The sequence below is a fragment of the Vipera berus genome (assembly GCF_964194415.1).
Source record: "Vipera berus genome assembly, chromosome: 1".
Taxonomy (NCBI): domain Eukaryota; kingdom Metazoa; phylum Chordata; class Lepidosauria; order Squamata; family Viperidae; genus Vipera; species Vipera berus.
In genome coordinates this window covers 119965913-120096198 of record NC_138202.1, presented here as the reverse complement: position 1 = coordinate 120096198, position 130286 = coordinate 119965913, and the positions used below count along the sequence as shown (strand labels likewise).

The 130286-nt window shown below is 43.6% G+C and overlaps 5 protein-coding genes across 12 annotated transcripts; 3 read left to right on the top strand and 2 right to left on the bottom strand.

Annotated features, from left to right (window-relative positions):
* The first annotated feature begins 12771 nt into the window (after positions 1-12771).
* On the top strand, positions 12772-34371 carry TCIRG1 (T cell immune regulator 1, ATPase H+ transporting V0 subunit a3). Of its 5 annotated transcripts, XM_081336504.1 has the most exons (21): positions 12772-12900; positions 17264-17541; positions 17892-18021; positions 18578-18656; positions 20053-20282; positions 20510-20607; positions 20892-21018; positions 21574-21656; positions 22812-22905; positions 23932-24144; positions 25428-25578; positions 25936-26075; positions 26415-26572; positions 26662-26752; positions 28065-28183; positions 28486-28699; positions 30423-30536; positions 31152-31271; positions 31872-31989; positions 32617-32788; positions 33211-34371. In XM_081336504.1, exons 3-21 carry the CDS (start codon positions 17914-17916, stop codon positions 33290-33292), a joined length of 2511 nt encoding a protein of 836 aa, XP_081192630.1. In that variant the 5' UTR covers positions 12772-12900; positions 17264-17541; positions 17892-17913; the 3' UTR covers positions 33293-34371. The 5 variants fall into 5 exon arrangements, 4 of the variants coding, with proteins under 4 accessions (XP_081192630.1, XP_081192629.1, XP_081192628.1 ...); XM_081336503.1 differs by lacking the exon at positions 17264-17541 and having other exon boundaries at positions 12823-12900; positions 20513-20607; XM_081336502.1 differs by lacking the exon at positions 17264-17541 and having other exon boundaries at positions 12823-12900.
* Positions 34372-34753: 382 nt separating this feature from the next.
* On the bottom strand, positions 34754-54199 carry TBX10 (T-box transcription factor 10; the record flags this gene model as incomplete). Its single annotated transcript, XM_081336917.1, has 8 exons — positions 34754-35028; positions 36368-36456; positions 37675-37742; positions 38390-38545; positions 40145-40316; positions 42308-42409; positions 43327-43588; positions 54193-54199. 8 exons carry the CDS (start codon positions 54197-54199, stop codon positions 34754-34756), a joined length of 1131 nt encoding a protein of 376 aa, XP_081193043.1.
* ACY3 (aminoacylase 3) lies at positions 50900-112173 on the top strand. The gene is made up of 9 exons (XM_081324488.1): positions 50900-50995; positions 51547-51610; positions 60955-61203; positions 61706-61901; positions 62011-62104; positions 63062-63169; positions 63624-63733; positions 64900-65107; positions 111789-112173. Exons 3-8 carry the CDS (start codon positions 60971-60973, stop codon positions 65092-65094), a joined length of 936 nt encoding a protein of 311 aa, XP_081180614.1. The 5' UTR covers positions 50900-50995; positions 51547-51610; positions 60955-60970; the 3' UTR covers positions 65095-65107; positions 111789-112173.
* Positions 77767-106104, bottom strand: LOC308666040 (calcium-binding protein 2-like). The gene is made up of 6 exons (XM_081324501.1): positions 105780-106104; positions 95347-95377; positions 89726-89869; positions 88057-88166; positions 79332-79479; positions 77767-78314 (listed from the first exon to the last, which is right to left on the bottom strand). The coding sequence occupies exons 1-6, from the start codon at positions 106011-106013 to the stop codon at positions 78286-78288; spliced, it is 696 nt and encodes a 231-aa protein (XP_081180627.1). The 5' UTR covers positions 106014-106104; the 3' UTR covers positions 77767-78285.
* Positions 112174-114360: 2187 nt separating the features above from the next.
* Positions 114361-129745, top strand: CORO1B (coronin 1B). Of its 4 annotated transcripts, none has more exons than XM_081313407.1 (11): positions 114361-114571; positions 117977-118179; positions 118460-118582; positions 119235-119364; positions 119497-119678; positions 122729-122848; positions 123387-123491; positions 124583-124728; positions 124871-124928; positions 127742-128026; positions 128867-129745. In XM_081313407.1, exons 2-11 carry the CDS (start codon positions 117979-117981, stop codon positions 128993-128995), a joined length of 1479 nt encoding a protein of 492 aa, XP_081169533.1. In that variant the 5' UTR covers positions 114361-114571; positions 117977-117978; the 3' UTR covers positions 128996-129745. The 4 variants fall into 4 exon arrangements, with proteins under 4 accessions (XP_081169533.1, XP_081169532.1, XP_081169531.1 ...); XM_081313406.1 differs by lacking the exon at positions 114361-114571 and adding an exon at positions 115058-115259; XM_081313405.1 differs by lacking the exon at positions 114361-114571 and adding an exon at positions 115137-115269.
* The last annotated feature ends 541 nt before the right edge of the window (positions 129746-130286 follow it).

Genomic DNA, 130286 nt, shown 5'->3' with positions numbered 1-130286 from the left:
CCACTCTAGGGAATACACACTGGAGTAAAATAGTGACAGGTAAATCACAGGCAGCCAGTCTTACGTTTCTTGAATGGGTACAAAGAACTTTTTGAGAGTAATAGAATGTTCTGTCACATAGATTAGCAAAACATTGATTAACAGTGACTGACAATGATGCATCCTCTCTTTTGCGAAATAGTAGCACAGTGTTTCCAACCTTTGCAAGTTTAAGCTGGGTAGATTTCAGCTCCAAAAATTCCGCTAGTCAGCATACTGGCTGCAGGAATTCTGGGAGTTGAAGACCGCTCAGTTTAAACTTGTGGAGGTTGAGAAGCACTGCATTAATAGAATGAACATATGGCTTCTACAGGTAGAGTATCTGCATCCAGATTTCATTTGCTTTGTGGGGAAACAGGAACTGGAATATTGGGGAAGATATTACAGTACAACTAAAACAAGGCTTAAGACAAAAGAGCTTCTCAGAAATGTAAATTTATAGAAGGAATAAAGAGCATAAAAATTATTTGAAAAGATAAAAGTGTTAAATTAGATGGATGCTATGTCTGGGATATGAGCAAAGTATCCAAAACCAATGCCAGGTAATACATAATATAAATACTACTCATATCAGTTTAGATAACCTCATTTCATAGTTAGATAATATTTTAGCTCTCTAAATCAGTATAGCACAATTGTTAGTTTATATAAAGCAACTCATCTGAAGCTATTTACACATTGTGATATGAGTTTCAATTACATTCCTTCAAGGAGTTTTTCACATTCTGGCATCCTGAGAAAATCCTGCATTATGAGTCGCCCAGAATCATTTGCTGAGATAGCTGGCTACAGGAAGGAATGAATGAATGAATGAATGAATGAATGAATGAATGAATGAATGAATGAATGAATGATGTTCTTGCCTCTCCCACTAGAGATGCCATAACATGGAATGGATTCCAAAATATGGGTCTCTTTTCACGGGCACATTACCTATGATGATGACATTGACACTTAAGTCAAATCAAGCTGCTGGATCAGGAATTCTAGGAGTTGAAGTCCACAGATCATAAAGTTGCCATTGTTGCCCACCCCTGATCTATATACTACTAACATTCTTGTCATTGCCATTTACTAATGAAATGGTGCATCATAGGGCAACAATTTTTAAACCAAGATACCTTGCATTGGCTAACTTACAGAACGTGCCCAAATACGGGACCCATGACCATGAATTTGGGAACATTGGGGCTGCTTCAAGCTGCAGCTGTGGTCAGTCTCCAATTGCAGTCATGTGATGGTCATTTTGAACATTCTGTGACAGTTCCCTGCCAGTCCCACCAGCCCTCCGTCACCCAGCTGTAAGGAATTGACTCATCACATGGCTCTTAAAGAAGCAACAAATTTAAGGTGCATGAAGAAAAGCCTCAATATTTTTATTGCTTTGCTTGTCCCTTCCCAACTACACGCACATGTATGTATAACTCATCTTTGTTCAGGAACTCAAGGCACATTCATAGTGCTCCATCCTCCTATATTTCTTCACAACAACCCTGTGAAGTAAGCTGTGCTGAAAGTCACTAAGTGAGCCACTGTGGCTGCTGATGGAGTAGAAATTGGATCTCTCTGGTGTTAGAGGCATTAGCCACAAGTTGTTGATCCTTGCCCACTCTGTTTCATTTTTCCGCTACTTCCTACATTGAAACTGAATGTAGACCAGCCTTCCTTTGGCTGCTGGGAGCAGGTAGATGGGTCTGGCTTCAGCCCACAGGAGGTCAGAGGTCCCTCACAGCTTCCTACAAGTCAATAAAGAAGCTGGCAGAGATTCCAAACTGTTCTGAAGTGAGAATGGCAATGTACTATGTTGTAAAAATAAAATAAAACTTGTCATCTGGAGTTGCAATGGGCCTCGGAGAATGCCAGATTATTTTCCTATTCCAGTTCAATCCTTAGTTCATCATTTGAATGCTGACGTTTGCTTAAAGTAGTGATTGAAATAGTTGTATGGTCAAGACACGACTCCAAACATTATCAGGTCATGCCCAGCCATTGGCATTCTGGAAGTGAGTTGTAAGTACCTTTTAGGAGATCCATCGTAACTTTGGTCACTAAGCAACCAGTTGTAAGTCGAGGAGTACCTATATGAGATATTTTCAGTCATGTTGAAGCATTAATCATGGTCAAATAAAATCATTGTTTCCAGCCAGTATAAAGTTTTGAGTTATTTTTGTTTTCTGCAGAAATTATATTACTCCCTTAGTAGGGAATATATTCAAATTTCCACTCAGTACTTCAAATTTCATTTTCTGAACATTTACTGTTCTCCATTTGTGTGTTTGTGTGTGTGTGTGTGTGTGTGAGAGAGAGAGAGAGAGAGAGAGAGAGAGAGAGAGAGAGAGAGAGAGAGAGAGAGAGAGAGAGAGAGAGAGAGAGAGAGGTCTTTTCATTAGCTGTTATCATTAACTATATAACATCCTTTAGTGGAAATGAATCAGTATTATTAAATCTCCTAAAATAGGTCATTAGACATGGAAAAAAGGAAGTCAAAAGATGTTTAGTGGCTGGAAAATATATATATATATATATATACACAGTACTGTGTAATTCTTGATGAGTCATCTTTCCAATATAATGGGTATTTCCAACATTCAGCTCAGTTACCATATGGATCTACACACATATTCCCTAATAAAAAGCATTGAAATAAATATGCAGGGGAAAAAAATGAATGATACTATATTGTCTGACTCTAAAGCAGACATGTCAAACTCGCGATGTCACATGACATCGCGCGACGTATCGGAACTTTTTCCCATTGCCGGCAATGGGATGGGCACAGTTTCTCCGTGACGCTCTGGCCCGCGGGCCGGCAGTTTGACACCCCTGCTCTAAAGCATCTTGGATATCATTGCTAATATGAGGCATGAAGGGGGAGCTAATTAGGATCTCTTGCAATAGATTCTTATTGTTTTTGTAGGCCTTGTTATTTTCCAGAGTTTGTAATCTTTGTTTGTTGTTTTGCCCTTCACATATGAGCATTTTCTTCAAGAAATCCTCTTGCATTGAATGGCATTCTCTTGACTTGGGTAGCTTTCTCAAACCTGCAATATAATATATAGATGCTGAATTGCAATTTTATATTTGAACAATATTCTAGATTAGAAAAATGTTACTTTATTGAATTTCACTTTATTAACATTTGCCTTATTTTATAGAAATTCCATCTTTTTATATCAGTAGTGATATTACTTTTTAGAATGAGACCATTCATCTCTATCTTGAATTTGAAACACGATAGTTGCTGTTTGAAACTGGTTTAACAATTTAAATCTTGTAGCAGGTTCTGGGGCATACTTAAGAACATAATCCATAGATTGATGGTGGGCTGTACATTCATGAAGTCCAGGTAGTGGTAATTATAGTCATATTTCTACAGTACTCTCCAGGTGCATCTTGGACTTAATTTTTGATGAAAATAATATTGGACTTTTTTGTAAAGAGCAAGATGATATGCTCCCAATAGAAAATCAGCTTATGATGAACATAGCCACTCAAGATAATTTATTGGAAGAATATTTCTCTTCTGATTTTTCATTATTCATTATTCTCTCTTTAACCTACAGAACACTGATTATAATAAACTTTTTTGTTTTGCTTTCACTTTGCATCTAGATGATTATACAGTATCTGAAAGTTCTGCAGCTAGAGGCATTGTGTTCTAATGAAGGTTTACTTCTCTAGAAATATCTAAATCTAGAATTTTGAAGGCCAGAGGAAATCCCAGACTGCTAAGAAAATTAGGCTTTGCTCTCATTTTGCAATTGTAAGCATTATATTGGCAAATCAACTAAATGACTTTCTCTTTTCCAGTTCAGCACCCTACATTTCCTGTAAAAAATGTTTTAAGCATTTAAAACATATTATGATTGCATTTCTTTCAATGTAGCATTAACTGGCTTGGATTTGTATTTTATTGTTGTTGTTGTTAGCTGCGAAGTCGTGTCCGACCCATCGCGACCCTATGGACAACATTCCTCCAGGCCTTCCTGTCCTCTACCATCTTCTGGAGTCCATTTAAGCTCACGCCTACTGCTTCAGTGACTCCATCCAGCCACCTCATTCTCTGTCGTCCCATTCTTCTATTGCCCTCGATCTTTCCCAGCATTAGGCTTTTCTCCAGTGAGTCCTTCCTTCTCATTAGGTGGCCAAAGTATTTGAGTTTTAGCTTCAGGATCTGGCCTTCTAAAGAGCAGTCAGGATTGATCTCCTCTAGGACTGACCGGTTTGATCGCCTTGCAGTCCAAGGGACTCGCAGGAGTCTTCTCCAGCACCATAGTTCAAAGGCCTCAATTCTTTGGCGCTCAGCCTTTCTTATGGTCCAACTTTCACTGCCATACATTGCAACTGGGAAGACCATAGCCTTGACTATACGCACTTTTGTTGACAGGGTGATGTCTCTGCTTTTTAGTGTGCTGTCTAGATTTTTCATGGCTTTCCTCCCCAGGAGCAAGTGTCTTTTAATTTCTTGGCTACAGTCCCCATCTGCAGTGATCTTGGAGCCCAGGAAAATAAAATCTGTCACTACCTCCATTTCTTCCACATCTATTTGCCAGGAATTGAGAGGGCCAGATGCCATGATCTTGGTTTTCTTAATGTTAAGTTTCAACCCAAGTTTTGCACTCTCCTTCTTCACCCGTAACAAGAGGCTCTTTAGTTCTTCTTCACTTTCTGCCATTAGAGTGGTATCATCTGCGTATCTTAGGTTGTTGATATTTCTTCCGGCAATCTTAATTCCAACTTTTGATTCATCTAGCCCTGCCTTTCTCATGATGTGCTCTGCATATAAGTTAAATAGGCAGGGCGACAGTATACAGCCTTGCCGGACTCCTTTCCCAATTTTGAACCAATCAGTGGTTCCATGTCCAGTTCTCACTGTTGCTTCTTGACCCGCATATAGGTTTCTCAAGAGACAAATAAGATGGTCTGGTACTCCCATCTCTTTAAGAACTTGCCACAGTTTGTTATGATCCACACAATCAAAGGCTTTACCATAGTCAATGAAGCAGAAGTAGATGTTTTTCTGGAACTCCCTAGCTTTCTCCATGATCCAGCGTATGTTGGCAATTTGATCTCTAGTTCCTCTGCCTCTTCGAAATCCTGCCTGTACTTCTGGTAGTTCTCGATCCACATACTGCTGAAGTCTAGCTTGTAGGATTTTAAGCATGACTTTACTAGCATGAGAAATGAGTGCAATGGTGCGATAGTTTGAACATTCTTTGGCACTGCCTTTCTTTGGAATTGGAATGTAAACTGATCTTTTCCAATCCTGTGGCCACTGTTGAATTTTCCAAATTTGCTGGCAAATTGAGTGTAGCACTTTTACTGCACTGTCTTTTAAGATTTTGAATAGCTCAGCTGGAATACTGTCACCTCCACTAGCTTTGTTGTTGCTCAGCTTTTCTAAGGCCCACTTCACTTCACATTCTAGGATGTCTGGCTCGAGGTCAGTGACCACCTCATTGTGATTATCAGGGACATTAAGCTCATTCTTGTATAGTTCTTCTGTGTAATTTTGCCACCTCTTCTTAATCTCTTCTGCCTCTGTTAGGTCCCTGCCATTTTGGTCCTTTATCATGCCCATTTTTGCATTAAACGTTCCCTTCATCTCTCCAATTTTCTTGAAAAGATCTCTGGTCCTCCCTATTCTATTGTTTTCTTCTATTTCTTTGCACTGTTCATTTAAGAAGGCATTCTTATCTCTTCTAGCTATTCTCTGGAATTCTGCATTCAATTGGGCATATCTATGTTTTTCTCCCTTGCCTTTCGCTTCCCTCCTTTCCTTAGCTATTTGCAAAGCTTCCTCAGACAGCCATTTTGCTTTCTTGCATTTCTTTTTCTTTGGGATGGTTTTGGTTGCTACCTGTTGTACAATGTCGCGAACCTCTGTCCATAGTTCTTCAGGCACTCTGTCTATCAGATCTAATTCCTTAAATCTATTTGTCACCTCTACTGTATATTCAACAGGGATATGATTTAATTCATACCTGAGTGGCCTAGTGCTTTTCCCTACTTTCTTCAGTTTAAGCTTAAACTTTGCAAGGAGAAGCTCATGGTCTGAGCCACAGTCAGCTCCTGGTCTTGTTTTTACTGACTGTATAGAGCTTCTCCATCTTTGGCTGCAGAGCATATAGTCAATCTGATTTCTGTGATGACCGTCTGGTGATGTCCATGTGTAGAGCCGTCTCTTGGGTTGTTGGAAAAGAGTGTTTGCTATGACCATCGTATTCTCTTGACAAAATTCTATCAGCCTGTGCCCTGCTTCATTTTGTACTCCAAGGCCAAACTTGCCTGTTATTCCGGTTATCTTTTGGCTTCCTACTTTAGCATTCCAATCCCCCATGATGATAAGGACATCATTTTTTGGTGTTAGTTCTATAAGTTGCTGTAGGGCTTCATAGAACCGGTCAATTTCATCCTCTTCAGCACTGGTGGTTGGGGCATAGACTTGGACTACTGTGATATTGAATGGTTTGCCTTGGATTCGAACTGAGATCATTCTGTCATTTTGAGGATTGTATCCCAGTATTGCTTTTCCTACTCTTTTATTGACTATGAAGGCTACTCCATTTCTTCTGAGGGATTCTTGCCCGCAGTCATCTGAATTAAATTCACCCATTCCTGTCCATTTTAGTTCGCTGATACCTAAGATGTCGATGTTCAGTCTTGTCATCTCTTGTTTGACCACGTCCAGCTTTCCTTTATTCATGGATCTTACATTCCAGGTTCCTATGGAGAAAAAATCTTTACAGCATCGGACTTTCCTTTCACCACCAGACACATCCACAGCTGAGCGTCCTTTCGGCTTTGGCCCAGTCGCTTCATTCTTTCTGGCGCTACTAGTACTAGCCCTCTGCTCTTCCCCAGTAGCATATTGGACGCCTTCCGACCTGAGGGGCTCATCTTCCAGCGTCATATCGTTTTGCCTTTTGGTACTGTCCATAGGGTTTTCATGGCAAAGATACTGGAGTGGGTTGCCATTTCCTTCTCCAGTGGATCACGTTTTGTCAGAACTCTCGGCTATGACCTGTCCGTCTTGGGTGGCCCTGCATGGCATAGCTCATAGCTTCATTGAATTACGCAAGCCCCTTCGCCACGACAAGGCAGTAATCCATGAAGGGGTGTATTTTATTACATTGCTTTTAATCTAGAAAGCTACTGGAAAATTGTATCCACATGTTGAAAGAAAAATCTTCATCAGAGGCCAGTCCAAGCTGGGAATAAACAAAATGGAGACTGCTTAGGATAGGGCTTTTCAACTTTTTCACCTATTGTACCACTTTTAGGATATGGCAATATCCGAGTACCACCAGTCGCCTAGGAAGGTGTCAAAAACCTGATGACTTAATTTCCAAAAAAAGAAAAAAAAAGAAAAAAAGAGATGAAGTACAGGTAGTCCTCGACTTACAACAGTTCGCTTGGTGACAGTACAATGGCACTGAAAAAAGTGCCCCCCAAGCCATAGCCAAGCAAGACACCTGCCTGCCCACCTGGCAGTGCTCTTTCTCCTGTCCGAGGTTTTCATTGTTGTCAAGCATTTCCATTGAGGATTGGCAGTGGGGGTGGGGTGGAGGGTGTTTGGTTTTTATTTCCCCCCCTCTACTGGGTGGTTGCAGAAGGTTTTGGTCACTTCACATGACCCTGGGACACTGTGATGGTCATAAATATGAATCAGTTGCCAAGCATCTGAATGTAAATCATAAGACCCTGGAGATGCTGCAACATTCCAGCTGATCGGTGCTTCTTCTGGGCTCAGCAGAAGCGCTAGGATCAGTGCTGAGCTCCAGCTGGAGCCTGATGCTGATCCTGGCGCTTCCACTAAGCCCTGACAGCCCCAAAGAAGCACTGATCCTGGCGCTTCCGCTGAGCCCTGACAACTCTGCAGCTCCAGTCATCTCTTGCTCAGGCTTGTGTGGTGCTGCCATTCCCCTCCCCCACTAGCACTTTTCTAGGTCACGTACCACCTGTCAGGTGCCAATGTACCTGAAGTGTAGTGGGTTAACACACACAAGACGACACCAGGCAGTGAATTCAGCTCTTTATTTGTAGAGAAGAACCAGCAACAGAATGGGCTGCCTGTGCCCTTTATATACTCTGGCTGCTGAGCTGACAGCCAATCAATTTAACTAGACTTTCCCACCGAAAACTGAGCCACGCCTAGCGGCAGTTATGTACAGCCCCTTCTAGCTGTCATCTGTTAAGCTATTGCTTAATACAATACACACTCCAATACACAGCACCCCTTCCCTCTTAAGAATGAACAATACAACAATATAATACAACTATATATACATTTTCCCAGATAATATGTTGGTACTTATGGTTGCACATAGTCTTTGAGGTAAGCCGGTGGCCTGTGATTCCTAGCAGATCTTCTCAGAGGCTCGCCCCTGTCCTGAGCCGATGAGTCAGTGGGTGCCTCTGCTCTGTCCTCACCCATTGTACCACCCCCAGTTCCCAGCTCATTGTGAGCTCCCTGTGCCTGTTGTTGCCCGGGTTGAACAGTACTTTCTGGCCATAGATACAGTTCCTCCCTTGTGTTCGGCTGGTGATCATACGGAATCGTGGGTGGTGCTGACAAGTGTCCCTCATGTCAGTTGCTGGCTGGCAGTCTTTCAGAAACTCGTGACCTGATCTGATCAATGTGTCTTCTTATTTGTCGATCCCCCTCCGCCCCTATAATGTAAGACAAAGGCCCCGTACTGTCAACCCCCCCCCCCCGGGATCCATACATGTCCAGGCCCATAGTTCCTTGCCCATACCAAGTCGCCTGTGTGTAGTTCCCTAGGGGGGTTGGATCGATCCGACTCTGCAGCCACTCTGTCGGGGTGCAGTCTGTTTAGCTTGGTGATAAGCCTTCTGCTTCAACGAAGTTCCGCTGGGCTCTTTCCGGTAGCTGTGCATGGTGTGGTGTGATGGTTAAGTAGGAATTGGGCTAACCTGTGGTGCCAGTCGCCACTGATAATTTGTTTTAATGCGTCTTTGGTTGTGCGCACCATGCGTTCTGCCAATCTGTTGGTGGCCGGGTGGAAGGGTGCTGATGTGACGTGTCTAATTGCGTAGCTCCTCGTGAAAGCCTGGAATTCAGAGGTGGTGAATTGAGAGCCATTATCCGATACTAACACATCTGGGAGGCCATGTGTGGCAAAAAGTCCCCTGAGCGCTTGGATTGTCCTTGCTGTGGTCATGCTAGTTACTGGAACTACCTCCAACCACTTGGAATGACTATCTATGACCACTAAAAACAACTGTCCCTGGAATGGCCCTGCATAGTCAATGTGGACGCGGGACCATGGGGTGTGTGTGGCCTCCCACTTGTGAACGGGCGCATGTGGCATCTCAGGTCTGGACCTTTGACACACATAGCACCCTTTTACTTGCTCCTCTATGGCCTTATCTAGGGCTAGCCACCACAGGTAGCTTCTGGCTAGTGCCTTCATCCTTACTATTCCTGGATGCCCCTCATATAGAGATTGGATGACTCTGTTCCTTAGTGTTGTGGCCCCGATCCCTACGCCTGTCCTAACCGAGGACGAGGACTCTAAGGATGATGGGGAGGAACTGGCAAGGCCTCCCTCTCTGGGGCCTTCGTCTCTGGCAAGGCCTCCGTCTCCATCGGGAGGCCGAGAGGAGCAGGCGGTGCTCGAACAGCTGCAGCAGTCTAGCGAAGATGAGTCATGGCTAGACCCTCGAGAAAGACACAGGGCCAAGTGTCTGCAGCAACGTAGGTTGGGTAGGAGGGTCAGGGAGTAGCTTAGTCATTGAGCCACACCCCATAAGGTATAAAGGGGGTGTGGCTGCTCTCAGAACTTTGTGACGAACAATAGTTTAAACAACTTCAGGTCACGTCTTTGGAACTCTGCTTCTTGTTTGAAACCTTGGTCTGAATTCTTGGCAATGCTTCTGTACATCTGCTAATGGACTCTTTGCTTGGACGTTATCTCATTTCAGCTGCAGTTTGAGGTAACGAGCTTATGTTGCTGCCAAGACCTTATCAGTAGGCAATTAATTAAAGCCTGTAGCATTAACTCTTGCGAGTTGTGACTGCTTGTCTGTCTGTGCTCCGGGAGGGGGGAACAGAACACTTAGCTTTTCTGGAATTACCACCCGGCTGCCCCACAATAAGCAACCCTTGTGCATGGACATTTCATGCCTGTGAATATAATACGCCTGGAATTCTGGCCCCGGGCTTTTCTCCTGCCACCCAGTTGCTACCCATGTTAAAACTCTGCTCAGGATCTTGTCTGCCACTGTCTCAGCAGCGACATCCTTTGCCTTGAGTGGGCATTCTGGCAGGTCCTGAATGGTCAGTAGTTGAGCTGCCGGTGCCGGATCTGGATCCGCTTGCGTTAGTGGCAACCTACTTAGTCCATCAGCGTGACCCATCTCCTTCCCTGGCCTGTACACCAGTTTACAGTTATAGGCCGATAGGAAAATGGACCACCTGAGCATTCTTGGGGATAAGATCTGGGGAGTTTGCCTATCTGATGTGAACAACCCCAGTAGTGGCTTGTGATCTGTGAATATTGTGAATTCTCGGCCGTAGAGGTAATCATGAAACTTTTTAACCCCAGCCACTATTGCCAAGGCCTCTTTATCAATTTGAACATAATTCCTTTCAGCCCCTGACAGTGTCCTGGAATAGTAGGCAATGGGTCTTTGGACCCCATCCCCTTCCAAATGACTCAGAACTGCCCCCACTCCATATGGGGAAGCATAACATGCTATGCAAATGGGCTGAGATTCTATAAAGTGAGTCACAGTTGAATCGCTGGACAACAGTTTCTTTAAACTCCTGAAACTATTTTCATGTATAGGGGTCCAGTTCCACACTGCCTGCTTATCCAGCAACCTGTGAAGGGGCTCAGCAATAGCTGCTTTATTTGGGAGGAATGAATGATAGAAATTTAGTAGCCCCAGGAATGCTTGCAGTTCTGTCTTATTCTTGGGGGTGGGGGCCATCTTGATGGCCCTTACCTTGGACTCTGCAGGATGGATTCCCCTAGCATCAATTCTGAAACCCAGGAATTCAGTGGCCTTTACGCCAATGCTGCATTTGTCTTTCTTTAACTTAAACCCTGCAGCACAAAATCTTCCTAACACTGTCTCCAATCAGTCAGCCAATACTTCTTCCGTGTTCTTCACGATGAGTACATTGTCAAAGTATGGACATACTCCTGGAATCCCTTTCAGAGTCCTCTCCATCACCTCCTGAAAAATTCCTGGAGCCACAGTCACTCTGAACTGTAAACAGTTAACTTTATACGCTCCACGGTGAGTTACAATAGTTTGTGCGTCAGCCATCTCCCTGGTAACCGGGAGCTGCTGGTACGCCTGTGCAAGATCTAATTTAGCGAAAATGGTGCCGCCTTGTAGGGAAGCGAGGACATGGCTGACCGTTGGGACCAGGTAAGCATGCAGATTGAGATTGATCGTGCACTTGTAATCCGCACAAATCCTAACCTCCCCATTTGATTTGAGGGGGGTGACTATCGGGGTTTCCCACTCGGTAGTTGTTTATTTAGTTGCTATAATCTTCAGTGATACAGCATATTTCTGGGGTGGCTGACAAAATGGAGCTTGGAGTGGTGGGTTTTTATACCTTCTTGGGTTTTTGTGTTTGGAGTTGTTCCTGTTCCTGTGGCTTCGTATTTGAGGCTCTTCCTATTCCTGTGCAATGAACTTTGACCTGAACTTTTGGTATTCTAATGGTGGTAGGTTAATCCTATTATGTCCTAAAGGTCATATTCTGTCCTTGAGTCTTTGTTTTCCTAATCCCATCAGCTCAAAGCTTCTCTGAAGGCATTTTGCTTATGAATAGGTGGCCCAGTCTTTCTGAATAGCATTATCAAATCTGCATTTCTACAGAGCTGGCCTTCTCAGTTTCTGCCTGGGGAAATTTGGGCAGAAAAGCCTTTTAAGATTTCCCCCTCCATTATTCCTTTGGGGGGGAAATATAATATTTGGCCTTTTTTAATATCCCCCCCCAAAATATTTCCTTCTGTAGGAGGGTGGGTGGGTGCTGACTTCCAGCACACATAAAAGCTTGGAGATGGCACAAAGTTAATGAATCAATGGCACAACTAATTGTAAGGCTCATCTTTATCCCAATGCAAAGATGTATAGACTTTTATTATTGTTATTGTACTCTTCCTGTAATCTAGGAAATAACTCAAAAACAAACATGTATACAGTTGTTATAGATATGGGACTGCTTTACCTATTAAGAAGATAGGGGCAGAAAAATTTGGTGCTTTCAACTAAAAGGCTGTAACCCTTACACAGCACTTAGCACGATGGTGACAAGCATTGCCAACAGATCCGCATGTAGTTTTCCTGCAGATTTTACAATGGCATTGTTTCTCCTCGGTTAAGCTGTTGCTCTGGCCTCCCCACATCATCAAAAAAAAAGCTGGCTTCCATAAAAGTCGATCTACTCCTGATGATCAGGGCCTGTGAAATAAATAAATCTCAGTATCCTTAATAACACCTTCGCACTTTTTGACGACGCAACTAACCCTCAGCGGTATACAGTATGTCAACAAAAGGAAAAGTCGGGAGCGTCTACACAATATTGTGCACGTCGCCGGCTGCTCAAGGGAGGAAGCTGCAGAAGAAAACAGATTTCGCTTTCCTTTGATTCTTCTCTCACGGCGTTTGAGAAGCAGAGCTCGCTTTGCTCTCCGAGATCGTTCTCTGTTCCCATAACCAGCAGGAAGTGCCTTCGAGCTGCGCACTGGGAGATTTCGCAGGGCGGGACGGACCAGCCTTCCTTTCAGCTGGGGCCTTCATGGCAAAGAGGAAGCAATCGGCAGCCCGGGAGGCGAAGACAGCCGGCTGCTGTTCCGGTGGAGGCGTCGCAAGGTGAGTGCTTGTTTGGCCTCTCGCCAGCGACTCCCTCCATCAACCTGAGCCCGGTCTCGGGGCTGTGTCTTCTCTCTTCTGAACATCTGCCGTTTGGTTTTAGAGAGTTCAACCTTCCTTTTCCTTCAGTTGTTGCAAGACCTACCCAACTTCCACCCCGCCTTCCCTTTGTGGCAATGTGTCTAAAAACTCGCCGCACCTCACTTGTTTACATTTACATCGCTTGTGGGCTGGGGAGGGAAAATCGCTTTCGGGGCCCTCTATGCAGACCAATCACGGTGCTCAACTCCAGGGCTGCGGCGGTCACCTGCTTGCCGGGATGGGGCGAGTGTGGCTGTTGTGGGGCGAACGGAGATCCACTAAATCAGGGTTCTTCAAACTTGGCCCTTTTATGACTCGTGGACTTCAACTCCCAAAATTCCTCAGCCAGGCATGCTGGCTGAGGGATTCTGGGAGTTGAAGTCCACGAGTCATAAAAGGGCCAAGTTTGAAGACCCCTGCACTAAATGGTAGCGGCTTCTGCCAGAAGCGATCTCTCGGCCCCTGCGTGTCTTTTGGGGAATTGGATTAGAGGAGATCCGCCACTGTCTCTTCCATTTCCAGTCTCTCCGAGAGGTGCGAAAGTTAGGGCTGCCTTTGAGAACTGGACTTTCTCCCTCGCCCCTTTTCTGGACTGTAGAAAAATGCTTCCGGTTTGGACTACGGAAAGGCCACTCATTTTGGCACCTGAGGGGTGTGTGTGTGTGTGTGTGTGTGCGCGCTTGCGTGTGCCATGTTTGGAAAATTTGAAAAGCTCACGTGAGAGCTGGAAACCCCCCCCCTCCTTCCTTATAATTAAAGCGATCTTTGCCGCGGTCTCCAAGCTGTGATGTTCTTCAGATATACCGGATTTCAGCTACCAGATCCTTGCCCGATATAGTCCTATAGGCTGGGGCTTGTGGGAATGGAAATGCAAGACATCTGTAGAGTAATACAGACTCACCCTCTATTTCAAGAGTTTACTGGATGACTCAGGAAAGTAATTAATAACAGCATGCTTCTAGATCAGCTTGGTTCAGATGCAGCTGTTCAGGCCAAATACAAAAATTCATTCCTCCATTGTTAACTGCTTCACAATTCATAAGAGAAGCAATATTATTTATTAAGTTAATTCATACTGACATAAAGCTATATCAGCATTCCATTTTGAGATGTGGTGATGATGACTTTTTCAAAAAGCCTCCTTGATGAAAAAGCTACCGTTTCTTTCTTTGGCTCCTAGCCATGCTTTCACTTCCACATTTGTCTAATAAAAACTTGTGGTTTTTTAAAAGCATCTCATATTTTGAGGAGGGATCAACAAAATAATTCTGTAGGGTGTTTGGTTGTTATATTATCTTCTAATTCAGCAATCCCTAAGCTTTTTGGCACCACGGACCAGTTTCACGGAAGACAATTTTTGCATAGACGGGATGGTGCACCTACCCGCTGCTCACCTACAGCTGTGCAGCCCAGTTCCTAGCAAGCCACAGACCAGTACTGGTCCGTGGCCATGGGTTTGTGAACACCTGTTCTAATTGTCTTCTTTGCACAGGATATTGCTGGCTGGAATAGCCAACAGTCCAGAAGATAGGCTCAAGATCTAGAAGGAACTCAACAGACTTGAACACTGGGCCCTATGTAACAAAATGAAATTCAATAGTGAGAAAAGTAAAGTTTTACATTAGGCAAGAAAAACCAAGTGCACAGGTATAGAATAGGTGGTACCTGGCTCAATAGCAGTAACTGTGAGAGGAATCTAGGAGTCTATTGGACAATCACTTAAGTATGAGCCAGTAGTGTGTTTCAACCACCAGAAAAGCCAATGCAGTTCTAGGCTAGATTAGCAGAGGGATAGAATTAGGATCATGTGAGGTGTTAATATTGCTTTGTAATATCTTTGCTCTCCACTGGCTGGATTTGGCCAACAACAGAAGCCCAAGGTAGCCAAACAAGCTGAGATGCCATCTGACTCGCTTTTTCATTTCTGTCTTTGGTTCAGTGTGTGGTGCAAAGTCATAAAATAGGTCATTAAGTGACATCCTCTCCATGTAAGTAGAGGAATTCTTTAAAAACCCGTTGTTTTTAAAAACACATAAAGCATGGTTGTGCACAATATTTGAAGGGGGTTTTTTTTGCACAATAGTGAGGCAGCCATGACTTGCATAAACTATTGCTCTAAAGAAAACTTTCGCAGGTTAACTGGGCATGTGTACAGTATGTGACAGCTGGCAAAACATTGCATGTCCATGTTCCTCAGAAGATCAGGTTTACTGCACACATCAAGGAAGGGTGTTTTGTTCACACTGATGTTGTTCATAAAATACCCTCCAAATGTTTTGCGTAATTCTGATAACAAGAAATCTCTCAATAGATACTTCTCTCAGACAGAGTTCAATTTAATTATATTCTGAGGTCCAAATTAGAATGACAGATATAATAAAAAAAATTGTACCAGGCTGACTGACATTTTTTTAAAAAAAGAATAAAATTGCCATATGTATTATTTATCTTTATCTTTCTTTATCTTTATTAAACTTATATAACGCCCTTCTCCCGTAGGACTCAGGGCGGTTCACAAGGTTTTTAAAATAACAATACAACAATTACAAAAATTAAGAACAGTTAAAATGATTATATTTAGACCTTGAATAAATATAAAAATATAAAACCCCAATTAAAATCCAATTAAAACCCCAAATAATACTCTCAGTCCAGGCCAGAAAGCTCAAAGAGCCAAGTCTTCAGGTCCTGGCGGAATGAGCGAAGGTCAGGGGCAGTCCTAAGCTCTATGGGCAGCTGGTTCCAAAGGGCAGGCACACCCATAGAGAAGGCCCTCCCCCTAGGTGTTATCCGCTGGCAATCATTTAACTATGCCATTATATCTATATTAGCTAAATCTAAAGCTAGCCTGATGACTTAGTCATTTAACTTTGAATGAGTTTAACGAGAAACAGTTTGGTGTAGCGGTGAAGATGCTGGCTTAGAAACTAGGAGACTGGGAGATCTAGTCCTGCTTTAGGCATAAAAAACAGGTAGATGACTTTGGGCCAGTCACTCTTTCTTAGCCCAACTCACCGCGCATGGTTGTTGTGTGGAAAAGAGAAGGAGGAAAGATTATTAGGTATCTTCACCACCTTGAGTTATTTATAAAAGTAATAAAGATGGGGTAAAAAAAATCTAAGAAATAAACCTATTGCAAAACTCCTTGCAATAATGTGTTAACACTACAAATTTTTAGCGCAAGATGGAAACCCCCAAATTGCACAGAATATGCAATCCTTGCTTGTTCTTGGGACTCAGTACAAAACTTGACATAAGGCTGGGAGGGCTCCACTGCTCTGCCAATTATTAGATCCCCTCTGGAGCATGATTTTTGTGATTCTGATATAGAATGATGTGATTTGGAGCATTGGGGAAACAGCCGATGCATGCTCCATTGTAGCTGCAGATTATTGAGAAAAGAAGCTGCAACTCTGAAACATCAACTTTCTTAAAGCAGTTACTTCTTACATGGTCAAATTTGCAGTCTTTTTGGGGGTGTGTATGTGTGCAGATTTGTTTTTTCTCCATCCCTGGAGGCTCACAGTATTCTGCCATGCAAATGGATGGAACAGTGATTTTCAGCTACCTCTCTATGTAGATGCAGTAATGCAGCTTTTGGTGGTGGAGTTTCAGCTTGGTGGTTGGCACTGTTGAATGCATGAAAGTAGATGCCTATTCCTGACTTAAAAGAGCAAAAACCTTTTCCCCAATGCAGCTCTTAATAGAAGCCTTATTCACTTCAGTTGTAGCCCAAGAATCATTCTAAAGTCACAGTAATTCTCGTAATAAGTTTATACTTGTAGTGGGACCTGCAGGCTCGGATATGATACTTTGAAAGAAGGGCAGTATCTGGTCTTTTTACGTGCATTTTTGCTGGAGAAAATGGGTGGAAATGGCCTACAGTAATCTAGAATATTCTATGTTCTTCAGAAGAATAATGTTGAAGTCATTCATTGTTCTAATTATAACCTTCTAGCTTCCAGTCAGACCAGCCTGTAGGGTTCTGGATGTGGTTTCTGCAGTTGTTGCCAAGATGCTGTGGTTTTCCCAGACTTGTGGGCTCCTCTTCGTTATCTCTGTCACCAGAGCAAGCCAAGAGCAAGCCATCTTTTACCCAGGTCACTTTCTCACTGCAGAGGACAAACAACGATAGCTGAGGATGAAATTTAGAGAAATATATTTTTGTTCTTAATTGATTATTGTGCCTTGTCTTTTTCTCCTCCTCTCCCCCACACTCCTCCCCCAAATGGGCAACATGCTCGCTCTGTCTGCTCCAACAGCTGAAATTATCTCTTTGCAGCTTTCTCCAACCTGGGTCCTAGAACTGCCATCTCAGGATATTTTAATCCCATTATGAGCAATAGAGAAGCCTGAGTCAGAGGCGCGTTGTGAAATGAGTGGTCGTGGCCTGTCCTGGAAACTGTTTTGCAATCCTAGAGCTGAAAAAAAGGCTCACGTGAGTCAGCCAGGGAGCAAGTTGCAGCAAGCCATCAGGATGGCAGAGATTTAACTTAGGGCTGTGTCTGGCTGGACCCCTGAAGGAGAAACTCTGCTTTCTTGCATTTGGAGTATCCAGAGGTAAGCAGTTTCCCCTTCCCTTAGGCCACTGCAGCTACCCAATCCTGACTGATGCAGTCCTAATGCCAGGCAGTATCCACAACCCTTTGGTTGGGATGCTTAGCTCTCCCTAGTTGATGGGATCAACATTTTGATTTTGCCTATTTCTCCTGTTGGTGGGTTCTCTGCTCCTCGACCTCTCCTGGTCTTTGTCTCTATTTCCTAGTCTTATTCTTTTGTCACTGGTGCTTTTTTAGGACAACAGCTATCAAAAAGACCCCTGACCCTCCACCCATGTCCAGCCTCCATTAGAAATAGGTGGGGGTTTGGGTGAATTAATGCCTACTAATGCAACCATTTTGGTCTTACAGTTTCTTCTGGAAAAGGGGGACGATGTTTCGCAGCGAGGAGATGTGCTTGGCCCAGCTCTTCTTGCAGTCGGCTTCATCCTATGCTTGTGTTAGCGAATTAGGAGAGCGCGGCCTTGTGGAGTTCCGTGATGTATGTGCTGGAAGATCTGGGGACTGTTTGGTGGGAAGACTAAACTAAGGAAGTTATAGCTGTTGGGGCTTTTAATTGCTCGGTGATTGCAAGACAGGCAGCAATTAGTCCGTGGGTTTCTTACGAAGTTGGTTTCTTACAAAGAAGTTGCTGTTCTTACAAAAGAAGAGCCTCCCTTTTCAACTTTTTTTTTTACACAAAGCTTGTGGGGCCACCAAATAAAAGAGATAGACATAGTGTGTGCCTAGGTATCAAACAAGGACATGTTCATATGCAGACAACAGAAAGAATAATGGATAGTTTCATTTACTTGAGAAGTGGTTGTGTAGACATGATCTCCTACATCCTACTCCTCTCCTTATTTATGGAAAAAGTTTTGGGATTGCATGTTTGTCAAGTGTTTTGCAGATGCATAGAAGAGATTGAAGGTAAGAATAAATGGGGGTTAAAAAAGAGATATTCCAGTTTGGGTGCCTAGTTCTGGGGTGGCTAAAGCATCTTCTCTATCTTTAGCCAGACCCTCATAAGCTTCTGAATAAGCCTTTTTTATTTTCAGCTAAATCCTCATGTCAGTGCCTTCCAGCGGCGCTTTGTGGGAGAACTGCGGCGCTGTGAAGAAATGGAGAAAACGTTCAGTGAGTGACACCTGCTTTGCGAGACTTGGTGGGGCTTTCCCTCTGCTGATGGAATTTTCACAGGGTTGACAATGAAACATGGAAAGTAGAAGTAAAGCCAGTAACATGTCAGCTGTATTAGTGAAAAGTGTTTTTTTGTTAGTTTATAGGCTGGCAGAAATTGGGTTAGGCTTCTAGAGTTTAACTGTATGATATTAGGTATGTTATCAGGCTGCCCATGATGAATAAAGCAAATCATAAGACTCTTTTTATAATTAGAGGCACATTAGATTAGTACATCATGAGACACTTTCAGCAGAAACTTTTCTAAATTGAATTATAACCTCTGGTCCTTGGCAAATGGTAGTTGGAATTTCTCATGCAGGCTGTTTTTTACAATTCAGCAGCATGCAGTTTTCTTTAAAAGCTCACTTAGATGTGTTGAAAAAATGTTGAAATATACCAAATCTTGATAACAGATGGTGGCATAAAAACATTTGGAATTGCCAGCCTATCCATTTCTTATTTGGAATTGGCATCTTTATCCATTTATTATGTTGCTGATTAATTTGGGGAAAATAACCCACTTTTAAACTTGAAAAAATAAAGCACAGAGAAATATAATAAGAAAACAATTTTCTTTTAGGAAAACATTCTGCATCCAGTCTCCATTTTGTAGTCACTAGTACCAGAGGTAGACAGAAGAAAAAACTGGGGTTGTATCACACTCTTTGTCCTCAAGATTATAAAAACTCATACCTTTCTTCTGTAGGAGAGTGCTCAGAATTTAATAATAATATAAACTGCAGAGAGCTTTAGGAAGCGAAACAGGCAGGAAACTCCCAAGTTTCATAAATATTATTGCTGAAAATGAAAGAATGATTGTGGTTGTAACTTTGGTAGGCCAGTGCAACTCATCAGCTAGCAGGCTGAATGTAGTCCACCGAACTGTTTAGCATAATGTTTTGGGTGCTAAGCCTGGGCACTATTCCTGCAGTCGGCAGGTCTTGCAATATATTGAGTCTACTCATGGTTTGTTCAACCTAGTGTTTTTCAAAGTTGGCAAGAGTAAGATGTGCGGACTTGCCCCGCCAGTATGAATTCTGGGAGTTGAAGACCTTGCAACTAAAAGTTGCCAAGTTTGAAAAACACAGGTTCAGCTTAACATTGCCAGCCAGTGTCTTTGCCTCAGCTCTCCAGATTTTGGCTGAGTTTTTTCCCCTGCTGGCAGGGATTCACCTTGGGCCCTTCTGCCTGTAAAGCACAAATCCTGCTGCTGGATTCCCGTGCTGGGTGAGCTGCACTGAGCCTGCTGAAGCCCTTTTCTGAGCTGGGCTGAGGAAAATCTGGATTAAAACACCAAAGCTAGGTTTGGGGCCTCTTCTTCTTCTTCTTCTTCTTCCTCTTTTCTCTCCAGCTTTTTTGGCCCAGGAAGTGCAGAAAGCCGGACGGTCTTTGAAGCCTCCAGAGGAGAATCTGGCCGCACCCTTGGCTCGCGAGGCCCTGGGTATCCAGGAGAAGTCTGAGACCCTGTCACAGGAGCTGAGGGAAGTGAGCCACAACCGGGAGGCCCTGCTCAATCAGCTGCAGGAACTGCGGGAGCATATTCAGGTGCTGCAGGAGGGCCAGCGCTTCACCGGTCAATTGGTAAGTTGATCCCTTCTTCTTCCTGTTCCAAACCTACCTCTCTGGTAGTCAGGCAAATTCGGGGACTCGGGGCAAAAGAGGGAGCTGTCGGGGAGGGTTGTTCGAAGCCTCTGGTCTAAGGGATGAACAGAAGGCTGAGGGTGAAAACACCTTTTGCAGCCAAATAACCCAGGGAGAGTGGGAGGAGAGCTTCCGTGGCCTGAATCCTGGGTTGTCACGTCTACCAGCAGGTGCCCCTTGATTCGCCTGTGCGTTCTCGTGCTTTCTCTGAAAGAGATCCTCTGCTTGGCCCCACCGTGCTACACCGCCCTGACCTCAGAATCAAGTGAGTGGAGTTGGGTGAGGCTTGCTTGCTCAGATAAGGAACATTGGTGGAGGAGCTGTGGAGCTTGCCGACTCTTCTCTCACCTGTTTCAAGGGATCATGGTTATTGGATTGAGGGTGTTTTGGGGGATTCCTTTCATGGAAGATATGGGGTACTCCTGTACTCTGAAGGGCACTTAAGGTACATAACGTAATACGAGATGTGCATAATGTTGCCTGGGGAGACTGAACAATCGGCCTTCAAAATTTAATTTAGGTTTTCTCCCTTTCACCCTGTCCCTAAAGCTTTGTGGCAGGCGTGATACATCCATGGCGGGTGAATTCCTTCGAACGGCTGTTGTGGCGTGCATGCCGTGGCTACCTTGTCCCTCATTTCATAGAGATGACAGAACCTGTTGAAAATCCATCCATGGTAAGATGGAATCCAGTAAGAGGAAAAATTGGGTACATTGGCTGGGGATGGTAACCCATTGAGGCTGCAGCATTTTCTCTTAACCTTGCACCTTCCAAATGTGTAACTCCCCTCTGCAATTGAAAACAATAAGGATACCTCTGGCTGGGTTACAGGGCAAATGGCTGCAGGCAACCCAGAGAGTCTAGCTTCATACAGGGGCGATCACAGAAACTAGCGGTTTTGTTGTAGTGAAGCAGGGTACATTTGTTAAGTCTTTCATACTTCCTTCTCTGCCCTCACGAATGCCCACAGTTGTGAGATTCCACATGGGTATAATTAGATTACAGCAGCAATTGGTGAATCATTGGAAGACCTGAAGAGCTAGGTCAGGGACAGACCATGTAGATCTAATACAGACATTAAGAATTGATGATACATAACAATCAATCGATGGGCAGGCAGAAATGCAATTCAGATTGTCAATACCTTTTGTGGCCTGCCTTGGAAGAAGGCCCCATTCTCCTATCCTTCCTACTGTGAAGGCTTCTGAGCAATTCGTTTTTTCCTGTGTAGGGGGAAAGCATTACCTGGGTCATCTTCCTCATCTCCTACTGGGGTGAACAGATTGGGCAGAAAATCCGTAAAATCGCCAACTGGTGAGTGCTCTGGACGTTGTGTAGTCCCTCTGTTGCCTATGATGAAAACAATTTTGGAATGGAAAAACAGGTCTCACTATTAAGTAAGCAAGCAATAGTGGCTGTATTCACTTTACCCACCAGAGGAATTCAGACCCTTCACCGTAGGTATCCTTGTTTAGTAACCACAATTGTGAGCAGCAACTGGATTGTTAAGTGAAGTGGTCACTAACTGAAAATGCAACAGTGCTTATGATCTTACTTCAGTTTTTCTTTGCTTTAGGGACAGTCCTTATTTCACAACTGCAGTTAATAAATGGTTGCATTTACGACCTTCATGGGTCTATAAAGCAAAGGAAAGTTGAAGTAAGATTATTAGCACAGTCATAGTTTCACTTAGTGTTCACTTTGTTTAACGACTGGGTTGCTGGTCCCAGTTGTGATCGCTAAATGAGGACTACCTAGAGCAGGGCTGTTAAACTGCTGGCCCGCGGGCCAGATGCGTCACGCAGAAGGCGCACCCACCCCATTGCCAGCAATGGCAAAGCAGTCCCAATATGTTGCACGACATCACGTGACATCACGAGTATGACATGTCTGGCCTAGACAAACCTGCAAATGTTGTAAATGCAAGGAATGGTTGCAAAACTACTTTTTCACCACTGTTGTAATTGCAAACAGTTGTTAAATGAGGCAGTCACTAAATGGGGACTACCAGTATAGTGTATGGTTTGATTAAATTGGGAAACTTTGTCATTCCTGCTACATCTATTATCAACACTGTTCTCTGGCCCCTCTGCTACCACAAATGTAAGGTATGTGTAAGTACACGTATACTTTACATGTGTCTCTTTATCTATGAATGATATGATTAGGGGGTTGGACTGCACCAAAGCAGAAGCACTGATAAACCCAGGGACAGGATGAGACAACAGTCAGAAGTGAGAACAACCACCACACATCATGTGTTCCTCCACGGAAGTGGTCTGGCATCAATCAGATATTGCCTCTTTCCCCAAAGCTCTGTGGCTCTTCCGAGGCTCTTCCCACTAGCTGTGATTGTCAGTTTCTCAAGAGCTTTTGCTTACCCAGCTCACCCTTCCCATATGCACATCTGGCTTCCCCATAAGCAGTCTGCCACTGACCTCACTCATAGTGTGTTGGGTTTCTCTCCAGCTTTCACTGCCACCTGTACCCGTATCCTGAGAATGAGGCTGAGCGCATGGAGACCTTGTGTGGGCTGCGAACTCAAGCAGAAGATCTGACCATAGTAAGGATTTTCTGCACCACTGGGGCAGAGGAAGTGTGCAGGAGGCGGTGGTGGATCCAGTCCTTTTTTTCCCAAGGAAAGAAATTAAAACTAGAAATCTAATAATGGCAAATTCTACATAAGTATTGCCACTTCATTTTTTCCCCCTTAAGATTTGTCAGCAACATTTTTCAACTTTTTTGACTGCAGGGCACAAGCTATATATATATATATATATAGCTGGAATCCTACCAGGATTTGCAAGATTCCTTTGTTCTACAGCAGCATGGTGCAAAGTGGTGGCATTCCTCCATGAGTTCACCAAATCTCACAAGTTTTTGACATTTTAAAAAATGTTATTTTTGGAAAGTCATCAGTGCTTTTTAGACATCATATTTGTCCACCACTTCTCTAAAATGCTGAATTTCTCCTTCGTATCAAATAAAAGTTTTCTTAGTTTTTGAAATGCAGAAGTATTTTCTTCTTCTGTACTGTTTTTACTCAGTCTGATTGTGCTTCCCCTTCCCCTTCCTGCCCCACCCCAGGTGTCCTGTTTATACTCCTCACTTCTTATAGTAAATTCTTTCCATTTCTTTCACTAATTTATAAATGTAATGAGAGCATTTGGGGCAAGATAATCAGTTTTAAAAAGTGTGGATATGATGAGGTCAGAATGGGAGAATGTTGTGGGAAGTTTGGTTGTGGTGCCAATATATTTTTTTTCCTGATTTTAGTTTTATTCTCTGTTTTCACTGCTGGTATATGTTGTTTTATTCTTTGGCTGTGGACCAGCCAGAGTTTTGTTTTAAGATGGGTAGGCGTACAAATGTTTTGAATAAATGAATGAACAAATGAACAAATGAATGAATAAACAAATGAGTACATGAACAAATAGGCCTGTGCTGGGATGAGGCTTGTGCATTTTCTAGACTTAAAGACTGCTTTGAACAATCACTGCTCTGAGCATCTTCTTCCATTAAATAACGTTAACTTCAAATCACTCCGCTAATGAAAGCTGTGAATTTGCCCCCAAACTCTTGCAAACAGGTATTAGGCCAGACGGAGCAATACTTGGACCAGGTGCTACAAAAAGTGCTTTCCGTTCTACCTGCTTGGCAAGTACAGATCCAGAAGATGAAGGCTATCTACTTCATCCTCAACCAGTGCAGCTTCAGCATCACTGACAAATGCCTCATTGGTGAGGTCTGGTGTCCTGTCCGTGACCTTCCTGCTGTGCAGCTGGCCCTGCGCGAAGGATCGGTAAGTGCTGCTGGATGCCTGTCTGGCCTCTCTTCTCCTCTCGCCATCCTACTTCTGCCTTGCCTGAGATGCTGTGGACCAGGAGGAGAAAGGTATTGCCTTTTCTCTATCAGACGAATGCATTCCTCTTTGCACCCTTTACTAAAAGAAAATTGCTTTGGCTTATAGGTTGAGCACTAAGGGCTGCCCCCCCCTCCCCAAAAAATGTTGCAGGGTTGGTGCCCTTATTCTCAGATAGCCAGAACCTGCCTTCCTCTGGCACTTATCATTGCGACCATCCTTACTCAAGCTGAGTTTTAGTAGGGAGGTATCTCCTCTGAAAGATTTTTTTTCCCCAAAAGTATAATTTTTTAAGCCTTGTGCTCTTAAAGCAGGGGTGTCAAACTGCCGGCCCACGGGCCAGATGCGTCATGCCGAAACCGTGCCCACCCCATTGCCGGCAATGGAAAATAAGTCACGATATGTAGCGACACATCACGTGACGTTGCGAGTTTGACACCCCTGTCTTAACGCATGCAGGTACTTCTTATATGTTTTGGCTACATAACAACCAGTACTTAGTGAACTGAGATTGTTACTAATATGTAATTAATTTGCTTTGTCCTTTCCCTTATAGAGCAATAAATTTAAAAAGTGTTTTTTAAAAATAGGTTTCTAGTCCTCATGGGTATAAAAGAATGCGTGGAAATATGTAAATAATGTGTGCTCAGAATCTCAGAAGCTAAACAAAAGGCTGAAAATTTCCAGTGGCTGAGAAAGGTGAATGGCTCCTCCTTGTAGGTTGCAGGTAGCATCCTTGTAGCATGCAGGTTTCAGAGCTGTGACTTTTTGACATACACTTAGATTATTTTGAGATAGGACTTCAAGCTTTCCAATTAGTCCACATAGCTCTGAATTATGAGAGGTAGCAAAAGGTAATAACGGAAAATAATTAGAGTTTGTAACCCTGGGAAGCCTTTGACTTCTGAATTTTTGGTATCCATTGCCTTTAATAGTCATGATGACTAGAAACTTATTTTTTATTTTGGAAAGCAATAGCTGAGTAGTGGCCTCTGCAAAGAGACAGTCACACTTGTCATGGTGCACTTGATTTAGTGCTCCAGATTCTTTTAAGATAGGTCACAATTTGCCCTTGGGTGTGTACTTGGGTGACTCATTGCTCTGCACTGTAGAAGTTGAGCTGCTGCAAACCTGTTCAGAAAGAGACAGAAGAGAAAAACTGTCCAACCTCAAGTACATCTGTTGCCTAAACTGCCCTGAGTGATCCTCTTTTGTTCCTACAGCAGCGCAGCGGTTCTGGAGTGGAGTCCTTTGTCCATCGGATTATCTGCACGGAGAACCCCCCAACTCTCATTCGCACCAATAAATTCACTGCTGGCTTCCAGAACATTATTGATGTCTATGGAGTGACCAGCTATCAAGAGATGAACCCAGGTGAGGAAATGTGCTACATCCCTCATCTCTTTGTCCTTGAAGGTTTGGTCCATTGCTTGATACTGCAAGTTGTAGTAAGAGCTATGACATGTCCTCACCTCCCAACAAGGGACAGCCACGTGGGAAGTAAAAGAGAGAAACAAGCCAACAGGAATAAGTGTTGGTTTTAGAGAAAGTATAAGCTTAACAGGATGGCATGTGAGCTGATGTGATATGTTGATTATTCTTGATTCTTTTATGGTTCCAAAAAAATAACCAAGGCAGGGATGGTGACAGTTTGGGCTGATTTAAGCAAGAGGGCGAGTAGCTGTGGGACTTCCCTTGGGCTTCTCAGCTAATGTCAGCTCTGCTTTTCAGCTCCTTACACCATCATCACTTTCCCTTTCCTCTTTGCCGTCATGTTTGGGGATGTTGGCCATGGACTTCTGATGTTCCTCTTTGCCCTTTGGATGGTGCTTTTTGAGAATCGGCCTGGCATGAAGAAGGTGGAAAATGAGGTGAGCCCTGGTTGAAGAGGATCTTTTTTCCACGGAATGTGCACTTTAGGTAGGCGGAGAAAGAAGATAATCTATTTCTGCCAGAGATCTGGAAATAATTTTAGAACAAGTTCATCCCCCTTTTTCCCTTAAGGACCACAAGATGATGCTACCCCTTTTTCAAATCCTAAAAAAAAAGGGGGAGTTAGTTCTGGTTGGCAGATACCCTGACCCTAAGTTACGCCTCCGACCATTTGAAAAGCTGAACACTTTCAGAAACTAAACATAATACTGTACATGGGCTCCTGGGTATGTTCCCTCCACGCAGCGTGTACACTTAATGTTACCTTCCCTTATCAGATCTGGCAGATGTTCTTTGAGGGCCGTTACCTCATCCTCCTAATGGGTGCCTTCTCTGTCTACACTGGTTTCATCTACAACGAATGCTTTGGCAAGGCAATGGCCATCTTCCCCTCTGCTTGGAGTGTTGCTGCTATGGCCAACAACTCGGACTGGAGGTACCAAAGGGCCTGTCCTTAAAGTCAAAACTCTCCCTCTCCTTGGGGGAGGCCATAGTCACCACCTGAAACTCTTCTTTTCCTTTCAGCTCAGACTACATCATAGAAAGCCTTTCTCTAAACCTGGATCCCAATGTCACCGGCGTTTTTAATGGTCCCTACCCTTTTGGGATAGATCCGGTAAGCTGAGTGGCAATTTGAAACAAGTGTGGGTTATTGCTGCTTGATGTGTGCTACGTGGAAAGGACCTAGGCATATTTAACCATGGTGAACGAATCTAAAGTTGATAGGTTTCCATTACCTTTCAGCTGACCTAAAATAGCTGACTGTGAGGATTTCAATGCAAATACTCAATACAGCGTGCCTGCCTTCCTTAGATATATCCTGCCTTTCCTTCAGGAGCCCAAGGTGGGAGATCCTCCCTCCTAATTTCTTTCAAGAAAGGCTGAAGACTTTGCCTTTGTGGCAAGAGCTGGCCTCAGGGAACTCCACTGACTATTGAGTACCTCGCCGCAGTGTTGTTGCTGCATCAACAATAGGTGGATATATAATTAACTAACGTGCAAAATGCCTTGATTCAGCTAACAGAAGTCATTCCCCACTTAGTCATTGAGTTCTCTTCGTTTCTTTGGCCCAATCAGGCCCAGTCTGTAGGGCAGAGATAAAATGAGGGAAAGACCAGCATATACAATCTTTTAAGCTTTCATAAGAAAAAAAGGAATGTGATTGCATTAAATTAATAAACAAAACTATAATTTGAACAGAGGAATACGATAGGGGTGTAATAGAAGGTTCCTAATATAGTTAGAATGTTAATTTTGCAACATATTTGAATTTCTGTTGTATTTATTTTAAATACATGCTGAATATTTAACCATGACAATTTCCTAATATCAAACATCCCTGTGGAGGTGTCCTTATGTATTGGACTATAACGCCAAGCAATTAATTCCAGCATTCTGACAAAGAATTCTGGGAGATATAGTTCCAACTCAAGTAAAGGTCAACAGCTGGGAGAAAACTGATTTAAGACAAAACAAAATTAATATCAGTTTAATATCTCACTGTAGTCCTGAGATTAATTTAGAATTGCAGTTAATTTTAGGCAAATATGTAATCTCAGATTTAGTTTGGGTTATCATATGCATTTGTATATATATTTATTTCCATTGCCCTCCTTTGTTTAAATGTATAAAGATGTATTTAAGAATGCTGCCATCTTGGCATCCATGTATTGCAACCAATCAGTGGTATGAAAGAACAGATTTTCAAACTGCTTTGATGGAAAAATGTTTTTTTCAGTCCACGTTGCTCCTTTACATAGAGATGATACTTTTATATCCAAAACCCAGCTATAAATAAAATGGAACCAGAATTAAAATTAATTAGGTTTCTCTCTGCTTTCCTTTTCTTCCCCTCCCCCTTCCCAAATCTGAACCGGCTCTCGTCACTGCCACATGTGGGATTTCTGTCTTCCTCTCTTATGAGCTAGATCTGGAGTCTGGCTGTTAATCACCTCACCTTTCTAAACTCCTTCAAAATGAAGATGTCTGTGATCTTGGGCATTTTTCACATGAGCTTTGGAGTGTTTCTTGGCATCTTCAATCACATGTGAGTATCCAGTCGATGTACCCTTGCTTGGTCAACAAAAGGGGTCTTGGAAATCCTACTTTGATTACAATCAACAGAGTGGGTTTTGAAAGGGAGTTGGATACAATTATGGAGGGTAAAACTGCTAGTAGCTAGAGAGAATGATAGCTATATGGTACCTTCTTTTCCTTAGAGACTAAGGAACATAATGGGGATTGAGCTGCTGCTTCCCAAGAGACATCTGCCTAATCAGTGATATTGGGCTGGATGTGTCTCTGATGATTTTGTTGATGACGTCTCTCTCCCGTCTGTTTGGTTTGCAGCCACTTCAAGCAAAGATACAAGATCCTATTGGTTTTCCTTCCAGAGATCGCTTTCCTTCTGCTGCTCTTTGGCTACCTTGTAATCCTGATATTTTACAAATGGTTTATGTATGATGTTTCTAATTCCAAGTTCGCCCCTAGCATTCTCATCCACTTCATTAACATGTTCCTGTTTTCAGATAGTGGTGGAAATACTGCGCTATTTAAGCACCAGGTAACTGCTTCTAGCATTGTATCCTACTTATTGATTCCCTACTTAAAAAGTATTCCTTCCTTTAATTCTCCATTGTTCTTCTTCTTTCCAAAATCTGTTGAATTGAATGGGATAGGACAGATACATAATTCAGAAAATTATGTATCCAAATAACACTTATTTGTCCCAAATGTGCACATTGTCAAATAATACAGGAATTGAGGAAGCTGCTTGGGGATAAAATGTTCCCTTGAAATTTATTTTTCTTTGATTGGGTTATAGTTCACATTCCTAAGTCTGCCAAACGTGTCAGTGACTTTGGTGCCAAATAAAATTAAACATGGGAGTATAAAACAGCAAGCAAAAACAGAAAAAAGAGATGTTTTTCCCAGTAAAAAATTACTCACAACCTTCAGATAGGGAGCCTAGGTCCCACCCTAATCCAGAGCCTAGGAAAATCTTTGAGGGATGCTATTTGATAGAACAAGGCTGACAACAGGGAAAAAAAATGTGTTCAGGGTCCAATTGGATGGCGTTGCTTAATAGATGGGATTTTATGGAGGGGGCCAAAAACAATAGGAAAAAGGATTACTCGTAAATTCTCTATCTTCAGATAATGCCCTCTTGGGTCCACCCAGGTCTGATAATTATGTGTAGCAACTTGGCCGCCTCATCCACAATCAAATTATGAATGAAAGTAGCCTTGTTACATACTAAGGTGGCTTTGTTCTATTCAATCATTGCTATTCATCTGCCTTTTCTTTTTAATGCTGGATTTGTGACCAGCTTTTTTGAGAAATGTTATTTGAGGGTTATTTTCTGTTCAATTGGTGATGGTGGTTTCACAAACCAATTCATCATTTGATGTGCACACGTCAACCAGAGGTACAAAGCCACAAGACCTGTGGAAAAATATTTTTGAAAATAGTTATAGATTGAGAACCTGAACACAAATGTAATTCTAACTATTGAGAACTACCCAAAAATGCCTTCGGTACTTGTCAAAAAACTCGAGTTTGTGTATATTCATATCCAAACTGCCAAATCTTACAAGATACTCTCATCCTAAAACCTTATACAATCTAGTGATATTTCAGCTGGGAACGCTGAAATCTTATGAGATTTGGCATTGTCATGAAATTTCTGCCAGTTTATTTTTTTTAAATTAGTCTTGGGCTTCCACAGGTGCCATATGAGGATCCTGCTTACTATTTTAAATGCTGCTTTCTTATTTTTGTTGCATTTTAAATCTGTCAAGGAAAACACTCAAAAATGGAACTAAGTAATCAAAATATTATTAATGCCTTGTTTAATATTAGGAACATATTCCCTTTACTGGGTAATACGCTTTCAAGCTTATTGTGCTGGTAACCATTTTTTAAGACAATCAGGTGGACTGTAATATTTTGAGGGAAGCATTGAATGTCTTCCTCATTTTCAGCTAATAAAATAATTTTCAGAGTCCTATTTTGTTCTGTTTTGTTAATAAGACAATATAATAATAACGTGATTAGAGTGTAAAAAGATCCTCATCAATAAGGTTTGATAGGATAAGAATTGAAATAAACTGTGAGAAAAAAGGGAGAAGAGGGTGCCTGTACTTGTCTTTGCTCTGGTGCCTTGTTCTAATTGTGAGATGCAACTCAGAAAAGTATTTTTTCCCCCATTCTTGTAAAGTTACTTTAATTTTGAATGCTTAGAGATGGGGCTGCAATAACTACAATTGTCCTCTTGCTCACTACAGAAACTAGTGCAGACGGTGTTGATGTTGGTGGCTCTGATCTCTGTGCCCATCCTGTTGCTGGGGACACCCTTGTATCTCTGGCACAAACATCGCCAGAACGTTCCTCAAGCTCGGGTAAGAACCACTCCCTGGGATTCATTTAGGACTGTTGTACAAACCCGGTTCCCTAGTTCAGTTGCCAGCTATGTGGATTCTAAGACTTTCATCTCTTGGGCCCACCAATTCAAGGACTGAGCCGAGAAAAAAGAGCCTTGGTGGAGCAGTGGGCTGATGCCTCCTTAAGTAACACCAGCTGCCTGCAATTAGTGCAGGTTCGCATCCCACCAGGCTCAAGGTTGACTCAGCCTTCCGTCCTTCCGAGGTAGGTAAAATGAGGACCCAGATTGTTGGGGGCAATAAGCTGACTTTGTAATAATGCCGCTTGGGTGTGTGTGTGAAAGCCCTAATAATAAGCAGGCATATACATAGAATGAAGGCTACTGCTAAGCTTGTAAGCCGCCCTGAGTCTTCGGAGAAGGGCGGGATATAAATGTAATAAAAATAAAATAAATAAAATAAATAAAAGCCTTTAATGGACACTGAAGCATCCTCCAAGATGGTGTATGCCATTGAGGAAGATAGCAGGTTCAGAGAGAGGGGATCTTTTGCTTATATATCCTGGGTGCTAAATCTGTGGACTATTTGAGAAGCCTCTTCTCTGATGGTTGATGTGTTCTGGGATGCTTGCAGCACAATCCTTCCACAGCAGGAGAGCGGCAACCACTGCTGAACTCACAGGAACGAAAGGTATCTGTGAACATTGCTGAAGGTGACGTGGATCACATGGAGACCAACCAGGAGGGGGAGAAGGTAACACTTTTACTTTAATTTGGTGGTGATGGCCAGAATTTTGTTCCGTGTCCTCCCTCCCAGCCATTTGACTAGTACTTTGTGCAGATTTGCCACAACCTGAAGACTTTATTTTCACTTAAGTGACTTTAGACACGGTAGGAGAATAGAAGAAAGGCTGAAATTGATGAAATAACTGAACCAACCAGCATAGAGAGATACATCAGTGCTTATGTTTTGAACAGAGGGATGCAGGCCAGCAATGTCTATAAAAGTTGCAATTATGACAAAATGAAAAAAATGTTTGTCAGGATGACATTGCATAAAAGAAGCAACTTAATGTCTGTGCCCCAAGTTCTTAACTTTATAAGTACATATGCCATGACACTCATGCCATTTGCCTCCCAACGTTATTATGTTTTTTTTAAGCTACCTTCTGATCTGAGACTGGCTTTGTTCACCAGTCTCTATTTGCTGTTTTCCTCCCCTCCCCCCCTTCTTCTCCCTCTCATTTCCTTTCTTTGGATTTTGGAAAAAGCTCCAGGGGGAGGGCGTTGAGCATAGTTCAGAGCACCTGGCTAGTCCTCACTGCCACCCAATTCTTTTCCATCTCTCCGATAGTTTGACTTTGGCGACGCGTTAATGCATCAAACAATCCACACTATTGAGTATTGCCTGGGCTGCATCTCAAACACGGCCTCTTATCTGCGTCTCTGGGCTCTCAGTTTGGCCCACGCACGTGAGTTCCTGGGGGTGGGAATTGAGGGAAATAGAGGAGGCTTTGGCTGCAGACATCTGTGCCAGGCTGATTATTTGGTTGGCGAGAGTTTTTCCTGAAATTCCTGGGAAAGGGGATGGCGGTTGGGTTGGTGTATTGCAGCAAATCATCGTGTGCTTTATTTGGTTTTGGTTTTGGTATTATATGGCCTGTGGCGTAGCTTGTTGTATGAAGCCAGACAAACATGATTTATTCAGCAAAACAAGGTTAAACAAACTGAAGGTCTAGGCATCATGTAAAATCATCGTGTGTGAGAGAGACTGGGTTTTCATATTGTGCTAACCCATTATTTGCTAAACCATGGTCAACAAAGTAGTCAACGTGGTTGGCCAGATTTACACACACTATGCCATAAACCAGGGGTCCTCAACCTTGGCAACTTTAAGACTTGTGGACTTCAACTCCCAGAATTCCTCAGCCCTGCCATAAACAATATCACAGTGTATATGCAGCCAGTGATTTGGCCTCAAAATTAAGTCTGATTAAGATGGTGCATGACCTTTCTGCAAAGATTCCTAGCATGCAATAGGGAGAGAATTTGCCCCTTTGTAATCTTTGGTAACTTCTTGCACTTATTCCTGTTCACAGAGCTCTCAGAGGTCCTCTGGACCATGGTGATGAAGATTGGCTTTCAGCTGAGAGGCTATGAAGGTGTGGCTCTCCTTGCACCTGTCTTTGCTGTTTTTGCAGTATTGACTGTGGCAATTTTGCTGGTGATGGAGGGACTCTCAGCTTTCCTGCATGCCCTTCGTCTTCATTGGTGAGACATGTATGCTCACACTTGCATGGGAGAGGGATTTGTCAAACACAAGGATATTTTGTGTAAATGCTATTCACTTATTCCATGGGTGTCAAACTGCCAGCCCGCGGGCCAGACGCGTCATGACGAAACCGCGCCCACCCCATTGCTGGCAATGGCAAAAAAGCTCCGATATGTCGCGCAACGTCACATGACGTTGCAAGTTTGACATCTCTGACTTATTCAGCTTGGATTGCTAAGTGCCTCTGTGCTAACATTTAGGAGTCGTAGAGGTGATAAATGATTCCCAAAGAGATCTAGTCTTTGATCCTAGATGGGCTGTTGACTCCAGGATGACACAGCTCATCTCTATTGGAACTGGATAAAATTGGGGATAGAGTTGATCTTGCCAATCCTAGACTAACCTGTTCTGTATTTTTCAGGGTGGAATTCCAGAACAAATTCTATTCAGGTACTGGGTACCAGTTCAGCCCCTTCACCTTCACCAGAGATATTTGGATCTAAGAAAAAAAGTGACTGCTTCTCTTCAGCAAGGGAATATTTGAACTAATAGGCAAAGCTTATGCTGCTTTTTTTAAAAAAAACTGACTCTTGCTACCCCATCTACTTCTATCTACCCCATCTACTTCTATCCTGGCAGAAAATGCACTAGCCTTTAACAGCCTTAAATTAAACCGAGATCCTGTGCTCACACATGAATATCAGTATTTAGGCTGACATTTTGGAACTGAAGGAACAATCTTCCAGAGCTGTGTTTTGAATCTTGCCACATTGCTTGCAGATCTTTTGATCTAGGTGATTTGTTACTTCAATAACAGTCTTATGTATATTTCTGTATCCTGAAAGCTCTGGTGGGAAAAAATGGTAAAAGACCTTAAGGAAAATTAGAATAGAGGAAACACTGAAATTTGGTCTATTGGGACTACAAGGACACTGTCCATTTGTATCACTCATCTGTGTAAAAAGGGACCGGTTTACTTACTTAGATTAGTTGACAAGACCTGGCCAAGGGACTTTTTAAATTACTTTCTGCAGAACTGCACTAGAATTTTATTGGGGGTTAATGTCCAGGTCAGCCTCAGAAAAAAAAAATATTGTGACAAAGAACTCAGGTTGATGCAGCATCTACCAAAATATGAGGTGGAGGCAGATCCTAGCCATCAAGACAGACTTGATCTACAGCACAGTTGACATGTTGGGGGTTAATACAGGGAAGTGGATTGAGATGGCTGTTCTTTCTATCTTCTGAGCTCAGTTTACGGGCCGCTAGCAAAGCACATTAATGGAATATGGACCAGAGAGGAGGCAAATGGAAACAGCACCTCTCCTGTGTAGGCCAACTAAGCTTAACTTTGCCAAAGGCAAAACAGGGATTCTTGGCATGAAGTGCACTACAAGCTTCCTTCACATTGAAGGCAGGGAGGCCTCAAGAATGCATCAGAAGCTTGTCTCACCCTGTCACATCCTCCCATTAGGAGGACAGTGCATTCAGTAGGCCAGGTAGAATTCTGTGCTAAAGACATTGAAATCCTTATCCCTGTGGCACTAACTCAGCAACAAAAATAAAACTCGCTGCATTTTTATCTCTGCCTGGAGACCATTTTGTAGTCGCAAGATTTACTCGGGATTTCTGCTTTGCAGATTTGGACACGGGATGGGTGTGTTTCAGTCAGGGTTGTTGTGTTTGGAGGTGGGGTTGAATTCTTTAACCGCTGTGGGCTGTTTCAGAGGGGTCAAGAGCAGAGTCAGTTAGGAGCAGGTGGCCAGAATCTCAGTGAAATCCACTTTCCGTTCTTGTTTTGAGTTCCACTACACCTTTGAGAAGAGGTTGGTTTTGTATTGGACTACATCGTATCTATATATAATATAATTATTTAAGATGTAATTGGGGGAGATGAAAGGGGTTATTTAGGAAAGTTCGATCTGAACTGGGCCAGGGGACGGGGAATGGCTGCTCCTGCTGTCTCATTGCTCGTAACCACCAGCTGTGTAAATGTTGAGAGTATGGAAGCTGGTTGCCCGGTTGCTAGGGAGGGCATAAGGGGCTGCCCCGGTTCGAGCTCCCACGTAGAAGCTGTGATAGGAAAGATGCTTGTAGGGCAGGGCCCCTGGGGCTTCGTTCAAGGGTCGTCGTGCAATGCATACATCTGGGAGGCTGGCTGGTGTCACCAGAGGTTGATGCTGGAATTGGGAAGCTTCTCTCAGGATGGCAGGAGGAAGGTGGTGATTGCTGGAAAACCCTAGAAAGAGAGAGAGAGAGAGAGAGAGAGAGAGAGAGAGAGAGAGAGAGAGCTGTAGAGAGTAAAAGCTATTCCCAGAAGCCCTGTTCTGTTTCTACACCGTGTGACACTCTTCAAATATACCTTCTTTGCTGTTGCTGACCTGAGTGGGGAAGGCAAAACCTCCACTGAGGAAACCACATCCAGGGAATACTGGTAGCTATATGATTTTGCTAAGTCCTAGGACCGTGGTGGCGAACCTATGACACGCGTGCCACAGGTGGCACGCAGAGCCCTCTCTGTGGGCACACGCGCCGTTGCCCCAGTCCAAGGCCTTCAGCTGGGTTTTAAAAAACCCTTTCGCTTTAGGCCTCCGCTGCCGTATGCAAAAAAAAAGGTTCAATCAATCAATTTCAACTTCTCACGGGGAAAAAAAAGATCTCGCAAAGTTGGAATTGATTGATTGAACTTTTTAGTCCCACCCAGTTTACCATTACCACACCCACCCAATGGGCCATGCCCACCCAATTGGCCACGCCCACCTGGCACCCGACGATACATAAGTGGGTTTTAGGTTGCAGTTTGGGCACCCGTTCTCTAAAAGGTTCGCCATCACTGTCCTAGGATCTCAGGAGATAATAGTGTGATTTACACTTTACTATTTTTAAGTTGTTGGAAATTAGCAATTTAAATATCAGTTCGTTGTTTGGTCCAATGCATTCTCTTGCTAACAGTTAAACTTATTAAACGCGGAGAGCCAGTTTGATGTAGTGATTAAAGATAGGAATATAATCAAATTGCCTCGAGGAAAAAATGAAATGTATGCAAGTCTTTGTTGATGCTGATTCTTCTCTTTCTTGCTAAATGAGAAGATGCCAAGATAACTATTTACTAATTGTGGAAGCCATAGTCTTCAACTTTCAGTAGTTTTCCAGGTATTGCCTAGGCATTTAAACATTTTTGGTACCTTTATGGTACAGATCTTTAAAGAACGAAGTTCAAGTTTTCCTCTAGTTCTTTACCTAATGATAACTGTGCTTCAGCAAAAATTTGGATTAGATAAAACTTCATTATAGATAGCCAAACCTGGAAGCAAGCTTAAGGGAATGAACAATAAACAGCTAATTTCAGCCTACAATGAGGGCAGGATGGGAGAAGACAGCACTTATTCACAAAAACCTTATAAAACAGTTACGTAGGAAGTCATCTAGCTTCATTACCTTAAGCCCCTAAACAGATTAGTAAATCATAAAATCTCAGTGTTATGGGATTGTTGGTTTTCCTAGTAGGCACTTGAATTTAAGACTGCTTTCTTGGAGGTTTCTCCATTCTAAACTGATAAATTATTCTTTCATCTTACCTTTCTCTGGAATCTCTTGAAGTTGGGCTAAGGAGGAGGCATTCCCATTCCGTGATAAACAACTCAGTAGTTGCCCTGAAGATCCCGGCCTATGCACATACAACATAACCAGTTAAGGTATAAATGTGAAATTTCCCTTAAGTAGTACTCTACAGGAGATTTTGGGGAGAACAACTTGATCCATTTCCAGCTATGTCCTTAGCTACGACTGGTGTCTTAATTCCTCCCTTTTGTTGAGTTATCAGAATGACACAGACTTAGCTGATACAATAAACCATCCCCCAAATATTGGTGGAATGGATTCTATAGCACTTTAGACATTACAGATGGGGTGGAGGGAAAGCCTCATGAGGTAAAGTGAATTGTGACAGAAGTAGCATGTCTCGGGCACCGCCTACCCTTTTCGGAGAATGTATTTCATGATTCAGCCTTTGATCCCTTTGCAACTGTGGAAGCAGGCTAAATTTGTCCTTAGCTGTTCTAGGCCCCTGATATCACATCATCACCAAGACCATGAATTAGGCACTTTAGATCTATTTTGAAGGTATTGATAAGGTATTGATATAGTCGGGGGCTAGCATTTGACAGGTTGCCTGGTTGAGAAAGCTGTGGGCATAATCCCTCCCTATCAATTACTTCGTTGTCAATTTTGCTCGGTTATTAAAGAAATAAATTGATTTAAACTGGAAAAGAGATGTCCCGAATTAGAACATTACAGATTTTCTCCTTTAGTCAAAAAGAGGTTCTGCCTGAGTATTTTGGGGAGTGGGGGCAACATTATTGTCCCCTATTTCGGCATCATTTTGGATCTATGGAATACCTCTGGGTGCCCTCTGACTGCACTTATTGCCTGAACTGCCCATTCCCTTGCATCAGTTCTCAGTTTGACGTACTTCAACTGGGGTGGAAGTAGACAAAGAGTTCTGCCAGCTTTCTCTTCTAGCCCGAATGACAGCAAAGCCATAAAACTATCTTACGGCCACCGGTTTTCTGGAAGACTAGTAAATCACCATCTACAGGTAGTTCAGCTGATGAGTGGAAGTCAGATAAGAGTTAATGAAGAAAGGGCTCTCTCAGTGAGTTGTGTAGGGCTCCTTGCTTAATTCCACATCCCTCTTCCACTCCCCTGATCTGTACTTATCAATGAGTCCCATATTTCATTATACCTGCCTAAACAAAATCTGCCTCTATAGGCAACCCACTCATAAGTGGAAAGTGCAACAAGGTCTTCAATCCATTGAACAGATCGCTCCATTTATTCAGTTATCAATCTCTGGCTTAGTAGAATAATCTAGGAAGAGACTTACCAGTCATCCGGCTCACACTCCCGGAAACCTTTAGCAAAGGGGTTACTAGCAATTTTCAGCTGGGTGATCTGTCAAAGAGAGGGATAGCTTTATCGGTGATTTACTACCTTCCCTGCCAGCCTCGACTTTGTTCAGGTAGCTTTCACTAGTCCCAGAGAAAGGAATTTCATGCCAAGTAGCATACTTATCTAAGTCCCTTCACATGCCTCACATAACTGTCTAGTTAGAAGGCCAAGGGACACAATAAACATTTAATTGATTTATATCCTGCCTACCCATTTTTCTGAGGACGTTAGGATAGCACTTAGAAAAGGCAAAGTCTCCTTCAAGTTGAGTTTGACTCCTAGTGGCTTCATTGATAAACCAATTTATAAAAGGTTATCTTTCTCATTGTACCCTAGCAAAAAGAGGTTGAGAGATAAAAGTTTAAAGTTATCCAATGAACAATGTGATATACCGGGGCTGGGAGCTAGTCCCTTTCATCCATATTGATTGTATCCCCTCAGATGCCTTCTTAGATTGCTGGTTTAAGATTTGTAATTAGGTTGTCAGTTTAGGGTCATGAGATACTGGTATGTGTTATGCATATTTACCCAGCGGGGGGCGGGGGCATCCTGATTTATCTGCAAGAATTCAGAGGTGTTCTGTCCCACATCAACCCTCTCCCATAAATCAGTTCTCTTGGAGGAGAAACCATGATATACTGTGTTCTTACCCGATGGTTCTGATAGGCGGTCACTGCCATAAATTGAGTCTCTGTAAAGATGAAAGATTTGAAATTCTCCTGGGCATAACGCTCACTGTCTGGACGTGGGTCCACCACCACCACATGGAAACGGGGCTGGTATCTGTGCATGGAGTTCAGAATGATCTGTTTGATTAAGAAAATAAAGCTTTTAGGTTAGGGTACAAAATTTAAATTCAGGTGAAGGCACCCATTTTAACATCTTTCCATGATGCATATGGCAGCATGCAACTTTCTTTCACTTTCCCAGATATCAGTAGATATATTCTAATTTGAAATGTGATGGGGGAGAAATATTTTTTTTGCTGTCAGCCAAGGGGCTACATTTCATGAAAGATGCTTTTTATTTATTAAATACTGAAGAAGTAATTCACTCAGGTTCTCTTCACTTTCATGACTAAAGTCTCCATGAAAAAAGCCTACATTGGTTTCCCAATCTGGCAACGGCCAGATGTATTGGATTACAAACATTAATGGGCCATATATGATGAAAACATGACAAAAGAGAAGTAAACATATACACACATCCACATAATTATATACAAAACCACTATGGGGGAAGGGCAGTGGTCTCATAACTGGACATCCAGTTCAGTTACCATAGTAGACGTTGCTTGGGAACCAGAGAACACACATTGTAGGCAATCTTGCAAAATAAGTTTCATAATTTGCATATCAGCACCACAATCACAGCAAGGGGAATCTTTCTATCCCCACTGATATGGAGCAGAGGCACTTCTTCCATCATCACACCTAATTCTGTTCAGTTTTGTCCAATATACAATAGCTGGGGGGTGGGAGGGAGAGAGGATAATATAGTATACATGCTGTCCTATCCCAGTGACTGGGTGGTTGAAATGGCAATGGTGGAAACAGGAATATCACACATCTGGAGGGTGGAAGGTGGATAAAATTGGTCATAGCTATTAGGTTGGGTCTTGGGTGAGGTTTGTGTTGCAGTCTAGCTGTAATTGCTTGTTCAGATTTTTTGAGCCAGCCCAATTGTGAGATACTGTTATAAATGAAAAGAAGTTTCTTCTTTTACTCCAACAGTATGAAAAATGTGTTGCACAGAAGCAAAAAGATTTATTTCTAGAAGTTTTTTTTAAAAAAATCCTAATAGAAAATGACTGCATTTTAAAAGACTAATCTCACCTTATTTCCCCATTGCATAATGAGGTAGTTGTCATGGAAGATTAAATAATATATTGATGAGGAAGCTCAAAATCAATTCTTTTTTGCAACTGGGCAACATCTTTACTGAACAAAGAATGCTCATATCTTCAGGTTTTTGTAAAACCTTAACAAAAAAAAATGGAAGAGGAAAACAGAAAGTAAATGTTCAATATCTGGTATCTCTCTCTGTGTGTGTGTGTTTGTGTGTGTGTGTGTGTGTGTGTGTGTGTGTGTGTGTGTGTTCTCCACTACCACAACCCTCCTTTTTTCTTTTTCTGTTTTGAAAAATCTTGTTTGAGAAGAATTTTGGAGAAATGTATTTTTGTTTTTTGCTAATAGATATATAAATAGATAGATATAGCGATATGTTTAGGGTTTTTAAAATCTGAGTATTATGGTGATTGCATTTAAAGAATAATATTGCCTTTCTTAAAATAAAAACAGGAGAAAAACATGCAACAATTGCCTTAAGCAGTTGCTATTAAGTCTAGTGCAATCAGGTGAGGAAGCTAAATAGTTATTAATCAGCAACAGTCCAGAGCAACTCACATGGCCGTTGTCATCCATCAAGTTGTTGGTGAGCTTGAGCTTGTCAAAAGAGACAATTTGCCTCATCCACTGGCCTCCCTTGGCAGGAGAGTCAGGATGGAAGTGAACCCGGCCAGGTGTAGCAGGATCCGCCTTGCCAGCTACCAGCCAAGCAGAACTGTGGAATGCATACCTGTAGGAAAGAAGTATCCTGCTGGGACAGGTTGTTACAGTTCTGGCTTATACTGGATCCATCCATTATGTTTGGCTTGCTAGGAAGTCACATTGTTTTCTACTTATCAGCTCAAAAGATTTCCTTTGCTTTCCAGGCCAAGGAAAAAAAATAGGCCAGATCAGTCCAGTTCCAACTATGGAATAGTGAAATACTACCTATAGGCAGGGCTTTTTTTCTCATAGAACGCTCAGAACGGAGTTCCGGCACCTTTTTTGGATGGAACCTTGTAGGGTAGGCAAGGCGAGTTGTATGCAATGTGTGAGTTCCGCCACCTTTTTCTTTTACCAAAAAAAGCACTGCCTATAGGAAGTATGCTGCCCTGCTGTGGAACAGAAAAAGTTATCCATCCTAACAACTGGACGTCTCAGAGATGAGAATTGTGGCTCTATCCATCAGCCTGGAAGAAGGCCAAATGATGTTACATACATTGTTTAATACAGGGGTCTTCAAACTTGGCCCTTTTATGACTTTGTGGACTTTAACTCCCAGAATTCCTCAGCCAGCGTGCCTGTTCAGGCATGTTTGACAATACCAATGACTAAGATAGATTGATTCATGCAGAATCCAAAATCTAAATCAAGACCTTTTATAAGTGTAAATGAAATTCTGAACTGAAATATGTTTCAGCAACAAGGCTGTCGCAAGAGAAGAGTGATCATGTGGGTGGATTAAGTCTTTTGGTTCCTGTCAGGCTCTATGTCTCATCTTATTTTTGCTTACTTTCTAAAAATAAATAAATGGTTACTGGGATGCTGCAAAACAAAATAGCAGTCTCTAGCATCACTTTTTTATATAAGAATGCCCCTTAATCACATGTAGACATCCCATGCTGCCTTATAACACGCTGATGGCCACAAAAAGGGACTTTGTTTGAAAATATGCCATCTACTTTAGGATGACAAACAGCATCCTGAGGAAATAGGACGGACAGCAGGGACGGGATTCTAGATTGTCTTTTGATAAACAGTTTTTCCTCACCGTGGCAGCCATCTTAAAAATCTGTGCATCTCTAATGAATAGCTTCATTCAAGAACCAGATATTGACCTGACTATTGCTAATTCACTTCCATTGTTGACCAAAAGCCAGAATGATAAGAAAACGAGAGGGAGTCAAGGTCATGTGTTTTTCATCCCTGAAGACATGCTAGACAAATAAATAATAATAATGAATCCAACTCTTTGACTCCCGGTTCTTTATTGGCATTGGCAACTGATGCCTCACAGGATTTGTATCACGGACTGGTAGCTCCTGATTCTCTGCTGCATGCTAATATAGAAACCTAATACAACTTAAATGCACACTACTTATGTGGCTTTTATCTTGAGATAAAAGTGTGGTGTTATTATGCCTTACAACTCTCTTCTCTTCTGAAGAGACCTGATACAGGATATGTTTCCCCCACCCTTCACGGATAATGTTAAATTGGAAAAGAAGGTACACCCTAGCTGCCTGGAAGTGATTCTCTATAGCACGGGTGCCAAACTCGATTTCATCATGTGACGTATTGTCAGTGGTGGGATTCAGCTGGTTCGCACCAGTTCGGGAGAACCGGTAGCTAATTTTTTGTTGCCCAGGCCCAGAATGGGCTTCCGGAAGTGGTATCCATACAGAGAACCAGTTGTTCACATATTGAATCTCACCACTGTATATTGTGATGGTTTTTGTTTTTGCAGAGCCGGGGTGGGCATGGTTTCCTGATAGAAGTGACAGAAGTGCTATTAGAAGATGGCTGATATTTGAAGGGTTTGGATGGAGGAATGGAAGAGAATAGAAAATCTCAAACCTTCTCAGGCTCAGATTTTTTTAAAAAAAAATAATAATCCCAGAACCCCTGAACTCTGGTGGTAGAAAAGCTTTGATTGTAGAGAATTGGCTGAGATCCCATTGGCTGCAATCATTCATTGAAGTTCCCATTGACATTAATAGGTACAAACTTACGGTCCCGTACCGGTATCTCTTGTCATCCAAAGGGACAAAATCCATTAGAAGGACATAGTCAGCCAATGGGTCCATGCCTGATATCTTCACCTGGAAGGTGGGAAACATCCTCCTGCCACAGAGAAAAAGGACTTTGCAAGATCATTTGTTTAGCCTCCCTGTTGTTTTGGGAAAGGACTTATCATGGCCTGGAAATGCCAGTCAACTGCAAGGGTCTTAGATGGGTAGTGTCTGCTGGCACAAAAAGATGGGTTAATGTGGATAATTGATACAAATGAGTATGCTGCACTGAGCCAGTAGCTTTGGGGTGGGAGCATGGAAAATTTCCTAAGGTGAGCTTTTTTCCTTTCCTTTCCTTTCCTTTCCTTTCCTTTCCTTTCCTTTCCTTTCCTTTCCTTTCCTTTCCTTTCCTTTCCTTTCCTTTCCTTTCCTTTCCTTTCCTCTCCTCTCCTCTCCTCTCCTCTCCTCTCCTCTCCTCTCCTCTCCTCTCCTCCTTCAGTGCTTTGAAGGCATTACAGAATGTGAGGAAAATATTCCCGAGCTGAGTAAATGCCATACTCAGGGTCAGGGAAGGGCAGATATCATGTGCCCAAGATGCAGGGAAACCCACTACAAGTCTTGCCTTAAAGGCCTAAGCCACTTACAAGTAGCTTCTCACAAATTGCCAAGCTGGGCAATTTCTCCCACAGCAGGTAGAAAGCTCTGGAAAAACATTTGAAAGAGAATTAGCTTAACCCTTACACAGTAAATCATATTTTACACACATTTTTTAACCATTAAAACAGCTGCATCCATTTGGGAATCCATTTGGTGCAAAATTAAATTTCTTAATTGTCTTTTACTTTGTTCTTATAAATGTAGTAGAGATGCAATTTTTGTAGCCTCCCTCCTGAATCTTTGCTGAGTGGTGTGCTTTTCCTACTTCTGGTTTGTGGGGAGTTGAAGTCTACTCATATTAAAGATTCCGAGACTGAGAAATGCTGCATTAGATGGTGTTTGTGTCTGTGATCCCAAGTGCATGACACTTACCGTCCTGCCTTGGTGACAATCATTTCGGTGCCAAGGCTGTTGAACTCCTCCCAAAGATTCCTCATTTCCAGTTGCACAGTGACACCAGACACACATTGGTTTTTCCTGGCTAACTGGGAGCTGCCACTTTCCTTCCCTGCTCCATTGGTTCCATATTGCTCAAAGTCTGCTGTTGTGCCCAGCAGACATGATGCAGCCACTGGGCTAGGAGAGAAGGGGCAGCCCTCAGAGGTCAGTACACTCAAACTTGCTGCAATGAATGCTGAGAAAGAAGAGAAAGACAACCACAGTATCAGCTCCAGATGCCATGGAGAGCAGATTTCTGTAAGCCTAAGGGGGAGAACCAAGATGCAGGGGGAAAAAATCCCTGCCCATGGAGAAGATCAATGTTAGATTTTGAACATGCCATTGTCTCTTAATATACACGAGTTGAATGTTGGCTTTCATTGAAACATCTGCATCTTTGGAAGAACTCCATCTGTCTATGGAGATTCTCAGTCATCTAGGTCATGGATGTCCCAACAGTGCTTTTTTTCAAAAGGCAACTGGACTTTGTTTTTCCTTGAAGACTTTTTACTTCTCTTCCAGGAACTGAAGAAGCTTTTTGGATGAGAAGCAAAACGTTTTCAAGGAAAACAAAGTCCAGTTGCCTTTTGAAAAAGCACCTTTGGGAATTCCTAATGCTTTTGCATATAGACCCAGATAAATGGAGACAATTGAAAGAATAATTTCATCCTTCTGTGGATAGCCTGCTTCCTTACAGTTGTGGATTAACTTTGAAGGATGGTATGAGAATGTATCCCTATGGATAACATAGACTTCACTAATACTATGCCCCAATTGTATGTGCACAACTATTTTTTTCCAAATGTATTAACTCATCCCCCACTTCATGGATTACTGCCTTGTCGTGGCAAAGAGCCTTGCGTAATTCAATGAAGCTATGAGCTATGCTGTGCAGGGCCACCCAAGACGGACAGGTCATAGCAGAGAGTTCTGACAAAACATGATCCACTGGAGAAGGAAATGGCAACCCACTCCAGTATCTCTGCCATGAAAACCCTATGGACAGTACCAAAAGGCAAAATGATATGACACTGGAATATGAGCCCCTCAGGTCGGAAGGTGTCCAATATGCTACTGGGGAAGAGCAGAGGGCTAATACTAGTAGCGTCAGAAAGAATGAAGTGACTGGGCCAAAGCTGAAAGGATGCTCAGCTGTGGATGTGTCTGGTGGTGAAAGGAAAGTCCGATGCTGTAAAGATTTTTTCTCCATAGGAACCTGGAATGTAAGATCCATGAATCAAGGCAAGCTGGACGTGGTCAAACAAGAGATGACAAGACTGAACATCGACATCTTAGGAATCAGTGAACTAAAATGGACAGGAATGGGTGAATTTAATTCAGATGACCATCAGGTATACTACTGCAGACAAGAATCCCTCAGAAGAAATGGAGTAGCCTTCATAGTCAATAAAAGAGTAGGCAAAGCAATACTGGGATACAATCCCCAAAATGACAGAATGATCTCAGTTTGAATCCAAGGCAAACCATTCAATATCACAGTAGTCCAAGTCTATGCCCCAACCACCAGTGCTGAAGAGGATGAAATTGACCAGTTCTATGGTGGAGCAGTGAGCTAATGCCTCCTTAAGTAACACCAGCTGCCTGCAATTAGTGCAGGTTCGCATCCCACCAGGCTCAAGGTTGACTCAGCCTTCCATCCTTCCGAGGTAGGTAAAATGAGGACCCAGATTGTTGGGGGCAATAAGCTGACTTTGTAATAATGCCGCTTGGGGTGTGTGTGAAAGCCCTAATAAGCAGGCATATACATAGAATGAAGGCTACTGCCAAGCTTGTAAGCCGCCCTGAGTCTTCGGAGAAGGGCGGGATATAAATGGAATTAAAATAAAATAAAAATAAATATGAAGCCCTACAGCACCTTATAGAACTAACACCAAAAAATGACGTCCTTATCATCATGTGGGATTGGAATGCTAAAGTAGGAAGCCAAAAGATAACCAGAATAACAGGCAAGTTTGGCCTTGGAGTACAAAATGAAGCAGGGCACAGGCTGATAGAATTTTGTCAAGAGAATACACTCTTTTCCAACAACCCAAGAGACGGCTTTACACATGGACATCACCAGAAGATCAACACAGAAATCAGATTGACTATGTGTTCTGCAGCCAAAGATGGAGAAGCTGTATACAGTCAGTAAAAACAAGACCAGGAGCTGACTGTGGCTCAGACCATGAGGTTCTCATTACAAAATTTAGGCTTAAACTGAAGAAAATAGGGAAAAGCACTAGACCACTCAGGTATGAACTAAATCATATCCCTGATGAATATACAATAGAGGTGACAAATAGATTTAAGGAATTAGATCTGATAGACAGAGTGCCTGAAGAACTATGGATGGAGGTTCGCAACATTGTACAAAAGGTAGCAACTAAAACTATCCCAAAGAAAAAGAAATGCAAGAAAGCAAAATGGCTGTCTGAGGAAGCTTTGCAAATAGCTGAGGAAAGGAGGGAAGCGAAACGCGAGGGAGAAAAAGAAAGATACACCCAATTGAATGCAGAATTCCAGAGAATAGCTAGAAGAGATAAGAATGCCTTCTTAAATGAACAGTGCAAAGAAATAGAAGAAAACAATAAAATAGGGAGGACCAGAGATCTCTTCAAGAAAATTGGAGAGATGAAGGGAACGTTTCATGCAAAAATGGGCATGATAAAGGACCAAAATGGCAAGGACCTAACAGAGGCAGAAGAGATTAAGAAGAGATGGCAAAATTACACAGAAGAACTATACAAGAACGAGCTTAACATCCCTGATAATCACAATGAGGTGGTCACTGACCTCGAGCCAGACATCCTAGAATGTGAAGTGAAGTGAGCCTTAGGAAAGCTGAGGAACAACAAAGCTAGTGAAGGTGACAGTCCAGCTGAGCTATTCAAAATCTTAAAAGACGACGCAGTAAAAGTGCTACACTCAATTTGCCAGCAAATTTGGAAAACTCAACAGTGGCCACAGGATTGGAAAAGATCAGTTTACATTCCAATTCCAAAGAAAGGCAGTGCCAAAGAATGTTCAAACTATCGCACCATTGCACTCATTTCACATGCTAGTAAAGTTATGCTTAAAATCCTACAAGCTAGACTCCAGCAGTATGTAGATCGAGAACTACAAGAAGTACTGGCAGGAACTAGAGATCAAATTGCCAACATATGCTGGATCATGGAGAAAGCTAGGGAGTTCCAGAAAAACATCTACTTCTGCTTCATTGATTATGCTAAAACATTTGATTGTGTGGATCACAACAAACTGTGGCAAGTTCTTAAAGAGATGGGAGTACCAGACCATCTTATGTCTCTTGAGAAACCTATATGCGGGTCAAGAAGCAACAGTGAGAACTGGACACAGAACCACTGATTGGTTCAAAATTGGGAAAGGAGTCTGGCAAGGCTGTATACTGTTGCCCTGCCTGTTTAACTTATATGCAGAGCACATCATGAGAAAGGCAGGGCTAGATGAATCAAAAGTTGGAATTAAGATTGCCAGGAGAAATATCAACAGCCTAAGATATGCAGATGATACCACTCTAATGGCAGAAAGTGAAGAGGAACTAAAGAGCCTCTTGTTACTGGTAAAGAAGGAGAGTGCAAAATTTGGCTTGAAACTTAACATTAGGAAAACCAAGATCATGGCACTCGGCCCTCTCAATTCCTGGCAAATAGATGGGGAAGAAATGGAGGTAGTGACAGATTTTATTTTCCTGGGCTCCAAGATCACCGCAGATGGGGACTGTAGCCAAGAAATTAAAAGACACTTGCTCCTGGGAAGGAAAGCCATGGCAAATCTAGACAACACACTAAAAAGCAGAGACATCACCCTGCCAACAAAAGTGCATATAGTCAAGGCTATGGTCTTCCCAGTTGCAATGTATGGCTGTGAAAGTTGGACCATCAGAAAGGCTGAGCGCCAAAGAATTGAGGCCTTTGAACTATGGTGCTGGAGAAGACTCCTGCGAGTCCCTTGGACTGCAAGGCGATCAAACCGGTCAGTCCTAGAGGAGATCAACCCTGATGTTCTGAACCAGCCTGCTACCGGCCTTGCAATAAGGCAAACCCCTGTTCAAACAGTAGAGACTGGAGAGCGTCTGAGGCTGAAAAGCGTCTGCCAAGATTTATTACTCAAACAACAGAACAAGAAACAAAAACACTGGAACTTGAATCCTCAAAGGGAAGGGTTGCTTTCAGCAACCAGCCCTTCCCCAAACACTCCTTTTATTTAGAGATCAGGGCGTGGCCTCCCTGTGCCTCCTCCCGAGGAGTCCCACAGCCTTTCTCTGTTTGTTCCTGCTCGACTGCCTCCTGCGTCGGGCGTCCTTGAACAGGGCCAGCTGTGGGTCATCATCCTCCGCACTATCGGGCTCACGCAGCTGAGAAGAGGGCCCCGGCTGGGGGCTCTGCGAAGCCTCCAAACCATCATCAGCCGGTTCGTCTTCCACACACTCCTCCTCCCCCTCATCTGAGTCATCCGAGACATCTGAGCCGGCTGCCGTACCCACAGGCTGGCCCTGAGTCACAACACCTGACTGCTCTTTAGAAGGCCAGATCCTGAAGTTGAAACTCAAATACTTTGGCCAACTAATGAGTAGGAAGGACTCACTGGAGAAGAGCCTAATGCTGGGAAAGGTTGAGGGCAAGAGAAGAAGGGGACAACAGAGAATGAGGTGGCTGGATGGAGTCACTGAAGCAGGAGGCGTGAGCTTAAATGGATTTCAGAAGATGGTAGAGGACAGGAAGGCCTGGAGGAATGTTGTCCATAGGGTCGCGATGGGTCGGACATGAGTTCGCAACTAACAACAACAACAACATTAACTCATCCCACACCCATGTTTGTAAAGATGCATTGGAAAATTAAAGGACATTAAATGAATGAACCTTTATTGTCAAAGTATAACGTATACATTGAGATTATCAGGTCACCTTTTTAGTTAAAGAATAACTCAACCAAACCTTATATATAATTACATGGGTAGGATATAATCTATTTGACTTCATCTTAGACTGTGGTTTCTGTGTTTGGAAGATTTGCAACTGGCTCTCAGTGACACTCAATCTTGGGCCATGCTGACACACAACCTTGAACATACAATAAGCCACCACCCCTCCCATTCCCCAAGCTCTCTTGAGTGCTGAATGTGTGCTTCAAAAAAATGTTTGTCATCAAAAAGCTTGGAGCTTTTTCTTATAAAAGTAAACTGTTCCAATGCACTTGTGGGTTTTTAATTGAAAAAAGGAGGAAATGTGTAAATATACATGCATTTGTTGCAGATGGCATTTGTTTTTTTCTGAATTCCACCTCAATTAGAGTTCTAATTGGTACACTCATATGCTGTGGTTAATTTCTGAAGGCGGACATGAATATCTGCCTAAATGGAAGTCTTAGTCCCTTATTGCAAATGATTGGAAATGAGGCTTATTCACTGATTATAAGTACTTATGTCTGCTCAGAGATAAAATTTCCTTAAAATATGATCAATATGTGTTCTAAGACATAAGTTATGAATTTAAAAATAGGTTTGAAGGCTGAGCTATGTCCTGTACACTTCTCATAACCTTTTCTGCGCAAAACAGAAGACAGTACCAGCGTCTTCTGAAAATCTAGCTCACATTTGATCCTGATTTAGTTGTGCAGATATGTACCCTGTCACTGCTAAAAGCACTTAACCAAGGAATCACACAACACACTGATCACTAAACTTGAGTTGGCAAAACACAATTGTTATGTGATCACATAACATACTCTGTCCAAACAAGTAAACAATATTACAGATCAACATGATGGCTTAATTCATGTAACAAACTAAGACAATGGCTGAGTTCCTACAACAGGCCAAACCACACTAGAAAAGCATATTATGTAAAACCAAAAAAACCAAAAATAATAAATAATCCATCCAAACCAATTCTTCATTATCCATACCTCTTGAACATTAAAGGAGATGATGGCGGATGATGCTTTTTCTGTTTCAGGTTACTTTTATAAGGGAACCGGTAGATTGCAACAGAGCTGTAGGATGGAACCGGAGCAAAATCTGATTTTCAAAACATGCCTGATGTTTTGAGGATAATGTTCTTTCTTTGCCTGGATTGAGAGGTTCTTTCCCTATTTGTATGTTGCTATGGCACCAAAAAGGGACGCGGTGGCTCAGTGGGTTAGGACGCTGAGCTTGTCGATCAGAAGGTCGGCAGTTTGGCAGGTCAAATCCCGAGTGCCGTGTAGCAGAGTGAGTGCCTGTTACTCATCCCAGCTTCTGCCAACCTAGCAGTTTGAAAGCACGTAAAAATGCAAGTAGAAAAACAGGGACCACTACGGTGGGAAGGTAACAGCGTTCCGTGTGCCTTTGGCGTCTAGTCATGCTGGCCACATGACCACGGAGACATCCTCGGACAAGCGCTGGCTCTTCGGCTTTGAAACGGAGATGAGCACCGGCCCCTAGAGTTGGAAACGACTAGCACGCATGTGCGGGGGAACCTTTACCTTTACCTTTTTTTATGGCACCAAAATGCTCCAGCCACTTTTTTTTGGCTGTGTTTCCATAACAGTGCCTTCATTTGGGTTCTAGTCCATAAGTGAGAGAAGCTTAATTCATTGCAGTATGCTTTCCCCCATGTCTTGACATTGCCTAAGGCCAGCCTCACAATGTGTAAAATCAGTTTTATCCCGTGTTTCCTTGCAAGGAAATCAGATGGTTTTAGTGACTTGAAAACAAAATGCAGGAGAGAGATTACCAGTGGGAAAAGGAAATTTTATGCTGGTAATTTTCTGTTGTGTCAAGGATGGACGGAGAGACCTTTAACTTGGCAATGTGGAAAAGGCCTCTTGAGTCAGGAAAAATGCTGGCAAAACATCTTGCAAATTACGTAGTATGAGAAAAGTTTAATAATTTGTTACACTGTTAATAGTAGATGATGGGAATACATTATCCCCATCCCATTCTTTCACAAGGGGAAGCTGATTTTTTTTATTATTTGTTTCTGGCCTGAACCACCCAAATCAACTCTAAATTTTAACTGAAAAAGAAGAAGAAATGAAAGGTTGCATTGGCAACAAAAACTAAAGTGTTGGAAGATTAAAAAAGATTGCAGCTCTGTACTGGGGCTCTTCCTTTCTCTTTATTTATTATTACTTTGAATAGTTGAATAGTTTTGCTTTTTCAAAGTTCCTTAGGGAAATTTTGCTTTAGGCTTTCTCTTTGTAGAAGAATGATTTTCCTGCTGTGAAAATGTCTTCCCTTTTGTGTTAAGGCTATTCTTGATTGTTTTCCTAAACTAGCTTTTTGAGGTTGGATATTTGGGTCATGAAGAATTTGGCAGTAATTCACTTTTCTTCCTAGTTGTGAAAGTTTTTCCCCGTGTTATGAATATATTTATATATAGAGAGAAAGAGAATGAGAGAGAGATTATTGCACTCTTGTTCACTTCTTGATGAGATTCAGGTTGCATGATTTAACTTTTATTTTTTTTCCTTCAACTGCATTTGGATTACTTTTCTACCAGGACATTCCTGAAGTCTGTACTTTGGACTTTCAATTAGAGTTTCAACTTTTCACTAGAGCCTACAGGAGTTTGTTGCTTGAATCTCAGCTGTGGACCAGGTAATTAAAATTCTCTCTCTCTCTCTCTCTCTCTCTCTCTCTCTCTCTCTCTCTCTCTCTCTCTCTCTCTCTCTCTCTCTCTCTCTCTCTCTCTCTCTCTCTCTCCCATTCTCTGTGCCAAATGTCTGGAAAATCTAGAATTGTATTTATTTAGCCAAAGTGAAGGAAGCTTAGGTGAATTCAATTAAGATTCAATAAAGTGGGACCAGGGAGCAACAAACAAGAAAAACTATTGCTTAAAACCAACCCTTGATGCTTCATGGTTGCTAGAGCAGGAGCTAGGACAGTTTTACAGGACTTTTCAGCCTGATAGACATTTTTAGCTGAAGCCCGCATAGTACTTCCTACACTGGAAGTATGGTATTAGCGGGATTAGCTTTATGAGCCAAGCTGGCATGCCTGAGAGGAACAATGCAAAATCTGTCATTGAAAAGGATCAGTTTTGGACCTAGAAGATCCAAACATGGTTTTATCATTTATTTAGATGTGTATTGCTGATGGGAACCACCCAATTGTTGATAGCCTAGTGACACTGAGTTTTCTGTGAGCAGATCTGGAGGATCAGAGCACACTCCCTACGGCTGGTGTGAAAGACTGTTGCCCTAGACAATCCCAGTAAGTAAACTAGAATTAAAATTGTTCTGTCCAACAGCAAATCAATTATTATCACTAGTTTTTCTAATCAGTTAATGGTTACTGTACCTTATTTACATTAACGCCTTAATTCAGCTTCTTTTCACCTTGCTTTTTCCAGTAGAGCCTAGGAAACTTTAAATTAAACTTTGCATGTTGTAAGTACTCCATCTTGTGGTTTCATCACCCCATTTTCCTTTGTCCTTTTTATGTAATAATACTTTACATTTTCCCTAAAACATTTGTTTACGCATCATATTTATTCTGTCCTTTGATATGCCTTAAAAAATTCTACTTTTTGGCTCCTAACGTCAAATGAAATATTCAAAATGATTGCTTTCTGTCCATATCTAGTTAGAACTGCAGTTTCATTGGGATAAAGAAACTAACATCCACTTCCTAAATCTGTTTGATACGACCATCTAGATTCTAGGTGGCAGTGCCTAATCAATTTGGCTTGATCCTGAAAAGCTAAACAAGGTTGAAATGCATTTATTGTTTAGATGGGAGACAACCAAGAAATTTGTGGGCTGAAGAGTGGTTTGGAATGAAAGCAGAGTCAAGCCTGAATCAAGGTGGAAACGTTTTACTAGCAATGTATGTTCAGCCTTGTATAGTTTCCCACAGGGATATAGCTAATATCCCAGTTCTGGGTATGTCATATGCTGCTCCATCTGGAAGCTGAGGAGATTAATGTCCTGCTCCTTTTGTACAATTCTCTTCTTTTCATACACCTTGCCTTGTTCTTTTCATCCCTCTCTAGAGCCCTCAGAAAAATCACATGGGTATTATATATATTTTAAATATATATTTTATTATTTTATTTATTTATTTATTTATTTATTTAAATATATATTTTATTTCTCAAAAAGGCAAGGAATGTTTTGTAATGGTATGCGGGAGTGACCTTTGAAAGCAGGGAGAAGAGCCACGGCTGGGGAGACAGCAGGATAAGAGGCAGTTTAGCCCACAGAAGGAATGTGGGGATGGTAAACCTCTCCAAAGGGAACCTCCCTAGTTTTTTGGGCTGTATAGGCAATAGGAGAGAAATGTACTTTCAGACTCACAAAATTCTGATAATGTAACCTTATAATAAAGAGTTCGGTTGTGTTGATCTTACACAGCCATCCAAAGGTTTCTGGAGAGATGCACTTAATCTCTCCAGCTGTCAATTCACACAGTTGTGCAGATCCCTGAAAAACTGTGACTATGTTATCCAACCAAAGCATAAGCCTATCTGCTATTCTTCTACTATTCACCTTGGCTTACCTGTCTAACCTCTTTTCATTTCCCTTGTCTGAGAACATCAGGGCCATCCAGGGCCAGCAAATTTCCTTAAAAGAAGAAGCATGATCAACTCACGACTCATTGCCTATGTATGGTCCCTAAACTCAGCTTTGCAACCTCCCGGAGTACATTGCCAAAATTCAATAACAAAACAAGGGGTGGGGGTGGTTTGCAACACAATTAGGTTTTCTTTAAACTGAACCTCCTCAATTATATAAGGAGTTTAATTATCAACCTTGTTTAGCATCTATCCAATCAAAATGGCTGTTAAAATTGAATCCATCCATCATGTGAACTGCTCTTAAACTGTAAATAATAAAAACTAGGGGGTAAAAAAGCTCCAAGCACCATTCAGCAGCTACACCCAATGCCTTGTAGCCCTACAAGTTCTGTCACAGGAAGAGTCACTGGGTAGAAGGGCCAATGAGATATGGCTGTTGGAAGCTGCACTGTGAGCTTCCTAGCAGGGAGACCCAACTACCTCACCTGCCTTGCTGGCTAGAAGCCAATGTGTACCTACCTTCCCCTCTAAGGACACGCATGCAATCATTCCCATTATTTCAGGATTCTGACTGAAGTGGTTATAGCAACCCCCACCACTTCCTTCTTAAGCATGTGCCTCATTTCATTCCATGGGTGGCATTTAAAAATCATACAAGCATGTAATTAGATGAATTCATTATTGTGACTTAATCATATGTGCCCCTCATATACTGATACAAACAAGGAGCTCCACCCATTTCTACCACAACAAACCCTTTAGCTTAATGTTTTCTAGGTGTAGCAGCGCCACCAGACACTCCTGGGGACTGAGTCAGATTCTTGTGCCCTCGGAACGTTTCCTATGAAGTTTTAGAACGGGTTTCCTTTGAGATGACCCAGGCTGCTACTCTTTAGGATCCCAAATTGACCTAGATAAAAGAAATGGTACCTTACTATCTACAGCATCCAAGGATTTTATTGAACAGGCACACGTGGAAATCACCGGAAAGGCCCGGCTCAAGTGTCAAGCATGCTGCTTCTCTACATAGCAATGCAATGTAAGAGTAAGCTATCTTTAAGACAGCCTTTCCCAACCTTTACATTTGGGATGATGGGAGTTGTAATCCAACACTTCTCAATAGCACTAGTTTGGAGAAGCAGCATTAGTCCAATAACTGTCCCTGTATCTTTCCTAGCACTAGAGGAACCTACTGGCTTGGAAGAAATCAAAATGCTCAAAGAGAAAACCACCAAGATCCAAAACATGGATGAGTACATTGCTGGGGTCCAATTACCTGACATTGTACGTAGCTGGAAGGCTGTGGGAAGACTCTGGCTTGTTCAGTTCATTCCCTTCTCAGTCTTGCCATATCCTCCTCTGCAATGTTCTGAGCTGGATCTCCAGAATGGCGTGAGCGATTTTATTTTCCATCCCTGCAGGGCCGGGGGGCTAGTGGTAGACGCATATCAAGAGAGGTTTCCATTCCCTCCAATGAGCAGCAAGGCAGGGAGGAGAGTGAATGAGATAAAGGCTTGGTTGGATGAAAGCAGCACATGCTGGAATCATCTGCTGCTCATGTCCATGCAGCCAACACCCATCGATTAATGAGCCCAATGAGCAGGTGACCAGGGGCAGCAGTCCTGGGACCACCTCCTGGGCTGAAATAATATTGCTAAAGCCAGAGGGCAAAAAGCTTCCTCTGAGTACAGTGAGCATGACAGCTCTAATTGTTGTTAGCATTTCTCATAGAAAGAGAAACAGAAGCCATGATGGAAGAGTCCAAGTCTGTTGCTAGTGTCAAGTGAGCAGGGAGCTGCTGGTCAGCTCCTGAGTACCTTTCCATGTTGTATCAAAGAGGAGGGTTTTGCAAATGCAGTTTTTTTCCTGATCCCTGGCAGTTTAATAACAGGATGGAATACTTTTGCACATTTTCTTTTCTACACAGGACATTATTACAGGTCTCTCCCCAACCAAACTTTCTTTGCATCCTATTGTCCCAGCTGCCAGGTGGTTAAGGCCACTCTTTTTTCCAGGGATGTTTTATCTAGAAAATCTGTGGAGTAGGGAATTCAGAGTAATGGTAATTTTGGCTGCCTGGGGTATTTACTGACCACGGTGGGCACCTAATACTCCAAAGATTCATCAGAAAACATCATCAACTCTATGCAATTAAATCCTTTATTTTTAGATGACTAGAATCAGAGAGAGAAATAAGCCAGGGCAAGATGCATAAGACTGCCATACAAATGTTATGCTCTCTGGTTCAAATTCACAGACTTGCAAGCTTCATTAATTCAAGGGAAAATTTAAGAAGGCACTACAACTAGATAGATGATAGATAGATAGATAGATAGATAGATAGATAGATAGATAGATAGATAGATAGATAGATAGATAGAGAGATAGAGAGATAGAGAGATAGAGAGATAGAGAGATAGATAGAGAGATAGAGAGATAGATATATATATTGATCACTGATTTAGGGATTTATTGATTAAAAAGTTTTTTTATGGGAAGAAAGGAATTGTGATATGCAGTATGGGAGGGTAGAGATGGTAACTGCTACATTTATAACTGCTGCAAAGAAGATTGGAAGTCACTTCTTTAGATCTTTCTTTTTCTTCCCTTTTTGTTATTTACTTTTTTTAACCTATTAATTTTTTTTAATTTCTTCCTCTATGTTTCTGTAGTTTTTAAAAAATCTTTTATTAAAAATTATTTATTAAAAACTTAATTCAGAAGAGGACAAGGCCTTTGGCTACATCTTTCAATGTACAATTGACCTAGGAAGCTGGCTTTGCAATGATTGAGTTTCTACATTTTGTTAAATTGGTTTATTCAATCCTAGTTTGATGAGTAACCACAGCCAAAACCATTCACATCATGGTTTAGTACAATTTTAAAATCCAGCCATGATGTTGGCAGATATCTCATAAGAGAATGCTAAATAGTTCAAAGATAATGCATACATTGCCATTTCTCTGGAATCATGCTTTTCCTGGGTCCATAAACATTTTTTATTCTTGTCCTCTATTATCTCCTCAAATACACAGGTTTTAATTCAAAGCTCAGTTCCCTGGAGTAGGACTTTCCTAGTCTGCACATATTTTTACTTAGATTTATGAAATGTACTTGGCTTTCATATTCCACATCTGGAAAAGGATGCAAAAGTAGTCTAACCTGATGCAAAATGGCAATTATGAGAGAAACAATTACCAGCCAAACTCTGAGGATGATTGACAGATCCAGCTGCCAACAGGGGACCTTGTTCCTCCCACACTATTGGTACCTGGGCAAGGGCAAGGGTATGGATTGGATCGCAAGGGAGATGGCAAGTGAATGGTCAATATGGACCATAGTAACAGGCTCACGCACTGAGGCCATCCTGGCCAAGGCACCTGCAAAATCTGGGTTAGATTTGGGGTGAGCCCCAGGCATGTATAATATCAGGATGGATTAATAATAATCAAGCCCACTGAAAAGGAAAAGTGGGCTAAATACAGGGGCAGCTGTCTGGTCTTCCTTCCCCTCCTCCTGTTTAGCCTTCAGGCTCCTGGACGTGGCCCTCCTTTTCTCACCATCCATCTTCTCCTGCCAAGCTAGTGACAGTTGCGCCTGGTCCTTTCTCACACCTGCTCATCTCACTGCTCAATACCTGCCTAGCAGTTATATTAGAGCTGCCATGGGTGGTGACAGAGGGAGATAAATGGGCAGCCAAGAAGAGGAGAGAGAGAGAGAGAGAAATCAGGGACTAGGGTGAAGAGCTGGTGCTTTTAGAAGGGGGGGGGAATCTCTTGCCAGAAAGGAGAAGAGTTTGGGGAAGTCACTGGTTTGAAAACAGGCCTCTGCTGAGGCATTTTGGAAGCAGCCAAGAACAGCAAAGACATTTTCCATTCCCCAAAAGGCATAAATGGGCTTTATGCACCACTGTTCCAAAGCGTCAGCAGAAAGAAGGAAATTTCCTCCAGGTTCATGTCACACCATGTTTCTCAACCTTAGCAGCCTGAAGATATATGGAGCAATTTTTCAGTCAGGAATGGAGGGCAGGATTGCTCATTCTATCCCTTTGTACCATGGGATAGCAGTAATATTGCAGAGGTCCCAACTTTTTTTTGAGCCCATGGTATACAGGAAATTTAGAAGACATGTTAACAGCACTCTCACAAAATGGTGGCTACATTTCACTGCTTAAGTGTAACAACCCCAGTTTCCAGAAGCTTCCCCCATCCCACTTTGCCATCCCAGGATGTTCTTCACATAGCAGTCTCTTTTCTGGACAGTTGGGCAAATTTTGAAACAATGAAGCCCACCATTGTTTTGATTTTCTACGACTGCCTCTGGAATACACGGAGTCCAAAGGTACTGTGTAGTGGAGTAAACACTGTTTATTGTAGTATTTTAACTTCCCATCTGCTCTACTAAGTGACAACACCTGACTGATCTAGGCAAATCTAGAAAAGGCTAAGCAAGGTTCTTATAGTTGGTGCTTGGAAGGAAGGAAATATCAGGTCTAAGCACCTGACCCCAAAAATGGATAAACATCCTGCATGAAGGCCATTGCAAATTCCTTATGTAGTATTTGCCAAGAAAATTGTGTGATGTTGTTCATAAAGTCATTAGGGTTTAGGCTTGACTCAAAATTAAAAAGAAGCAGGAACACTATTTCTATGCCTCTCATTACACAGCTCTTAACTGAGGTTTCAAATATCTTACATTTAAACAGTTGCCATTGGGAATTCTTTAACCTGAAAGCTGTAATCTACATAAAATATAAAGTAAGGAATTTTCTTATTAAGTGTGTCATTCAGCCAATAGCTCCTCTTTGTTCTAAAGTTTATAGTTGCCCTTGAATTTGGAAACACTTTTCTGTTTCTTGTTATTTTTTATTGTGCTTGTATAACCAGTACTTTCATGATTTTTTTGTTCTCAGATTTAGCCCAGCAAGCTTGGAAGTGTAATGGCTGGTATTAAGGACAATATCCTTCTCAATGATAATGATTACACTTCACCTGAGTAGTAAAGCATAATTTTAAGTAAGGCATAAAAGTCAATAAAGATCCAGTTTGGTATAATAGTTAAAATCATTTGGGAGAACTTGGGAGAGACCCTCCCTTTCTTAGTCCTGGGAGCCATTTCTGAATGTTGCCAGGAAAAATGCAGGGATTAAAGTAGATCTAAAAATGAGGGGAAGAGGAAGATGCTACACTGGATATACAAATGAAACCAGCTGATGTTTTACCAAATCAAAAGAGTGACTGGGATAACTTTGTTACACTGGATTTTCAAAAGAGATCCGCTAAAGTTGTGAAAAAAATTTTAAGAGGGGATGAAGAAAAAAAAGGAGAAGAAATCATGTTCCAGGACTTTGAGGGGATTAAGGTTTAACATATTTTTATGTTAAAAATGAGAGAGAATGAATATAAAAAGAACAGGATTGTTAAAATTAAAAGGAAGAAATATAAAGTTGGTTTATTTGATCAATTGTTATATCTGGTAATTCTTAATGGACTTTTGCTGACCAGGACAGAACAACAAGGCTTTAAAGATTTGCTTATAGATTTGAGACATGGGAAGAAGAGGTCATTTGTTGTATTTTAAGAGAAAGTGATGTTACTAACTGTTAAGTCGTGGGCTCTGGTGAGCAGGAATGATGACACAAGACTGAGTACAGGGAAACTCATTCTTTTATTCTTGCTGGAACTGTACTGAAGCTTGGGCCGCAACCAGCCACAATATATAGCCTAGCCCCATAACAGATATTTATATCTGTTATGAAGGGGGAAGTCTTGTCTTTTCTGCACTATTTTTCTTTGTATTCTTTTTTTTACTTTGTATTAGTTCTTATATTTGTAATTGCAATGCTCAATAAGATTTCTCCCTGCCTCCCCCCTCCCTCTCTCTCCCTCTGCATACATATACATACACACACACAAAAACCTGCAAAGTCTAGTTCAACAGTCTCCAGAAGTCAAGGCTGACTTGGAGACACACATATACATACTTATCAACCAAGCTGCTTTAGTAGAATTCCTAGACATGATAAGAGTCTTGCAGATCTCATCTCTGTTTTTCTGCCAGGATTAGGCAAGCAGACCAGAATTTCAAGTTGGGTAAATTCTCACACTGTAACATTCATAAGCATCACTACTGTTTTTAGCAGAAAAAGGATCAGGAAGAATCTTTAGAGGTAGAGTAGTAGCATGGGTTGCTAGCTACTTTTATAGGACAGGGTAAATGCTGGCTATTCTGTCTGCTAACTCTTTATCAGATTTCCACAGACAACAACCCCTTCACTCTATCAGACATTGCACAGTGCTAAATACTATCCCTGAGTCCCTTTAATCTTCTCTGACATTCTGGAAAATGTTGTAGTTGAACCTTTTTTTCTGGTTGGTTATTAACCTCCACTCATTAAGGACTGCAAAGTTCATTTTGTTAATGTCAACTCAGTGCATATTTGAAATGCCAAATTCTTGAGGATTAAATTGCAAGGGATATCCTGCTTTTAGAACACACGTACTTTTCCCCTAATATATCTCACATTAAGCAGTGCATGGCTTTTTCCTCAAGAAATTGTCATCCCCAAAGCACCATCTTCTGCCTCTCTCCTACTTTCTTTCAAGCAAATGGGAAATTGGCAATTTCAGTATATGTACTAATAACCCAGGATGATTGGAATTTTTTAAAATCTATTCTGAATATGGAATCAGGTGATCTTGAAGAGGGCAATCTCCCGCATTCTCTTTAAATAGCTTCTCTGTTTATAACTCATGCAGCAGACAAGTCGAATATTGGGGATGTGCCCCATAATACAGTCTGGGAAATGAACCTAGAAGAAAATTATCTCACCACAGATTTTGCAGAAGAACTAATAACATCCGCATCATGGGTAGATGTGATTTTTTTTTAAGATGTGGTTACAAACTGCTGATGTTTTACTTCACAGACTCTAAATTTCATTAGTGATATTCTTCACATCTGTGGACTTTATACAGGCAATCCTTAACTTACCACTGTTGCTTAACAACCATTTGAAGTTATAATAAACTCATTAAAAGTTATTTGCAACCTACTCTCACAGTTATGATTGCTGCACCACTCCTGGGATCACATGATTGCATTTCAGATGCTTGTGGCAACCACCTTGTATTTATAACTGGTTGCAATCTCCTGCAGCCTGTGGCACACAGAGGCCGAAAGGTGCTTTCACACATGCTCAGAATCCTCATATGGATTCCCATATGATAGTGGGTGAAGTTGTAGACCGACTGTATTTGGAGCAGGGGTGTCTATGTATGTGTGTGGGTGAGACATGTGCCTCATAATATAATTGTACAAATGATTTGTTTACACAATGGTATCAACATATGAGACATATCTCTTAAGACTTGCCTTATTGATGAGACTGGCAGCATATACATTTAATATAAATAAATGAATAATAAATAAAAAATAAATAAGTAAATATTTATAAGTAAATAAGTAAATTGTACAGATAGTCCTCAACTTACAAGAGTTCATTTAGTGACTGTCCGAAGTTACAATGGCACTGAAAATAGTGACTTACGAACCTTTTTTTACACTAAACGGCAACTGCTGCATTCCCCCTGGTCACATGATCAAAATCTGGATGCTTGGCAACTGACTCAAATTTATGACAGTCGCAGGGTCATGTGATCTCCTTTTGCAACTTTGTGACAAGCAAAGTCAATGGGGAAACCAGATTCACTTAACAACTGCGTTGTTAACAACTGCAGTAATTCACTTAACAACTGTGGCAAGAAAGGTGTAAAGAGTCACTTAGCAACTGTCTTGCTTAACAACAGAAATTTTGCGCTTAATTGTGGTTGTAAGTCAAGGACTAACTGTATTGAATGCTGAAGTTCTAGTGATCCATGGAGTCTCCACTCTTATATTAAAACATTGCAGAACTGTGTGGTACATAGTAAAATTAAAGGCAAGATTAGGGGCTTGGCTCGATGGGTTGCAGAAGGGAACACTCCAGTATTGCTGAAGGGCTGTTGATAATCCCATGTGGTCTTCTTTCTCACAACAGAGTCTGAAACTCCATCATGTCACTCCCACAATACCTTCCTCCCTTGAGACGCGTAGCAATATGCGGAGGAACTCATGGGAATGAAATGTCAGGTGTTTACCTAGTCAAGCACTGGGTACAGGATCCATCCGAGTTGCAGCGCAGCACCTTTCAGGTCACACCTTTTGTGGGCAACCCGCGTGCAGTCGAGCAGTGCGTGCGCTACATTGGCAGGGATCTCAATCGTACGTTCGCTGCAGCTTTTCTAGAGTAAGTATTACGCTTTGCTCCAATTTCTAGAACAGGGGTCTTCAAACTCAGCCCTTTTATGACTTGTGGACTTCAACTCCCAGAATTCCTCAGCCAGCACTCTGGGAGTTGAAGTCCACAAGTCATAAAACAGCCAAGTTTGAAGACCTCTGCTCTAGAAGTCTGTAGGGAACACAAAGACCATCCTTCTCAGGACTATTGGGAAGGGCAACACAATGAAGCTCACATTTTTTGTGTCAGGTTTGAAGATGCTTAGGTGTCTAAGCCCTCACTTAAGGTTTGTTGCCATAAGACTTTAAACTTACTTTCCTCAGTCTGGGGCCCTTCAAAACTGCTAGCATATCTCCATCTTCAATCAATTCCAGCCCAAGTGGCTTTAACCATGCTGGCTAGAACAGTAGAAGTTGAAGCCCAATGTATCCTCATAATACCAGATTAGAAGAGGCATCTTCTCCCGATCAGATTTAACAGACTACCATTATTTTGAGCATCTCTTTGTCAGTACCAAGGCTTCAGATTCAGACCTTTATGAGATTCAACGTGCTCAGGAAATCAACCAGATGTTCGGACCCAAAGGCTCATTTCAAGCCTATGACTTTATGTTAGATCTACACAACACTACAGCCAACATGGGTTCCTGCCTCTTACTGAAGTCTGAATTTAGCCTGTTATCCATACACATGTGTAACTACATCCAGGTGAGGTCATGTTTCTGAAATTTCCTAAGAATCTATTTTTTTCCTGTTTTCAAGAAAAGAAAACTCGGATTTCTTTTAAAAAAGCTATCTTTTTTTCCTGCCTTCACAGAAACACTGCAGAGTGAGACACTGTCCCATCTTACTCTGTCAACCATCTGGAGAGGAGGCTACTTTCATGATGTCAGTGGCTAAACATGGACTAGGTAAGGAATAGTTCTCAGCCTGGTGATCCTTCCTAGAATACAGAATGACTGGAAAAGATGCATACGGCTCATGAATTTCAGTTGTAACATCCCCAAAGATCCTACTATCTCTTTAGATAGTGCAATGTAATCTTTTGACACAACAAATGTCTCAAATCAACTCTGGCTTAACCACATGGGTCTTTTCTGACATGGTCTTCTTGACCCCATTTCTATTTTGACATCTTTGTAGCAATAATAAAGTAACAGTATCAAAGGGCTGCTTTCTATAGTGAGAGATTTAAAAAATATTCTATTAAAATTATCCAATTGGTGCTTTTTTTGTTGAAAGAGCCTGAGATAGCTCAAATAAATTAAGCAAGATAGGTTTGGAATGATGTTTTATAAATACATAACTAAAAACTAATGAAGATGAAAAATCACATCTCTCTCACCTTTTTTCCAAAGTCTACTTTATTCAAATCTTGTTTTTCTCTGGCAACTTTTCTTCTAGCATAATTTAATTGGGTTTCTCTTGAATGCATATTAAGTCAGCTGTTAATAAGATAGGTGGCTTTCCCCCATTCTTTACCCATACATTATAACTACATTATGAAACAGGCTGAGAGACAATGGCCATTCCTACATTAGTAAATGTCTATGGAGATTCTCAATCATCCAGGTCACAATTGTCCCAAAGATGTTTTTTTCCAAAAGGCAACTGGACTTTCTTGAAAAAGTCCAGTTGCCTTTTGGAAAAATCACATTTAGGCCCTACATTAGTAGTTTGTAGTGTTTTCAAAAGCCTCATAGGTATTCTCCAAGCAAAAAGTGGGAGATATTCCAGTCCTTGCTTTGCCACTTGTGATCAATGTAGTAGTAGGAGGAAAGGCGTATGTAAGGTAAACAAAGACATTCCAACATAATTTCTAATGATATATTCTACCACCACCCTCTTTCTTCCTATAATCCCTGCAGGATTAGAGTTGGGCCCACAACCCCAGGGAGTGGCACGAGCTGACCAGCTTGCTAAGATGAGATCGATTGTGGTCTGTGCTTTGGACTTCATTGAGCTTTTTAACAAAGGTGACCTATTTTGATTCTTGAACTGAGAAGCTCCATAAACATGAGTGAGACCCATTTTGGAGATGTGAGTGTCACAGTTTTACTGTTAAAATGATGAAAGCTATGCAACAAGCTCTCCCTTTGTCAAAATAAGAGTGAAAGAAAAACTAATGCAGAGCTACCAACCAACCGTTCATGCATTTTTCCGTAATACGACTGGAAATATAATCCTTTTTCCCTCGTGTGTCACACTCTAGTGACCTGTCATGAGATTTACGCTGATCAGGCTCTGTACCTAGCATGAATTTTAAAATAAAGCCTAGACCTAACAGTATATTCAGATGCAGAAGCTGACAAACATCTGAATTTTTGATCATCAATTGCCCAGAGTGGTGGGGAAGGAGTTTGTCCATCCTCCTGCCTCACAGACTCCTGAGAATAAACTTTCTGCAATTTGTCTGCTTCTTTTTGTTAGGCACCTTGTTCCCAGCCTTTGAAATTGAGGCATACAGACCTATTGAACGGGAGGACTTCCCCCGTTATCCCAATGGGGAGATTTCTGCTGTAATACATCCAAATCTACAGGTGGGGAAAAGAAGGAAAGAAGAGAGGGCGTATGTTTGTGTATGTGTATGTGCGAGAGTGAGTGCATGTGAGTGCTTGTGTGCACGTGCAGTTTGCAGCTTTCTGGCTGCTCTTTGCAACATAATAGAACATTGACTGCCTAAAACTTTGGACATCTGTCCATGAGTATCTTGCACCAGTATGATCCCCCTTTGGACGTGTGCAATCACACCCTGTCAGGTAGCTTTGACATCTGTCTTTATTTTCCCCGGGCACCTCTGCATTTTATTTGAAATTAGAGCAATCTGACCTTTTTTCCCAGTTTGCAACACTGCATTATCGTGGCTGGTCTATTTGAGAAGGGATTTTTTTTATCTATCCCTCCCTCTAGATTCTTTCTCTTTTCTTCATACATTCCTTACATCTTCAGAAGCTTTTTAATGCAATAAAAATGAATGTGATTTTTTTCTTTCAATAGCAATAAAATCCACTACAGAACAGAAATCGAAATCAAAACCTCCACAGCTGTGTGTAAAATTGAGAGCCGTAGGAGCAGGGATCCACCAGCAAATGCCTGTGTTTTCTTTGTATGTGGAATGGGGTTGTGGGGATGTTTATAAAATCAGAATGTCGAGGAGTAGGCAGGGCAGGTATGGGGAAACCCTCTTCTCGGCAGTTCTCCTTGGGTAGTGCGAGAGCATTCTTTTGCTTCTGCGTGATCTCAGGGTTTCAGGGCCAGGAGAAATGAGAAGGATTGCTGTTCAGCTTCAATAATTACCTTCCCCTGTGAGGGATTGGGGAGTGGAAACATTGTGCTGGGGAACTGGAGTTTAATAAGCATGCGAAACCGTGAGCTTTGCTAAGTGTGCCGTAGCATTGCAAGACTGAGGGAAATTTCTCTTTGTCAGAATGTCCTTTTCCCAACCTTGGGTTTTCTGATCACCAAGTTGTCTACTTAAATAGGATAGAAAGTGTAGGATAATAATACATCAGACTCCAAGGAAGTCTGCAATTAATCATCCAACAGTGACAATGCTCATTACAACAGTTTCATCTCTTGCAAGGGCTGTTTCCAGCTCATCAGAGGCTACTACACAAGGGGAATAGAAAGGCTTGCTTGTGAAAACCTTCCAGCTATTTTGTTCTTGGTATCAAATCAAATAATCAAATCAAATAATCTCCCTTAGGATAAAGATTTCCAGCCCCTGAAGCCTGGGGACCCAGTTTTCCAGAATTTTGATGGAGAGGATATTCTGCATAATGGTGACGACACCTTCTTCCCAGTCTTCATCAATGAAGCAGCCTACTATGAGAAGAAAATAGCCTTTTGGAAGACAAAAAAGGAAACATATACACAACCGGCACTACAGAAGACATTTTAAATACGATGAGTTGGTTAATAATCGAAGGCAGTTGAAATCTCTGTGTTGTACACATTATAATAATCAGTGATACTGGAGAAAATTTACATGGTCACTAAGAATTGGCACCAAATTGATGATACATAATGAAAGAAGTTATGCATGGCTTAGTCCATGTAACAAACAAATGATGATAATCACTCCTTAGTTTATTGCTTGATGCAGTTATCTCCCAATGATGTGCCCTTGTGATGGAATGTAGTGAGGAGTCCCAAGAGGGAGGAGTGCATTTTGGAGGAATAAGAGACAATTCTGTATTATATATGTAAACAATAATATACATCAATTAGCAAGTTATTCCGGCTAGGAAAACAGTCTGACAGGAGAACACGCGGGAACTTTGACAGCTGTCAAAGTTCCCCTCACGGCGCAAGCGCAACCACTGACAGCTCGCGGCTGTCAAAACACCGGACCATGCGGAAGCCTGAGCTGTCAAAGTGCAAACGACGCGGATTGGTCCGGATAGACGCGGCGCCAAAATGAACACTCCTGATTGGCCCTCGCTGACAGCTGCCGGCTATAAAAGCCGGACAAGTTATTCTACTGTTCGCTTTGCTCTAAATAAACCTTTTAGTAACTAGCCTGTCGTCCCGAGTGGTCCTTCGGCTACTTCACTGGCGACGAGGATGGGATCGCTCCGGAGCTAAGTCACAGCCAAGGAAGAGAGTTCCTGAGCTGAAGTCACGGCCGAGGAAGAGAGTTCCCGGCAAGAGCTGTCACTGGAAGTTTTAACTTCCTTAGGAGCGACCCAGGACCGGACGACATGGCAAACTTCGGGCGTGTGAGGGAATTCGATACCCGCCATCCCGAGAGATGGCAATCACACCTAGGCCAGGTCGAGGGATTCCTCCTCGTCAGTAAAATCACTGACGACAGAGCAAAAGCCGCCGCCCTACTATACATCAGCGGACCTCCAGTGTATGATGCCGCCGTGGGCCTGTTCAGCCCGGTGCCCATCACAGAGGTCTCCTACGCGGACCTGGTGGACCAGCTGAACAAGTACTATATGCCGGCTCGCTCAGAACTGTACTGGCGGGTCCAATTCGCCCAGAAGAAACAGCGTCCAGACGAGGCCGCCAACGAGTTCATCGCTGGGGTCAGACACGCCGCGTGGAACTGCTGTTTCCCCGACCTGGAGGACCGCATCAGAGACCAGGTGGTGATCGGGTTGAGGGACGAGAGGCTGCAGAAGAAGCTGACATCCAAGCCCGACATGAGCCTGGCAGAGCTGACCAGAGAAATCATGGCCTACGAGCACAACCACAAGAAGAAGCCGACTACCACGACCCCAGAGAGCCCCGCGACCGTCTTCCAAGAAAGCGCCACCCTCAGCGACAGCGAAGAGTCGGTGGATTTCACCGACGGAGAAGCCCTGCAGCGCAGAATGGAACGCAGGCAACCAAGGAGAGGCGACACTTCGGACCGCCGAAGGTCCAGGAACCCCCCTCCGCCACCGCCGCGCTACGAGCAACGGGCCGCCTGCGCCAGCTGCGGGGGCAACCATGCCCGAGGGAGCTGCCGATTTAGAAACGCTAAGTGCCACAATTGCGGGAAGACCGGCCACATCAAACCGGTGTGCCGCAGCAAGGGCCGCGACAACATCAATGATTTGGAGGCAAACTCCCCAGGTAGGCCAGCTACCCAGGCTAGCAGAGAAAAACCGCTAGGGCCCCTGGTAGAAACAATTGACAGGGTAAACAGCCTAAGCTCAAAGGTTAAGATCTGGGTAAGAATTCAGGGGGTGCCCTGCCTCATGGAAGTGGATTCAGGGTCAGCAGTCTCCTTAATTTCGTTAAAAACGTATCAGGAGATCTGTCAACAAGGCAAGGAAAAAATTCCTCTGAGGCAAACCCAGGTCCACCTAGCAGACTTCCAGAAAACCCCCATTCCTCTGGAAGGGAGGGCTAAGGTTGTCGTGCAGTACAAAGGGTTCAAGGGTCCCTTAGAAGTTCTAGTTACGCCAGGAAACCGCACCAACTTGATAGGGTTAAACTGGTTCGGCCCGCTAGGAATCGCCATAACGGGGGTAAATACAATTCAATCACCCAGCCTAGAAGCCGTTTGCAACAAGTATGCAGACGTCTTCGATGGCACGTTAGGGAAATACACCGGTCCCCCCATCTCCTTACAGTTAAACCCAGCAATCCAACCCATAAAGATAAGAGCAAGGAGAGTACCCTTTGCCCTTAAGGAAAAAATAGAAAACGAACATGATCGCCTCATAGGTCTCGGGGTGCTCGAACCAACGGAAGGGGGAAGCTGGGAGACCCCTATAGTTACCCCTATTAAACCTAACGGGGAAGTGAGATTATGTGCGGACTATAAAGCGACCCTGAACCTAGCTCTCAGCCCCCACGCTTACCCGGTGCCAGCGGTAAGGGACGTATTCGCTTCCATCCGCTCTGGCGCCATTTTCGCCAAACTTGATCTCACGCAGGCGTATTTGCAACTGCCTGTCACTAATGACACCGCGGAAGCCCAGACAATTGTCACCCACCGCGGTGCCTTTAAAGTGAAAAGGCTCCAATTCGGCATATCGGCTGCCCCGGGTATTTTTCAGGGTATCATGGAGAAAACCCTGAAAGGAATACCCGGGGTCTGCCCCTATTTCGACGATGTTCTCATCGCCGGAGAAAACGAAGCAAACTTAGCTGACAGGTTGTCAGCTGTGCTAAGCCGGCTCAGAGAAGCCGGCCTCAAACTTAAACGGGAAAAGTGCTCTATTGGAGTCACATCCACAGAATTCCTAGGGTACAAAATAGACGGCCAAGGCATCCACCCCACCACAGAAAAACTAAGGGCTATTCAAACAGCACCAAGCCCAAGGAATAAACAAGAGCTCCAAGCTTTTTTAGGATTATTAAACTTTTACCATGCATTCCTTCCCCATAAAGCCACTATCGCTGAGCCTCTGCATAGGCTCCTGGACAAGGGAACTGTTTGGTCCTGGACCAAAATACATGAGAATAGTTTCCAATCATTAAAAAAGATTATTTGTCACAGCTCAACAATCACCCTTTTCAGAGAAGACACCCCAATATGCATCGCTTGCGATGCCTCTCCCTATGGAATTGGGGCAGTGTTAAGTCATTTATTCAAGGATGGTACACAAAGATCCATAGCCTTTTATTCTCGCACTCTGTCTAAAGCAGAAAGGAATTATGCACAAATAGATAGAGAAGCCCTAGCAATAGTCGCAGGGGTTAAAAAATTTCATGACTACCTTTATGGGAGGCCCTTTACTATATTTACAGATCACAAACCCCTTCTAGGCATATTCACGTGGAATAAAACTACACCACAGATTCTCTCACCGAGAATACTACGGTGGTCCACATTCTTATCGGCCTATTCCTATCAGTTAATACATAAACCGGGGAAGGAATTAGGACACGCAGACTGCCTCAGCAGACTGCCCATTCAAAGCAAGGACTCAGACCCAGCCCCAGCTAGACTGATTCTAGCAATCTCTCAACTTCCAGATTGCCCCCTATCTGCAAACATTATAGCCAACAATTCAGCTAAAGACAAAATACTTAGCAGAATCCTCAAATGGGCCACAACAGGGTGGCCAGCACAAAACCCACACCCCCAATTCCAGCCATATTTTACCAGGAAAAATGAAATATCTACTCATAGGGGATGCCTGCTGTGGGGAAATCGGGTCATAATACCAGAGAAGAACATAAACCAAACATTACACATTTTACATGAAGGACATCCAGGCATTGTCAAGATGAAAGCTATGGCCAGAAGTTATGTCTGGTGGCCTGGCATAGATAAAGAGATAGAAAGATATGTGGGAGGGTGCTACACCTGTCAAGAGACCCGGAACGAGCCACCCCAAGCGCCAATTCACAAATGGGAAACTACGAGGAACCCATGGTCACGTATACATTTAGATTTCGCAGGACCTATCCAGGGGCAAAGTTTCCTAATTGTAGTGGACAGCTATTCGAAATGGCTAGAAGTCACTCCCCTTAGAAAAACAACGTCAGGAGCCACTATACAAGCCTTAAGGAAAATATTCGCCACACATGGCCTTCCAGACACCATAGTTTCAGACAATGGACCTCAATTCACCTCTCGTGAATTTCAGATGTTCGCTATGAAGAATTGTATTAGGCTGGTCACGTCTGCGCCGTTCCACCCATCATCGAACGGGATGGCTGAAATTATGGTGCGGTCCACTAAAGAAGCTTTGAAAAAATTCGCAAAGGGGAACTGGCAGCGGCGTCTCAGCCAGTTCCTTATGTCACAACACGCAACTCCATGCACAACAACGGGCAAATCACCGGCGGAACTGAGATGGGGGAGGAGGCTGATAACGCAGCTCGACAGACTGCATCCTGACACATACCCGGAAGAAAAAGAGCACCCCTACCCAAACCGCACACTCAAACCAGGGCAATTGATATGGGCACGGTCATATACGGATAAAAACAAATGGGTCCAGGGGACAGTACTAAAACAAACGGGACCCATTTCCTACCTAATAGCCACACAAACTCACGGCAACATACGCCGCCATATCGACCAACTCAGACCCAGACACCCACCACACAACTCAGAACACCAACCAAAGGAACTCGATCCACAATCCCCCCCAGAAATACTACCTATACCAAACCAAGAAGAAGAACAGCAAGGAAACGAACTACCAGAACCAGACAATCCCCCACTTCCTCGCCGTTCCAACAGGAACCAAAGAGCCCCCGCCTACCTAAAGGACTACCAGTGGGCAGGTTCCGCCAACCAAGGGGGAGGGAACGCTCCAGGGGAGGGGTAAGGGGTGTATTATATATGTAAACAATAATATACATCAATTAGCAAGTTATTCCGGCTAGGAAAACAGTCTGACAGGAGAACACGCGGGAACTTTGACAGCTGTCAAAGTTCCCCTCACGGCGCAAGCGCAACCACTGACAGCTCGCGGCTGTCAAAACACCGGACCATGCGGAAGCCTGAGCTGTCAAAGTGCAAACGACGCGGATTGGTCCGGATAGACGCGGCGCCAAAATGAACACTCCTGATTGGCCCTCGCTGACAGCTGCCGGCTATAAAAGCCGGACAAGTTATTCTACTGTTCGCTTTGCTCTAAATAAACCTTTTAGTAACTAGCCTGTCGTCCCGAGTGGTCCTTCGGCTACTTCAAATTCAGTCCAGATATTTTGTGTGAGACAAAGAGGGTGAAGACAGCCCCTCCCTAATAGTTCTCAAGAGTACATGGCAGATGCAAATAGTAGTGTGCTTAGTCTGGCAATATTCTGCCAATAGGTGCAGAAACAATAAAAAACTCAGCTTGGAGGAATCACTATGTGTCATTCTTGGTTTTGGGGCCTGACAGTCCTTGAGGTTTTATTTGAGTTTTTTGTGCAAGATTGGTGCTTACTCCACCTCATTTCTAGGATAATCTTTTCATGCACGTGCAGCAAACTTGATAAATTGGATAAGCCAGTGTTCTCTGGCAAAAATATTGTCTCTCAGATCTAAATCACCTAGGCCAGGGATTCCAAACTCTTCAGCTGCATAACCTTTTCATGCCATTTCAGTTTATTCATTGACCCCCAAATATTTATTATACAAAACTAATACATATTATTTTAGTAATAGTATTGTATAGTGGGTTCTCGACCGCATGGCAATACGCTGGACAAAGGGTTCAGCATGGCAGCTCTTTATTAGTGGAAGTACTGAACAGAACAATAGGGGCTACCTGTACCCCCTTATATACCTGGCTAGGTACACAGGTAGCCAATCCCTTTATGAGATTTTCCCGCCGGGCGCTTATCAGCCAATCCTGTCATGGTACAGCGCCACCTGATGGTAACAGCGAGCCGTTGCTTGTATTTTATTTATCCCCATACATAACACCCCTTCCCCCATAAAAAAAATAAACAATTTCTAATTTTATAATACATGCTTCCTGGTGCTGAATAGACACATTGTGACCTTCTTTATGACCTTACATAGTCCTCCAAATAGGCAGGTGGCCTATGAGCCCTGGATGACCTTCTCAGGGTTTGCTCACTCGTCATAAGTTGCGTCCTGGCTCTGTGCCCCTTCGACCGCATTGTCCTGATGAGCCAGGGCTTGATGTTCTGGTTGTTGTTCAGTCCTGCCAAAACTTCCTGGTATTAGTTCAGTGTCCATGAGGTCCTCCTCCATCCCAGGCCCCATTGTGAGGGTAGGCCCGCCAACCTGTGGCTTTTCAGGGACCCGTTTCCTGATTTGGTCAATATGTTGCCTGACCTGACGGCCCCCTTCCACCTCTACAATGTATGACAATGGCCCCGTTCTGTCAATCACCACCCCCTGAACCCACACATGACCCGGCCCATAGTTTCTGACCCAAACCAGGTGGCCAGTGTGTAGCTCTCTGGTGAGGATGGGTTGTTCCGTCTCTGCAGCCACTCTGTCAGGGTGGAGTCTGTCCAACTTAGTGATGAGTCGTCTGCCCCACCGCAGCTCTGCAGGGCCCTTGCCGGTGGTCGTACACAGTGTAGTGTGTTGTGCAAGAAGAAATTGGGCCAACCTTTGGTGCCAGTCTCCACTGATGATGTGTCTCAATGCATCCTTGGTCATCCTCACCATACATTCTGTTTGCCCATTGGACGATGGGTGGAAGGGCGCGGAGGTGACGTGTCTAATCAAGTTGGCCCTCGTGAAACCCTGGAAATCAGCAGATGTGAATTGTGGGCCATTATCCGAGACTATCACATCAGGCAGGCCATGCGTAGCAAAGAGTCCCCTGAGCACCTGTACCATCTTGGCTGTGGTCATGCTAGTAACTGGTACTACCTCAAGCCATTTGGAGTAGCTGTCAACTACTACTAGGAATGTTTGACCCTGAAAAGGGCCAGTATAGTCAATGTGGACTCTAGACCATGGTTTGTGCATCTCCTCCCACTTGTGTACCGGTGCGTGCGGCTGTTCTGGCCTTGACCTTTGGCACATGTAACATCCCGCAACTTGTTCCTCAATAGCCTTATCAAGGCCCGGCCACAAGTAACTTCTGGCTAATGCCTTCATCCTGACTATGCTGGGGTGACCCTCATGTAGTGACCGTAAGACCCTATCCCTGAGTTTCTCAGGAATGATGACCCTGCTACCCCACAATAGGCATCCCTTATGAGAAGACAGCTCATGTCTCCTCATGAAGAATGCCTGGAATTCCGAGCCTGGACTCTTTTTTTGGCACCCTGAGGCTACCCATGCCTGTACCCTGCTCATGACCTTGTCAGCTTTGGTACCAGCAGCAATGTCCTTAGCGTGGAGCGGGCATTTTGGTAGATCCTGGATGGCCATTATCTGCTCAGCAGGTGCCAGGTCCGGTTCAGCAGTGGCTAGTGGTAACCTGCTTAATCCATCCGCATGGCCCATGTCCTTTCCTGGTTTGTGCACCGGTTTACACGTGTACGCGGATAGGAATATGGACCACCTCAGCATTCTGGGTGATAGGATCTGTGGGGTTTGTCTGTCAGTCGTGAACAACCCCAACAGAGGCTTATGGTCCATGAAAATAGTGAATTCCCTGCCATATAAGTAGTCATGAAATTTTTTGACTCCTGTCACTATTGCCAGAGCTTCCTTGTCAATTTGGGCGTAATTCCTCTCTGCCCTTGACAGTGTTTGGGAGTAATAAGCAATGGGTCTCTGCTCCCCATTGTCCTCCATGTGACTTAAGACAGCACCCACCCCATAGGGGGATGCATCACATGCGATGCAGATGGGTTTGTTTTCTATAAAATGAGTGACAGTTGAGTTACAGGACAATAGGTCGTGGACCTTGGTCCAATTCCAAGGAGTTTTTTTGTCTAAGAGCCTGTGTAAAGGCTCGGCAATTGCTGCTTTGTGGGGCAAGAAAGCATGATAAAAATTTAGTAACCCCAAGAAAGCTTGCAATTCAGCTTTGTTTTTAGGGGTTGGAGCCATCTTAATTGCTCTTACCTTGGAATCAGTGGGGTGGATTCCCTTGGCATCAATTCTGAACCCTAGGAATTCAGTGGATGCCACTCCAATGCTGCATTTGTCCTTTTTTAGTTTTAATCCTGCAGAGCAGAATCTGCTTAAAACAGCCTGCAGCCTGTCAGCCAGGACCTCTTCAGAATCTCCAGCAATAAGGACATCATCAAAGTAAGGGCATACCTGGAGTATAGTCCTCTCCATCGCCTCCTGAAAGATTCCTGGAGCTACACAGACACCGAACTGCAAACGGTTAACTCTGAAAGCCTCTCTGTGTGTAACAATTGTCTGAGTGTCAGCTGTCTCCCTGGTAACAGGGAGCTGCTGATATGCTTGCGCCAGATCGAGCTTAGCAAAGATGGCGCCGCCCTGGAGTGAGGAGAGGACGTGTAGCACTGTCGGGACCGGGTAAGCGTGCGGATTCAGGGCCCGGTTCACTGTAGCCTTATAATCCGCACAAATTCTAACCTCCCCGTTAGCTTTAAGTGGGGTGACTATTGGGCTTTCCCACTCTCCCCCTTCTACTGGTTCTAACACCCCTTGATGCACTAATTTGTCCAATTCGCTCTCAATCTTGTGCTTGAGAGCGAAGGGGACTCTTCTGGCCTTAATTCTGACAGGAAGAATGTTAGGGTTCAACTTCAATTTTATGGGGGGCCCTGTGTATTTGCCTAGCTTACCATCAAATACATCTGCAAATGTGTTGCAGATGGATTCAAGGCTTTTGGACTGGGTATTATGGATCCCCGATATCCCTATCCCCAGAGCCCCAAACCAATTCAGCCCCACTAAGCTGGTCCTGCACCCCTCGGCTACCAGGACATCCAAGGGACCCTGGAAGTCTTTGAACCCCACTATCATGGTGGCCTCCCCTTTGACTTTAATGGGGGCATGCTGGAAATCAGATAACTGGATGGTGGTGGGCTTCAATTGAGCCCACCATTTGCTCCGGTCGCAAACTGCTTTAAATGTCTCATAAGAGATTATGGAGTCTGCGGATCCGGAATCGAGCTCCATCTTGCAAGGAACCCTTTGCAAGCGGACCTCCAGTTTGATCTTTTGTGTGAGAAACTGGTGGACCACCGTGTGAGACACGGTCCCCCTACTCTCAAGGGAATCAGTATAGGTGAGCTGAGGGGACTCAGTACCTGTAGGCCACACGTCCAACGATTGAAGCTCATACGTGCTGTCTCGTGTGTGATTTCGGCAGACGACTGTGATGTGCCCCATCTTGCCACAGGACCGACACTTTGCGGTTCGGAATCTGCAGACCGCTCTTGGATGATTCCCTCCGCAACCAGCACACTTCTGGACATTTTCTCTGCTGCTGTAGCCGGTACCTTTGTTGGCCGTTGTTTGATTCCGCTGGTTTCCATTGTTGTCGCACCACATTTGATGTCTTCCTTGCCTTTGATGTAAAGCATCGACCTCGGTCTCCTCCAACGCATCCCCACTTCCGCCGTTCGCAGCCTCTCCAAAATGAATGGAACCACCTGGGCTGCTGGGTCGGGCTTGATGGGTCGCGTTGACTGCTCCCCCGGCGGCTTCGCTGGCCAAGGTCTCATCCTGAGCATATTGGAGTGTGATGGTCGGCTGGGCATATAATCGCTGCTGCAGCCGTTTGTCTCAGAGCCCACACACCATGCAATCTCACAGCCTTTCTTCTAGGTTGCTAAAATTGCACAGGCGTGCGGCTTCTCGCAGAGCTGCGATAAATTCAGAAGCTATCTCCCCTGGCCGTTGGCACCGCTGGTCGAACTGACCTTGCCAAGCCAGTTCGGATATTCGCGGCTTGAAGTGATTATTCAGCTTTTCCACGATGTCCTTGTACGACACGGTCTCGATCGCCGTCGGCACGCACAGGTTAATGGCCAGATCGTGGATCTCTGGGCCACTCAAACAGGTCAGGGCTGCTGCCTTCTGCACATCGTTGCTGATGTTATTAGCCCACAGGAACACTTCTACCTGGCTGAGGTGAGAAGTCCATCTCTCAGGGTGACAGGTGTTGAATGGCGGAACCTGTCCGAATTTTGCCATGGTGTCCAGTTGTCCTGTTCTCCGCTTGACCGCAAGCGCTTGCTTTGGTGGCCATAAATGGTTCGGGGAAAGATGCTTCTTTCCTCCGATCCTTAGTGACTTCAGCTCTTCAGGAGAAACAGGATCCCACCTTTGTTGCCACTATTGTATAGTGGGTTCTCGACCGCATGGCAATACGCTGGACAAAGGGTTCAGCATGGCAGCTCTTTATTAGTGGAAGTACCGAACAGAACAATAGGGGCTACCTGTGCCCCCTTATATACCTGGCTAGGTACACAGGTAGCCAATCCCTTTATGAGATTTTCCCGCCGGGTGCTTATCAGCCAATCCTGTCATGGTACAGCGCCACCTGATGGTAACAGCGAGCCGTTGCTTGTATTTTATTTATCCCCATACATAACGAATAGTACTATGAAAAATAGCAATAATAGATAAATGACACAAATAGCCACACACAGCTGATAAAGACAATTCAAGGCAGTTCTTGTACGTGGCTGATGATTGAATCCTGGCTAACGCTGTCTTGCCATTAGCCACCTCACCTTCAGGATTAGGAATTGGTGTGGAGCTCTGTAGAGACCCCCAAAGATTAATCAACTTTCTATCATTCACTGACCATATTGGAATGCATTAGTGATCTTGAGGAAAGAGAAAAAGAAATGCTGCCTAGAAAAGAAGCAGATAAGAGGGGCAAGGAGCCAGCAATCACTTAATGGTCATAAAATGAAAGGATCTGCCTTACTGGATCAAGCAGTTAAAAGTGATGGGTGGGAAATTTGTACTTTCAGACTTGCAAGATTCTGTTAATGCAGCCTTACCATAAAGTACAATTAATCCAGTCCTGTTTCACCAATGGTCAAGTCTTATTCTGCTCCAATAATGAGCCTGACGTATGGATCTGTCCTTGTAGTTTCAATGTGGAACGTTAAGTAAAGTGAATGGTGGAACCACTTGGCTTGGTTTCCCTTCCCGCTTAGACCCTGCTGTTGGGGGGAAAAAAAGTATCAATCTCATTCCCTCCCTATCATGATGTGGTGGGGATATTGAGCAAGTATAGATGGGTGCTTTGAATAAAAGGTTTGGCTACCTCTCAATAGTGGAACTAATGTCTCCCAAACACAGAGACACTACATCTACTGCCTGAGCTTTTTTCTGAATGTGGGTTTAACTACTTTTTTTTCTAGAAAAAATGCTGGAAACTGCTTTTCTGGAGTTGTACACATTCCATTTGTTTTAACCAAGTTTTCTTTGACTGCTAGATTGATTAGAATTAGATGATAAGGGATGCTACTTGTTTTGGGGAAATTGTTTTTTGAGGCAAAGGAGCAAAGAAACTGTAGACCAAGAAATCTAGTTTGGAATGCTGTGGCCCAGTCCTGAGGAGAACTGACTCAGTGTATCTTAGTTATTGCTAGATTATTTGGCAGGTCGAATCCCGAGTGCCGCGTAGCAGAGTGAGCGCCTGTTACTCGTCCCAGCTTCTGCCCACCTAGCAGTTCGAAAGCATGTAAAAATGCAAGTAGAAAAATAGGGACCACTACGGTGGGAAGGTAACAGCGTTCCGTGCGCCTTTGGCGTCTAGTCATGCCGGCCACATGACCACGGAGATGTCCTCGGACAAGCGCTGGCTCTTCGGCTATGAAACGGAGATGAGCACCGGCCCCTAGAGTCGGAAACGACTAGCACACATGTGCGGGGGAACCTTTACCTTTTATCACTGGAAGGGTTTTCAGAAGCTTCAGCTGGTACAAAGAAGTTGTGGGTGTTTACCTGTGGGATCATATTACTTCTATCCTCCCATATGCCTTTTAGTTGTTAAATATTTATGGGTGTAATTACAATTGTTGATGATTACCTATAATGTCCTAGCTAAATCAAAGATCCCAACTCTTGTCACACCAGTCTGCCTACCCATTAAAATCAAGCTGAGGTGGCTTTCTATGTTCCTGTCCATGGTGCAGGATCAATTGGTTGGACAAAGAACATTCTTTGTAGGCACACCACTGTTTTGGAAAGTGAAATTCTGAAGGCCTCACCCTCAATTTTTTTTTGTCAATTTGAGAATACTTTTTAACGTATGAAGCAGGCTTTTTGTCAGGCTGAAGTGATTTTAACTAAGACTTTGTTCTGTCTGCCATATCTGTTGTACTATTACATTTTGATTTCATCTGTGGTCTAATATTGTGAATTTTAATTATCACCAGCTATCTAGACTTAACACATGAACTTCAGAAAAACAAAATACAAATATTTCAATTAGGTTTTATACTATTTCAATATGTAACACTGCAGTTGTTCAGTAACACAGCCAGAGTCTGACTCTGCTTTTGCATATACATAAACACACATATATCTAATATTTATGCAACTGTCAAAAGAAAATAAATATATTTATGGTTGCATATAGTGATCTTTAACTTTTTTCCAAATTTCAAGTTGACACTGAATTCATGTAATTCCTGAGAAGCATTTCAGGGATTGGTCTTTGGAATTATGATAGCTTTGTTTACAAATCCAAAGCTGATTTTATTTTTGTTTAACCACATCCTTACAGTTTCTAGTGAAGGGTCTTCATGAATGAGATCCAGGAATCTCTTTCCCTTTATTTTAAAATATCTGGGAAGAGGCTTGTCATTCATTTATTCATTTTGCTCTGAGGGGATTAAAAAAAATTACCATTCAGCTCAACAGAATATCTTTGGATGAATCAACTATTAATTTCAAACAGTTTATTTTAAGTCTCCATGAATTTTGAGCTGATAGGGAGGAAAAATGTCAGAGGAAATCAAAGTACACCTGGGTATGGCTCCATACCTGGACAGAATTTGCCAGGCCTAGCCACACTGGTATGGGCCCTGAAGTGCTTTCTGTTCCTAACAAGTAAAGATGGTGCCAGGTGAGTTCTCTAGGCTCAGACCAGCCATTTTGCCTCAAAACTCAAAATCTTCCTGCACACACAGTTAGCACCTGCTCCCTGAGATACTTTGCAGCTTTGGATCCAGACTTGGGGAAAGAGAATTTCATCTCCTTTTGTGATGTTCCTATCTCCAGGAAGTGAAAAGAGCTAGCAGCAGAAACCAATTCCTTCCCATTATTGAGCAAGGTAATTCTGGAAATAAAGACATCCCCATTCTTCTCCTCTCATTCTTGTTACACGGATGACAGCATCATCACAAACTCTGAAAGAGACAGGAAAAGTCAGATCAATCGTATTTCTCAGAGATTCTCATCTTCTCAATCAATGTCTCCCTCTCAGAGGGTCTATTCCCTCTATTCTGGCAATGGTTTGGGTAGTTGTTAGTAAAAGAGCTTTTGCATATACATAAACATACATAGCTTTCTGGTAAGAATGAGGCAAGGGACAAAGTTCCAAAGGATGGGTGGGCCTTAGGAAGAGAGTGTTATAAACCATCGTAGTTGCATCCTAGTCCTTGGGAAAATAACAACAGGCATCCTATCAGTGTGATAACTCCCTCATGTATGGAATGGACTATATTGTGGAAGTGTTAATCTAGTTTCCTGATAAAATTCCCTCCTCCCTACCAAAATTCTTATTGCCCTGACTGTATTTATGATAAGTCCTTAAAACACCTGCATGTTTTAGAGATTACAATATGTTTCAGAGTTGCAGTTCTAGTTTATGTTCCATGGAAAAGATGCTGCTACTTATGATGATCAAAGAAGGTAGTCAACCTTATCCAACCATGAATTTTGAAAGTGACCCATATTCTCTGATAACTAGTAGTTACGAAATTGACTACAGACCATACCAAGCTTCAGGGGGAAACAATCTCTGCTTCCTTTAAAGACATAATGAGTAGCAAAGAATTCTGTTTTCCTAATCTACATTAAATGCATTGAAATGAAAGAGTTCTGGTTCAAACTAATGCATGTTTTCATAGATAAACTTGAAAACATGATTACTGTATGGCTCCTACTGGAACTTACAACTGCAGTGCTATCCATTTCTGGAAACCTGCAGCTTTTCTAGATTATTTCTTGTATTGGTAGGCATTCTTAAACAACTCAGCCAATGCTGTCCTGTACTATTTGTGATGCACCTATTTGGTTTAAAAAAAAAACAACAAAAAAAAACCTCTGACATAGTGCTTCATTTATAGAAAACAGATCCTGCCTTTCAGAATGCAGTATTTAAGGGGAAAGAAGTTAACAAAACATGTGCTGACTTTTCTCACCGTCAAAGTCCACTTTTCCATCTCCATTGAGATCTATATCTTGCAGGATCTCGTCCAACTCCTGGGCATTGAGTTGCTCACCTAAGAGGGCAGTCACAGCCTGGCACAGTTCAAAACTGCTGATAGCTCCATCTCCATCTGTATCAAACTTGAGAAAGAAGGAATTGCCTGAGAACGGACTGTATTTACTTCCCACTCAAACATCTGTTGCGGCACCTTCTCTTTGGAATAATATCTCCCTGAGAGGGTTTGGACTGCCTACTCATGTTGAGATGATATTTAAAAACTTGGCTCCTTCCCCAAGCTCTGGGATAGATTCTTGTCATGCCCACTGGTGTGTACGTTTGTCTTGGCTGTGGCATATTTTTCCCTATTATGTCCAATGTAATATTATGCTATGTATTTCTTTTCCTATTTTTAAATGTCGTATTGGTTCAATTGTAAGCTATCCAGAGTCTGTCCTCAGCAGACCACCTTTATACTTCTAAGTTATAAATAAATCTTCCTTTCTTTTTTATTCTCCATCCAACCTTCCCAATCCTTTCTTCCTCCTCTATCTCCTCTTCCGTTTGTCCAAACTCTCCAGTCTTACTTTTTTTTCAGATTCTCTCCGAAATGACAGACAATTGGCATGAGCTTAGATCATTTTTGCATGAGCATAGCATCAGCATGAGAACTCCTTTACAATATTGAAATTTTGTCTATTCAGGGGCGAGGGGATTTAACTGCAGTGCAGTTTGCCTTCCCACAGGCCTCTACCTCCCATTTCCTCTTTTATTTTTTGGGGGGAAAATCCCCAAAAGTCACATTGCACAAAATGGACATTTGCTACCAAATTTTTGGAAATGCAATCTGAAGCTCCTGCAGCCATATTTGGGGTGCAGAGGAGACATGTAGCTCAAGAGCCACTGACCAAGACAGTGGCTATCACGGGTGCAGAATGCCAGTGTATTAAGTGACTATGCCATGGGATTAATGATTATCCTTGGAAGTTTTCAAGTTGACTACTCAATTATTGTTTTGCCACCCACTTTCAGTTCCCTTTCCTGCTTGACCTGAGCTTGGTTGTCCTCTGCTTTGACAGAAATCAGACCAATTTCCCAATCACACAAAGAAAATAAAACAATTTGTTAATCATTAGCTTTTCCTTGCCTTGGTTCATCTGGTTGTCTTACACAAAGACAACACAAGGCTTTTGGAAACTAGTCAGATGTTTGAATGAACTCAGAAGGAACTGCAAGGGAAAATAAAAATAATGCTTAAGGGAATGAAGTCTTTGGACATGACATCATAGAAGGACTAGCCTCCAGGAAAGAAATATTTTGAAAGGCCTGGAACTATGAATGAGACATTAAAGGGGTGGTTTTCTGAAAAATAGATTTTTTCTAGTACAGAAACAAATGAGAGAAGAATCAAAATGACCGATAGGAAATATGGTTTTGATTATCTATTACTTGTCTGTACGTCTATTCACTTAAATAATTTTTCTTTAAAGAGTCAGAAATACATCAATCACAAATAAATCAATCAGATAAATAAATATTAATCCTGGGTAAAGCAAAAGGCACTGCACTAATATTTTTCAATTTATTAATATTGTTTACTCAGAGCAAGAAATCCATGTGTGAGCAGGGAGAGGGGATAGGGTAAAGCCTTTTGCCAAATATAGACTTTAATTCTGTAGAGTATGAGAAAAGAATGTAAAGCTAAAATGAGCTTGATAAAGACTGGTACCATTTACAGATTAGACAAGAACAATAGCAAACACACAGGCTATTTGTACACAGAGTAAGATTACTTCAGGACTTTCCGTTGATCAAAAGAACATTTGTATTTATTCCCAATTTATTCTTGCTCGCCCTGTAGCTGTCTCTGAGCCACAACAATATTGGAGAGGTGACATTTTGTGTTAATCCAAGTGAACCCTTATGGTTCTGAATTTAGATAGAGGTGGTGCAAGAGCCATTTCTCTTTCTGGATTTCCCTCCTCAGAGGAAAAAAAAAGGAAGATAAACCTTACCTCTTCTATGAGGTTGGCATTCAGTACCAACTAATTTCAGACCTCCAGGATTGAGTAGGCGAAAGGAGGTTGGTGTGTTGGATGATATGCAGAAAGTAAAAATGACATTATATCTTCTCCTGAAATGGTCTGGAAGTTTGTTGACCTAGTGTCTTCCTTTCCATTGAGAGCAAGGGTCCCCAAATCCCCTTATTTTCAGTCTTTTCAGCATACGTTTAGCAGGGTTAGGAAGAGAGACTCCATTACCTCAGTTGTCTCCTGTCTATCTTTGGTAAGATTACTTGGTAAGTGTCTCTATTTTACATATTTTACATCATTAAATAATTAAATCGTCTGTCAGGACCCACCCCAAACCACATCTTAGGAAGACAAAAACTCTTGGAGTCAGTTCTAGTCCAAAAGGAATCTTTACTAGGACATGCTTGGTTGTGGGAATACAAGACAGGACTTAGTATTGTTTTACAAAGTGAAATTTTATGAAGGGTACCCAGTTCAGCCCCCCTTCCCTCAACCCCATTTGGTCAGCCCCCATCCTTCTACTTCATGTCATCCCTTTCGTGGGGAAAAAAGGAACTTCGAATCTTTATGGTTATTGCCTTCTTCCTCTCCAGAATTAAAAGAAAACACAAGCCAGATGCCTTCTTCTCTAACCCTCCCTTTTGATCCCCCCAGTTCAAAAGGTTTCCCTTGGTCTTTGAAATAACCTAAGGCAGGCTGAATCCACATATGCTCCTCCTTCCTCGGGAGATGGCAGAATTCATATGGGGGGGATAATGTTTTTTTTTTTAATTGAAAAGTTTTAACATACATTTTATCTTTAACAATCCCCCCTCCCCCTCCCATACCCATCCCTCCCTACCCCTCCCCCCTTCCCCCCCGACTTCCCAGAGCTAAGTACAGGGTATAAAAACAAAAAAAAAACAATCATAAACATCCAAATGCTAACAACCACAAACTCTAAAATCTATCACTCTCTAGCTCATATAGGATAACTACAAACACTATTACTATTAAATATATAAAAAAAAGAAAAAGAAAAGAAAGGAAGACGTATTCAAATGCTACATGAAACTTTTTAGTCCCGTATTTGTTCTGGATATACTCAATCCATTTTCTCCACTCCATAATGTAACGTTCTTGCGAGTGATCTTTCAAATAAGCCGATATCTTTGCCATCTCCGCCAGGTCTGAAACCTTTAAAGTCCATTCTTCTATAGTCGGCAGTTCCTCCTTCTTCCAATACTGACCTATGAAGAGTCTTGCTGCCGTAATTAAATTCAACATCAACTTAGTGTCCACAACCGTAGCATCTGTAATTATTCCCAACAAAAAAAGTTGCGGACAAAACTTTATCCTTTGCTTGAAAATCTTCTGCATATTCCACCAAATTTTTATCCAAAAGGCCTTAACCTTTTTGCAAGTCCACCATATGTGAAAATATGTTGCATCTTCGTCACCACACCTCCAGCATTTGGGCTGATAGTTCGGATACATACTTGCAAGCTTTTTAGGATCTAAATGCCATCTATAAAACATTTTATAAAAGTTCTCTCTTAAATTTTGAGCTTGTGTAAATTTTACGTTCCTCACCCAAATCTTTTCCCACGTGTCCATTGTAATAGCTTCTTGGATATTTTGGGCCCATTTTATCATGCAATCTTTAACAAGTTCTGTTTCTGAATCAATTTCTATCAATGCAAGATATATCCGTTTGATATGTGCAGGACCCTGACTTCTAATTTGCTTTATCAGATTTTCATCAGTCATTGTAAAACCAATTTTCAGATCTTCTTTCCACCTGGCCCGTAGCTGAATATATTGAAACCAAGTTTGAATAATCTTCTCATCTCGCAAGAGATCGTACGGTTTCAGACACCAGACATTTCTTTCCAGACTTAAAATCTCCTTATATGTAGTCACATCATGTTTAAAAACAACATTTATATTTTCTATTGCGTGTTTTGGAATTGCCCACAATGGTATCTTACAATCTAACTTATGTCTATACTTCTTCCAGACTCTCAACAATGCCTGTCTTAAAATATGCACTTTGAACACATTATCTACCTTCTTATCATACAACAAATATGCATGCCAGCCAAATAACAAGTCGTGGCCCTCAAGATTTAATAATCTCTCTTGTGTCAAATTAATCCAATCACTTATTCCTGCTAACGCAGCAGCTTCATAATATAATTTGAGATTGGGCATTTTAAGGCCACCTCTTTCACGAGTATCCTGCATAATCTTAAGTTTAACTCGTGGCCTTTTCCCTGCCCAGACAAATTTATTGATACCTCGCTGCCATTCCTCCAGATTAGAATCTTTCTTAAGAACCGGTATCATTTGAAATAAAAATAAAAATTTAGGCAGGACATTCATTTTCACTGCTGCGATTCGCCCCAACAAAGACAATTGCAATTTCTCCCAGCTCTCCATTTCTTTTTGAACTTTTCCCCATAATCTTTCATAATTATTTTTATATAACTTTGTATTAGAGGGTGACAAAAACACCCCCAAGTATTTGACCCTCTTGACAATCTCAAATCCAGTTAATCCTTCTAAAAGAGCCCTTTGCAATACTGTCATATTTTTGGCCAGAATTTTAGTTTTTTGTACATTAACTTTAAATCCAGAAACCTTCCCATATTGTATTATTATCTCCATCAGGTCCACAACAGAATTTTCCGGCTGGGTCACCGTAACAACCAGATCATCTGCGAACGCTCTCAATCTATAATCCTGATCTCTAATTTGTATACCCTTAATTCTTTCCGAGTTCCGTATTTTTACCAATAATATCTCCAATGTTAACACAAATAACAAAGGCGATAACGGACACCCTTGCCTTGTGCCCTTCTCAATATTACAAGCTTCAGTCAAGCTATTGTTAACTATTATTTGGGCAGTTTGTTTTTGATATAATGCCCTAATTGGTTGCAAAAATTTATCCCCAAAATTCATTTTATCTAGAACTTTCATCAAAAATTGCCAATTCAATTGATCAAAAGCTTTTTCAGCATCTAAAAAAATTAGCGACGCAGGGATCTGGTTGTTCCTTTCCAAAAACTCTAACACATCAACTATATGCCTCACATTATTTTTCATTTGCCTACCACTAATAAACCCAGTTTGATCCCCATGAATCACCTGTTGCAGAACCCTCATCAGTCTATTAGCCAACACCTTAGCAAATATCTTATAATCTGTATTTAAAAGTGATATCGGTCTATAATTTTTAACTTGAGTAGCATCTTGATCTTCCTTCGGTATCAAAGAGATAAAAGCAGTTCTCCAAGACGGAGGCACCTTTCCCCCTCTCTGAATTATCTGAAACAGCTCCTTTAACGGCTTTATCAACTCCATTTGTAAATTTTTGTAGTAAACCGCAGTCAAACCATCCGTACCTGGTGCTTTATCCAACTTCAATTCCTTAATTGCTGTAAGAATTTCTTCTTCTGTTATCAATTGGTTAATCTCCTCTTTTTGTGCCTGCGTAAGAACCGGGATGCTAGCATTCTCCAAATATACATCAATATCTTTTTCATTAATCTTCTCCTTAGCATATAATTTAGAATAAAAGTCCAGAAAGGCCTCCTTAATAAGATCCTGTTGAAACACAACCTTTCCCTTATGTTCAATTTTATCTATATTAGAAGCCCTTTGCTTTTTCCTTAGTCTATAAGCTAGCCATCTACCTGGCTTGTTAGCATTGCAAAAAGTATTATGCCTAGCAAACCGCAAATTGGTTGCCACTTGGTCAGCCATTAATTTATCAAATTGTCCTCTTAATAGCTTAATAACCTCCTTAGTCTTCACATCCAATGGGTTCAAAATCAAGGCCTTTTCTTTTTCCCTAATTTCATTCTCCAATTCTTTCCTTCTGGCTTCCAAAGTACGTCTGTGTTTATTATTCATATATATCAACACCCCTCTCATATAGGCCTTGCTAGCATCCCAAACCATGTCCATAGAAGTATCCTTATTCATATTAATTTCAAAAAAATCCTTCATCCGCTGTTTACATTCTTCCACATTTCTCTGATTTCTAAACAAGTTCTCGTTTACACGCCACGAACACCTATCTCTATTGTCCTTATTGATCTCTAACCACACTGGACTATGGTCAGAAATAGCTCTTGCACAGATCTTTACCTTCTTAATCCTAGAAAAAAAGTCATTGGTCAGCAGAATAAAATCAATTCTGGAAAAAGATTGATGTCTATCAGAAAAAAAAGTATAATCCTTTTCATGCAGGTGAATGTCACGCCAAATATCTCGCAGTTCCAAATCATCCTTCATTTCAAAAAAAGATTTAGGCAATCTGGCATGACTCGGAGAGCGCTTAAAAAGACCAGCCTTATCCATCTGTACATCCAAAACGCCATTCCAATCCCCCATAAAAATAAATGATTTGTAATCCAATTGGGTAAGCTTTGTATGAAGTAAGCTAAAAAAATCAGCTTGCTGTTGATTAGGAGCATACAGTCCAACTAAAAGCGTTTTTTTGCCTTCTAGCAGCAAATCTATCATAAGATATCTACCATGCTTATCTGCTTCAATTAGTTCCGCTGATAAAGTAGTTTTAACATAAACAACCACTCCATTTTTCTTATTCATCGCAGAGGCAACAAATTGCGTGCCCAATCTTGAGTTGGATAAATACTTTTGGTCCATAACCCTAATATGCGTTTCTTGCAAACATATAACATCAATCTTGAATTGTTTTAAATATTGAAAAACTTTCTTTCTCTTCTGTGGTGAATTTAGTCCATTAACATTCCAGGTTAGAAATTTAGTCGCCATGCGTGGCATCCCGAAGCTGTTGGAGCACATCTTTAATAGCCCCTCTATCTTCTTTGGGCCGTGCTCCTCCCACTGCTTCGCTGTAAGTACGCTTTGAGAATTCCATAAACTTCTGTTGGTCTTGCTCTTTTATTTGTTTTGCTCGTTTTAAAGCAGCACGTGTCACCCTCTGCTCTCCAGCAACAGCCGACGAGGTTATACTTTGATCCCCTCCAGCACCATTCTCCTCTTTCTGTCCACCTTCAGCCTCTTGAGATTTCCCTTCTCCAAATCCCTTTGCAGCTTCCAGAAGTGATAGTGGGGTCGCTTTTAAAACATTATTGTAGAAATCACGCGCCTGTGTCACAGTAACCAGACGGTATCTTTTGCCTTCATGCATCACCACCAATCCAACAGGAATCTCCCATCTAAACTTTATTTCACGTTGCTTAAGTTCTTGCACGAGAAATGCAAAATCCTTCCTTCTCCTTAGAATCTTTGGAGGAATTTCTTTTAAAACCAAAACTTCTTGGTCAGCAATCACAACTTTAGTATCATAAGCGGCTTGAATAACTTCATCTCTGGTTTCTCTCTTTGTAAAATAGACCACCACATCTCTAGGTAGCTTTCTCTGTCTAGCAATCCATGAGTTTACACGAAAAACTTTATCCATGCATCCCTTTATTTCAGATGCTGACTGATCCAATACTGCTTCCAACGCCTCAGAAATCAACTGCTTTAGGTCTTCTTTAGGATTCTCTTTTAAGCCTCTGATTCTGATAGCATGCTGCATCTGATGATACTGGACAAGACTCAATTCTCCATCCATTCTATCCCTTAAATCTTCATTCTCCAGTACCTTTACTTCTAATATAGCATTCTTTTGACTCAGATCCTCCACTTTTTCATCCAAACTTTGCACACATTCAGCCACGCTTTGCACTGTAGACAAAATGTCTACCCTCATCGCACTAAACTTCTCTTCCATCCTCTCCTCCATTACTTTAAACTTCTCTTCTATCCTCTCCTCCAATTTCTCCAATTTCTCCTCCACCTTTGCCAACTTGTCACCCAGCATTTCTGATATTACCTGGGATTGTTTTTCCAGAGCATCTTCTAGCTCTTTCGATGTCAATGCAGCAGGGGGAAGGAAAGCTTGCAACGATGTCTGTTGCACCGGGGAAGTTCCCGCACTCCGAAGAGTTTTTGAGGGAGGTTTAGCTGCCATCTTTTCACTTTTACTTGTTGCGCACTTTCACTTTAGGTTTATAAAGTCCATTAAGCTAGAGAATAAGAATAAAAGTCCTCTTCACCTTGACCTCCTGTACCGCTCTGCCTGCTCCTTTTTATTCCAAGGTCTTTCCTTCTGGCAGGGGTGGTCGCAAACGCCTGGCTCTGCTCCAAAGATCCCGGAGCAGAGACGCTGAACAGCTGGGAGCAACCCAGGCTACGGGGGAGTTCAATCCTTCAGCCGCCCAAGCTTTAAGCTCAGGCGGCCCCGGAGAACTCAACCCCTACCTGGGGCCTCACCCCCTCCTCTTCTCCTGAGGAGGGGGCTTCAAATCCATCCGAACAGCTGATCGGCGCTGTTTCGGGTGAAAACTACTCAGCTGAGCAGCGGGCAGCCCGAAACGGCTGTCTCCAGCGCCGCGCTGCCACCGGAAGTCTCCGGGGGGATAATGTTTTAAACATACATTTATGAATGTGATATAAATGGATTCTGACATCATCATTGTTACTTCTTTCCTAGTAATAAATTAGTTGTGTGCTGCATTTTCTGGCTAGGGGGCAAACATATTTCTAACCAAATCCTCTATTCTTCTTCCATTTTATATAAAAATAGTATCAATAATTATGGAAATATCATGCATGGGTTTCAGCACAACTTTACATATCCAATTCATAGCTTTACTGTCATACCTCACGGAAGGCGATCTTCAGCTCCCTCACGCCCACCATATGAGCTGTTTCTTCAAGCAGTTTGGGGCTCATCATCTCTACAAAATCCTCAAAATCTATACGCCCTCCCTCTAAGAGGACAGATAACAAGAAACGATTAGTTCAATTGATGGAAGAAGCACTTTTGAATGAGGTAGGAGATGGTGTTATTAGATATATAAATTACCTCTCTTCAAGAGATTTATTTTCTTTATTTTACTGATTAGATTTATATGAAACTAATGTTGGAATAGACCAAAAACATGTCTAATTTAGCATCTGTTTTCCCACAATGGCCAACTTTCAGAACTCTGTAAGTTCTTACTGTTCCTATAGCGCAGAGACCCCCAACCTTTTAGGCACCAGGGACCAGTTCTGTGGGGAGAGATTTTTCCGTGGACTGGAGGGGGCATGGTTTCATGTGCTGCCTACATCCCATCAATGGGGCTTCGCTTGTTTGCGTGGCCTGGTTTCTGGTATGCTGCGGCCTGGTGCCAGTCCACGGACTGGGGGTTTGGGACCTCTGTTACAGAGAAAGAATGAGATTAACCTGCTCTTAGATTTCCTGTTCTCCAACAGTTCTTAACTGTTGCTGTAGCATCAGTTCCATAAAATAAGACAAGACATGGGGGAACATGATGGTTGAAAGTGTTTCATGGAGATTAGCATTTCTTCAACTTTATTGAAATGGTTTGTGGGTAATTTAAGAAACAATGTAATGAGCTACAAACATGTCTCTGAATCTAATTTACATCCTCGAAATAACATTTCATCCCTATACCTAAATAGTATGCAGTGGTTACTTCAGCTGCTCTGTCAGCACCCCATCCTGTGACTATTATTGACTCTGAGCCTTGGAAACTGGAGAAGCACATAAATATTGCACTAACCTCAGAAGCAGGAGCTTTACAAAAATTATTATCACTTTTCCCTTAAAAGATATTTATGGAAATTAAACAGAGCTTTTCCAAATCTGCTGTACTGTTCACAGAATAATTGCAACTCAAACACTTTTGGAAACAGCACCTGGGTGTATCAGTAGATATGATGGGAAAGGAGAAAAATGGAAGCAGAGCAGTGTCGCTTTGCATACAACTGAGGAAAAAGCAATAGCTTAGCAGCCAAAGACCAGTTATATTATTCGGATCTAAGCTGTGTTTATTCTTTTAATTAAAAAGATACTAGAAAACCAATTCTGCTATAAAAAATATCATTCTTAACCAAACATGAAATCTCAAGTCATGCAATCCATTTTGAATTGATTTACTTTTGCACATTTACATGCATGTGTGTAGAATGGAGCCAAAACACACCCAGCACATATACAAAAAATGGTGCCTATATGAACACTCAGTTGACACATTGTGCATTGCAATCAGAACTTCTGTGAAAGAAACTGAAACTTGAAGAATTGCTATATGTCTTCTGCAATCAGTTCTTAATTATTATTTTTTTCATTTTATATGCTGCTCAAAAAACAGCAGCTTTCTATCAATTGCAACTAAAATTATCAACTGCACATAAAATCAGGATTCCTGTATACTGAGACTATTCTGACATGGTTACTTCAACTGCCTTATCAGCACCCCATCCTGTGACTATTATTGACTCTGTCTTGGAAACTGGAAAAGCACATAAATATTTAACTCACTGCGCATTTTGATATGCTGGGAGATCTCCAGCAACTCCATCTCCGTAGGCATGTAGCCCATGGTTCGCATGCAATCGCCCAGATCTTTGTAGCTGAGGTAGCCATCCTGGTCTGTGTCAAATTCCTTGAAAGCATCTAGCAGCTCTGCCAGGAAAGGCGAAAAAAAATCAACCAAACAAACAAACTTTGCAGACATGAAGCAAAGGTTCCTCTACCTTGACTTTTCTTCCCCCTTTGGGGACTCAGGGAAAGGCCCATGGCCCTGGAAGGCAAGCACACCCTTGGACTCTCTTACAGCCATGGCCATCCAGAGGCTGCCAGGAACTGGTCAGGCTGGCTTTAAGCTAACAAGCACAAGTGATCTTTGTAGAGATGTGTTGCCCAGATAGGGTATCTGTCATAATCATTCTGATAAATAAAATTGCCATGTTGGCTAATTTGTAGCCATCGTGACCATTTACAGTTTGCAGGAGAGAAAGTTTATTACCTTAATAAAGTCCTGTACATAAACAATTATTATTATTATCATCATCACAGATTTGGCTTTTTGTACTTTCTTTTCTTCTAATATAAATCTTTTACAATCTTTCCTCCTTAAAGAACAAAAAAGGGGAAAAATTAAAAAGAGGAAGGCAAATATGCTCTTAGGATAACTTTTATTGATATGCAGGTAGTCCTCGACTTACAACAATTTGTTTAGTGATCGTTCAAAGTTACAACAACACTGGAAAAAGTGATTTATGACTGTTTTTCATGCTTGTGATTGTTGCAGCATCCCCATGGTTACGTGATCAAAATTTGGGTACTTGGCAACTGGCATGTATTTATGACAGTTGCATTGTCCCAGGGGCATGGGGTCATCGTTTAGAACTTTCTCAGCTGGCTTCTGACAAACAAAATCAGTCACAAAGTGAAGTCAGATTCACTTAACAACTGCATGATTCACTTAACAGCAGTGGTTTGCTTAATAACTGTGGTAAAAGGTTGCAAAATGAAGTGCAACTCATTTACCAACTGATTTGCTTAGAACAGAAATTTTTGGGTCCATCGTGGTCATTAGCCGAGCACTACGTGTAAACAATTTTTTTTTGTTTTAATTTAATTTATTTAATTTATTAATATTTGTATACCGCCCTTCTCCCGAAGGACTCAGGGCGGTGTACAGGGCAAGAATAAAACACAAAGCTACAAAAATTAAAAAGTAATTAAATACATGCCCAACAATAAATACATTAATAAAACCCCAATAAAGTGATAGTAAAAACCCCACCAATCCCCCCTCAGGCCAGGCCGGCTTGTTCGAACAGGTATGTTTTCAGATCGCGGCGAAAGGAGCGAAGATCGGGCGCCGTCCGGAGCTCAACCGGTAACTGGTTCCATAGCTCCGGGGCGCCCACAGAGAAAGACCTCCCCCTGGGGGCCACCAATCTACATTCTCTGACCGGTGGCACCCTGAGGAGGCCCTCTCTGTGGGAACGCACAGGGCGGAGGGAAGTTGACGCCGGCAGCAGGTGTTCCCTGAGGTACTCCGGACCCCTGCCATGTAGGGCTTTAAACACCATGACTAGTACCTTGAATCTCACCCGGAAGACAACTGGCAACCAATGCAGCTCACGGAGCAGAGGTGTAACATGGGAGTATCGGGAAACTCCCAACACAACTCTCGCGGCTGCATTCTGTGCCAGTTGGAGCTTCCGGGTGGTCCTCAAGGGCAGCCCCATGTAGAGAGCGTTGCAGTAGTCTAGTCGAGAGGTCACGAGCGCGTGAGTGACTGTGCATAGATCATCCCGGCTTAGATAGGGCCGCAACTGGCGCACCAGGCGAACCTGGGCGAAAGCCCCCCTAGTCACAGCTCCTATGTGATCTTCCAGAGTGAGCCGTGAATCCAGGAGGACTCCCAAGTTGCGAGCCCTATCTACGGGGGGTAATAATTCGCCCCCCATAGAAAGAGATGGAATGTCCGAATAAACCCGGGATGAAGGTATGCAAAGCCACTCGGTCTTGTCGGGGTTGAGTTGAAGTCTGTTCCTCTCCATCCAGACCCGAACCGCCTCCAGGCAACGGGACATCACGGTGAGGGCATCACTGGGGTGGTTTGGGGTCGAAAAGAAAAGCTGGGTATCATCAGCATACTGATGATACCCAACTCCAAAACCACGAATGATCTCACCCAGCGGTTTCATATAGATGTTGAACAGGAGAGGCGAGAGGACCGACCCCTGAGGAACTCCACAAATGAGAGACCTCGCGGTCGACCTCTGCCCTCCTGCCAACACCGACTGCGAGCGTCCCTGGAGATAGGAGGAGAACCACTGTAAAACCGTGCCTCCCACTCCCAATCCCCTAAGACGCCGCAGCAAGATACCATGGTCGATGGTATCGAAAGCCGCTGAGAGGTCTAATAGGACCAGAACAGAGGAATGCCCCCTGTCCCGGGCCCTCCAGAGATCATTCACCAGCGCGACCAATGCCGTCTCCGTGCTGTACCCGGGCCTGAAACCCGATTGGTACGGGTCTAGATAATCCGCTTCATCCAGGACCAGAGGGAGCTGATGTGCCACCACACTCTCAACAACCTTCGCAAGAAAGCGAAGGTTGGAGACAGGACGAAAGTTGTTCAATACAGCTGGGTCCAAGGCAGGCTTCTTGAGGAGAGGCCTCACCACCGCCTCTTTCAAGACGGCGGGGAAGCTACCCTCACTCAAAGAAGCCGATATAACTGCCTGGAACCAGCTGCGTGTCCTCTCCTGGGCTGCATAGACCAGCCAGGAAGGGCACGGGTCCAATAAACATGTGGTGGTGCTCAGCCTCCCCATGATCCTGTCCACTTCCTCCGGAGTCACAGAATCAAACTCCTCCCAGGTGATATCGACAAGACCACCCGCGTCCTGCTCGACAGACTCTGCCCAGTCAGAGTCCAGACCGATCCGAATCCGAGCGATTTTGTCCGACAGATGCTGGTTAAACTCCTCGGCACGACCCTGCAAGGGATCCTCCCTCACCTCCTGATTCAGGAGGGAGCGAGTCACCCTAAACAGGGCGGCCGGGCGATTATCTGCGGACGCGATAAGGGTGGCGAAGTGGTTAGACCTCGCCTCCCTTATCGCAGCGAGATAAGACCTAGTGTAGGTTCTTAGTCGCAATCGATCGGATTCGGATCGGCTGGATCTCCAACCGCTCTCTAGGCCCCGTCTCCGACGCTTCATCTCCCGGAGCTCCACGGAGAACCATGGGGCTCGACGGGATCTGCACCGGGTCAGGGGCCGCAGGGGTACAACTCGGTCAAGAGCCTCAGTGGCCGCCCTTTCCCAGGCTTCCACTAAGGCGTCTGCCGAGCTGTGAGCAAGGGAGGCAGGTGGGGACCCCAGCGCCGCCTGGAACCTCTGGGGATCCATTAAGCGTCTGGGGCGGTACCATTTGATAGGTTCCACACACCCACGGCGGGGGGTGGCAAAACGGAAGACCAGCCGCAGGAGATGATGATCGGTCCATGACAGGGGCATAACAATTGGGGAGCCCCCACCAAGATCATCTAACCACCGTCCAGATAAGAAAACTAGGTCAAGGGTGTGGCCTCCCTCATGAGTCGGTCCCGAAATTACTTGCGTCAGGTCCATGGCCGTCATGGAAGCCATGAACTCCCGAGCCAACTCAGATGATCCTCCCAGAGATGGTAGATTGAAGTCCCCCAAAACTATAAGTTTCGGGAACTCAATCACCAACCCAGAGAGGACATCGAGAAGCTCAGGCAGGGCTGCTGCTGCGTGACTAGGCGAAAGGTACACCAGCAGCAAGCCCAACTGCGCACCAGGGCCGCATCTCAAGAAGAGAGACTCACACCCGACTATCTGGGGAACGGTGGCCTCCCGTGGACACAAGGTCTCCCTCATAACAACAGCCACTCCCCCACCCCTACCCTGAGCCCGAGGCCGGTGTAGCACCCGGAAACCTGGTGGGCAAAGATCAACCAGAGGAATACCGCCCTCTGGGCCCAACCAAGTTTCCGTGATGCAAGCCAGGTCCGCCTGCTCACCCTCGACCAAGTCACGGACGAGAGGAGCTTTATTAACGACAGACCTGGCATTCAAGTACACCAGCCGGAGCTCAGGAGGCTGCACATCCTCACTCCCGGGACCTCGGGGCGGAGCCAGAGGGTCGGAGTGCCTCACCGCTTGTAAGCAGTGGAGAGACCTTCCCAGAGATCGATACGGCCCTCTGTTCCTACACCTGCTGCCATTCCCTAACGTCGTGGGAATAGGTAATCCCACGACTGGCCCTGGAGCCCCAGAAGCAACCGACCCCCGCTCCTCCCCCCCGCGATCCGCCTCAGCACTGGCCTGAACAGAGGTTGTTGGACTGCCCCCCTCGTCCAAACAACCAAAAGAAGTACCCTCCCTCCTCCCTAACCCCCGAAAAAATTTCGACAAAAAACAAACCAGGGGCCTCTTATTAGGTTTACGTCAGAGGCCCCTACCCGTGCCCAGCCATCTCTCAGGGTCCCAACAAGTGGGCCCTTCCTCGAGATTGTACGCGGCTGGAAAGGGGAGCACCCCTGAGGGCGAGCAAGTCCGTAGAAGAATACCTAAGATAAGGCATAAGAGCAGTCCAGATGCAGGCAGTCCATAGTCAGTAAGGAGGGTCTAAGCAGAGGACAAATAGGTGTCCCGGCCCTCCACCCAGCCACTGCCACTAAGCTGGGTGCACCCCCAGGACAGGCCAACCACCGTCCTCTCACGACAGTCACAAGGCCTATTCCTGGGGGGGGGGGTCTGAAACACCCATCCTGGGTATAGCATGTCCCCTAGAGCTCTCACCTCTAGGGGCAGCAGATGTAAGTTCAAGCCACCCTCTCACGGTGGCTATTACCCAGGGAACTCTGAATCCTTAGGGGATGATATGTAGGTGACAATAAGCAACAGTCCGAAGGCAAAAGTATGGTGGTATAATAATCCATCGTAGTACGCCATCAAAGTCTGCACTGCTAAACAGCCGAGTCCTCCATTGCTCTGCCGTTCCAGGAGATTGTTCATGGCCACAACTCCATGGGCCCATGGGCCCTTTTGGATTCCCCACACACACACACACACACTTTTTTTTTGCAAGAAACTCATCACGCTACAGGTCTGGAAACTTCTTGATGATTTATGCGTTTTGCCTAATTTATGGCAATTCATAATTAGCCACAATAAATGTTAAACTGAGTGTGCCTCATATCTTTACTTGTCCCTGAAGAACTGTTCGTCCTCCATTGGTCACTCCCTTTCTTAAAAAGAAATGTCTGTAATATTGACTTAACAAACTATTTTTTATTAAATCACAAACTAGAATATTCTTTAGTTTGTGAAACTATTTGAAATGATAATCAAATCAAATTAAATTATTTAAACTAAATTAAATTAAATTATTTAAGTCTCTGAAAACAATAAACATTTAAAAAAATTAAGTCTCCTCAAAAATGGACACTGAAAAAGAACTAAATTTATGCAAGTAGAGGCTGGGAACTGGGTAAATCAGTAAAAGTCCTTTTACTGATCAGCACTGAAAAAGTGAGGAGTGCATCTTCGCCTCATGGCCAAAATCCTAAGATCCTAAATCCACGTTCCTAAACATTGCCAACTTACCATCCAGTTCCAACGGGGAAAGCATTCTTTCCTAGAATAAAAAAGGAAGAGAAAAAAGAGGAAATGTTTATTATAGATATCTCATCTTTTCTTCAAAAACTAGAGGGGTGGTATAATAGCACATCTCATTTTACCACCTGAAAACCAGATGATCCCATGTGCAGGAAATAGGGGAATGTATAAAAGAAGGGAGGGAAAATTCATAAGTAACATTTATTATAATTAGAGCTATATAAAGATCTAACTATTGTGTAGTGGGTCCGACGCAAGGAAGAGACGCCAGCCGGTGTGTGAGTTCAGCTCTTTATTGGAAGGGGGGGTAGCGAACTGGGGAATGAGGGTTACCTGGCCTCCTTAAATACCTAGCCAGGTAAGCTAACAGCCAATGGGGTTGGCCCTAGGTTTCCCGCCGAAACTGGGTTTCCCGCCAAAACCGTTCAGGCCAATGCCCCCTGGTGGCTGTTGCTATGCAGGTGCCTGCATACATAACACCCCTCCCCCACTTAGAGAAGAACCACATAACATGAAACAACTTGCACTAACTATAACTATATACACTGTATGTCAATAATAATAAAAAACAATTCACTGTGTAAGGGTCATTTGCACACATAGTCCGATAGGTAGGCAGATGTCCTGTGGGGCCGGGTGGACCGTCTGGGTGTGGCTTGGCCCTGGGCTTGGACAGCTGGTTCCTGGGGCCTCTGTGTTGCGTTGAACAGGACTGGGTTCAGAGGCCCTCCTCCTCTGGTTCCTGCTCTGTGTTGTTTCCGGTTGGACTGGCCTCCCCTGGGGTGTGGCTCTCCGGTTGGGTGTGTGTGGTGCGCTCAGGGACCCTTCCTCTGAGCTGGTCGATGTGTCGCCTTATGTGCCTGTCCCCCTCCACCCCCACGATGTATGAGAGGGGTCCAGTTTTCTCAATCACTGTCCCTGGAACCCATGGATGCCCTGCCCCGTAGTTCCTCGCCCAGACCAGGTCCCCCACGTTGAGAACTCTGTGTGCTGGTGATGATAGCGATGAAGATGATGATGACAAGACTGACAAGACTGAGTGGCTGTACATTCCGGCATCCCGGGACATTCAAAATGTTCCATCGCTTTCTATGGGGGGTGAGCTCTTACCCCCCGTGGATAGGGCTCGCAACTTGGGAGTCCTCCTAGATTCACGACTTACCCTGGAAGACCATATAGTAGCCGTGACTAGGGGGGCTTTCGCCCAGGTTCGCCTGGTGCGCCAGTTGCGGCCCTATCTGGACCGGGATTGGTTATGATCTTTAAGTCCTTACATGGCATGGGTCCGAGATACCTCGAGGACCACCTGCTGCCGGCGTCAACTCCCCTCCGCCCTGTGCGTGCCCACAGAGAGGGCCTCCTCAGGGTGCCTCCAGTCAGGGAATGTCGACTGGTGGCCCCCAGGGGGAGGGCCTTCTCTGTGGGTGGCCCGGCACTATGGAACCAACTGCCGGTTGAGCTCCGGATGGCATCGGACCTCCGATCCTTCCGTCGCGGGTTGAAGACCCACTTGTTCAAGTTAGCTGGTCTGGCCTGAAGGGGAATATGGGTTTTCTAATTGGTTTTATTATTTTACTATTGCTGTATTTTAATTAGGCATGGTTTAATTCTCTTTTAATTTTTGTATACCTATTTATATATGCCCTGTGAACCGCCCTGAGTCCCTAGGGAGAAGGGCGGTATAGAAATCCAATAAATGAAATGAAATGAAAATGAAATGATGGTGGTGACCTAACCGTCTCGGCTGCTACCCGGTCTGGGTGTAAACGGTCCAGCTTGGTGATGAGGCGCCATCCCCATTGCAGTTCTGCTGGGCTCTTCCCGGTAGCAACGCATGGTGTAGTGTGCTGGGCGAGTAGGAATTTCGCCAGTCTCTGGTGCCAGTCCCCGCTAATGATGCGTCGGAGTGCGTCCTTGGTCATCCTTACCATCCGTTCGGCTTGCCCGTTGGTCGATGGATGGAAGGGCGCGGAGGTGGCGTGCCTAATCCAGTTCGCCCTCAAGAACACCTGGAAATCAGTAGCGGTAAACTGAGGCCCATTGTCAGACACAATTACGTCGGGGAGGCTGTCTGTGGCAAAGAGAGCTCTGAGCACCTGGATTGTCCTCCCCGAGGTCATGTTGGGCACTGGGACTACCTCCAACCACTTGGAGTGGCTGTCCACCACTACTAAGAATAGTTGGCCCTGGAATGGCCCTGCATAGTCAATGTGGATGCGGGACCAGGGTGTGTGTGTGGCCTCCCACCTGTGCATGGGTGCGTGTGGCATTTCCGGTCTGGATCTCTGGCAAGTGTAACAGGCCTTGACCCGTTCCTCAATGTCCTTGTCCAGCCCTGGCCACCAGAGGTAGCTTCTGGCCAGGGCCTTCATCCTAACCACCCCTGGGTGTCCCTCGTGTAAGGAGTTCAATACCCTGCTCCGTACTGCAGTGGGAATGATGACCCTGCTTCCCCAGAGGAGGCAGCCCCTGTGCGTGGAGATCTCATTGCGCCTGGTGAAATAGGCCTGGAACTCAGGCCCCGGGGACTTGTCCTGCCACCCTGTGCAAACCCAGGAGTGTACCCTGCTCATGATGTTGTCTGTGGCTGTGTGGCTGGCAATGTCCTTGGCATGAACTGGGCACTCTGGTAGCTCCTGCAGTGCTAGGATCTGTGTGGCTGGGGCCGGGTCTGGATCAGGGGTGTCTATGGGTAGCCTACTTAGACCGTCTGCGTGGCCCATCTCCTTCCCTGGCTTATGCACCAGCTTGCAATTGTAGGCTGCAAGGAAGATGGACCACCGGAACATTCTGGGGGACAGGATTTGTGGAGTCTGCCTGTCCATTGTGAACAGGCCCAGGAGTGGTTTGTGGTCCGTGAAGACAGTGAACTCCCTGCCATACAGATAATCGTGGAATTTTTTGATACCTGCCATGATTGCCAGGGCTTCCTTGTCAATTTGGGCAAAGTTTCTTTCTGCTCCAGACAGCGTCCTGGAATAGTAGGCTATGGGGATTTGCACCCCATTGGGCTCAAGGTGGCTGAGCACTGCGCCCACACTGTAAGGGGATGCATCGCATGCGATGCAGATGGGCTTGGACTCAATGAAATGGGTTACTGGGGACTTATCCGACAGTAGTGCTTTCAAGGCCCTGAAGCTATGGTCGTGGGTGGCAGTCCAGACCCATGCTGCCTGCTTGTCTAGTAGCCTGTGGAGTGGCTCTGCAATGGCTGCCTTGTGTGGGAGGAATGCATGGTAGAAATTCAACAGGCCCAGGAATGCTTGCAGCTCTGTCTTGTTCTTGGGTGTGGGTGCTAGCTTGATGGCCCTCACCTTGGATTCTGTGGGGTGGATTCCCCTGGCATCTACTCTGAACCCCAAGAATTCTGTGGAAGGGACACCTATGCTGCACTTCTCCCTCTTAAGTTTGAGTCCAGCTGTGCGTAGCCTGGACAGCACCTCCCTGACCCTACTGCTAGTTCTTCTGCTGACGCTCCTGCAATCAGGATGTCATCGAAATAGGGGCAGACTCCTGGAATGCCCTTGAGTGTCCTCTCCATAACTTCCTGGAAGATGCCAGGAGCAACACTGACTCCAAACTGCAGCCTGTTCACCCGGAACGCCCCACTGTGTGTTACTATGGTTTGAATGTCAGCTGTTGCCCTGGTAACCATGAGTTGCTGGTACGCCTGCACAAGATCGAGCCTTGCAAAGATGGCGCCGCCTTGGAGGGAAGCGAGAACGTGGCTGACCGTGGGGACCTGGTACGCGTGCGGGTTCAGTGCGCGGTTCACCAAGCACTTGTAGTCGGTGCAGATCCTTATTTCCCCATTGGACTTGAGGGGGGGTGACGATGGGGGTTTCCCACTCCCCCCCATCTACGGGCTCTAAGATTCCCTGGGCCACCAGCTTATCTAATTCGCGCTCTATTTTTTGTTTGAGCGTGAAGGGGACTCGCCGCGGCCAGACCCTAATGGGGGGAATGTTCGAGTTAAGCTTGAACGCTATGGGGGAGCCTGTGTACCTGCCCAGTGTCCCATCGAAGACGTCTGCGAACTCCTTGCAGACAGTCTCGACGGGGTCCCCCTGGATCCGGTGGATCCCGGTGACTGCGATTCCCAGGGCCTCGAACCAGTCTAGGCCGAATAGGCTGGCTCTCCGGCCCTCTACTACTACAACCCCCAGGTGCTCTTCACGACCCTTAAACCCCACCGAGACGGTGGCCTCCCCTCTTACCTTGACCGGTGAGTTCTGGAAATCGGTCAGGGTTAAATTTGTAGGCCGTAATTTAATCCGCTGCTTGCTCCGGCTATTTATGTAGTTAAGGGTCTCATCCGAGATGATCGAGACCGCTGATCCGGAGTCAAGCTTCATGCTGCAAGGGATGCCTTGCAAGAGGATTGTTAGTCTAATTTTAGGTTTGAGCAGCCGGCGGCTACCCGTGTGATTAATGGCCAGCCGGCTCTCAACATAGCCAATTCGCATTTTGGTCAGGGCCCCAGTACCTTCGAATAGCGATTCTTCCGGCTGCAGCTCATGGATCTCCTCTCGGGGGCGGCGGCTATGACAGACCGCGGCTATGTGGCCTGTTTTCTTGCAGGCCCGACATGTGGCTGACTGGAACTTGCAGAGGCTGCGCACATGGTTCTCACCACACCCTGCACACTTCTGAGGGTTGGTGGCGTTGCCGGGAGGCCTGGGCTTGTCTGGGCGTCTGGCTCGCTGGTTGGGGGTTGACTTCCACTGGAGAAGGTCGATGCTCTGGTCGTCCACCTCTGTGGCACTTTGCTGGTGGATGCTGGTCGCCTGGTTGCCGGACCTGGTTTCCTGGCATGCTTGGACGGCCCCGCAAGCCACTTCATGGGCTAGGATGGAGTCCTCGGCTTCTTGGAGCGAAACCTCCTCTCTCTCGAACAGGCGCTCTTGCAGCCGCCTGTCTCGTAGGCCGCAGATCAGCTGGTCCCGTAGCCGCTCCTCCAAGTTCGAGAACCTGCAGGCGATGGCGGCTTCTCATAGGGCGGCGAGGAAATCGGCACCAGTCTCGTCGGGGCGCTGGTCCCTTTTTTCGAATTGCGACCGCGCGGCCACCTTGCAGCGTCGGGGCTTGAAGTGGGCGTTGAGTCTGGCCACGAGGTCCTGGTATGCGATGGTGTTGATGGCCTCTTGGGGGAACAGGTTCGCGGCGATCTCCAACAGTGCTGGCCCCCCAAGGCAAAGCAGGGCTGCCGCTTTCGCCCCGTCCTCTGATATCTGGTTGAACCGCATGTACAGTTCAACGTGAGCCAGGTAACGGGTCCAGGTCTCGGGGTGGCAGGTGTCGAACTCGCGGGGTTGACCGGCTCTTGCCATGGCGGCGGTTGCGGTCTCAGTCGCGGTGCGGTGTGCGGTCTCGGTTGCGGATGCGGTGACCGGTGTGGTCCGGTCGGCTGATCCGGTCGGCTGGCGGTCGTGGGGGGAGAAGGAAGGAAAAATGCCTTTCCCTTCAGCTCACGGAGCGTTGCCCCAGTGACTTCAGCTCTTGGTCAGCAGCGATCCCACCTTCGTCGCCACTATTGTGTAGTGGGTCCGACACAAGGAAGAGACGCCAGCCGGTGTGTGAGTTCAGCTCTTTATTGGAAGGGGGTAGCGAACTGGGGAATGAGGGTTACCTGGCCTCCTTAAATACCTAGCCAGGTAAGCTGACAGCCAATGGGGTTGGCCCTAGGTTTCCCGCTGAAACTGGGTTTCCCGCCAAAACCGTTCAGGCCAACACCCCCTGGGGGCTGTTGCTATGCAGGTGCCTGCATGCATAACACTAACTTGCTGAAGAAGCCTTATTAGAGCTTCTTTACCAGCAAAAAAGAATTTTCCAAGAGACACTCTGTCCCTGAAAAAGCCTCCTTTGTGCCTACGGAAATATTGGAGGTGTTCAGATCCCATCAGGATGCCAGAATCTCCCAGCCTGAAGCTGATTTAGTTAATCCTTCTTACTGCTTTCACTGCAGGAAAATCTCAGAAAGTTCTACAAAGCTGAAAAGCTCATTAAAAGGGGAAAAACATTTTGCTGTCTCTGAAATTTGTACCATTACAAAAAAAAGCTATCTCTGTAATGTTTAATATAATCTGCATAAGTTGAAACAAAGTCCCAAGTGAACAGAAGTTTTCAGAAAGCATCTTAAATGAATAAATGTCAGTGAGGAACACCATGAGGAAAATACCCAGAACTGGGCTACTGAAAAACAAGAGGGATTTTCAACATGTGCAGAAAGTTCTAAAGTTTATTGAAATCCAAGTCTCATTAGACAAAAACACAAAGTAGAGCAACAGCCCCCCCCAAAAAAAAAGACTATTCAGACACTGAGAGGATTATTTTTTAAAAAAGGAGAAGAAAAAGATATATACAAATTTTAGTTGCAGCCATTGTTTGTTTTACTAATAAAGTCATATTTTCCCCACAAGTGTCCTCAAAAATCCCATCTCTGATTGACAGGGGGAAAGCTTGGATAAAGTGTTGAGGACATTAAAACACACACACCCTCCCAAATACCAACATACTCCTACCGCAGTGAGAAATCCCTTCCCAAATTAATCTGTTGAAAATTGGATTAAATGGATTGGAGATCAAGCTCACTTCCGCCGGTTTTCATTTAGGCATGCTGTATCTGGGTCACAGGAGTCCTCACAACCATGGTAGATGGTCCCAAAGAAATGCAGCAATCTCTAACTCTTGGTTGCCATCTAGTGGTTGCTCATATCTTGGTAGCCCAGAGGTACACCTACTTTAATTCACCATTCCAGGTGAACCATTCCAGGAGGCTACGCATAAAGATTTTACTCATAAGAGAAGCTGCTGATTCATCCTCTCCTGAAGTAGAGACTGCCTGAAGTACTTCCAGATAATAGGACATCTTGGAAATCACTTGACTGCATTTCCCTATATCTTCTCTACCTGCTGATCAAGCTAATGCAATTTTCTGGGCTCCCAAGAAGGCAGCAGATACAGGCTATCTTTATTAGCAGTGGAGAGTTGATCATCTGTGTTAAATGGGTCATGCCTCTGTTCTGTACCACATAAGTGGGTGCAATCCTTTCCCACATAATTTCTGTCTGTTCTGATTCCTCAAGCTCTAAGGTCTGTGACTACTTGTTGCCTATTCACTGAAGCTTTGCCTATAGTATCATGCATCAATCAATTGCTGATAGGTATGCAACAGAAGAGAAGGTAAAACTGGGGAGTATTAGTGGGTAACTTTAAACATTAATTAAACTGTAAATTATCTTAAATCTTATAAGAGTTGTGAATATGCATGCATGCATGGGTGATGGCCCAACTCCTTTGTTTTCTGATATCTTACTCAGCGTGCACTCTGGTTAGCTACATAGTCCTATTACAATGGCAGACTTGCCAGTGTAGATCGTGATCATCCAACACCAAAGTTATGTTAAATCAAATAGTATATTCCAATATTGCCCAGTTTGGCTGGCAGTTGCTCTCCAGGGTCCCATTAGGTAGATCTTTCACATCACCATTCCTGAACCTAGCGTCTGCAAGCTGCATGCAAATCAAGGCTTTGTCACAGATCTACAGTCCTATGGCCCCCAGTGCTTGCTGGTTTAAAAATTGTTTGCTGGTTTAAAAACCACTGCTTGCTGATTTAAAAAATTGCTTTGAAGGAAATGGTACTCATTTCTCAGAGACTGCTTTGGAAAATGAGGCTAAGTATTTCAAACCCAGTGAAAACTTCCTTAGTTACAAAAAAACATATTCTTTCAAATTACCACTGCTCAAAGTACAAGTCAAATTCCACTGAAGTGATTATCCATCCCCTCTTCTGACCTGCCATTTTGGCATATTTTTGCCCATGGGAATGCAGTTGTGGGAAGCTTTATATCAGAATATAAAGTATTTTTAAAGTATAAAAATAAAGTATTTTCTTACCAGGGTTGAAGCCAAGGTAAAACCAACCCAGCAGATTGGTAGCAAAAACAAGCAGTGTCTAACAAATAAGCTAACATTTGCAATATTAGAAACCAAAACGTCCACCAGCCACCAGCCCTGGAGCAGGGTGGAAATCCATTTACATTTAACTAATATTTAATTCTGGCATGGACATTTCAAAAGTGAGAAACTTTTACTCACTCCTCAAGAGACAAATCTGTTGCAAATTCTGTTTTAATGTTACTTTTGAATTATAATCTCAGTTCAGAGATGAAAGTAATTCTTCCTTCAGGAACTTACTATTTCCAGGCTCACCGTATTTATTTTTCAGTGTCCAATTTCATCACTAGCTTTTCTTTAGGCCCTAAGGGACTCTGGTTGGAAAATATAGGTTTTCTTGTATTTTTCTTTTAAATGGTTCTTATTGAAGTTTTTCAACAGAATTAAAAACAATACAAATTTTGAATTAAAGAAGAATAAAGTAACAAGTAGTATAATAAGTGAAAAAGAAAAAAGAAAATGGAAACATTCTAAAGTAGCCTTCAATCTTCTTGACAGCAGTTATAGATTTATATTTCAATAACATTTATACTTAATATTTTAATCTCTGATTCCAACTTTACATCATATATTGTATGTATTTGAATCCAGAAATTTCTGGCTTTTTACAACTCTACCAGGCATGATAAAATGAACTTTCATGTTATCCACATTTCCATCAACATAATTTTGAAGTACCTATATATGTTCTGGATAATTTTTCTGGAGCCACGCCAACAGTGCATCATTTTACATTTTTCCCGTGCGTGTGTGTGTGTGTGTAGTGGTTATTTTGACAAACTTCAAACATTCCTAATTTCTTGGGTCTAAGGTAAAGGTAAAGGTTCCCCCGCACATGCGTGCTAGTCGTTTCCAACTCTAGGGGCCGGTGCTCATCTCCGTTTCAAAGCCGAAGAGCCAGCGCTTGTCCGAGGACGTCTCCGTGGTCATGTGGCCGGCATGACTAGACGCCAAAGGCGCACAGAACGCTGTTACCTTCCCACCGTAGTGGTCCCTATTTTTCTACTTGCATTTTTACGTGCTTTTGAACTGCTAGGTGGGCAGAAGCTGGGACAAGTAACAGGCGCTCACTCTGTTATGCGGCACTCGGGATTCGACCCACCAAACTGCCGACCATCTGATCAACAAGCTCAGTGTCCTAACCCACTGAGCCACCACGTCCCTAACGTCTTGGGTCTAGATAAAGTCATTCTAGCTACTAAGGACTCATCATCAAAGCATGAGATCTGCTATTTAAAAGAGGATATAATGCTGCTTGCCCTCCCTGTTTCCCTCCCTCTATACCTCCAGTGCCAGAGTAATATCTTAGAGGGTCTCACATGGCTTGCATATTAAACATTTTGCAGGAAACAACAGTCTTGGATGCCAGGGCACTTCAGTGCAATTTCCCAGGATTCTAGTGAGGACAGTGAGACCCCCTCCCCGCTTGCCATTCCCCGTGACCTACACCAGAAACCCATGGTTGTTTTAAATCTCAGTAGGCTAAATGGATGGCCATGGAATAACTCAATAGATACGGATGAGGAGAGTTTAGTGACATTTAAATTTACTTCCCATTCCTCCTTTCACTTTTACTACATATGTAAGAAGGGGAATCCTGGCAACCAGGACCTTCTCCACCCCAGATGCCAAGAGAAAGCCTGGCATGGTTTCCACCTACCCCCCCCACACACACCGCTTTATCGTCACCTTGGCATATTCCATCTCCAGCGGAGAATGGGCATGGCTGAACTGGGGGAAGGACTGGGGGCATCATGGAAGTGAAACCCTCTTCCATCGAACTGTGCTCCCTAGTGACTGCAGCAGCAACAGAGGAGGAACAACATCAAGGCAATAGTGATAAAGAGGTAATAAATCAGTAGTTAATGGGTATGCCTGGGTGAAACAGGACGTGTGTCTAAAAACTCTTGATAGGTCAGAAATGTAGAGGGCTCCATGCCAACGATCTGTCAGCCAGGCAGCTTGACAAGTGGCTTAACCGGCTGTACCAAGTACCACCTGCCTATACTCACCCAGCCCTGCCTCTTTGCATGTTAAGATAGTGTTGTTAGTGTTGTTTTTCCTGCCAGCACAGAATGCTTGGTAAGAAGAACAAAGATTAGAGACTCCAGCAATTCCTCTCCTTAAGTTGTCCTGCATTGCAATCTGCAAGGAGAGCCCCAGTTTTTGGCCTTTTTCCTGTAACAGAATAAAAATTAAGCCAGCATGTTTTTCTGCCAGCCCATGGACTGAAGAACGGTCCGCTAAGGCAACTATGGAGTTTGTCCTTTGTTGGCATTTTGTCAGCTGCTGAGGAGGGCTGACGCATTAAACCTTGCAGCAACTTGACCGATCAATTTACCAATTCTACACCCTGATGTCCCACCCAACAGGCCCTTGATCTTCCTATTTGTGGCACGCAGCCTCCCGCAGAGCCTGGTGGGGTCTTCAGAAAATTGCCTGCTCTGCAGCCACTCACTCACCTTGCCAAAGACCTTGTTGAGGAAAGGAGAATAGGCCTTGGTGGCAGCTGCATGAGGGTCATCTTGATGCTTCTTGCTGTGCTTGGTATGAGGACCCGACTGTGAGCTTTGCTGAGAGGCAGGGCTTTCAGTTTTGCTGTCCTTGGACTCACTGTCATGCCTGGAAGGCCGCTTTCCTTCCTCCACTTTGCCCTCGGCTAGGCCCTCTGTCTCCACTGGCTTCTTGTGTGGCATAGGACAGGTGCGTTTCTCTGAGATAGGCAACCCTGTATGAAGCCTCCGAGTACGAAAGCCAAGGTAATCCTCTTAGATTTCACCCCCAGGAAGGAGCAGAGAGAAAGCTAATAAGAGGGGATTATTATGGCAATTTCAGGGCAGGCTTTAAAGCTGTTCTGGCTATAGGTCCTTCCAGGGTTAGAAGGAAAGAGTTCTAGAGTTCCCAAGTGGGATGGGCCCTAGGCAGGTAGGAGTGTGACCCTGTCTGCTCAAGTATACCCCAATTGAGAAAAGACAAGTTTCGCCCCCATCCTATTGTTGAGGAAAAACACAAAGCAACACTAGTACAGGGTTGGGATCTATGCCTGGAGAATCTTTTTTTTTTTAAGTTCCAGACAACCACTTTTCTTTGGAACTAGCGGTGGCTCAGTGGGTTAGGACACTGAGCTTGTGGGTTAGGGCACTGAGCTTGTCAATCAGATGGTCAGCAGTTTGGCGGGTCGAATCCCGAGTGCCGCGTAACAGAGTGAGCGCCTGTTACTCGTCCCAGCTTCTGCCAACCTCGCAGTTCGAAAGCACGTAAAAATGCAAGTAGAAAAATAGGGTTCACTACGGTGGGAAGGTAACAGCGTTCCGTGCGCCTTTGGCGTCTAGTCATGCCGGCCACATGACCACGGAGACGTCCTCAGACAAGTGCTGGCTCTTCGGCTTTGAAACGGAGATGAGCACCGGTCCCTAGAGTTGGAAATGACTAGCACGCATGTGCAGGGGAACCTTTACCTTTACCTACCAGAGCACCAGTAGTAACTGTGGGCAGGATAATCACTTCAACCTCTTTCTGCCTGCTCCCTGTAGCTGCTCACCCTTCCCTGGTAATCGTGCATAAGATTAAAACCAGAATTTTCCTGAAAATAACCCACTTTCTTGGAGGGAACTCTAGATATTCTCATTAAAAGTGATACCTTCCACCATTGTTTTCAGTTTACCTATGATTCTCCATCGTTGAAAAGACAGCACTGAATGTATCTTTAAAAGAGGGGGTGTACATTTTTTTAGATCGAGACTGCATTTATTACACATAATCATTAAGGGCTGAATGTTGGCTTACACAGGATCCTGAACTGATAGTGCTGGAGCCAAAATTTAATGGGGGTACCCATTCTCTCTTCTCCCAATCTCCAACAGCAAGCTACAGGAAGAAGCAAAAATCTAGCATTTTTGAGATCTAATCTTATATTTTAAACTTAGTGAACCTTGGCTTGTCTTAAAAACCTAAGAAGGTCAGATCTGCGTAGCACTCGCACAAAACACACCTCTAGGGAGTTCGAGGCTTATAACCGAGTCCCTATACTAAGGTTTTGTCAGTCTCTCTATTATCTATCCATCTGTGCCAGAAAGGAATACAAAGGGGTGCTGGAAAAAATCACTTCTATATTGTTGCCAATAAAATTACAAGATTGTGTGCATGATGTTACTAACCATGACTCAAAGCAGAGTTTGCCTTTAATGTGATGTTTTTACTTAGGGAAATAATGCAAAATGGCTCGGTAATGCTTTTAGTAAAAAACCATGTTGCTTCCTCTTCCCCCCCCCATGCCCATTCTGCATAAAGGGATGTCTGTTTTGCCTGCTACTGCTTTTCCCTTCTCAAGCTTTGCAGCTACCTAATCCATCCATCGTTCTCTGAAGCCCTCCTCTTCTAGAGTCTTCCAAATGACTTCAGCCTCTCACGTCCCAGCCATGCAACACTGTTTTCCCATTGATTCTTCCACATCTCAAGTCACCCTGAGCTGCTTTGCATGGCTCTGGTTCCCCATTCTCCTTTCAGATTGGGAAAGGAGTTGTTGCTTCCACCTATTTTAGTAAGCAAACAAATCTGCACTATGTTTTTTAATCAGCAGAGGGCACTACATCACTGAGCAGTGGCATCTGTTCTTTAAGGGGGGGGGAAATCACAGGTTTGGTTTATTTTTGTCATTAGTAATGGTTACATAAATGTTTGTTTCAATTCCAAGCAGATGCATTGGAGCGCATGGGAATGCATACATAGCTTCTGTCTTCAACTCTTTAAAGCAGCTGTGTCTTTTCCTAGGCTCAGGGCAGCTGGATACAACAGCCCCACAATGCTAGGGGGAAAACACAGTTGCAAATAGGTGCTACACTGCCTGCTTTTAAACACTTTTTCAGAACCTATTTCTAAAGACTCCCACAGTCCTTTTACCTATTTTAAAAAAATATTTTTTCAAAAGAGTAAAATATTATTATAGAGCTAGTTTTGCGTAGTGGTTAAAGCAACAGGCTACAAACTAGGAGACTGTGAGTTCTTGTCCCACCTTAGGCACAAAAACCAGCAGGTAACCTTGGTCTCTCTCGTGCTCTCTCTCTCTCATTCTCTCAACCCTAGGAAGCAGGCAATGGTAAATCACTTCCCAAAAACCTTGCAAAGAAGACTGCCTGGACTAGTCCCTGCAGTTATCTGAAGTCAAAAACTGACTTGAAGGCACACACATACTTAATAAAGAAAAAATTAAAAAAATAATACAGCAATCAGTACAAATAATACAAACATTTTGGTACTGTAAAGTGCCCTTGCCCATTTTCAGGATGGTTTACAAGATATCACAGAAAGGTCCACACAGCCCATAGAAGTTACTAAATCCTTACAATCCAGGATGGTTTAAAATTAGCTATAGCTCAGGCTGGACTTCCTTGTTTTAAGGTAATCTTATCCAATAGAAGATTGTGAGTGGAAATATTTTTAATTTCACTGATTTATAGTGGTATCCAAATTTTCAATTACACACACTCCAAAGCTCAGTTAAATTGATTGCTTTATCATTAGATCAACAAGGTCATCCCCAGTTGCACAACAGTAATTAAAAGGAAAAAGAAGTTATGCTACTTGAGGACAAAGAATACACTTGAAACATTCATTGTGTATTCCATTTGCTTTTACATCCTACATTTTGCAATTCCCTGACCAACCTATTTTTCCTCGATTGCTTTGAATAGCTCATGATCAGTTTGTACCGATTCATTTAACATTTTTCAAAGATAATATACATCACATCATAATTGACCTGACACATTTTAACCGATTAAGCTCCAAAAACCCAAGTATTTTTTTAGCATACACATGCATTGGACTGCATTTCATTTCACTTCCGTGAAAGTTTCACTTGTATATTTTTTTTTAAATACAGCAACATCTGCTACAACAAATAAACTTCTTCATTAAGTTTTGTAAGCTCTTTTCGTTGCTGTTTTCTGCATTTTAGTTTTCTATTGAGGCAGCCAGTTGTATAATTGTGATTTGCAAAAACTCCTTTCTAGTCAGTCTGGCGTCAAAAGGATTTATAAAGCATACAAAATTTACTCAGAAATAAACATAACTAAGTGCTGTGTAGCAATTTGAATGAGCAGATGCATTTTTACATGCTAAGGAGATTTTTTAAATATTTTGTATTTTTATGATTAACCCAGATAACTTTCATATTGTTTATCTTAACAGATAAAGCCTGGAGAATCTCGGTTCTTCTTAATTATTTTAAAGACTTGGAAGTTTTATCTCAGTTGTTTAAAGGAACTATATATTAACAAACAACTTCAAGGGAAAGAAAATGGGTATTTATAATAGTACTGTATCAATTAGTTTCCATCAAGATGTAATTAGCAACAACAGTTTCATGAGTGCTGTTATATCACTGTTTCTACTTTATTTTTTAGCTTCCTGACCAGCTGACAATCTCTCTCTCCTACAGCCATTTATCCACTTACATGAAGACTTGCAACACACAATCACCTTTCATGCCAAGTAGCATTATAGGCAATGATAAACTGATACTTTAAAAGTCACAAAACTATGGCTGCAGCTGCTGCAGACTTTGACTGCTTTATTTTGTGAACTCAGCCACTTGTTTATAAGTAATGGTTTGCAACCTGCATTATTGTATTAATGCAGCTACTTGTGACTTAGTCAATAAAGTATGGTTAAACAAACCATCAATTAGTTGCAACTGTAGCAGAGTATTATGTGGTGTAGTGGAACTCAGTTGAATTAAATGGTTTTGCTTCTGTGTTGTGCACTTTTGTTCTTCCCACCCATCCTCCTATCCCGCATCCATTTCATGAAACTTAGTGATTGCTGAATCCTGGTCTGAGAGGGCTATAGATAATTATCAGGTAAAAGGCAATAATGAATCTATATTATGACTGGATAATGGCATTCAACTAAAGCTAAACACACATTGCTGAGTGCTGAAGATCAGGAGCGCTGAAGATTTAAAGCAAGAAACACACATTTATATTCACAATCCTTTAGATGGTGGGGGGGACCCGTAGCATTTCAGATATGCCCTAACAGCATTTTTGGCAGCCCCAGTCCACAAAACTAATGTCAAAGGCATCAAGAGTTGCTAACAATTGTTATCACTTTCCTGCTTTCCAGATTTCTTGGGATGAAAATATCTCTTAACCATACCGCAAGTTTTATTTGTTATACAAATACTATATCCAGATTCCTACATTCATTGTATTTAATAAAGTTCATTTCACCCTTTTTAAAATGCACACTTCTGATCAGTTTGTACAACAGAACACAATGCTGTTTATCTAATTTAGGAGATTATGGATTAAAGACTTAAGTGATTACAGTTTGTGTATACATGTGGATTGGCCTATGCAAGGGTACAGTTCAAGAGAACAGTCAAAATATTTAAGATGGAAGCCACATAAAGAGTTTTTACTTTAAGGATCTTATAGGCAGTCATATGTTCCTTTAATGTTATGCTACAATTTATTGTCAGCTGCCTAAAATCCAGCAAGGAAGCAGTATATAAAGAAGTGCAACTAATAAGTATGTGTGCTATGCTTTGCAAGCAACCTACCAAACACATTCTTTTGTGTTCCTGAATGATATAAACACAACAAAGCCTCTTGCTTCCTTTTTGCCCGCTTCTAATGGCAAAATCTCATGTTCAAAGTTTTTTTTCTGACAGTAAGATAAATTTGTACCAAAATGTTCTGTTAACTTTTCTTAAATCAACAAAATTATTTACAAGAATATTGCACAGATATATCAAGTATGCTATATTTGAAAATATCCTTGGGATTACAGTGTCAGTACATGAATTCAGAGGGAACTATCAACCAATGCATTTCTCAGTGGTTGTTATTGTTTTTATCAACAGGGAAGAAAAGTACAAAAGCAGACAGAAATTCATGCACTGTCACCTTCATATCTTCTATTGTTCCTACTTGAGGAAGACATGATAGTTGCACTTACGGTGCTTCCCAGAAAGTTAGACCCAGCCCAATAGTAAGCCCTAGCTTGATTTTGGGGGTGGGCCTAATATAAGCCCTTCTCCAAAACTAAGCCCTAGTTTGGGGGTGAGGTGCATCCCTAAAAAAATCAATCTAGGGGGGGTAGGGGCTGTGAAGCTGCCCCACACACCCCACACCCGCCTACCTTATTGGTAGGACCACCACAGCCAGGCCTCCCACACCCCCGACATCTCTCGCACTGCTACTTGACTTCTGCGGCTGCTTGCCGCCACTTGTGGACGGATTCCATGTGGCTCCTTCCGCTTTGGGCCACTTCCACTGCTTGCGCAGCGCTTCGGGCCACTTCTGTTGCTTGTGTTGTGATTCAGCGTCAGCCTGTGGTTCCGGCAGCTGGGTCTGATGATTCTGAAGAGGAGGAGGAGGGGTTTGGAGAGCCTTTGGTGTCAGAGGGAGGTTCTGATGCACTGCAGGACTCTCAGCCTGGCCCCTCCCGTCTTGTTTCCTCATCAGACTCAGCCGTGTGAGCATGAGGTATTGGAAGAAGACGATCCACAGCTGGCTCTGTTCAGGGACGCTAGGAGCAGGAGGCAATCTAGCAGAGCAGAACAGAAGAAGGCAATGAGGCAACTCGAGAGAAGGCAATGAGAAGCCACGCCTTGGGACTGCTGATAAAAGGGGAAGATGTGGGAGGTGCTGGTTGCTGAAGGTAGCCGTTTGAAGATCTTCTGCTAGAGTACTGGTCTGTTAATTCCTGTTTAACTCGTCTGAACTTTTGGTTTAACTCTTGTTTGAACTTTTCATTTAACTCGTTTGAACTTTTGATTTCTTTGTCAATAAATTTGGTTGGGTTTTTCCAGACTGTTGACTATAAAAAGGGGTTGTCCCTGACATTCAAACAGGGCCGGTCGTAGGCTGGAACAGAACAGCTTGCGGTAGGAAGCCACATGGTGCTTTGGGCCGTTTCCAATGTGTAAATGACCCAAAGAGCTATGCAGCATCCTGCCACGAGCAGCAGAAATGGCGCAAACACCATGCAGCATCCTGCCGGGAGGAGCGGCAACGCGCAATGCACCATATGGTGTCCGGCCACAAGTGGAGGCAAGCAGCCACAGAAGAAGTCAAACAATGGCACAACAGGTGTCGGGGTGTGGGAGGCCTGGCTGTGGTGGTCCTAAGGAAAGACTTTCTCCAAAATTAAGACCTAGTGCCTCTTTTGGAAGCAATATATATATATATAAGACCAGGTCTTAATTTTGTGGAAACACGGTAGGTATTTAAAGAGAAATTACAAGGAAGCTGCCCAAGAATTTTATTTCCATGGCCTTAGAAACAGAAATATTGGGTATACAGGTAGTCCTTAACTTAGGACCACAGTTGAGCCCAAAATTTATGTTGCTAAGTGAGACATTTGTTAAGTGAATCATTAAAGTTGTTAAGTTGGTAACACAGTTGTTAAGTGAATCTGGCTTCCCCATTGACTTTGCTTGTCCAAAAGTTGCAAAAGGTGAACACATGACCCTGGGACCCTGCATTTGTCATAGTCAGTTGCCAAGCACCTGAATTTTAATCATGTGACCATGGGGATACTGCAACGGCCATAAGTGTGAAAACGGTCATAAGTCACTTTTTCCAGTGCCATTGTAACTTCGAATGGTCACTAAATTGTTGTAAGTAAAGGACTACCTGTACATTGAAACTACTTAGATGTTGTTTAAATATAAGAACAATTTACCTGTTGCCAACATCACTAGGTAGAGCAGATTAGAAAAATCAACTCCCCCCAGCTGGGAGAAATATCAACAACCTAAGATATGCAGATGATACCACTCTAATGGCAGAAAGTGAAGAGGAACTAAAGAGCCTCTTGATGTAGGTGAAGAAGGAGAGTGCAAAAGTGGGCTTGAAACTCAACATTAAGAAAACCAAGATCATGGCATCCAGCCCTCTCAATTCCTGGCAAATAGATGGGGAAGAAATGGAGGTCATGACAGATTTTATTTTCCTGGGCTCCAAGATCACCGCAGATGGGGACTGCAGCCAAGAAATTAAAAGACGCTTGGTCCTGGGGAGGAAAGCCATGGCAAATCTAGACAGCACACTAAAAAACAGAGACATCAGCCTGTCAACAAAAGTGCATATAGTCAAGGCTGTGGTCTTTCCAGTTGCAATGTATGGCAGTGAAAGTTGGACCATAAGAAAGGCTGAGCGCCAAAGAATTGAGGCCTTTGAACTATGGTGCTGGAGAAGACTCCTACGAGTCCTTTGGACTGCAAGGCGATCAAACCAGTCAGTCCTAGAGGAGATCAACCCTGACTGCTCTTTAGAAGGCCAGATCCTGAAGCTAAAACTCAAATACTTTGGCCACCTAATGAGAAGGACTCACTGGAGAAGAGCCTAATGCTGGGAAAGATTGAGGGCAAGAGAAGAAGGGGACGACAGAGAATGAGATGGCTGGATGGAGTCACTGAAGCAGTATGCGTGAGCTTAAATGGACTCCGGAAGATGGTAGAGGACAGGAAGGCCTGGAGGAACATTGTCCATGGGGTCGTGATGGGTCGGACACGACTTTGCAACTAACAAAAACATATTTGTAAGTCTGATTGTGCTGTACCTCCTCATAGTTCAGTGAATCATGGAAGCTCTCAGCTGCTTCCGAGTGTAAACTTGTTGCTTTGGATTTTTAAAATACTTCAGCCCTTTTGCCTACGACTACGTAATTATTGCATATCTTGGACAAAGTCATTTCTCCTACTCTCTATGGCTGTGAAGGTTCTGGGTTCCTTATCTCTGGAAATTAAGAGACTGGACACAACCAGCTCTCTTGGGGGAGTTTAATTGATTTTCTTCTAACCCCTTCCAACACTTACGGTTCTTATTATCCACCCTCTCCACCTCTTCCTTCTTGATCACTGATTCATTCACACCAGCGTTTTTCAAAGTCGGCAGCAGCTTTAAGTCGTGTCGACTTCAACTCCCAGAATTCTCCAGCCAGCGGGGGAATTCCGGGAGTTGAACTCCACCCATCTTAAAAGTTGCCAAGTTTGAAAGAGGCTGATTTACGCCACAAGAGCAGCTGTTTAAAGAGCCATAAGAGCCGTAACAAATCCCAGCCCAGCGGAAGCAATCATCTGATCGCTTGGAATTGCTGAAAGGCAGACGCCAGGCTACGGCTCGTAGACCCCAAACGAGGAGAGCGCACCTCCTCCCAGGATGCTGTTTTAGGGCTTACGGAGGCGCGCCCGCCTCCCAGTGAAAAGGAGAAAAACACGCGTAGCAAGCGATAGCGGAGAAAGGTATTGGAGAGTCGGAATGCCGCGCCGTTCCCTTAACGAACTAATTGCTGCTAGGCCAGGGGTAGGCAACCTCGGCTCTTTTATGACTCATGGACTCCAACTCCCAGAATTCCTGAGTCAGCTATGCTGACTCAGGAATTCTGGGAGTTGGAGTCCATGAGTCATAAAAGAGCCGAGGTTGCCTACCCCTGTGCTAGGCAAATGGGAAGGAGAAGGCTCCCGTGTCGTCCCCAGAGGCGCTTTTCTTCCTCGAAATGAGTTCCCACGACCGCTGGGATCCTGCCTCTGAATCCCGGCTGCCAGCCTGAGCCTCTCCTCCGGGCTTGGCCTGGCGTACCGCTGCAGTCTTCTCCGAATTGCAGGCCACGACAGCGGCCGAGCGAGCTGCTGCGGGAGCTCCAGCCGAGCAGCGGTCGCTCGCCTCGTTTACTCTCGTCGGGCTCGGCGTACCCGGTCGCCCCAGTCCCCCTTCCTGAACCGGAGGACTTTGTCCTCCGTGCTTTAGGCCGCTCCTCCCGCAAAGCAGGTTAAAAGCGGTGCTTGGGAAGCGAGCTTCCTCCGCCTCCTCGGTCATTTCCTGTAAGCACCGAGAGGCCGGCCCACTCCGGGCCTTTCGTCCCTCCCTTCGCATGCACCGCCCTGGGCTGTGCGCAAGGGAGAGGCTGCTCCGTTCCCTTCCTCCAAGCCGGTGAGTGGAGGTAGGCGACCGCGTCCTGAGCGCGCTGATGGAGATTGGGGGTGGGGGTGGACGGGGCCTCGAGCTTCTTCCCGGGCCGGAAGGCAGACTGCTAAAATCACTGCCTTAGCTCCCCGCCTCCGGACTGGGCAGCAACACTGCCGTAGCTTCTCCCTTGCCTTTTCTTCTCCGGTGCTCGGAAATAATCGAAGGTGGCGGCCATCCCGGGGATGCAACAGCTTCAGACTGAACTTCGCTTTTAAAAAAAAACAAATTGAGGGGCGGTGGCTGCCGTTCTTCTGCGCGGCTTCCACTCAGCTGGCCGTGCCAGTTTGCCAGGAAATGGGAAATCCTGTTGCATACGGCTGGAGACCGACCCGCTTTGCGTTTTCGCTGTTTACCAGGCTGATCTCTTGACACGCTGAGGGTGGAAACCTCCCTCCAGGTTGCTCTCTTTCTACCTCGCCCCTCCCCCCAATATATATATATATATATATTGGGATTGCAAGAAAGTTGTTTTGCTTTGCCTAGATCCCCCCCCCCTTTTAGTCCGACTGGAGGCTCCTTGCATTTTTTTTTCCTTGCACATCCGGTTGCTCCAGTGGAGTAATTGAACTGGGATGATTTATTCATTTCTTAGTGGGACTCTTGATTTGCAGAAAAGCAGTTCCTTTCTTTTTCTCTGTCCCCCCCCCTCCTTTCGCCCTTCCCTTTACATTTCCCAATCGGTTTTTTTTCCCCTTCCCATCTCAGGAAGGTTCTAGATGTACACTTCTGGCCAGCTAATATGGGTTTGGTTTTGTGTATGTGTATGCCTGCTCCTGGTGAATGCCTGGACAAGTCTCTACAGTTTTCTTATCGACATTTTCAGGTGTGGCTTGTCTTGCTTCCTTCTTGGAGCTGAAACAGTATAGTAACCTGTCCCAAATCATTTGGATGGCTTTGGGTCCATGGCAAGACTAGAATTAAACCTTTCCCAATTTCTAGCCTGGTGTCTTTAGCCACTACACAAAAGTGCCTGTCATACTGTATTAGATTGGGTCAATTTTATAGCCCTGTTTCCCCTCCAAATTCTCCAGGATGCGCAGAAGAATTTATATGATTCCCCACTCTTAACTCCACCTGATCTGTTAGGAATTTCTAAAAGATGTTTGCTTCTATAGGTTCTGCTTCCTGCATGTTATGGAAATAAAAGGGGGGGAATCCCTCTTGATGAACAGAATGGAAAGCAGATGCACCCCACTGAGTAATCCTAGCTCACTTCCCCAGAAGTCATTCAGTGCATTCTGAAATTGGACTCTGAATAACTGAATGGATTATTTATTTATTTATTTATTTATTTATTTTATTAAACTTATATACTGCCCTTCTCCCATAGGACTCAGGGCAGTTCACAAGGTTTTTTAAAACAATGCAACAAGTTACAAAAATTAAAAACAATTAAAATAATTACACTAACCTTGAAATAAAAACCCAATTACAATTAAAAATACAATTAAAACCCCAGTTAATACTCTCAGTGTAGGCCAGAAAGCTCGAAGACCCAGGTCTTCAGGTCCCGGCGGAATGAATGAAGGTCAGGGGCAGTCCTAAGCTCTACAGGCAGCTGGTTCCAAAGGGCCCGCGCACCCACAGAGAAGGCCCTCCCCCTGGGATTGTATTGGTGTTGTTGGTGGGACTTCATTTGTTCCCCTCTAGCCTGAAAGAGTTCTGTTTGTAGTTTGGGTTTGTTTCTGACTCTGATCCAATAGGATCTAGTGTTGGGGCAACCTCCCAGTTTACTTTCCGTGTTTTATACATTTAAAGATTAAGGCTTTGTTCTGGTGTAGGTAATTCCATTTCTGTCTTTTGTCTCTAGTTAGAGGGCACCAAATGGGTTTTCCGGTGAGCTTTCTCTGAGATAGGCCTTTCTCTGCCCTCATGCCATCTGATTATTCTAGTTCTGTTTTACAGGTAGTCCTTGACTTACAACCATTTGTTTAGTGACCGTTTGAAATCACAACAGTGCTGAAAAAAAGCGACTTAGAACTGGTCCTTGCTGTTACAACCATTGCAACATGCCCACAGTCACCTAATCAAAATTTGGTTGCTTGGCAACTGGCATGTATTTACAACATTTGCAGGGTCCTAGGTTCATGTGATTACCATTTGCAATCTTCCCAGCTGGCTTCTGACAAGCAAAATTAATGGAGGAAGCCAGATTTGCCTATTGATGGCATGATTCACTTAACTTCAGCAATTCACTTAACATTTGTGGCAAAAAAAGTCATAAAATTGGGCACGGCTCACTTAAGAATTGCCTTGCTTAGCAACAAAAGTTCTGATTCGAATTGTGGTAATAAGTCAAGAACTAATTGTATTTAGTTTCTGATGTTTTATCATGCCTCCCTTTTAAAGGTGGGGACAGTGTGGAACTGCTTTTTACTTTCTCTCAAAGGAATAGGATAATTAGGTCTGTCTTCCAATTTATACGGTGTAATTTTTTAGGAGATGCCTTTGCACTGGATGAAACTAAGAATAAAACTGGTGGCTACTTTCTTCCTTCTTGTGCAGTTCCCATCTTCATTAGGAGCACAATTGGTCTGGCCCAATCCCCCTTAAGAGTCAGATACTGGCTGATGAAGCAACTGGTTTTATTGGCAGAGATGCTTTTGAAATTGCAAGACATCGAACTAGGCAGCAGTCGTAAGTGAATCCCTTTCTCTGACTTTTGCTCTGTCTCTTTCCAGTCATGTCCTTTCGTAAGGTTGTGCGTCAGAGCAAATTCCGCCACGTCTTTGGACAGCCTGTCAAGAATGACCAGTGCTATGATGACATCCGGGTTTCACGAGTCACCTGGGACAGCACCTTTTGTGCTGTCAACCTCAAGTTTGTGGCAGTAATTGTCGAAGCCAGTGGAGGGGGGGCCTTTATGGTGCTCCCGCTGCAAAAGGTGAAGAAGGATGGGCTCAATGTGGAAAAAGGAAAGGGGGAGGAGGAGAAGCAGAAAACTCTTATAAAAATGACCACTCACTGTCTCTGTTTGTCACATCTTTATATTAATCTTTCTATTAATGGATCCACCTTTTATAGACAATTGGTGGAAGAGAAGGATTATGGGAGAGACTTGATATGGAAAAAAAATTGAGACAGAAAATGGGACTCCATCTTGCAACAAGATTGTGAGAGACTTAAACTGTATGTCAACTCTTATCTCGTTTATTTCCCCCCAGACAGGGCGCATTGATAAGTCTTACCCTACCGTGTGTGGGCACACTGGACCAGTTTTGGACATTGATTGGTGTCCACATAATGATCACATCATTGCCAGTGGTTCTGAGGATTGCACTGTTATGGTGAGACGGAAATGGGGAAAGTGTGCATGTTGGTGTGTATAGGGGGTAAAGGGGTCTCTTCAGTAGCCATGCCTCCACGTGTATCTGAAAGCTGAGGCAATTGCAGTCAGTCTTGCATGTGAGAAGTATTCCTCACAACTGGGAAGGTATGGGCAATGTGAAGGATAGAATTACAAGATTTCTGGCAGTGGGGAGGAAGGCAAAATCCAGTGTTCCATACACTTCTTATTTCTGCAAAGGCAGAATAAATTATGCAAAAATAAGGCAAATGTGAATATTTCACTTAGATAAAACAGGACTGGCAGTCTTTTGCTGGCATGAGCTACAGTTCTTCATTTGATAGAGGTTGAAAGCTGCAGCGTGGGTGGAACCATATTATACCCAGAGCAGGGTTTAATTTAGGGGAGGACTTTTTTTTGCTTTTAAAATGTGAAGTGCTGTTCTTAGGCTTTGTGTAGTAGTAGGTGGATAATATTATGCAGGGTATGGTGAGGAGGGTAGGGTTTTCCAAAGTAAATTTCCACTGATGTTGGATGCTGTTAGGAAGAAGGGAGGGTTGTGCTTGAGGTGCAATATTGATGGGAGAGAATGAAACACGTGTGAGCTTCATTGTGATTTTGTGCCATTGTGTTGCACTGTTTGTTCTCTTCAGGTATGGCAGATCCCAGAGGGTGGCCTCACAGTGCCTCTGACCGAACCAGTGGTGGTTCTGGAAGGACATTCGAAACGTGTGGGCATCATCACGTGGCATCCGACCGCTCGCAACATCCTTCTGAGTGCAGGTACCACCAGCAAAGGAGGCAGCAAAGTTGAGAAGTTTCTGCTGCAAGCAGGATGGTGTTGAAAAATGTGGGCTTAATGAGCTGTCTGAAAAAGAACATAGCAAACCATTTACTTGTTCCTTTCTATTCCAGGCTGTGATAATGTGATTATTGTGTGGAATGTGGGCACTGCAGAAGAGCTTTACTACCTTGACAATCTGCATCCTGACATCATTTATAATGTCAGCTGGAACCGGGATGGCAGTCTGTTCTGTTCAGCTTGTAAGGACAAAAGTGTGCGCATCATTGATCCACGTCGTGGGCAAGTTGTAGCTGTAAGTCTGACACTCTTTGAGTTCTTGGTTACATTCATGAAGCGGTGTGTGATTGTAAGAGTTGAAATTAATTTTGTGGCACTTGTGACAAGCCATTCTGATCTTGGCAATTCAAAAACATTGTATTTTGTATTTTAGGGTATTGCAGTAGATTCCCCACTTTCTTATCTGCACAGCTTTTTCTTTTATTACTTCAGGTTCCTTTTTTATAGCTTAAATAATATCTTAAACTTGTATTGTCTTTGGTTTGTAGTTAAGGTGACTGCAGAGCTACAGAATTACAAAACAATTTGCAATGTTTATTTGTATAAAAATGACACATTGGAGGGTATTCAAAGTAGTATACTATAATGTTCATTTGGTTGCATGACAGGATTCACCTTCTTTTTAGTTTTCCAAAGTGGTCTGTGCTTGCAGAACTATAATCCTACTACAGGAACTTAAAAAAAAAATGTAATGTGGAATGTGCTTGAGGCAGAGGTACTACCTTAAGGCAAATGGAAATTTTGCAACTGGTACAGTCCGATTTTGTAACTTTGTTTTCAGCAGAATAAATGATGCCTGAGTCTGTCAGCAAGAAATCTGGACAGCGTCACCAGTCCTGTGCTGAATACATGTTACAACAGTAGTAGCAAAATACATAGGTGGCAGAAGGGTATGAGGATTGTACACTGAAGTAAGCAGGAGAATAAAAATGCAGCCCTCTAGGGACTAGGATCAAGGCCAAGGGCTGGATGACTCCAGTGCTTCTTACACCAGTTAGACGAGTCGATAGGAGATGTATATATCCTCCAGTTCAGGAAAGCAGCTTTTTCTTCATGCCAGGAGGTCTTTAAAGGGACTCTTCCCTAGGAACTTATGCGCACCCCCCCCAGCAAGGAGTGCCTTTAAAAGAACCATTTTTAGCCACTCTTGCCTACCTGTCTTTTGGGAAAGTTTGATCTGGGGTTGGGGTGCGGGGGATTGACGGGCAAGCCAAAATTGCTTTTGCTGAGTTCCTGTTGAAGTGTCTGTGTTGCTAGTGATGAGAGTTGTCAAACTTCAAGGAGGGGGAAGGGCTTTTATTTAGTTCTTCCCCCCCCCTGCAGTGAGTCAATGAAGCAAATAGGTCAAAGGTCCCCCTCTCACTGTAATGATCTCAGGCTATCTTCTTATGAGCATTTAGTAATGTTGGGGAAGGCAGTTGTTTTAAATGAGATGGGCATGATGGTGTTGGGAAGCTATGACTGATGATGGCGTAAATATTGTCTTGCCAGTTCAGGATCTGTGTAGAGGGGAGTTATAATATCTTAGCCCCAGAAAATTGTTGAAGAAGAATGCATTATATTATTACTGCAATGATGGGATACAAAGGAGCTTAGTCTTGAATCTAGGTTCCCTTTTTTAAAAAAAAAACTTTTGCGTCAACGCTATCTAAATGCTTTTAGCTCCTAAAGAGAGACTCGTGGTTCCCCCCCCCCCTGAAACTTGCAATCTAGCGGCTGAAGTTTGCAAAAGAGTGTAGTAGAAAAAAAATCATATAAAGTATTTTGTTCTTTAGATCTATGGACAGTTCATCAAAACTAGAAAAGGCAAAGAATTAGAAAACGTTTTGATTGCCACCCAATGACTGCGTTTTTCCTTTTTTTTTCTGCATACCTGCATAGTTAATGATGCTTTCTAAATTTCTGCTAATCCTTAAAATTGAAAATACAATAAAACCTTATTGTACAAAACACAAAGGTATTTTCTCAGTGCAGTTAGACCAACAGAAGTGCTTTCCTTCCTCAGGAAATATGCTTCTTAAATATGACTACACATTTATGGTAGAAATCGAATTTTCCATTACTGTATAAAAATTACTTCCAGAGCAGATAATTTAATGAACAGGATTTCACATTTTTATTAACAACTAACATGGATCTGAGCTACCTGACCTCTATTTCTGCATTAACAGTCCCTGCTGTTCATAGTTTTGTTTTTGTTTTGTTTTTAAATTTTAGAATTTGTGGTTATGGGTATACACCTGTAAAACAGCAGATTAAACTGTTCTTCAGTCCAAAACCATGTTTGTAAAATCAGCACAATTTAAGATAACAAAGACAATAACAATAACAAAATCCTAAATTTCACTTTTGTATCAGTTTTCCCTATGCTTCTTGTTGGAAATTATGTATACTCTTTTCTGTGGAAGAATGGCAAATTAAGTTGTGGGAGTATACATCAATGTCAAAAATAACCTTTTATTTGAAAAGCAAATTTAATATAATGATTATAATACCACATATGGTCTTGTAACACATCTGAAGTTTGAATTTCTTCTAACAAGGTGTCAACATCTAAGGATAGCATTTTTTAGATTAGGCAGAAATTATTGTAATCCTGATATATAATTGTCATTAATAATTGCATGTTATTTAGATTGCCCTAAACTGATATATTTTAATATTTTGAACTAAATATTTACCATGAAATTGTCATTTAATTTTATAATTCTTTGTCTTTTTGTTTTTCTTCTGGATTATGTTTTTTAAATATCTAGAGTGCGAGAAAGAGATTTTAAATATTGATGGAGTCAAATTATATTTCTTAGATATCAGCAAGGGGGTTTAGTAAATGCTGGTCTGATTACTTCTGAAGCGAGAAGAGTGGCAGAAGAAGCTTCTTTTTCCTGCAGAGTGCCAAGGTTTTAACATTTTGGGTTCTTTACTCAGAAGCAAATTAAAAATGAGGCCTCTCATCACAAAGACCTTATTGGTCTCCCAGCTTGCTCTAGCCTGTTCCTAGGCAACTTTCTGAGGAAAGACTTTTGAGTTTGGTTATAGTTTGAGTTTCCTTAGAACGGGGACAAAATGAAAAGGTAAGGCAGAGCTGAAGAAATTGTGCTTAAATACCTGCAACAACGTTAAGTCTTCTTCAGGTTGAATTTAACCTTGGTGACTGATAGGAGAGCTTAGTCTAGATTCCGTTTAAGAGATATCGTGAGTAGAGCTGGCAGGGAGAATTTCTCTTGTCTATTGTGGAACCTGCCTGCTTTATCTTAACCTGACCCTTTCCCTCTTACTTGCTAGGAAAGGGAGAAAGCGCACGAGGGAGCACGCCCAATGCGAGCCATTTTCCTGGCTGATGGGAAGATCTTTACAACAGGCTTCAGCCGTATGAGCGAAAGGCAGCTGGCTCTCTGGGACCCAGTGAGTGGGAAGGCGGATGGAGCGGGGCGCAAGTAGGTGGGGAGAAAGACTCCAGTAGAAGAGAAATTCTTATCAGTTCCAAGAGCCTGAGCGACAGACTCCTCATCTCTTCCCATTCTGAAGGTTGCTTTCTTCTCAGATGGGTATTGTCTTAAGTTTGGTTCCGCAAGAGAACCCCCTCACGATTATACCTTGAAGGAAATGAACAGAACCCTGCCCCGTCTTCTACAATGGTATCACTGCCTCGCACCATCCCCACACTCCTTGCCAGTGAGTAGGGGATCTATTGATCTGAGAAAGGATGAAGACTTTACTACAATTCAAAACCCTGAATGAGAAGATTCTCCCTCTCGAGCAGTTCTCTGATGTAGAGTAACCTTCCCAAACCAGTCTGGAGTACCCTCTCTCTCTATTCCCAACCAGCAAGGCAGTAGGCAACAACTAAGTCAAACCTTACACAAAAGGGGCTGACACGGAGGTAACCATCTGAAAGAGATGGTAATATATCTTTGTGCTTTCTTTTTTCTGTCAATTTCAGGAAAACCTTGAAGAACCTATGGCATTGCAGGAACTAGACTCAAGCAATGGGACCCTTCTGCCCTTCTACGATCCTGATACCAACGTTATCTACGTCTGTGGCAAAGTAGGCTTTCTTAACTTGGTTTATATGTGCAGGTATATTCATGATGGTGCCTGATTGAGGCAGAATATGCCTTCCCTTATATTTTATGTGTTATCTTTACAGATAGGACAATTCCTAAACTAAATTGGTATTGATTTTTCTATCATAGAACATGGGAATCTGCTGAGGATCTAATAGTTTTCTTTCCTATTGTAGCTTGTCGTGTAATTCAGTATTAATATTGCAAAGAAAACAAGACTCTCCCGTTGTTACTAAATAAAATTAGGCCTGTTTTTGTGTGCTTGTTTTTCTCTTTTTTTTTATTGAAAAGTTTTACAATACATTTTTTTAAAAAGACAAAACCCCTCCCAACCCCCTCCCCTCTCCCCAACCCTCCCCAACACCTCCCTCCCCTCCCCCTCCCCCCTCCCCGACTTCCCAGAGCTCAATACAGGGTATAAATATACAAACAATCATAGTCTACCTTATGCAAACAACAATAAAATACTAAATCTATCGCACTTTAACTCTTGTAAACTAACTACAAGCAATTTAAATATCACATCAATACTTATTCAAATGCTAAATGAAACTTTTTAGTCCCATATTTATTCTGGATATCTTGTTTTTCTCTGATACCTGAGAATTCTGGGTGCAGCTCTTCGTCAGTTGAATTACATCAGCAAATGGCCATATTGTCTAGGAATGAGAGGAAGTGACCCTTGTATCTGGAGGGCAATCCTTATGCTGAAGACATAAAGTCAAAGTGTACAGGCAGAAAGAGGCCATATTTTGGTGTTTTCAAATAATCAGGAGTCAGGTCTACCTCTTTTCCCTTAAGGACATTGCCAGTGAGTAGATGATCTATTGATCAAAATTCACAGGAAGGACTTTCATGTTGTGTTAGGCACAGTGCACCCATGTAAGGGCAGACTATTAAACATAGTATAATAGGCTGATTCACATATATGGGACTTCATCTCAGATGTGTTATGGGTCAGGCTAACTTTCTCAATGATGATTCGAATTCTGGTTTTCTAATGTGTTTTTCTGCCATCCAAACAGTGGCAATTCTGTCATGGTGTATCTTGCTATCTTTTCACGCTTTCCAGGGAGATTCTAGCATCCGGTATTTTGAGATCACAGCAGAAGCACCATACATCCACTTCCTGAACACATTTACTAGCAAAGAACCACAACGTGGCATGGGTTGGATGCCCAAGCGGGGTCTGGATGTCAACAAGTGTGAGATTGCCAGGTAATCAGATAAAATTGTTAATAGGAAGGTATAGAGGTGAATGGCAAGAAAGCAAATAGGCAGTCAAAGCATAGCATGAATTATTCTCATAATTTTAAAGATCCAGGCTGATTAACTCAATTGTCCCTTTCTGTTTCTATAGATTTTACAAACTCCATGAGCGCAAGTGTGAACCCATTATTATGACAGTGCCAAGGAAGGTGGGTGCTACATAAGGAGACATTAGCCTGCTTTTCCTTATAAGGGATTCCTGGTTCATCTTCCTTCCCTGCTCTTCATTAGTAGGCAGGCGAGCAGTTGCAGTTTAGCATCTGATCTATTTATCTAATGTTAGAATTAAAATCAAGTACTAGAATTAAAATCCAGTACCAGAACCCTAATCTGGAAGAAAGATTCCTAGCATCTTGCTAGGAAGTGTGCTAATACTGTATCCCCTCCTATGTTGCTAAAAGACAAAGCAGGCTACAAATTCCTAGATTCTGCGGTGCTTTTCTTAACGCAAGTTAGACAACTTATAAAATGTCAGGAATCATTTGGCTGCTACTTTTTTCCCTTGGATCTTGACTTCTGTTGCTCTGCATTAATTTGTAATTTTGTTGATTTAATAATACTAGCCAATAACCTAGTAGATTAATGAATGTGTTTCAGTTCCCATTATATCTCATTTTTAAAAAGCTTGGTAAGGTCAACCAGTTCCAATCTTATTTCAACCATGAGTCTCTTACACATCTTGCAAATTAATTTAAGGTTACAATTGTGCTAAATTTAGATTAGGGTCTTTGAATTGACAATTTAAAACAGGGTGTCAAACTGCCGGCCCATGGGCCGGTTGCATCATGCATAGCTCCGGCAATGCGAAAAAAGTCATGATATGTTGCAATACCCTATGTGACACGGCAAGTTTGACACCCATGATTTAGAATATCTATATAGTATCCTACTACTCCTTGACAGGATTGGTCTCAATTGCTGTATTGTATTGCTATTTGATAGTCTCTTGTTTAAAACACTCCTGGCAGTTGAGAGCTGGGGTTTTTTTCAACACACGCACCTGTTTTCATTCATATTTTTAATCTCAGTGGCGTAGCGTGGGGGGTGCAGGGGGGGCCGGCCGCACCGGGCGCAACATCTGGGGGGGCGCGCTCGACGGCGCCGGGATCCGGCAGGGCGGAGGCACCGGAGCCCCAGCCGGGAAGGGCCTGACGCCCCACGGCGCGCCACACACACACACACAAACACACAACCACACAGCGTGACTCCTCCTTCGGGCCGCTCCGCCTTCGCTCCGGCGCTGGATGGAAGCCTTCTCTCCCTCCTCCCCCCCCGCAAAGGAGAAGGCGGCTCCTGCCGTGCACAGAGTGCGGCCCTCCTGCAAGCCCGGGGCTCCGCTGCGGAGGCTCTCCCAAGGCGCTCCCGGGGTTGCCAAAGGCGGGGGGGCGCGGCGGTGCTTGAAAGAGGGTGGATTTCCCGCGGGGGGAGGATCGCTGCAGCGTCTCTCCGGGGGTCCCTTCTCTGGAACGAAAGCTGCGTCGGCAGGTTGCCGATCCAACCGTGCATCGGCGATCGGGACCGCCCCCCCCCCCCCGACACACGTCGCCAGCAGCGAGAGTTTCCAGCCAGGCCGGCGAATCTTTGGGGTGAGGTGCCAAAGAGAAGGAGGCGGCTTGGCTTGGATAAGCAGCGTCTGGGCAGAAAATAGGTCGGGCGCCGCAGCAAGTATGAATTCCTGGGGTTCAGCCTAAGCAGGCAAAGCTGCAGGGTGGGTTGGTTGGCTTTTCCGGCTTTGGAATAACCTTGGGAAGCTGAGGCATTGTAAGTTGGAAGTCATTGTTTGTCGCCTAACATGTTGGGTCAACCCCACGCCACATGCTAAGCCATAAACCGTGGTTGGTATCCAGGGTTTAGGACAAGATGGAGAAAACTAGCCAATTGTGGGATCATAAATCTTGATGAAGCCCATCATCGCTCCATGTGATGTATGCACTCAATCTACAAACGTAGTCCAAGCCTATTCACATCTGTTGTAAGGTCATTCTCTCGTGGGGTTTATCCTGACGTCCACTAAGAGTGGAACAAACATGCCCCATTAACCATTTTCAACGCCATGTCCTCTCTTTGTCTCATCCTAAATCACAGCTGAGGCACCTTAAAGTTGCCTTGTTTCAGTGTTAAACTAGCATTTTCCCTCTTCTCCAGAGACCCTTTTTTGCCTTGAACCTAACTCAGGGGTAGGCAACCTTGGCTCTTTTATGACTCATGGACTTCAACTCCCAGAATTCCTGCGCTAGTGGAAGAGACTCGAGTGCTAAAATCCACAGGTTAGGGGGCGCAAATTACTTGCCTTGCCCCGGGTGCTGACAACCCACGCTACGCCACTGATCTCTCTGGAGTAATATGATTCTGAGAAACGTATCTATCTAAGTTTTCCTGGCCTTCTTTGACCCCAGTGTGACAATTTATTTTCCTTTTAGCCCCACACCTCCTTCACCATGAAATGCAACATTCTGCTCTGAATATGATTTCCAAATGTTCCAGTAGAATTGATCGTTATTCAGAAATCTAAAGAAAAATGTTAAAACAGAATCAGAATCTATCAGTTCAAAACTTAATTTTCCTTGACTACCTAGAATCTTCCCTTTGGTGAAAGGATCGATTCTAGAGACCTTTCCCTCTACTAATGTGTAGATTGTGCAACAGTACAACATGTTTGGGTTAAGAGAAATGGTTTCTATTTAGAAACAGATCCATGAACATTGAGGAATTAAGATGCTCCTTTCTCAGTTCTGTGCCAATTATCTCTCAGATTATCGTTTTGTGATTTCTGAGGCAGAATGGACATTCTTAGTATTACCACATGAAACAGTCTTCACAGTTTGGGCTCCATATGAATGTAAAACATTTAGTCTCCTCCATATTCAGTCTCAGCTAAATATACGCTGGTAACTCATCTTAGGACTCTGTCCTGGTGCCCTCTGCCAATGCCAGGAAAGCTGATGCTGTCCTCTCTTTGCAGTCAGATCTGTTCCAAGATGACTTGTACCCGGACACAGCTGGGCCGGAAGCTGCCATGGAGGCAGAGGAATGGGTGGCAGGGAAGACAGCACCCCCCATCCTAATCTCACTGCGTGAAGTCTATGTACCCACCAAACAGCGGGATTTCAAGGTCAACCGGAGAAGCTTGTTGCCTGAGGGTCGCCCGGCAGCTCCCTCCAATACTGGGCTGAGTGCCACACCTTCCAGTGCCATGACTCCATCCACTGCCACATCTGCCCTTAGTGTTGCTGCTGCTGCTAGCGGGGTGGGTATTGTGCTGTTGCTTGGGGCATATGGGGATTCTGAGGGAGAGGGACCGGATGGGTGGGCTGGAGTCTCCCCCACAGGATTGCATGGAGTTGAGCTGGGGAGAGCAGGAGTTGTTGGAGGAAGGACCAAACATTAGGTAGATGAAAGAGAGAGAGAGATGGAGATACTTTGTTACAGTCATAGACCAAAACCAACCCTAAGGAAGCCAGAGTAGGGTAGACCTGTAAGGTGTTGTAAGGTAGTACTGAGTGTCTGCTTCATCTTGGGACTTTCTGCCCTCCCTATATGCAGATAAGCAAGCTTCTGGCTCTTCGTAGCTTTGACAAGTATCGGCACTTTAAGAAAGGCTGGGTATGGCTCTTGGGTTAGAATATGATCCTGCACAGATCTCCTTGCTGCTCAAATAATGGCACTTAAATTTTTTGCAACCAGCCTTGTAAACCAGGCTCTTGGAAACATGATGCAGCCAAGTATATAGAGCATGCTGCTTGGGGAATTCTGGGAGTTAAAATCCATACATCTTAAAATCACCAAAATTGAGAAACACTGCTGTAGAAGATTTCTTTATTTGAAACTGTAACAATGATCAACTTCCTTAGTGTGACTCCCATATGATCAGGGTAGGGTTGTGCCATATGTGTTGATTCAGGCTTAGAAATGTGGGTCAGATTTGCTTTCCTCACCTTTTCCTGCACCAGTACACCAGTACTGTATTTGCTGTCTGTTCCAGTTAGTGGTTGGTTTGAGTTGGACCATTGGAATTCTGGGAATCTTATGGGCAAAAAGATGGATAATATGATGAAATAATGGATGATCAACTTTTTCCCATTTGCAGGAAGGGAGGCAGCTTACTGAAGAGGTGTTGCGTGAAGTGGCATCCCTGCGGGCGCTTGTGGCTGCACAGGGGGAGCGCATTGCACGGCTAGAGTCGCAGTTGAGCCGCATTGAGAATGGTGATTTCTAGTGGGCCTTCCGTGCCCCTCCCAAGAGAACCTGACCAACATGGAGGATCTCACTTACTTCCCCTTCCTTTGATCTGCCAGTAATCCCTTCACATTGCCTCCTGCCCTGTGGGGTGAGACAGGGGCTTGCCCTCTCTTGCTGCTACTGGGAATGTTTCTTGGGTTTTGTCTCAGACCAAATCTCCTCTTCCTCTCATTTCTGCACCCCATATTATCCAAGGGGCCATATGCTAGTGCCCTAACCATTGCTCCTTTGCCTTATTCTGGTCAGGGGCCTATCTCCTGTCCCATTCCTATGAATGGGGCCGGCTTAGATATCACCCAAGGAGATTGGGGCTGTCTGACAGCTTGGCCTGCCTGTACCCTCCACTTGAGAATAAGGCTGAGGTTTCCTTATGAGTCTCTTGTGGCATGTGTGCGCGGGGTTGGGGTTGGGGGTGTTATTAGAAGTCTGGGCCACCTATGAGTCAGTGGAAGGTGGGATGCTTTTTCTCAGATAGGACCACTGAAATCCCATGGAGGAGTTTTCTGCTTCCTTCTCTGAACTTTTTGCAATGGGAACATGGAGAGATGTCCACTAGGGCCAGGCAGTGAAAGGAGCCTGCCTTCTGGTCACAGTCCTCAGGCTACTGTCTCTGGTACCACTCCTCTTTCTGGCTTCCAAAACACAGTGGCAATGGAACAGCGGAAATTAACTGTTCAGGGTTGATATCTATATTTTCATTCCAAATAAAAGTCTTTATAGAACTAGAGCTCTGTGCAGCTTATTATTGTGGGCGTCTCCGACTTGGAGTGAGTTCAAGGTAAGTGGAAACTCTTTTCCAGAATGTCAGCTGGCCTTCTTCGGACTACGGATGGAAATTTCCTCCACCCACCAATAACATAGGTCCTAGGAAAACAATTGTATCCTGCAATAATCCCTGCTTTAAGCTTGGCTAGAAATTCCTAAAGACACCCAAATGCCTTCCCCTTCTCCCACTTGCTTCCTTTAATCATAGAATATTCTGCTTATAACCATTATCGGTCATGTATGTGCCCCATGTTTTGAGAATGTGGGGAATTCAAATGGGAGAATGTAACAAATAATTGCCTTTCGACCTAATTTTTTAACATTTGCTTTGTACATACCAAAATTATTTAGTCATCTTTGTACCAAAGGTGGCTTTTGAAACTGCATTTTCTGAACATCCATAAACATTTAAATCTTTTCCATTAACTGCATTTTTGGGGGTGGGGAGTAATAATGCAAGCTCATATTCTTGTTTATTTAAACAGGTTTAATAAGTGTGCAGC

Coding starts and splice junctions, on each gene's coding strand:
- LOC308666040 (XM_081324501.1), bottom strand. CDS start 106,013: ATGCCACACAAGAAGCCAGTGGAGACAGAGGGCCTAGCCGAGGGCAAA. Junction 95,378..105,779: donor TCAACAAGGTCTTTGGCAAG/GTGAGTGAGTGG, acceptor TTTTTATTCTAG/GAAAGAATGCTTTCCCCGTT. Junction 89,870..95,346: donor TTCCCCGTTGGAACTGGATG/GTAAGTTGGCAA, acceptor CTTTCCTGGCAG/AGCTGCTAGATGCTTTCAAG.
- TCIRG1 (XM_081336502.1), top strand. CDS start 12,827: ATGGCAAAGAGGAAGCAATCGGCAGCCCGGGAGGCGAAGACAGCCGGC. Junction 26,076..26,414: donor TGAAGAAGGTGGAAAATGAG/GTGAGCCCTGGT, acceptor TTCCCTTATCAG/ATCTGGCAGATGTTCTTTGA. Junction 31,990..32,616: donor TCTCAGTTTGGCCCACGCAC/GTGAGTTCCTGG, acceptor TCCTGTTCACAG/AGCTCTCAGAGGTCCTCTGG.
- ACY3 (XM_081324488.1), top strand. CDS start 60,971: ATGTCACTCCCACAATACCTTCCTCCCTTGAGACGCGTAGCAATATGC. Junction 61,204..61,705: donor TTCGCTGCAGCTTTTCTAGA/GTAAGTATTACG, acceptor TCTCTTTGTCAG/TACCAAGGCTTCAGATTCAG. Junction 62,105..63,061: donor AGTGGCTAAACATGGACTAG/GTAAGGAATAGT, acceptor TAATCCCTGCAG/GATTAGAGTTGGGCCCACAA.
- CORO1B (XM_081313407.1), top strand. CDS start 117,979: ATGTCCTTTCGTAAGGTTGTGCGTCAGAGCAAATTCCGCCACGTCTTT. Junction 119,679..122,728: donor GTCGTGGGCAAGTTGTAGCT/GTAAGTCTGACA, acceptor CTTACTTGCTAG/GAAAGGGAGAAAGCGCACGA. Junction 122,849..123,386: donor AGCTGGCTCTCTGGGACCCA/GTGAGTGGGAAG, acceptor TGTCAATTTCAG/GAAAACCTTGAAGAACCTAT.